This window comes from Carettochelys insculpta, chromosome 3 (genome assembly GCF_033958435.1).
Source record: "Carettochelys insculpta isolate YL-2023 chromosome 3, ASM3395843v1, whole genome shotgun sequence".
NCBI classification, from domain to species: domain Eukaryota; kingdom Metazoa; phylum Chordata; order Testudines; family Carettochelyidae; genus Carettochelys; species Carettochelys insculpta.
Window position 1 is genome coordinate 81686092 of NC_134139.1, and position 124692 is coordinate 81810783.

Genomic DNA, 124692 nt, shown 5'->3' on the forward strand with positions numbered 1-124692 from the left:
CCATGAAAGCTCATTACCTAATAAATGTGTTTGTCTTTAAGGTGCTACAGGACTGCTCGTTATTTGTGCAGCAGTTTACAAACAGGCCTGCCCCTGGATGGGGGCAGGTGAGGAGGGAAATCAGGGAGTTATCCACCAGGCTTGGTGAGTCAAAGGGGCCCAGGGTTCCCTACTGCTAGTACTAGCCCAGAGGGTCCAGCAAGTCTCTCCGTTTGCCTCTTTACAAGTGACAGCAAAGCTAGTGCATATATCACTGGAATTTTGCACAGGAATATTTGCACTTCATTTGAGGTCATTTCACATCCCTTCAAATTTTGCTTTGCCAGTTCAACAAAAGGGTTATTATCATATCCAAAACAGGGAAAAAACCCAAGAATGTATATTTGGATTTTTGACACGTGCTAAGATGTTCATTTTTGCTTGGAATCTTTTCCATTGTATGTCAGAAATAGCCCAGCTTTCGCTAAAAGGGACCCAAGTATATTACCATAGGAGGATTTTTTTTTTGAACAAAATGAATCAATTTCTTGTACAAGAAAAAAACGGAAATTAAAAAGTAGGTGGGGGCAAGCCAGAATGTAACCAGGTTAGCCTTTCATTGTGATAGGTGCTCGTAATCCTTTGCCTCAGGGAGCACGTCTACACTTAAAGCACTACAGCTCCAGGGCTAAGGCTATGTCCCTGTACCCCATCCGTGTAGATGCTACTTATGCCAAAGGAAGGTGTTTTCCCTTTGCTGTTCTTCACCACCTCCCCAAGAAATGGTGGCTACGGCAGTAGAAAAATTCTTCTATCAGCCAAGTGCTGTCTACACCACTGTTTAAGTCAGCATAGCTACATCTTTTAGGGGTGTGGAGTTTTCACAGCCCTGTCAGACATAGCTATCCTGACCTGTCCTCCAGAGTAGACCGCATTAGGTTGATGGGAGAATTCTTCCATTAATCTAGCTAGTCTTTCTGGGGGGAGGTTGATTTACTAGGGTTCAGGGAGACCCTTTCTCATAGCTCTTGTGAATGTCTGTGGGGTGTGCAGGGGAAGTACTGCCGTGGCACAGATAAAACCAAATAATTGCAGTGTTTTAAGTGTGGACATGCCCTTAGTCTCTGCGTGCTGAATATGATACATTAGCCCCACCAGCTATCCCTGCTGATTGCAAAAACACAGCCATCCTTACTTTAGTGAGTCATGTTTTCCCTTTCCATTGATTACCACCACTCCTCCCAAAATAAATGCCTTTAATTAACTTTCTCAGAGAGAATTCACATTGTGGGGAACGGCTTCTGACACGTTTTGACCTAAGGCCAGATGGATTTGATTAGAACACACACAATAAAGCAGCTTGCTTAACAAATGAAGCCGAATGGTCTGTAAACCTTGGGGGCTGCGCCCGTGTACAAAGCATAGCAGAGCCTATAGTGAGGCAGTGATCCATGAACAGCACATTGAGAAGGTTAAGGTTACTGCAAGTTAGATTAAGATGGAGGTGTTGCCAGCTTAAGGCCTCAGTGGCAGATGATGCGTGTCAGACACTGGACTTTGGTCACTCACTTAGAAAATAGTGCCAAGGCCAGCTCATGGCAGGAAGGGACAGGCAAATATTAAATTCAAACTTTTCCAGCATGGACATGAAAAACGCTTTTTTATGACTCAAATGCACGGTGAGATAAAGTGATAGTGAATCAGTGTGCCTATTAAGCTAGGTCTACACACCAAAATGATTTCAAAATAACAGCCCTTAAGTTGAAATAACTATGCTAGCGTCTACACAACGTAACTGCCTATTTCGAAATTTCAACAATGAATAGTGCCTATCTCAAATGAGTCATAGTGTGTTCAGTGGTTCTATTTTAAAATAGGCTGTATGTGTGTAGATGATGTATTTCAAAATAGTTAAGTGTGATTTCAAAATGGATTTTATGTGTAGCAGTGTTATTTCAAAATAAGCTGTTCCAGAATCTATCTTTTGGAATAGCTTATTTCAAAATAAGGCTGTTGTGTAGACATAACCTTACTTGCATAAATATTAGCTCCTGACAGGAATAATTTAGATAGACAAATATGGGGGGCATTTCTTGTTAATCCCATGTAATGTCCTGATGTTGATTTTGGTCAAAATCATCTCAATAAAACAAGGACAGCAAACACCTTTAAGTAATGCTCAAATGGTGTGCTGTAGTCAGTTATGGATATTGATAACCCAGGGACCTGGGGCAAGTTCAGAAAGGAGGACAATAAAAGGGCAAAGCACTGGAGATGGTTCACTGAAGCTCGACAAAAAATGATTTAAAAAGTTGAAGGAGATTTATGAAAAGAGATTACAGGAATTAAAGGTGTTTATCATGGCTAAACGACAGATAAAAGGGATATAAAACTGCAATTTTCAAAGTGTTAAGATGAGACTCTAGAGTAGTATAGCAAATCAAGTAGGGGTGAAGGGATGAAACTGTGGAAAGGGAAACAATCTATATGAGTTTTAAGAAATTCTCTAAATGGCAAACTCAGACTGTGGAATTTCTTCAGGAAAAATGGAATTTTCATGGCTGAGTTGTTTAAACTAGACCAGATAAAGCATCCAAAAACAGAGAGTGAGTGAGGTGTGACTTTGTGCTGGTAATGAAATGACTAGATAACCTAATGTCTTTTCTATCTCAAATGTCAGTAATTCTGCGTATCAAATTCAGTCTTGAACCACGTGAGCTGGCTGCATGAACTTCACCACACTATTTATGTATCGATTGCCTTGAGCAAAGATTGGTAGGTAAAGCTAAATAGTGAGGAGCTGGTGGGTTCATTGGGCACCACACAAGCAAAGGGCACTTGAGGACTAGCTTACTTTCATGAAAAAGTGTTCTGTTTTCTCTTACACTAAGGACATGTCTACAGTTGGCCAAAATTTCGAAAGGGCCATGCTAATGGCCAAATCTAATGAGGCACTGAAATGAATATTCAGCACCTCATTCACATGCTGCCGGCTGTAGCACGAAAGTGCCGTGTTTCCATCACGCACGGCTCATCTACATGGGCATTTTTTGAAAGGACCCCTCAAATGTCAAAATCCCCTTTTTCCTGTCAGCTGATGGAAATAAGGGGATTTTGATGTTTGTGGGGGGTCCTTTCAGAAAGAGCCCCATGTCGACGAGCTGCACGTGATCGAAACACAGCACTTTCGAAGTGCTATGGCCAGCAGCATGCTAATGAGGTGCTGAATATTCATTTCAGCACCTCATTAGTATTCTCAGATTTGGCCATTAGCATGGCCCTTTCGAAATTTTGGCCAAGTGTAGATATGGCCCAACTGTGCAGAACTGGAGAACGGAAAAAGAAAAAGCAGCATTTTTTTCATGCCTATCAAGAAACCTCCTGACTTTATGAGCTTCAATAGCTTTACTGAAAGAACTTTGGTTGCACCAACAATATGTTGATATACTGCATAAGTATATGGCTTCAATACAAATACTTATATTCTTCAATGAGGTCACTGGTTACTATAGGCCCTGATACAGCAAAACACATAAGCATGTGTTTAAGTCCCACCAAAGTAAATGGGATTTAAAACATGCTGACTTGCTTTGCTGAATTAGGGCCTAAATTCCCTCCATAGACACAAAGCCATCTGCCTGCTAGTACTTCTGGTAGGAGCGAGTTTTAGTTATTGTTGATATTTTTAACTATAAATGTACAGCTACTGAAAATATTGCAGTCGCTGGGTCTACCCAGATCCTATTGAAAATCAATGGCAAAATTCATAACAGGAATAGCAAATATAGGCTTAATGTGCAGATAGAACCTCTCTAGTCTAGCACCTTTGAGAGCTGAGTGGTGCTGAATGAGAGAATTTGCTGGACCACAGGAGGTCAATATTGTCTAGCACAGGCGTGTCCAACCCGCGGCCCACGGGCCGCATGCGGCCCTGGACAGCTAGTAATGCAGCCCCAAAAGATCGTAAACTTTTAACATTATTACGTGATTTATACACATTAATTATATTATATATTTTATATGCGGCCCAAGATAATTCCTCTTCACTCAATGCGGCCCAGGCAAGCCAAAAGGTTGGACACCCATGGTCTAGCACATTAGTAACACTTCCACTGCTTACTGGGCATTTAGAAGACATTTAGGGGTAAAGTACAGCTAAATAACAGCACAGAACACTGAGAGCCAGGACTGGTGGCTGGAAACAAACTTTATGGGCTCATGGGAAGCTTGGCCACACCCATGATAAATGGTCATCTGGCTAACTAAAATCATGCTGGATTACGGATGTTGTCAGATGAAAGAGTTCCAGATTAGAGCTGTTCAACCTGTATTAACTATCGTGCAAGACATTTTAGTGATGTATGTTACTAGTGAGCACTTGTTAAAATCATCAACCATTATTATTTTTTACAAGACATGAAATGACAGGCATTTTAGATAAAGACATAGTCTAGAATTTCTGAGCACCGTCTGTTCCTTAAAAAACAAATCTGGACATTTGTGAGCCCTTTTCCTCAACTGAATTTAGGGATCAGAGTTAAATCGTGAGTTATCATCTTCTCTATATCTCTGATGGTAAGTAAAGATGCGTAAGTTTGAAGTGGGCAAGTTATTGCTAGCATGGTATGCACACAGTATTTATGATTTTATCTTGGGATGACTGGAAAACAAATATTTAAGTCACATGTTAGAACTCTGAATGTATGTTACTGCTCTTTTGCACCTGAGGTCAAAAATGTCATGGAAAAATTAAACTCTACCTACTGGTATCATATTGTATGTAGTAGGAAAACTGTAATTCTACCTTTTCTAATTCCCTATGTCTTTAATCAATTATGAGGTCTCCAGGAGCCAATCCATGAAAAAACGGCTTTTGTTATTGGCTATATTATAAATACATCCAGTATTAATGTTAGAAGCCACCTTTCTGGCTTAGTTTAATTTTAAATGACTCAGTATGTCTTGGTGGTTATATCTTAGCCTACAATTTTTCTCCCACTCTGGTGCATACCTGCTTACAGGTACAAGTTTACCTTGTGTGCAAAAGCTATAAAGAATTTATCAAAACAAGGCTTCATGACTTTCTCCTCACCCACGATCACTTCTGATTTGGGGACCATTCAAGATTTTGGGGATGATTTCTACCAACATATTCTCACAGTATGCCAATTTTTTTATTTCTGACTTAGAATAATGTTTCTTCAGCTCACATCCCCAAGTGCCCCACCTCTACTTGCACTACATGGATGACATAGTCATCATTTGGACCCCTGGGAAGAAAGCTCTTAAAGAAACCCACTGGGATTTTAACAATTTCCACCATCAACCTCAGCCAGGACCAGTCCACACAATAGATCCACTTCCTGGACACTACAGTGCAAATAAGTGATGGCACTTACACACCGCCCTATCCTGGAAACCTGCTGACTTGTACGTACCTAGATGCCTCCAGCTTTCATCCAGAACACATCACACAATCCAATGTCTACATCCAAGCCCTAAGACACAATCCACATTCACACCAATACTTGAGACAGAGACAAAAACCTACCAGATGTCTATCAAGCATTCTTAAAACTATAGTACCCACCAGGGAATATGAGGAAACAAATTGACAGAGCCAGGTGGATACCCATAAATCACCTACTATAGGACAGAGCAAGAAAAGAAGGCAACAGAATTCCACCAGCCATTACCTAGGCACCCCCAGCTAAAACTTCTCTACTATGCCATCAAGAATCTACAATCTACCTTAGATGACAATCATTACTCTCACAGACCTCAGGAGGCAGGCAGGCCAGTCCTCACTTACAGACAGCCACCCGACCTGAGATAAATACTACCAACTGCACACCACACAACAGAAACACTAATCCAGGAACCAGTCACTGCAACAAACTCTGTCCACATATTTATCCTAGTAATACCATAATAGGACCTAACCCCATCAGCCATACCATCACTGGCTTATTCACGTGCACATTGACTACAGTGAGGTAGGCCATCACATGCCAGCCATGCCATGCTGCCATAGACATTGGACAAATCAGACTGTCTATATGCAAAAGAATAAATGGACGCAAATCAGATATCACGAACAATACCATCCAAAAGCCAGTAGGAGAGGGAAGTATAGCTCAGTGGTTAGACAATTGGCCTTGTAAACCCAGGGCTATGCATTCAGCCCTTGGAGGTGCCTTTCAAGGGTTTGGGTTCGGTTAGATTTACTCCGCCTCCAAAAAAAAAAAATGTTAGGGACGGTGATAGGTCCTGCTGTGAGGGCAGGGGACTGGACTCAATGACCTCTTGAGGTCCCTTCTGACACTACGAGATAGGAATATCTTGATTTTTTTTTTTAACGGGCATTTCAGCCTCCTTAGACTCTCAGTAACAGACATGAAAGTTGTCGTATTTGAGTGAAAACCTTCTAAACAGACCACACAAGAACGTGCAGAGCTAGAATTCATATGCAAATTTGACACTGTCAAAGTGGGTCGGAATAGAGACTGGAAGGGGCTAGCGTAGGTTTCCCTTTTTGGCTTTTTCACCTTTTTAATCAACCATTGAGAGTGGGCCTCATCTACCCTGACTGAACTGACCTTGTTAACATTGGTTCTCCACACAGTAATGTAACACACCCTCTCTGTATGCATGTGTGTGTGTGTGTGTGTGTGTGTGTATATATATATCTTTGTCAAACCTAAGTTCCCACTTCACAAATCTGATGAAGTGAGCCGCAGCTCACGGAAGCTGATGTGCATATAAAATGGTTAGTCTTTAAGGTGTCACAGCCCTCCTCATTGTTTTTTTCTGAAACAGACGAACAAAGCTACCCCCTCTGAAACTTATAATTCTGTAATTATCCGACGGGTGAATTCTCATTTCCTGTGACAGCCACCATCCTAAAATCAGGCCTTTTCCGTTCTGTGCACCCTAATTGCAAGGCAAACTTTCTTCCCTTACAGGGCCAAAGCACAGAATTAACCACCAGTGAAGTTCACAAGAAAAGCTCTAATCCTGTCTACAAAGCTGTTACAATAAGCACCAAAGCTGTGAACACAGAGCCTTGATTACTTGCTAGCAGAGGATTCTGCATTGCCCTGGCTGCCTTGTGTGACCAGCTGCGCATACATTGCAGTAAGCCCCTGAAAACAAACTTGCTCCATTAATGTGATTTCCACCCCCCTCCCCACCCCACTGTCAGGCTTTTAAATTATCTGTTTCCTTTCCATTTTGTTTTTGCACCTCATGGGCCGTATCACCTCACCAGTGCTCCTGGTAAGCTGAGCTCTTGGCCGGCCACCCTGGAGAGAGTCAAATGCCAGCCAACTGATTAACCAAGTACCCACAGCTAACAGTGTGTTTCTATGAATGATGCACACCTGCTCGTGCCTTGGTGCACATAACAAAATTTATTCTGCACATGGATGGAGAAAATAAGAGGGGGCATAGTGATGTCATCTATTTTGTCTCCCACTGTAGGAAGGAAGGTGAGGTCAAGAAGAACATATAGCATGCAAGAGATTCTGCTTCTGTTCTTCTTGTGTGCATATAGATCACTAATGCTAACCTGGTGCCTCCTTTAGGGGTGCCTGTGAACTTGGCAGATGATACCCAATAAATAGGGTTGGGATGGGGGCAAAATCTTTGGCTGGAAGACCTCCACAGGGTGTCATAGAGGCTATAGGTGTCACGCTTCCTGGAAAGAATGTCACAGCAAGGTGATGCGTAGGCTACCGTGCTACTGTGGAGGTTTGCTTTTAATAAAATTTCAACCTGTGCTCTATTAGGATCTCATGACTCCTGGTCAGAGACTGAGGGTATGTCTGTGCTACACAGAAGATCAACCCCGACCAGTTTGCCTGATGGAGATGCACGTAATCGAACTATCTGGGGTTAGCAGTTGACCCCTGTAGTCCTCAATAGCATAAGGAGTAAGGGAGTTTGACAGGAGAGTTTCTCCTGTCAGCCTCTCTCTGTGAGGACAGCCCGGTAAGTCAATTGCAGATAAGCCAATTCGAGCTATGAAATTGCTGTAGCCAGAACTGCGTATCTACAATTGACTTATCTGTCCAGTGTGGACCTGCCCTGAGGCTGAGACGATCCTGTCCCTGTTTTGGCCTCTTCATGCCCTGTGGCAGACAGCTGCAACGCTGCATCCTGAGGCTCTTGTCACAAGTTCTCACACAGGCGATGTGTCAGGGCAGGACTAGGGCCAGGAGGTGCATGACAAGGCAGAGCAGGGCAGAGGTACATAGCCAAAGTAGGCTGTGCTACTTTAATTAGGCTTTTGACACTAAATTATGTAGTCACCTTATCCAGCCCCTGCAGGATCTCAAGTTGTCAGGATCCGAAGGTGGGTTAAAGCTAACGTAACCACCTCCTCCCAGAATCTCAGCCTGGGTGTTCCTAGACCCAGGGTTCTGGCCAAATGCTAGCTGGTTAATGGCATTCCACCTACTTCGTCCCCATGTGGTTTCAATTAGACATGATATTCCTTCACATCCTGTGCTACACTATGGTGAAATGGTCGTGTACTGTATAGAACCTAGTTCTGTGTTTCATCCCATTTATGGGCAAAGTGATTCCTGTACAGTTTCTCAGCTTGCAAAACATTCTAGGTTCTTTCAGCATACAAAATGCTATCTAAACATTGGACCATGGCTGTCATCACTAGCACACATTCCCTGACTTCCACCACTACTCTGATGAAAATACCATGAGTTTTAATTTAGCGAATACTTTAGTAAATGGAGCACTCAAACAACTTTTATTTCCTGTGTGGTATTATCATCCAGACAATATTTCTGCTGTCTCTCTATAAACATCTTATATCATTCTGTGTCAGAGGACTTACTAAATCCAATAAATAACACTACCAACATTGCATTCCCCTTATCCACCTTGTTCGTACTGTGGATAAACAAGGTAGCATAATTGGTTTTACAAGTCTATGCTACAAGTTTTGACTTAGGGTATAGCTAAACAGCAACCTTATTTCTAAATAAGCTATTCCAGAAGAGGTAGATACTAGGATAGTTATTTTGAAATAATGGCTGTTATTTTGAAATAACTTCACTGTGTAGACCTACCCTCACAAATAGGAATCTACTTAAAATGCATTTGGCGGATACAAACTGAATTATGTAAGATCTGGATAAATCAATGATGAAATGTACAGATAAATTGAAATTATAAGATCATGCCCATGCCGTACTAAATATAAGCTTAAAGTAATAACCATATAATGTAATTAGAGGAGTTTTATAGTAATTTGAATTAATGCCTTTATTTACAAGCTACAGATTGAGTCTCAATCACACAACACACTCAACCTCCCTGTTTTGATTTTTCATACTTGCAATTTTGCAGTTTAATCAGTAATGCTTAGTTTTCATTGGTCAGATAAATCAAGTGGTTATTGCTTTTCTTCCTTAATTGGATGACCATGCATTTTTAACAAATAATTTTGTGTGCAAATACATCCCATGTGATGTGGGCACTTTGCTTCATTTGGGTTTTTCACTCTTGAGTGGCTTCTTTTAGCCATATATTCTAACACTCAAGTTTTACTGGCACAAAGGTTCACGGAACACAACGTTCACAGTATGTGCATAAGGAGAATTTTAAAATCTGCATCCATAACGTTTTCATGCTCATCCAGTAACAGAACAGAAATCATGTGACATAACAGGCTGGTCATAACTTCAGTACTGCCAACCGCTTCAAAAATCATGACTCAGACCAACCATCATCATGGTATTACATTTAATATAATAAGATTTTTTAAATAGTACATTTGGAGTTCTTTGTGTCTTCTTGTTTTAAATGCTTCAATGGTCATGTTTTCAAGCTTTGCTTCACAGTCATCAGGCCCAGAAATGTGGGGTTTTTTAAATGGAAGCTGAGAGTATAATTTAATTATCTGACTCCAGGAGCTGGAGTGTTAAGAAAAGCAGCAAGTATTGTGAGATTCTCCATAAAAGTGTGAGAGTTAGCTACATTGTCTTTTGAATTTTAAATATTTGTAATCAACCTATAAAAATGAACCAGGCTGAATAAGACCAATTATTGAATTTACTCAAGAATAACACACAACTGCTCCAAGATATTCTCTCACAAAAACAAGGCAAAATGTATCAAATAAATCCTTCACTACAAATTATTTATGTAATGCAAATAGTTACCTACCTCGTATCTCAGGATATGCCTAGACTAGAGAGTTTTTGTCAATAAAACGGCCGTTTTGTTGACAAAACCTGGGGAGCATCCAGATTCCCAAGCAAAGGGGAGAGGTTATGGTGGGAACAGGGTGGCCCATGGGAGGGTTAGTGGGAGCTGTGGAAGAAGCTCTCCCTCGGGACCTCACCAATCAGCACCCCATCTCTGATCAGAGCTGCACCCAGCTGCTCATACCTAAGGCCAGTATTCACCCTCCTATTCCAGGAAGAAGACCTCCACCTTCCCCTCCACTGTGTTGTGTAGGGCGCAACACACCACCACAACTTGGGGGATGTTGTGCTCCCCCACATCCAGACTAACGAGCAGGCACCTAAAGCATTCCTTGAGGTGGCCAAAAGCACACTCGGCCTACATCCTGGCCCAGTTGAGGTGGGCACTAAAGAGTTCCTGGATGGGGTCCAGCTAGCCGCCGTAAGGCTTCACAAGCTACAGCATGAGGGGGGTAGGCCATGTCCTCCATGATACATAGTGACACCTGAACATCCCCAACCTCCAGCTCATGTCAAGGGACAAATGTGCCTGCCTCCATCCTCTGGCAAAGTCCAGAGTTGTGGAACACATTGGCGTCACATGCCCAGCCCGACCACCTGAGATGAATGTTCATGAACTGGCCATGGTGGTCGACCAGTGCCTGCAGCACCATCGACAAGTATTCCTTGCAGCTGATATATTCAGCCCCGCTGTGCTCTGGAGTGTGGATCTGGATGTGGGTCCCATCAATAGCCCTGATGCAGTTCAGGAACCCCAGGATGGCAAATCCAGCCATGACTGCATCCACATCTCCCATACATATAACCTTCCACAGAAGGATGATGTTGATGGCTGTGATGACCTGCAGAGGGAGGGAACTGACCACATTGGAGTCCCTGGGCCCTGGAGGTGGGGAGGTGCCTGGCCCTCTCCTTCCCCCCGACAAAGCTCTCCAGGAGCCCGCCCTGAGAAGCAGATCCCCAGGCAGCAGGGCTGTGCAAGGGTGGGACACCGCAGTCCCCCAGGGACAGGGTCCTTCCACTCCCAATCCCACCCCTCATATCCCCGACCCTGCTTCCTAAGGGTTTCCCTTGGGCAGGACACCTCCTCCCTCCTATGCAGGCACTGCAGCCTGAGAGTGCCTTACCTCCATGAGGAGGGCACCAATGGGGACTTCCCCACACTGAACTGGTTGCCCACCAAGAGGTAGTTGTCGGGGGGTAGCAAGCTTTCAGAGGGTGACAGTGACCCGCTTCTTCATGGGGATGGCAGGCTGCAGCCAGGTGTCCAGTCTCCAGAGGCCGGGGTGAGCCAGGTGCAAAGGTCCAGGAAGATGTCCATCTGCATGCAGAAGTTATGGAGCCACTGCTGGTCGTCCCACTGCCCTGTGATCATCCAGTTCCATCAGTCAGAACTGGTGCAGTGCCTCCAGATCCTCTTGTGCACCCATCTGGCAGCAACAGCAAGGTTGCCAAAGGTGGTGTTAGGCTAGCCCTCTGTGAGGAAGTGGAGGACGGCCATCAGGATGTGCAGCAGGTGCTGAAACGCCACTCTGTGGGGCCAGTGCAAACCCAGGGGCTGCTCTGTCACCATGGCTGGCTAGAAAGAGCAATGTCTCCCAGAGAGAGTCAAAGCCCTGTCACTCATGGAAGCAGGCACACCTCAGCATGGTCAGAGAATGGGTGTCTTGGGGGTAACTTCAAGAGTGCATCTGGCCAGGGCTCCCAGAAGGAAATGTTGACCTGTAGCCCTGTCTGCTGTGGTTCCAGGTGGCTGTTTTGTCAAGAGAGTGGCTGGGCAGTCTGGCCGCTCTCTGTCGACCAAGTGGATCAAAAGAGCGATCTGTTCTGCTGTCTGGATGTAACCTGTCAGCAGCAGTTTTGTCGGAAGGTATCTTCCAACAAAAACTTCTGTCAACAAATCGCTCTATCCTAGACACAGCCTCAGTGTTTATAAAGAACTTTGAGATTTTTTGGATAAATAACACTACTGAGAAATGTATGTATCGCATTGAATTCATGCATCATACTGTAATAGTTTTCCTCCCCTAGACACTTCTGTGAGTTCTGCCCAATATCTCTAAGCCACTTCCCTTCAGCCCTTCTTCCATGGCCACGCCTTTGATGCTTTTTGAGCCCTTGTGTGCATTCTTCCAGCAGCTCTCCCATCCTGAGGCTATCTCTTTCATTCTCTCTAGCTAGGTCTCATGTGAGCTTCCACCCAATTGCTTATGTCACCCAGCTGTGTCTTTGTGACGTCTTCTATGGGTTCCCATGGGTTTCTCCTCTCCCTCCTTCCAGCTGCCTTTCATCTTGGCATCTTCTGTGACCTCTCTCAGTGTCTCTTACTACATTGTCTCCTGCTGTCCCCATAGTCTTATATTTAGTCCTCTTTTTTCTACTTTGAGTTCTTTCCCAGTGTTTCCTTCCACCCTCTCTTGCTTTCTCAGCTCTCTCTCCCCCTTTGCTGGCCAAAGCATGCACAATGTTGGCTGAAAAGAGGCGAAGACAAAGTATTGAAATGACTGGTAAATCATTTGACTGTCATTTCAGTTTGTGTCTCCAGCAATAAATTCAAACCCTTTGAAACCATAGACATTGTCAGCTACCATGCATTCTCAGGGCCCAGAGACTCCCTCCCTCAACCCAGTTGTGTACCAAGATAAAGATTTTTTTTCATTGGGTAATTAACCTTGCATCATACACAACAAATATTCCAGTCAACACTCCCCTCAGCCCAAGAATGCCTTAGGCATTTTCACATCACGCCTTCATGAACACCTACAGACACGCTCATGCATATGTGCCCCTCCCCACTACATCACCAAGGCAACTTTCATGTTTGGCCTTTTTGTGCTATCTTCTTAGGCAGCTGGCTGATTAGCAATGCATTGCTCAACCCCTGAGTGACGGTGTGGTGGGAGGAAGAGGTGAGAAAGTGCCATACATTGCTCCACAAGATGGCACCTCATTAAGGGGCACTGTTGACGTGTTCCAAATGAACTCCAGGCCTTTCATCTTTATTCAGCAGGTTGATTGGCTTTCACAATGGACTTTCTAATGGTGGGACAGATCCTTGGAAGCCACAACCTAAGAGTAGGGGAAAGGAAAGGGTCTCAAATTCCTTTTGCACTGAATTGCTCTCAGAGAGAATTTGTCGTTTTCAAGCATTTTCTAGGGTACCTAGGAGTTAGCACCCATTCTTCTTGGTGATTTGAATCCTCCAGTAATTTAATTCCATTCACCGAGTGATGGACTAAATCCTTTCAGCTGCCCAGGGTTGAGACTTCAAATATTGTTAAACCATCACCCCTACCACAAAGGGAGGGATTAGCATGGGAAGGGAATTCCAGACTACCTAAGATATACCAGGGCCGATTCTGAAAAACAGGCAACGTTTTAAGCATACCCCAGATAGGATCAAATAATGTTAATAAAGGTTGAGCCTCTCTAATCTGGTACTTTGGGGCCTCACCAGTGCCGGACAAGAGAATTTGCCAGACTACAGGAGGTCAGTATTGCCTAGCACATTACCAACACGTCCATTGCTTACTGAGCTCTTAGAAGACATTTAGGGGTAAATTAGAGCTAAATAACAGCACAGAACACTGTGAGCCAGGAACGGAGGCTGGAAACAAACTTTATGGAACCATGGGAAATTTGGCTATTCCCACGATGACTGGTCATCTGGCTAACTAAAACCATGCTGGCTTACAGATGTTGCCAGATAAACGACTTCCTGAATAGAGAAGTTTAACTTGTATTGCACTGTATCTAACTGACCAGAGAACCATACCACACTGAAACACGGCAAAAGTCAAAGAAAAGCAAAGAAACTATGAGAACTGTTTTCTGCGTTTTTGGCCACTAAACGTTTCCTTTCATATTCAGTTGCATCAGATCTTGCAGCCCCCAGCTCTCTTGGGTCAATAGCTAATTGCTCACACTCCTGTGGATCATGTCTGTTTCATGACCAGCTTTTACGCTAAACTCTATTGAAATAAGCTATTCAAGAACAGCTATTCCCAAATAGCTTATTTCAAAATAACAGTGCTACACACAAAAATGCATTTCAAAATAGTGCTTAGCTCTTTTGAAATATAGTGTGTACGCACACCGAGCCTGTTTCAAAATAGATCCATTGTAAATGCTATTCAGAATAGGCTCTATTCTCTGTCTTAACAGCCCCTCTTTCAACAGGTGCTGTTCCTCGTAGGATGAGGTTTACCCATTTCAAAATAAGCCAATCACCATTTCAAAATATTTTTTGACATAGCAGTTGCATTGTGCAGATGCTAGGATAGTTATTTTGAAATAACAGCTGTTATGTTGAACTAATTTGCCGTGTAGACCTACCCAAAATGTGCTTTCTGCAGACATTTATTTAAATAAAAAATGGGATTACTTCAAAGGTGAATTAGCCAATTGTCTCATTCGCATTTTTTGAAGTGCTGTGCTTGGACACAATATCTGAAGGGTAGCTTGGTAGGCTTCTTGTTTGAAGGATGAGCCAATGTTTTTATATTCTCTTGGTTAAGTATCCACTGCAAAAGTGAATATTGATACTTAAACCAATACCTATGTGCTGAATTCCCTGACTCTAACCAGTAAATATACACAGGACTTTATTTGTTTCCACCGATTTTGTTGGCTGGCTGAGTGAAGGCTTTGCATGGGTTTCTGACAGTGAATTATGATTTTGTACTAATCTTTCAGTTCAGCAGACAAGGTGCACTGTCCTGTAAAATGGACAGTTTAGATGGATTTAGTCACGGTCCGCTCCTGTTTTGTTGATATTTCTAGAAGACGAGAAAGAAGGAGGTTTTTTTCTCAAAATCTCAACACAGAAAAGCAGTAATATTTGAGGAACATGGAAATTCCAAGGAAGATTTTTAAGGGTACTTAAAATTAAGGTCCTAAATTTATATATAGGACCCTAAATAAGTGTCCTGGTTTTTATCAAATGTTCTGAGTACCGAACAGATTCTATTGAGGTCAATACTCTTATACAGCAGGTTGTTTTCTGTTGGGCCTCTAAACACAGTCAACATAATGTGAATGGCCCTAAGTGGATACAGAAAAAGTTGCACTGCAGTGTGGGCAGTGCAGATCTGTCCTGTAGGCAAGAATTTAATGGAAACTCCTGCTCCAGTTCAATGTTAAATATTGACATTCCAAAGAAGGGTAACCTGAAAAACTCAAGGAAATGGAACTATGCAAATACCTGAACACAAAGACCACTGGTAGTGTGTCTGTTAAATAGATAGGAAAAACTTGCTGGATCGCCACAAGAAGTGTATTATCTGGAGAAAAGTGCTGATTCACTGCATGTTAATGTTTTATTGCGCACTAGTGATTACACTTTCTTCTCTATAAAAAAAATGTGGCCATGGGGAAGTTGTGAATTCTCTTTTTTTTCTTTACCACGTAACGCTTTCACACGCCAAGACTGTTTCAACCTTCAAACTAACTAACAAACATTTATGATTTCAAAGATGACAGTGCAATAGTTTTACCCTCATCTCCTTACACTTCACAGCAGATGTGCTCTAAAATGTTAATAAGGAAGTAAATTAAAGCAGTTTCTTTTTAGCATACTCAACACATAATAACAAAAGATTCGCCATTGCTGGTCAGACCATTGTGCCACCAGCTCTGGTATCCTGTCCCCAGCGTTTATCCCCAGAATAAGGTTAAAAATCCTCTAGTGAACTTAATAAACATGAAGCTGAAGACAATTACTACCATATTGTATCAGATTAATGAGCCATTTAGGGGTCCCACTGGGCTGCTGACTGGGATCCCCGTCGGGTAAGCACCTCTTGGACAGGGCCTGCACCTTCAGCGATGACTGGTGACAGGCTTTCTGCGGGGGGGAGCACTAGCCACATGCCCCTCCCTGTGCATGTTTTGCTCAGGCCCTGCCCCCTCCCCTCCCCATGCTTCACCCATGTCCTGCCCATCCCCCACTTTCTCATCCGCCCTCTCTCCCTGCTCTGCCTCTTCCTCCAGAAGCCCTGTCCTGCTTTTGGTGAATGCAGGGGGTGGTGGCAATGCTGGGTGGTGCATGTGACCCTATATGAACCCCCGTGCATCAACCCTGTGCACTTAGCACCCTACTACCTCCTGCATCCTATCCCTTTGCCCCCCTCATGCACCTCTGCTCCAGGTCACAACCCTACCCCCACTGCACCCAAACCCTCTGCATTCTGTCCCAGGTTACATCTCCTTCCCATACCCAGCAGCTTCTCCTACACCTCCTCCCACATCAGAATCCTCTCCTGCATCCCTAGCCCCTTCTGAACTCTGCACTCTATCCTGCTCCCTGGTCCCCTTCCCCAAGGTCCCTTCCATACCCAACCGCCATCCCACAACAAGCACCCCTCCATCAACAAAGAAGAGAGAGGCTGTTCACCACTGACCAAATCTTGGATGCTTCCCCTCACCAAAAATTATTGCCCACCCCTGATTTAAGCCTAGAACTGCAAGATATTAGTCTCACAATCTGCAGCTGTCAGCGTCTTCGTGGCAAGGACGGACATATCTAACCAGATCTTTGTAAAGTGCCGTGTATGTTTACAGCAGTATATACATGGTTTGTATGAATACTAAAGTTTGCCTTTAGTGGAAGATCCCTAATTTATTAGCCCTGCAGAATAGGCAAGCCAACAACAAATTGATTCCAGGTCAGCTCATTTTTTGTTAGAAATGCTGAATGAAGTTCAAGATGCTCCATCCCCACCAGATCGCTGGTAATCCTTTCACCAGACCAAGAGGAAATCCATACTACGTGAGGTGGTTTCCATTTCTACCCCAATGAGCACAACATGTTTTGTGGAGCTACTGTCAAAGTAAGATGACAATCAGCATTCTGAACATGATTCCTTTTTGAATTAATTTCAGTGCTTGCGAAGGGTGTTGGTTTCCAGAACTCAGTCCAACGGGACTGGCACATTGTTGGCAGCAGCAGTGTAAGATTCTTTACTCAGGTTTTGCCAACGGTCCTCTCACTGGCTCTGATGAAGAACTTCTTAAGGAGCGAATAGTTCAGGCTCCACTGTAGGCGTCCGGTCAGAGACCATCAAAAAATGTACCGCGTGTGGAGCTTATGTGAGGTGGATTCCTCTTCCGTAACCACAGTGTTTTTTTAATGCATCATCATATTTTAAGGTTCTATTTTAGATGAAAAAAGACACATTTACAATACCCGTATAACATCCTCTGTTCACCCAAAATCTCTGCTGGTCAAGGTCTTTGTTTCAGGAAGTTAAAATGGTCTGGAAGTCACGTATCACCACCACTGTTTCCCTTTCCCCAGCCCCCCTATTATTTCTGATGGAGCTGCCAAAGTCTGTAACGCTTCATCATCCCAGCTCTCCTGCTGAAATTTATATTGGATAGAAACCTAAAAGAAAGAGGAGCAGCTCATGGGTAAGAGAGCTACACAGTAGCTTTAGCAAGTTGGCTGATTTTAAGACTGTTGCACGTTAATCCAGATAATTATCTAATTGGCTGGAGTACATGTTCAAACGGGGGGTGTTTTTCTCTGAGAAAGAACAAGAAAAGAACCAGACTTCCAAAGGAAAGTCTGTTATTACAAGTACACGTGGTTTTTCTCCTAGCTCTGGAGCTAAATTGTGTGGGACAGTTGAGTGGTACAAATTAAACATTCAGCAGAATTTGCGATGAGATCTGGAAGACCCCGCGTATTTGCCTCATTCTACACGATGAAAGTGCAGGACTAGAAGCCCGTGCTAGCTTGTTTGCTCAGCCAAGCCTCAGTTAATGTCATTAATTCAGAAGGGGGAATGCATTAGCACGCCCACCCTTAGAAGTTGGCTAACCGTTCTTCGGTACTTAAACTTCCTCACTGAGTTAATAAACAGACTGCCCTGTTTAACTGAAGCAAGCCCAGGGCACTAAGCAGTAGAAGGCTGAAGAAGCCATTCAAGTAGATATATTACTGCTCTGTGCTGGATGACCCAGAAAACATGAGATGCATTCCACTCACACCCAGCAGGGCTGACAGCCACTGCAGGCCCTGGGGCAAGGTGGGTGGGGGTCCTATCTCTGTGCCCCAGAAGGGGTGGAGCCAAGAACAGCTAGCCTTTAGCAACACTCACACTGTGGCACTGCCCCCCACCACAGCCGTGCAGAGCAGCATTACTGCAGCATTTCAAAGGTGCCCAGATCTCTAGCAGTCACCACTGCTGAAATAGCAGCGTTGGCAGCTGGAGCTCTGGGTCCCTTTGAAACACTGGGACCTGGTGCAACTGCCCTCTTTGTCCCCTCTGTTGGTGGGCCTGCTCATGCCCATAAGGATTAATGGCTCTGAACCTGTAGGCTACGACTACCCTGCATTTTCCTTTCGGGAGAATGAGGGAGATCAAAAATGCAAATTAAACACTGACTCAAAAATCTCGCGCTTCATTTGCATAGTATAGCACAATCGCATTTCCAGAAGAGGTTTTTCGAAAATAAAAACAGCTGTGTAGATGGGGGTTCCTCTGGGAAAAAAAAAACACACCTCTTTCAAAAGAACCTTTCTTCCTGTTTCGTTTCAGAAGGAAGGGTTCTTTCAAAAATGGAGGTTTTTCTCCAGAGGAACCCCATCTACACAGCTGGGTTTTTTGTTTTATTTGGGTTTTTTTTGTTTTTTGATAAAACACTTCCAGAAATGTGATGGAAAGGCGTTATGCAAATGAAGCATGGGATTTTTTAAATCAGCACTTCATTTGTATTTTTCATTTCCCTCATTTGTATTCTGCTTCCGAAAGGGGAACGAAGCAAAGATGCAGCTGTAAAGTGTAGACTATGTCTGTAAAGAAAGTCTTTGTGGCAGAAAAGTTCATTTATTTTTATTTGTAACCCAGAAAAAAAAGTGTGTCTGGAATAAGTGTTTAAAAGGAGTGGGGAGGCACAATTGCTGTTAAGTCTCTCACTTGAAATTCAATTTCAGGAATATAGTTCTACTGCATGTGTAAATTTGCTCAGGAGACAGGCAGGGCAAGGGATCCTGAGCTTACTTTCTGTGCCACAAGTTGTGTGTGTGCATATGTGTATCTACAACTATCGATACAGCTATACTCAAACATAATAGTTATGTCTACGCTAGAGAGTTTTGTCAATAAAACCCTGGTTTGGAGTGTCCACACTAAAAATGTGTTCAGTCGATAATCTGTCAAAAGAACTCGGCCCTTTTGTCAATAGTCTTCTGCCTCCCCCCATGAGGCAGAACGCATTTCTCAACAGCATCTGTTGACAAAAAAGCCAGGTGGATGCTCTGGGGGGACCTTCTGTGGACAGACGGGGCTTCAGGGTCACTGGGCAGCCCTGTCTGCTGTGCTTCTGGTTAGCCATTCTTCTGAGAGAGTGGCCAGGAGGTCCAGCAGCTCTCTGTTGACAAAGTGGATCGACAGAGCCATCCGTTTTCATGTGCAACTGCAATCTGTCGACAGAAGTTTTGTTGGAAGATATCTTCCAATAGTGACTTCTGCTGACATATTGCTGTAGTGTAGACCTAGGCAAGAAGTATAGAGATAGCTACAGATACACCCAGACACAACTACACACACACAGCTAGACCTACACACACGTAAACACACACCTAGACGACTACTGGCACAAAAAGTAAGCGCAGCATCTTTTGCACAGCCTGTCTCCTGAGCAAATTTGCACAGGAGAATGTGTGTGTGAGAATTGTAGCCATTGTATTTGGGAAAGGACTCTGTGTGTGAGTTTTCAGGTGAATTCATTCAGGTGCAGACGACCTAGAAAAGACTTGTGCGCTATTTAATCCCTCAGAATGGAGCTTGATTGGGACTTTAGTATTGTTTCTGCCTTTCTGGTAAATGGCTCTTTTGCTGACCCTGTGCACTGAAGCAAGTTTCATCTATTCTTACTTGGGCATAGGTGGGTTTTTAACACTCAGGTTCCATATTCACTTATTTTTCTGTCACTGTTGTTTAAGTTGTATCATTTCACTACAGGAAGCAATTGACTCAGAGGCGCTGTATTGATTTCCAGCACTGATATATATGCGGATGCCTGATTGCTAATTGAAGAAATGCAAATCCACAAGTGTGTGTAAGATTTGCAGTGCCAAGGGATAGCTCATTAAAGGAAAAATGTCTGTTTGATAAATAGCCTTCCTGTATATTTAAAGTTTCTTTCCCTTCCTTCCCCCTTTCCCTAACCAGTGATTAAGACAAACTCCTGTGTGTGACGCAGAGATAGACTCAAAGCAGGAAAAAGCAAACCTACCTGAAAACTGCCTTATTTGCAACATTCAGACAAATCATTTAAGCTATTCGTCTTAATTTGGGAACTCTAGTGCCGAGCACCCAAACATACGAAGCTCTGAATGAAGGCAGGAAAAGAAGGGAAGATCGACATGTGGTGTGGTTGGAATCCCTAAATATGTACATGTTAATTTTGAGTGAAACTGGAACCAGTAGCATTCTGATTTAGGGCTTGCACCCACTACCATTCCTGTCAGTACAATGTATGCCACTGAAGGGTGTGAATAAGCCACCCCTTTGAGCATAATAGGTTACACCAATGCAAGCACTGGTACACACAACGCTGTGTCGGGAGGGGAGATTCTGTTGTTGACCTAGCTACCACTGCTCACGGAGCTGGTTTTATTATACCAATGGGAGAGTTCACACCCATTGCCATAGACCTGCAGGGGTTCTCAAATCAGGGAGTCAGGACCCCACAGTGGGTCATGAGGTCACTACATGGGGGATCACAAGCAGTCAGCTTCTATCTCAAATCCTGCTTTGCCTCTGCCATTTATAATGGTGTTAAATATATAAAACATATTTCTCCTTTCTAAGGGGCTGTATACTCAGAGGCTTGAGAACCACTGGCACAGAGCATCTTCACTGCTGCAGCCCTTCTAATGTAGACGTTCCCTTTTTCTGTTATAAGCCATAAGCTAAATGCATGCCTAATACAACTCCACTGGAATGAATGATTGTACTCCAGAGATGAATTTCGGCCCCTGCTGTTATCATGATGGACAGGCTAAGCTGCTCATCTGCACAGCAAGGGAAGTGGTCAAGGCCAATGGTTTTTATATTTAAGATGAGGGGTGTGATGGGGCAAATCGCCCTGCATTGGTCTATAAGGCATTAAAACAGTGCTGGGTGAAGGCTGAGGCAAGGAACCCAATCAAAAGAGGTCTAGAGACAACCTGTCAGGGCCTGACAAGGCCCTATAAGAAAGACTCCTGGAGAAGAGTACACACAGACCCTTGCACCAGTGTGTTGTGTATTAAGCCATGTCGTGGTGCCATAATTTACAGCAGGTGAGGCATCAGAGCTAAGTTGTTTCAAAATATAATTAAACTGTCCAACTAGAAAACGATGAAACGTCATCCTGACAGGGAGTCAGGATTAGAAAGTCTCAGCAGCTAAAGTTGAACAGCAGTTTCCTTTTTGCAAACATAATCCTATCCCAGGGTCATTAAGTTAACCACATGTTTGGATAGCAGAGTTTCCAGTGGGTGCCTCTGGAGAATGGGCAATTTGTGGTCAAGATGAGGATAAAGTGTTCACTGTGAAATGAAAAGACGGTAATTGTGTTATAATGTGAGAAAAACGTGCAGCAAATGGAAACGTAGACAGCAATGCAACAGCCAAAAACGCACTGTTCTCTGGCATATAACAGCCTCCTAGTAGCCTGGATTTAAACAATTTTAATTCAGCTCAGCATAGATGGACAGATGTTTGTCAGGCTGTTTAAGCAAAGCTGACAGACATTAAGCGAAATCAGTGTACTGCAAAAAGCTCAATTATATAGCTCCACTGACTTGCAGGTATTATGTCTGGAATAAAGATGACCTATAAAATCTAGTGTGGAATTATAAGCAAATATAAGCAGGTATGATGGGATTGTGGGCTTGTTTTTACAGAGCCAGGAATGCTTTATGTTTGGATCTTGTTTTAGCTGCTCTAAAATTTACATTAAAAATGTATTTGTCCCATCCCAATAAGAGACACAAGGGCATAATTTTGGAGAGACTTTGGTTCTGCAAAATATCCTCAACCACATTTTGGATTTACAGAGGCAAAACCTGGTGATAATTCAGAGTCGGGTTCCCTTTTACTCAAGTCACTAAAGATCATGAGAAAGGGTCCAGATAAATGATTCCAATGGCCTGTCGTTTCATACAAAATAAGTCTAGTGGCAAAATATTATCCAGAGCCCTCGCTCAGCAATCACCTAACCAACTGCATCTGTCTTTTAATCCAGTAGTGGGCATGTTGTGGGGGGGAGTTTGTCTTGACTACATCCCTTGCTGCGCAGACAAGCAACTTAGCTTGTCCATCATCATAATAGAAGGGGCCAAAATTCATCCCTGGAGTAAAATCATTTGTTCCAATGAAATTACATTGGGCATGCATTTCGCTTATGCTTTATAAGAGAATAAGGGAGTTCCCACTCCCATGCATGTCTTTTTGTAAAAGCCCAGACAACAACATGGGCTCCAGCTTGGCCACCCTTCTCTCTCCTCCCCTCAGGGCGTTTTCCCACTCATCGGTGTTTTGGCAGGAAAGCGAGGTAGATGTTTGACCTAGGTTCTGCCCAGCAACAGCAGTTTATTTAAGGGTTGTCTCTGGAGTTCCAAGGGGCTGCCTATCTGAGCGGCAGAGTCTGGAGCTGCTTGGAGGACACGCCAGTGCCATGCTAATAGGTTTTGGTTGTAGAAGGATGAACTTCCCTGCACGCAAGGGGTGAGCTACCAGCTGCCCCTCCTCAAAAACAAGGACATGCACACAACGGTGCAGGGAGGGGAGAGGGCCGACCACTGCAGGCGCAAAACTGACAGCCTGATTGCTCTCACCTGGATCCGGAGCTGTCTCACCACCGTGAGGATCAGAAGGCGTAGGAAACGGTACTGGGTTTATAATCCTCAACGTCCTTATCTGGGTCCTGTCCTGGGGGAGGGAATTCACCTGAGTCTCAGTCACACACCACCTTTATGTCACTTACCTTGAGTTTTTCCTACTGATAATTATATCCCTTGCATTGTTTTGTTTGAACTGTCAAATCAATCGTGTTTATTAGCACCCACATTTTAGTTGGTTTATTCTTCCCACGGAGCTGGGACAAACCCTGATGACAGAAGTGGGTAGGGGGACGTTCCTTTAGGTTGGTTTCCTTTTCAGCCAGACATACCAGTCAACGGGCAAGTACCAACCCGTGGGTCAGATCCAGTTCCATAGGGTTAGCCCCCATGGGCTGCCACCATTGCTTGCACCTGTGCATATATGGGTGATCACAGTTCCTATTAGCCCTGGATCATTGTCCCCAGCTGTGGTAAGCAGTGCCCTGGTCCATGCATCTTCCTGCAGCGCCCCTTGGCTGGGAAGAGCAATCCACAGCCAACAGGCGCCTCAACCACCCGTATCTGCATAAGCGCAGTTAAATACAGTTGTTGGAGACCTGCCCATGGCTAACCCTGGGGAACTGCCACTGTTTTATTGCCTGCTCGTATTTTAATCATTTCCCCAGTGGGGGACTCATTTTGGCATCACTCATTTTACTTAAAAGCTAGATGTCAGTTACATTACAATTAACATTCTACACTGACAAGGATTTCATCCAATCATGCTCACCCTTGAAAGCTCAGTACCTTATAAATAAAATTGTTAGTCTTTAAGGTGCTACAGGACTTCTTGCTTTGTTTTGTGAAGATACAGAACAACAGAGCTACCCCTGTGAGACTAAACTTGATATAGTTTTACATACTAATCCTCCGAATTATAGGGCCAAATCCAGTGGTTTCTAACCTTTACTGCAGCCTTCACCCTTTGGTCCTCAAAATATGTTTTCACACTCCTTATCAAAAATCAAATATGTTCTCGTGCCCCTTATCAAAAATGGAGATGGGGGGGCCTATACACTTTGAAATGCATATTAAATAGCTGTGAAATAATTTTATATTATTACTCACCACAAATAATAGTACAGTAGGCATACAAAAACACACAAGCACTACCCAGAGTGTTGTGGAGTTTTCCTGTGGAAGTAAACTGTAACCAACAAGCTAAACTGTAACCGACAAGCGGCTAACTGAATTCAAACACAGCCGCTGTGCTGCCACTTCATCACCTGCGCGTGCCTCAAGAAATACCCTGCAACTTGGCAGTACGCTGTATTTTGTAGTGAGATAATTTCACTACAATTAGCTAAAAAGTTTGAAAATAATTTTTTGTTTACACATTACCGTAATCGTTAAGAAATGCATAATGTTAATAAGTGCATAGGGTTGATGAAACAAGGTAGTTGTACTTACCTGCCTGTGCTTAATTTGTGTTTTTGGTGATTTACCTTCTAAAAAACTCTGGCAAGTCTTGCACCCCCAGAAAGACATCACGCTCCACCAGGGGGTGTGTGCACCCCAGGTTAAGAACCACTGGCTAAATCTATCCCCAAAGTCACTAAAAATCCTCAGGATTAATTTATCCTAATATTTTAATATGGCTAACTTTACTGCATATTTTACAGTAGGAATTCCTAACTTCAGGCTTTTATCTCTATATTAGTGGTAAAGTTGAGTCTTTATATTGAGCAACACTTCTGGAACAAGTTTCCTTAAGCAATGATCTGTTGAGCACCATGAATGATAAGATTTAAACTAACTGCTAAAAGACTTTGTGGAAATAAATAGAATAGGAAATGTTGCTGTGTTGGGTCAGAGCCAACAACCCAAATGAGAGTCAAAAAGGATGAATGAGTTGCTTATCAGTGTTAACAGCAAGCAGGTGCTATATCAGGTGGGATCTCCAGATCTGTGTCTATACCAAAGTAAAGTCAATCTATAGGGTAATACAACATTTTGGATGAACAAAAGTTTTGCACAGTAGAATCACTCATAGAAATCATCTCATCTAGGTCTTTGCTTGCAGTTTTCTAATGGCTCTAAGAAATAGAGACCATGCTGGGTTTGTGTCCACAAGTAAAGCACCTGTGCTTGACAGCCTTAAATGTGGCTGTATACAAAATTAGTTTATTCTGCTAACTGGGACCCTCGCCACAGTGGGTAAGATTGATGTTTATTGATTTGCTACAGTCCCGATTCCTTGGTCTTTCTTGTACTGCCTTATGAATCTCTTGGTACTGACTGGTGAAGAAATAGCCTTCTCTTTTTTCTCCCCCTCATCTCTTTCCTACTCCCCTAAGAAACACTTATGAGTGGACAGGACTCTAGTAATGTTGGTGGGGTGGTTAATCAGCCAAATAACACCTTCCCTGTTCTTCATACCCTACTTTTTGTCTTCGTGCTCAGCTCTCCTTTATTCTGCCTCCCTCTTCCCTTCCTTCCTTTGCTTTACAGTCTGACATCATCATTCAGAGAAGAGTAAATATATTCCATCTTCCTGGCTGAAAGAGGACAACAATGGACAGGTTCAAAAGATACCATGATTCCTTTCAGCTAAACATCCCATACATGTCTGCTCTTGGTGAGCACTCCCAATTTGACTGCATTTCTCCATGTTCAAGGAATCTCTTGATTATTTTTATTGATTTATTATTTTGTACACTGACTAGCCTAAGTGGCCACATGATCCAACCACTATCACTCTGAGCTCTTGAGGCCATGCCCTCAAGGTCCTGCTGGCCATCCTCCAACTGGAGAGCAGATATAAAAGGCAGTAACCCAGACCAGTCATTGGAGAGAGCTGGAGAGGAAGGACCTGTGATGGAGGCTCCCACTGGGATCTTGGCTGGAAAGCCCAGCCTGCCCACGGAGCTCAAACAGGCTGAAACGGTCTGATTTGTGGAGGAACCCAGTAACCACCTCAGGACACAGAGTAGGAAGGGAGCAAGAGGTGGTAAGGGATTGATACCCCCCACCTAACTGGGTCAGCGTGTTGTGGTTGGATTCCTGGCTGATCCAGTGGTGGGCCACCCCTCAGTGGTGTACAAAGAGGGAAAAGGGAGCCACTGTGCTGGACTCTGGCCCCAACCATCGGGGCAATTCATACTGACTCTGACAGCCAGGGCAATTTGTATTAACTCTGGCTGCTAGGCCTTGCAGCTCTGAAGGCAAGGGACACTTTATCTGACTCTGGCCATTGGGTCACTGTGTCCCAGAGGTGACAATACCACCATGGGGCTCACCAGACTCATAAAAAGCAGCAAGTACTAGTGGAAACAGTGCTCTTCTGCTGAAGAAGCAAACCCCGCTCACAGGTGAGGGAAGTTTTTTATCAGTAAAATTGTTTACACTGCCTGACTTTAGCAACACGACTGTGTTGCTAAAAGCTGTGTCTGTAGACATGCCTTTAAATCACTCTTCTGGGCAAGCCAGGCTCTTACCATGTGTCTGCACTGCATCTAGCACAACAAGACCCTGATCCCACACTGGGACATGAAGGCACTAGTAGTGCTACTAAACAATTTAAAAAATAATTTGGAACAGAATTCAAACTCTGTTGTGTTTCAAGGAAGTTGGATGTGGCACTTTGGCTTGAGCCCAGAGTCCATAACTTAGTAAGTCCTGGGAAGGTGAAAACGCCTAGTATGTGCAGAGTCCTATTATTGATAGGTGGCGTGAGTCCTTACACTTAAGCTTTTCAAGTGACTCACAAAAATATTCCAGCATCACATTAGCTGGCAGTCTTTTCCGCTTTATAACCATTACATTTCAGACCCACGCAATTCTGTGTGATGGAGACATATGTTGCGGTTGTAAGGGAGTCTGTTTGGTCTTGTTCAATGCAAAAACATTGCTTGTGGAGTGATGGTATCTTTTTTATGTTGCCTCTAATTAAAGTTGTTTTATAACAATGCAACCCTCCCAGTTAGGGCAGAAGTGATATTTTCAGGCTAAGCCTCTTTCAAACAAATTTCCGCTTGAGTGCTTAGCCTGCCTCAAGCTACCAAAAGAAAATCTTCAGCTAGAAATAGGGAGGATAATTTGTAATTTGTTAAACAATCCCACTGGAAGGCTTGTGAGCTACTGTGCACTGCTTTCATTTTTATGGCTCAAGAGAGAACTGCCAGGCCGTGGCTACCCTAGCCCCCGTCTTTCTGAAGGGGCATTGTAATAAGCAAGTTGGGAAGATGCTAATGAGGCGCTGCCATCAATATGCAGCGCCTCATTAGCATAATGGCAGCCGCATGCATTTCAAAAGTGCCGCTTTCAAAATGCACGCTGTCCGTGTAGCCAGGGTCCTTTCGTAAGGACCCCACCCCGATTTCAAAAGCCCCTTCGTCCCAAAACCAAATGCTGCATATTCATGGCAGCACCTCATTAGCATCTGCTGAAGTGGCTCATTACCATGCCACTTCCAAAAGGTTGGGGCTAGTGTAGCCACAACCTCAGAGAAAAATATTTTCTTTGGCCAGGCTGCGAGGGGCAGGTTAGGGAACCTATTTAAAATGCTGGGGTTTCAAGGCACAAAATATTTCATAGGGTGGATCAGATTCTTGCACTGTGCCTCCAGGAGCACCAATGGAGCAGCACTGGAGAAGAATAGCCAAGGATGCTGAAAGGAAGGTGGAGTAAATTATAACAGTCCATCCCAGACTACCTGCGGGTTCAGAGCAGAAGCATTATGGACATGCCCCTGCCTGCCCTGGCTTCGGGTAGCCAGATGTCCCAATTGTATGGAATGGTCCCAATATTTGTGGTTTTGTGTCTTTGTGCATCTGTCTAAGGTTTGGAGCTATTCCTATGGCCTGATGGGGTTCCATGTCCTACAGTCTGTTTCCCTCTTTCATTGTAGCCAGTGTTCTCTGTCAGCTGATTGCTTTCACGGCCACGCTGGAGAGATTCAGCTGCTACCCAGATAACTACCAAAACACCCACAGCCACTCACAGTGGGAAGCATGTGTTTCTGTTAATGGTGCATCTCTCCACATGCTTTTTTCCACCTAACATTTATTTCACCCATGGTTGGAAAAAATTACAGGGCACGCTGAGGCTAAGTCTACGCTAGACTTTGAAGCCAACCGCCGATACGCAATTTTAGCTACACCAATTGTGTAGTTAAAATCGACAGCAGCAGTTGAATGCAACGTCTGCCTGTACGGAAGAAGGTTGACAGGAACATTTCTACTGTTGACTTTCCTTAATCCTCACCACTCGCAAGGAGTTCCGGGGTCAACTTTGACCCTGAGTGGGTCTCTTTTCCACGGTAGTATAGGCCTAGCCTGATTGTAATCTCACCAAAGCCTGCTGAAGACAATGGGATTCTTTCCACTGAGCTTCAGGTCAGGCCCTAGAAGAGAGAGAGAGACCTCTTCTTGATAGGACAGTGTAAGCGCTGCTCTGGGTAGGGAGTCACTAGGAAAATGGGAGGCCGTCAGAGTGTAATGTATTCATAAATGGTAGGAACTATCATGATAGTATTAGTGATCTCCTCTTACACGTAGGAGGGCTGGCTTTCAGACCAAATGTGTGCTTTACAGTTCATAAATGCAGGAGAACTTAGCCGAATGGTATAGGGATTCATGAGGATGATGATGGTTGATTTTATATATTTATGTTACCATAGTACCAAGAGTCCTGATCAAACACAGAACAAGATGGCCCCTGCTCCAAGGAGCTGCCAATGTAAGCATTAGACAAGAGACCACAGATGAGACAGACAGACAGAGAAGTAGAGAGAGACAACACAGCAATAACTGCCAGCAGGTTGGGCTGCGATCTCTACATGCCAACAGTTGAAGCGTTGTCAACTTTTTGATAGCGTTTCATTGATGCTTTGCTGCCTTGCAACTAACGTAAATGGTCTGAATGAGAAAGCTGATTGAAGTTTAGGGGGTAGGGACTCAGGCAGGAGAATAGCATCTTTTCACAAGAGAGCTAGGCTACAGCTACACTAGCAAGTTTTGCTAACAAAACCCTGGTTTTGTCAACAAAACTGGTGGAACAACCACACGCGTAACGCATTTGGTCAACACTCTGTCAACAAGAGTTGGCACCTCCACTGACAACCTTCTGCCTCTCCCAGAAGAGGAAAAACGCTTTTTGTTGACAGGTATTATAGACAAAAAAGCTGCGTGGACACTCAGGGGTCCTTCCCTGGACAGACAGGACATGCAGGACAACGAGCAGCCCTGTCTGCTGTGCTTCCGGGTGCCTGTTTTGTCGACGAGGTGGTCGGGCAGTGCAGCTGCTCTGTCAACATACTGGAGCACTCTTCTGATTGGTTTTTGTGTGGGGCCGCACTCTGTGAACAGAAGCTTTGCTGGGAAATCTTTTCTGACAGTGACTTATGTCGACAGATGGCTGCAGTGTAACTGTAGCTTCAGTGTTTTATGAACCTACGTGCAATAAATGATCACAAGAAGCTAAAAGTTTGTATAGTCACATTGACGTCCTGGCCTCTAAATATATATATGCATCTCATAGAGCTAGAAGGGACCTTGGGAGGTCATTGAGTCCAGTTCCCTGACCCCTTGGCAGGGCTAAGCACCATGCCAAACAGTTTTTTTGTTTTTAAATCTGTTTGCCCCAGACCCCTAAATGGCCACCTCAAGGACTGAGCTCACAACCCTGGCTTTAGCAGGCCAATGAGCTATCCCTCCCTCCTCTAGTACTAGAGACTTAAAAGCATTTAACCGAGGACGAAAAAAATCCACTGTGAAGAGCAGCACTGGCACATGTACTCGCAGAGAAATGGATGGATAAACTACTAGACCCCTATTACCTGATTTATGTGAGCTGTAGCATAAGCCACTGGCTATCCACAAACAAGTATTTCACAATAGACGGGGGCGTTCTTGAAATCATCATGTTTCATAATCTCCATATAGTTGATCTAATAGGAGCCTCCAGCAACATTTTTAATCCCCAGCGCAACGTATCCAGAATTTGCTTTATGGCCCCCAAATCAAGGATCTGCTGCGGTTAGAAAACTGTGCCTTGGAAAATCTCCAAGGTGCATTATTATGGTGTGGTTGTGCAATGTAACAAAATAGGAAACCTGTGAGGTGCCACTGGTAGTCTGAAATAGGTGAATCTTCCCAGTAGCCTGTCTCCTGTGTACCTCTGAATGGTGTAGATTCCCAGGGAAGTTTTCTGCTTTAAAAAAAACAAAAGGTCACAGTGCATTCAGGTACATGCTTTTCAAGATCATTTATAAAAATCCCTCTTATTCAAACCCCATTCCCAGTATCCAGTAATCATAACATAACCTATATCAGGGGTCTGCAACCCACAGCTCTGGAGCTGCATGTAGCTCTGTAAGCACTTGTTTGGGGCTCCCAATGCTGTAATTACAAAGTTGTTTTGGTTTTTTTAAAAAAAAAATCCTCCTGACTATTTTCGAGAAATGCTGAAAGTCTAAAAGCTCAAAAGTGAACAACTCATTATCTAAATAGCAAACAATGTGTGATCTCAAAACATTGGATAACCCCCCCCAAGGTTCCCCAGAGAGAGAGAAGGTTTAGGAGTGCAAGTCAGGAAGACAGTGGTACAAACGCATGTAAACTGTGAGAAAATAGAATATGTAAAACGTTTGTGAACATCCTGCAGTAAACATGTATCGCATTTACCAATCATTGTGTGTGATAGGAGTTACAAAAGGTGTGGCTTGACATTATTTACTAAGGACTGTCTTGTGTTCACATGCATTCAGGCTCTTGAATTACTGAGTTTTCTACCAGATTGGAAAAAATGGATCTTCTTGATATTTTGGTTGCCAACCCCTAACCTAGGTATACAAAGCACCCCAGTGCCTCAGTAACACTGTCTTTTAAATCACAGTGCAAGCACCTCGTCTCTCATTGTGCAACCAGTTCAAATTTCTCATACGGCACATTTCTGTGGGAGGGTGTCAGGTTGTCCTACTTAATCTGATAAACTTCTGCAGCCCCAAAATTACTTGTACATTTCTGGAGTTCTGTTTTTAGGGGAGTAATTCTGATTCTATAGAAGTACTTGTATTGCATCCATTGAATTTTCCTACATTAACCTTTTCATTACTAGATTTGCCTGTATTGTGTTTATTCCTTTTAATCATCATCATCATCATCATCATCTACAGTCCTAAAGCAACTCAGAAATCTCAGATGCAATTTCTTAATATTAATGAATTAAATCTCTCAGTACTCTGCAGGGTAAGGAAATATTGCTGCCATTTTGCATGTGAGAAAACTGAGGTATAAGGAATTGTGTTATTTCCCTGAGGTCACAGAAAGTCAGCAACAGAGCTGGTAAACCAAACGCAGGTTTTGGGAGATATAGTCTGGCGCATCTTTCCTCATTTATTTGAAGGATGCCTACTGACACACTCAGAACCGCGTGCAAACTCCCTGAGAGTTTTTCCATTGATTTCAATGGGCCTTGACCCTACAGAGGTGTTTTTCTGTAACAAATTTTGCATCTTTTTGGTGTTGCTGGACTTAAACAAAGAGACATTTGCAAGTATACATCTCATACACTATTCCTTGAACTAAAATCTTTACTCTGGATATTTTTGTTCACTGGACAAAGGTTGTATTTATCTTATTTATGGCATTCCTCCACTTCATCACTACTGTAAAATTTTCTTTCCTGTACCTGTAAATATTTTCAGGATTTTTTTCTTAAAATGATATGAACCAGAAATTACTAGGAATGAAAAGCCCCCTCCCAGGCCAAGGAGTACAGAAAGCTGTACAGCATCAGACAAATTCCATTAAAAAAAATCCTGTTAAAATGTAAGCAGATGAAAGCAAACAAGGCTGTCCAATACAGAAAAGGAGAGTGCTCGAGGGATATGATCAATGCATGGCTACCTGTGACCATTGTAGCAATTTTTAAAATGTCTCTTTGATCCAAGGCAGAGCCAAGCGCTGAACTTAATTAATCTCCCCATTTAGCCTCCTTGTTATAGCTGTTTGATGTATGCAGGATAGGCAGTTTTCTGTACATCCAGCCACCACTGGGCCCAAGGTATCTGCCAACCAGGTCTCAATAATAAATGTCAGACCCAGGTAACTCATCCCCCCAACCTTCGTAATATCATTGAAAAAGGGCCCTGCATTTGTAACATGAGACAAGCAAAAACGTATAATGGTGGAATCTCAGTGATCATTTCTCAAGGGAAGGCAGGGGGATTTGCTGAAGAAGCCTGAAATGAGGCACCTTTTCCCACCCTCGTATTGTGGCATCCTAACAGCTACTAGTACACTCCCTAGCTTCCTTCCTTTGCCACTTGTCTCTCCCTTCCAACAATCCTCTGTGTGGAGCTACCTTCCCCCAACACAAACACCCACCAAACCCACCATGCAAATGACAGAGCAGGAACTTGCATTCCCTTACCCTCAGATCAGGTAACTCATGTAGGTGGGAGAGACAACAGCTCATTCCCTCAACCCACACCCGGAACCATCTTCTCACAGATCTCCAGGACTTGGAGGTCAGCCTCAAACATAGTTGCCAATTTCTCATTTCGCTGAGGGTAAGGAGGAGGGGCTTGATCCCCCCCTCACCTCCACTCCAGGCCTTCCTGCCAATCTACTCTATCCCCCAAGCCTCTACCTTGCTCTGCCTGACTCTGCTCCAACCCTGCCCTACTTCCTCTTGCAAGCACATCCCATCCCTGCTACCTTTCCTCACTCCCAGAGCGTGAATGCTGTGAATCAGCTGTTCATAGCTCTCTGGAAGCACTGAAGTAGCGTGGAAGGACAGGGCAGATGGGGGGGTAGGGCTTGATGCCAATGGGTGCTCTGCACCCACTAATTTTTCTGCTCCAGCCCTGGAGCACTCATGGAATCAGCGCCTATGGTCTCAGTGCTCATTCTGTAGCCGTGCCACCCCCACACTCCCTCAGTGATCAACTGACGAGGAATTGCACAAGAGATTTCTTTCCCCTGAGCCATCTGTCCAAGGGGTTTTACTTCAGGAGGGGGTTATCTGGCCCCCTGAACATGCTAACTATGAATTGAATGGAATGTTTGGGGCTTAATTTCAAGTCACCAAAAGATGTTGTATCTGGAGATGGGTGTGTTCTGCTTCAAAACTGGTGCCACCTTATGACCTAATGTTGTTCTAAATTAGCAACTAGAGGCATAAAAGCATGACCTAACTTTTTGCTGATAATAATAAATCAGAGTGGAATTTCAAAGCACTAAGCAGTGCTCTCCAGCTGAAGTCCGTGGCAGAACACCCACTGATTTCAGCAGGAGCAGAGGCAGCCCGACACAAAGAACTTTTGAAAAGCCCACCCTGTTTAGGGAAACAAAAACTATTTGGCAAAATCAGAGTCAATTCCTTATGAACCACATCAGAGACTACTTCTGCCTGACTTGTCCTCCTTTTCTGTTTCTTGACAACTATGATGAAATAATGTATTAATTGGTTCTGCATGGATGAGACCACATTGAAGCAGATGTGTTGCAGCAATTTAATCTAATTAAAATAATTTTCAGTTTGGAGTGTGCATTTAAAAAAACTACTTATAATGGATGCCTGCTGTGAAAATGACTGAATAATGAGTAATTTTATTCTGAGTTCAGTTTTCAGCTCTTCCCCTTTTCCATCTGTGTGTCCTTTAAATCCAAATTATGTGTAATCAACTGTGTAGGTAACATGCTTCTTCTTGTAGTTGACAAATTCAGGAGCTCATCTTGCATAGCTTTACACTTGCTTCCTGCTGCAATGAGTCTTGCATCTGGTAATTGGAGCTCAGCTCAAGGTGCTTTTGAAACATGTACAGCATCTCTTTGAGTCTGTTAAGCTAATTTGAGCAGCCAGAGGGCAGCAAAGTATGTGGGGATCAGATGACCCTGACACAGAGGGTGATATAGGATTGGATGGAAGGCAACAGATATGTCATCATATTGGTTATCCTGCTAAATGCAGAATTAGGGATCTCCACCCTTTTTCACAGTAACCAAAAAGAGCTTTATGGGACCATGGGAAACTTGAGCACTTCCATGATAAACGAACAACTGTCTAACTAAAATCATGCTGGACAACCCTAGACCAGAGACTGCAGGACTAGAGTGGTTCAGCTGTAGCCAAATCTGTGTGTAGTTGCAGCTTGGCACAATGTACAAAACATCTACGTTTCCCAGATGAACTGTGTAGCAGGAGATACCACATGCGTCAAACTACAGAGCATATTACTACATTGAAAAGAAACATAATTCATATTTAGTGCACTTGCAACTAGAGCTCTCTTCAGATGAAACCTCTGCCATTTACCAACTTTGAAAGATAAAAGCAGGAGGGGTTATGAAAGTAGGTTTTCATTTTCTGATGTCAGCTTTTCCAGTTCCATCCTTTGCCCAGACTTGTTTCCACCATTTCTCCTGAAAGATTTTCCTGACGCTAAGCTTGTCTTGGTCTTCTGATTAAAACGTACATGACTGAAGGAGCTAACTTCTATTTAAATGCCTCTGTGGGGAGTTAGGAGCATCAATTTAGGCACCCTGGTTTGAAAAATGTTGGCCGAACAGCTAAAGCATTTGTGTGAGGGGGCTTTGTTGTCCTTTTTCAGAGGAAATCAGTGTGTCCCATGTGCTGTGGCAATCACTGCAGAAAACTTGTCTGATTGCCTTCTACAATCTAAACTAAAATTCCTCTGGTTGGGTAGGAAGAAGCAATGTGCTTCAAAGGCTTTTTTTGACCACTCCTCTCCCAGGAACTTTGATGCTGAATGTAATTCCTTTGCTAGGGATATTTTCCTATCTAAATAAGATTTAACACTAAATATTGATTAAATTCAATGCTGTGGCAGCATGCTCCACATACTCCTCAATAAATAGCCTCACCTGATATGACTCTCCTGCTTTTGCTTCTTATGCACATCTGTTTTCACATTCTGATAACAAAATATGCATTAAACTTGATCATGTAATATTCGTTTAACCTTTTGTTCGTAGACTTTTCATATGATCTCTTCCTCCCCTTCTGCCACACTTCAGATCTACCTGGACCTGCCATCTTGTGAGTCATTATCCATTATGACAGAGGTCAGCAACCTTTCTGAGGAGTGCTGAAATTTGACCTTTGGACCTCTATGTACAGTCCAAGTGCCGGTGATACTTTTTAAAGTCACTCATAGTCCTACTTACAACAGCTTCATTAATAAATAAATTAAGCTGCAGAGCTTTACTGTTTAGGTGGGGGTTGGTAGCATTATCTGGTCTTTTGTTAATCCACAGGCAGCAGGGCTGTGAGCAAGCTCCTGGCTGTGTGGGGAAGGAGCGGTGGGGCTGTGCTCCTACCTTATGTGCTGATGAAAACTAGTTTGTGTGCCTTTAAGACTATGCCGTCTACCAAAGCAAATTTCTGCTGTATGTCTATCAGACCATTAAGAACCCAGTCAAAATCCTCTGTAGAAGATTGGATCTGATGAACTGAGGAAAAAAATGGCCAAAATATTCACCACAAAAACTCATTGACAGTTACCTGTTCGCAGATGTGATGTTTGCCAGAAGTTAGGAATAGATGACAGTGGATGGATCATTCGACGATTTCATGTTCTTATGATTCACGCTGCGGCCAGTGTTGAAAGATAGTATATTGGGTTAGACAGACTCCTGGTCTGACCAAGTGTGGCCATTTTTATGTCCTTATGCTGATCCTCATGGTAATTGCAGGGAAACCTGTAGCCAGACAAAATCTCCACACTACAGACCAGCTTTTGCCTCCCCTCTAAGGTGCCTCAGAGCACACAGGGCACTGAACAGCAGTTAAACAGCACAGTCTTTGATGCCTTCCTAAAGGGGCCCAGATGTGCTGGTTCATCGTGACCTGGAGGAACTGAAAACACAGATAGAGGGCTAGCAGGCTAACTGTCAATAAGGGGGGCCTCAGGAAATTACCCCAGCTGGCATTGATGGATTTGATGTGCCCACACAGCCATCCCAGAAGAGAAATCTCCACCCTTGTAAAAGAATGTCCTGTACTCCCAAATTCTTTATCTCCTGTCTTACAAGTGCAAATTAAGTAAGAATTGCCCTTGTAAAAACTGGCATCACAAAAGACAGACCAGTACGATCTGGCACCACTGATAAGAAAGAGGATATGTGACCGAAGGGGTATAAAGATGGGCCCAGCAGCACTCTGACTCTGAGTGCATTTCCACCAACTACCTGCTGGTCGGGTCAGGTGATTGCCTCCTGAGGTCCGCAACTGGGGACGCCCAACCTCGTATTCATCTTTCCGTGGAATTGAGTGACCGATCCTGCTTGGCTACACTGGTATCGAGAGACGCAAGGAGGGTAAGATATACCCATATTAAGGAGGGTAAGATGAACCCATATTAAGGTCTCCTTTTGGTGTACACAGATAAAGAATTAGAGCTCTGTAACTAGATATTGTTGTATTAAGATATCATTGTGTTAGATGGTAACAGATATCTTTGTATTGGATTGTAATGTACCCTGTTAACACCTGTACTCTGCTAGCATATAAGAAGTAGACAATAGCCTTTTGTAACCGCACGCTTATAACTGTAGCCTAAATAAACTTGTCACTAGTTAAGATCTGAACCTGACTGCTGTTACTCTTTGTCAATGCAAAACAGCCGGCACAATAAAAGAACTTTAACCTTTTGGTTACCACAGCCTGGCCGTAGGTGAGAGTGCTAGGAGCTCCCTGCTCTAGCAGTAAAAAACTGGGTTGTTTAGGACACAGGGACATCCGTCAGCCTGGCCCAGGCTGCCCGCTGCACAGAGCTCCATGCTCTAGCAGTTAAAGACTCAGATGGTAACAAGGGCATAGTTGGTACCTCACCGCACATTACCCGGCCACTGGCTAACAAAACCGCATCTAATTTCCCCCTCTGCATCCACCATGGGCACCCACTTACATGCTTCTGGATTCCAGATACTGCCTGTCTTGGGCAGAAGCCCACATCTCATTCCTGGCTCACCGAGTTATTTCCATTTCTCTGCCTACACTGTGGTATCCCCAGCAAGACAGGCTGCCTAAAAGCCCACAATCAGCACAGAGAATTTTCTCCAGAGGCTATGACCAACGTATTGACAGCAGTCACAGACTACTGCATAGGTCTTTTTAAGCAAGTAAATTAATTCTGCAGGTGAAACCTTTACAAAGAATACAACTTTCAAAACAATAGAAGAACCCACACCAAACATCACCCACAAAGCCAACATTCAACACCCACCACTGGATCTTTCCTGCAATTCATAACTATCTCACATTCAGAACCAGAATATTGAGCTGTGTACTTCAATTAGCTCTGTCTATAGCTTGGACTTCTGATCTCCAGTTTCTGGGAACAGGTAATCAGCAGACAAAGACCCTCTTCTCAAGGTGTAGCTTGAGAAGGTGGAGACGTAGCATGACTGGAGTTAGGGAATTAGTATTAATCTCTCCCTCGAGATTCCCCATAAAATCCACTAACTGCATATTGTCCCAAAAGTCCATACTTGTTTGACATATTGTTAGTATAGCCCTTTGAATGACTAGGTCTCACATCTGTCACATTTTCCCCTCCCCTCCCAAGAGGTTATGTACAATCCCAACACACAATAATACATAAATATTCATTTGCTAAAATGGACCTCAAACATGTTTTAAATTTAATTCAGTAAGGTCGCTCAAGGATATGTAGGAAATTGTCATGTTTGTTAAAATCCTCATGATTTCCAGTCTTCATTATTGTTGTTTTTTGTACCTAGAAATTAGACTGTTATTTCTAACGCTGTTCCAGAACTCTGAACCCTATCTGCTTACCCACAGGGGCCACAAACTGAGGTTTGAAGGACTAATCCAAGCTGCCAATAGGGTCTCCTCACTGTGATCATGACCTCCTTCAGCAGCTGTGCTACAATGGAATCATGAGCTGTCAGCTTCAAGAAAGACACTCATGTACAGGAGACATTAGAAGAGAGAATAATCCATCCAGCAAAAAATACCTAAGAAGAAATCGGAGGACACAAGTACTTCCTCCCACACAAGACGATGACATAAGGTAGGGTAGCAGGGAACCGAAGGGGATTTTGAAGTCAGGAGGGGCCTTCCGAAAGGCCCCTGTCTACACGGGCAGCATGCTTTCTGAAAGCTGCACTTTCGAAATGCGCATGGCCACCATTAAGCTAATGAGGCACTGCATATTCATGGCAGCACCCCCGAAGTGGCTCATTACCATGCCCCTTCCAAAAGGCAGGGGCTAGTGTACCCATGGCCTATGAGGGAGAGTACTACATGCCCTGCGGGGTTCCTCCATAAATTCAGACAAACATCCAGGCTTTGAAAGCTTTGAAGTTACTTGCACCACTAAGTGTGTTTGTTGTGTATATGGCTGTGTCTAGTTTGTTGAGTACTGTCGGCAAAAGCTATGCAAATGCTGCAACACATTGGCATATCTTGTGCCATCATTTCTGTCAGGAGAGGCTTTTCTGACATTTGGACCCATTCACGTGGGTCCAAATGTTGGAAAAGCCCCTCTGCCAAGACATCCCTTCTTCCTCGTGAAATTAGAGCTGCAAGGGAGTCGGCAGAATGTTTGTGACTGGCAGATCTCTGGTAACAGATCTGCAATCTGGAGGCGTACTCTGTCAACAGAAGTTTTGTCGCCAGAAGTCTGCAGTCTATACATACCCTATATGTAGTGAGTCTTTTGTTTGTGACTGAGGTTCAACAGCGTTAATGCTGAGGTATCGCTCCCTTTGCAAGTTGATTAATGAGCAGACACTCACTTACTAGTGCTTTCAAAAGACATGTCATATCATGTGATGTTGGTTGTCCTCTTTATTTCCATGTTCCAACTTTAGTTTAAAAAAGCTCAAAATAGATTTAAGGTTTTTCTAATATTGCTTGTCTGTGGAAGACGTTGCTGTGTTTGTCACAGGAATGCTATATGTTCATCATTGGAAGGGAGGCATCATGATACAGAAGGTTATTTCTCTATGATAAAGCTTAAGTATCAATTCTTTCTTCAAAGGCTGACGACCACTATGTCTATGGCTCCCTGTTCTTTCTCTTAACGGAGTTCGCCAAAGATGGCTGTAAGAAATTTAAAATGGGTGAAATTGTGACAGCTAAAGCTATTCATGAGTATTTCAAATAGTTTTTACCTGCCCAAAAGAGAAAGAGAGAGCAAGAGTATATGCAACCACAAATCCATTCAATTTATCCCAGTAATAACCAGTTGAAACAATGCCAGATAATTCTCTAAAGGTAAAGTTCAAGCCTACAGACCACTTAAGTCTGATTTCAACCTTATTTTTTAGAACTTTGAAGTGATTTAAATGAAGATTAATCTTTATGCTGGCCCTTTGCATAAGAGTGAATATTCAAAGTTGAGGAATTATCTGGTATAATTAAAACTGTTCAGTTAGCTGAAACAGAAGAAACTGAAATGATTTGTTACACTACACGTGCGTGAAGACTTCAATGTGAGGATTCTAAGGAAAAGGTTTTCTGTGCATTTAATTTTGCACGTTGGCATCCTTTACTCACTATATCTACGTCTGCACTAGCGTGGTCTTTTGAAAGGAAAATCAAAAGCAGGGGGCATTCGAAGGAGCGCGCGGAGCATCTACACACAAAGCTTGTCCTTTCCAAAGGAAATCAAAAGAATTTGGCGCCCCTTCCAAAAGTGTTCCTCCAATCCCAGATCAAGAAGAGTGGCCCCTTTCAAAGAATCTGTCAAAAAACAAACGTGTATAGACAGGCCGCAGGCTGCTCTTTCAGAACAGGACAGCTCCCTACCACCCACCAACCCGGACACCTTGGTGGACGAGCCACACACTCGGGAGAAGCCGGAGCTGGGAGCCGATAACTGCCCCACATGCCCAAAGCCATCGTCAGAGCAGGCCACCAGTGAAGAGGGGGACCTCATTATAGACCTGTCATACCAGTCTTAGAGCCAGGCGAGGGGCGATGGACCAAGGCCTTGATGATGGCCAGCTTGCGGAGGAGGAGCTGCTGCTGCAGGCCCATCCTCTCAGTGCATGGGGTCTGCTGTGTCTCGGAGAAGCTCAGCACCCCTCAGTGTGCACAGGGCATGAGTGCTTGGGAGGGGCCCTTTAAGAGGGTGGCTGGCTGCGGGCCCCAGAAGAGCTTGTCAGCCATGCGACCCCACCCGCAGCATTTCCTGCTCGGCTCTTTCAAAAGAGCATTCCACTGGCTGTGTAGACACTCTCTTTTGAAACAGCAGATCGGAAGAGTTGTCCTTTGCTTGTGTGTGGATGCGATCTTTCAACAAAGCAGGTTGAAAGAGCAATCCACTCTTTTTGTGTGGATGTGCTGTTGGAAAGGGGCTCTTCTGAGGCTATCTTCCAGCTGATCCCCTTTGGAAAATGTGATGTAGCGTAGGCGTAGCTTAGGCTGACTTAGTCATGTTGGAGCCAAACTACCTCATTCTTTGGGTTTTATTGACCCATTTTGTGGCAATGAAACATATTATTTGGGTTGTGCCTTTGCAGTATACTTGCAGCAGTCTGTCCCTTGTTGTGTGATTGCCTACTTTCAATTATTATTTTCTTAATATTTTATATCCTTTTACTTTTTATTCCTAACAGTGATTATCTAAACCAGCTTTTTTAAAAAATACATATGTTTGAATATACAAGTAGATGTCAGCCTAAGCCACATTTTTCCTTCGTTAGCAATGTGTTAATTGCATTTGGGAGCTGGCAGTTACAACTTCAATGCGAAGCCAGCTGACATTCTCTGGAGTTATCCTTTTTAGTGTGTGTTCCTGCACCAACCTGCAATGTTGTGAAAAGAAACAAATTAAGTGGGGACAGCATCTGGCTTTTCAGCAAAATAGTTCATTATCATTAGAAAAAAATCCAAGCTGTGAGCAAGAGCCCCCCCACTGTTCTTGGCTTCTGCCATCTCCTAGTTGGGGTTAGCTCCCTTCATAAGTGAGCTTCATTTTAACAAGTTTGTTGTTCACTCCCATCCTGGACTAGATCCCTGCAGTTAAATTCAGAAATCCATAAATCTCTGTTACCCCAAGGTGCTCTTCACTCTGCTTTCATGTTGAGCTAGTTTACATGATATTCTTTAGTGCATAAATTCACTTTGCCAAGTAATAAATAATAATAAATGACAGTTATTTAATGTTACATCCCTGTTCTCCCATCTCGTCTCTAGTTCGTATAGACCACACTGCAAATTTTTAGGAAACTTGACAAAGCTTTTGAAAAGCAGCTAGTGATTTTGGAGACCTTAATTTTTGGGTGGTCGTCTTGAGATATCTTAAAGGGGCTTGATTTTCAGTGTGTGGCTTCTTAGCACTTTCTGAACATGCCTCTTCAACATATCTCTAGCTAAGGCACCCAAAGTCTAATACTAGTAAGTCACTTTTAAAAATCTTCACCTTTCCCTTTGGAAACAACCTTTGGAATATCGTGTGCACCTGTGGCATTGTTCCTTCCTCGAATTGGCAGTTCAGCTGATATACGTAAGAACTCCATCAACAAACAGTAATAGTAACATGCCCTGGGTTTCTGTAGTGTAGTGGTTATCATGTTTGCCTCCCCCGTGAAAAATCCCTGCTTTGAAGCAAGCTTTTCGGGACTGGATTCGATGACCTCCTGAGATTTTTTTCCAGCCCTGGGATTCTATAATTCTAGGATACTGCATCAAATAAATGCACAGTAATACCTTGTTCATCTGCACTGCCCTGAAAAGGACAGGGAAGATCCAGCACACATTGGTGAAGTTTAGGACATATGGGTGCCAAGGGTAGGGAAGTGTATGCTCAACATCGGAAAACGTTAAGTGACTTAGTCCTGTCTCAGGCTGTGTCTACACTACAAAAATAACTTTGAAGTTGCTTACTTCGAAGTACAACTTCAAAGTAACAGACTTAGAAGCTGAGCATTTACACACACCCTACTTCAAAGTTAAACTTGGAAGTAGGGCACTACTCCATTCCCGGGAATGGAGTAAGGACTTCGAAGTTGGACTCCCTTATTTTGAAGTTAATTTTGAAGTCAGGGAAAAAGTGTGTAGACTCTCTGCTGGCTACTTCGAAGTAGCACCTAACTTCAAAGTTAACTTCGAAGTTAGTTCCTAGTGTAGACTCAGAGTATTACTGGGGTAAAGATTGCCCAGTGAAATTTTGATCCCCAGCTGTCTGGTGTTGAGCATGATGTCAAACACATTAGCCTGCCCTGAAAACAGCAACAGAATCTATGCTTCAATGACCTGCAAACCCAACTGTTGATGCAGTTTACCTCAGTGGGAGTTAATGATGTCTGAACTGTATTTTAAAATAATAAACATTCCTGTATTTTAAAATAAAAAAATTCTAACCATCATAGTCCTCTCCTTATGGACTGAAAAGCCAATTCCGCTGAGGAAAAGGTAATGGCTTAGTTCTCATTTCTTAGTGGATCTCTATTTGTAGGCAGGCAGTAATGCAGGTTTAGCCAAGCTAGCCTACTAGAGAGTACCAGTAGTAACATGTTATCACTCTAGGTGAGAAGTAATCTCAACTATTAGCAGTGGTATAGTGGTACTAAGACAACTGATCCCTACCTCTTTGCTCCTAGTGAAGTAAGAAGGTTGATCTAGAGTGTCATATGGGCAAAGCATTTGAAACTTCACCACCACAAATCACCATCCATAAGGGCTTCAACTTGTTACCCCTTGTGGGCTGCAGTGAGGGCCAGATTCAAATATCCAGGAGTCCTTCTTAAAACTGACAAAAATCATTAGTTCAAATTCCCACCTCAAATTTTTGGTATCCCTAAATGCCCTCCCTAAGCATCGTAATTGGCACAACTTCCCAGCTATGCAAATGATCAATAGACTCATAGAATACTAGAACGGGAAGGGACCTCACGAGGTCCTCAAGTACAGTTTCCTGCCCTCAAGGCAGGACCTGGCACCCTCTATATCATCCCTGTTAGAAATTTATCCAAATTATTCTTAAATATCTCCCCTGATGGAGATTCCACAACCACCCTGGACTTAACTGCCCTGCCATTTTTAACCACACTGACATTTTGATCTCCAATCTAAACCTTTTTGGCTGCAATTTAAGCCCATTGCTTCATGTTCTATCATCAGAGGCCAAACAGAATAATCTTTCTCCCTCCTCCTTGTAACACCCTTTTAGGAACTTGGAAGCTGTTATCATGTCCCCTCTCAGCCTTCTCATTTCCAAACTAAACATGCCCAATTCTTTTCATCTTCTTTCACAGGTTATATTTTCTAGCCCTTTAATCATTTTAGTTGCTAATAAAACACTTCCAAAGGGTAACTTTGGCAGAAGTCTTGTAAATGTTCCTACCTGCTGGAGTGAACATCCAACAGGCATATGTCTCTTAAGCAGCTCGCTTCCCTCTGCCCCATCAGCTAAATCTCACCCATGGTTTGGAGTCAGTGGTTAAGGCAGGAATGTGTCCAGCCCCCAGTGGAAGTGCTGCCAGATCCTATCCGGAGTTTCCACCACCTAACCCAGCTATAGCAATTTCAGTGTTTTTAGTGACTGGTGTGGGGAAGGGAATGGGACACCTCACTGCAGTTCACTCAGCTGTCAGTTCGCTCAGCATCCCCAGCAAAGAGCTCTTTGTACTGCACACTTCCAAGGAGCCATTGCTCACTCGGTAAGTCCTCTCAGCAATGCAGGATCATCATCGGAAGGGAACCAGCAACAAATACAGCCCTTGAGGAAAGTCCCTAACATAAAAAAAGGACTCTTTTGTCACCTTCCCAGTAGTCTCAGTTTATTTCCACTAAACAACCAATTTTGAGTTTGTGTACAGTAATGGTGACTCCCAGGATGTCACTAGAGGAATTCTGGGTAGGAGGCTTATGCAAATGAAGCTTTCTCTATAGCCATACTTCTCAGTTTTCATTCATCAACAGAGGCGGAGAGCTCCGTTCAGTCTGGAGCTTCCATCTGTCTGGAGTTCTGGATAAATCACTTATGCAGAAGAATCAGCTCCGTGGCCATTCCTTCCCTATTCACTAACCGATGGGAGCAGAGAGCTCCTTACCCTTTAGAGCTTCAGGCCCCTGGGCTTACAGATTTGTATGGCTCTTCCTGTCCCAGCATGAGAATTTGTTTGCCATATACTAAAGATGGAGTTGATTAAAGCATGTCTGGTCCTGGTTGAATACGTCATTGCAACTGCTTGGAACTGGCAGCATTAGACAAAGCTCCACGCCCGTGCATCCTCTCACTGGCTTAATTATTAACTGTCTTGATAGACACTGCACTAACATGAATGGGTGTTAATGAAGGTGCACTGTATAATGTCATATGAATTCCATTGCAAGGCCCAGTTGCTCATTGTAGTATATGGAGGATTCTGGGCATACAACTCCTGCTTATTAGTAGGGACTTCACGGTGCCTAACAGTCCTTGTGCACCACAGGGAAATGCCATTCAGAAGCATCTCAGAGCCAATGATACCATTATTCCATGGATGAAAGCTGAAGAGAATCACAATCAGTGCATATTAATTTAGATAAGTGCCATTGTTTTTTCCATGGTAAGTATTTCCTGAAAGCTGCAGTTTTCCAAGGGTATGTCTTCACTTATCACAGCATCAACGCTGCAGAGACTGATCTTCCAGGGTTCAAGTTAGCATGTCTAGTAGGGAAGCATTATATTTACCGCTGATGGCATTCCTGCCAACTCCAGTACTCTTCACAGTCGTGAGGAGTAAGGGAAGCCAAGTGCCATTTCAAAAAGCATTTTTATGTGTAGCAGCTTTATTCCTGAATAGCACTTCCTGACTAGCTTATTTTGGAATAAGGCTGCTGTGTAGACAGACGCTCCCTTAATTTGTATAATGAAGCCCTCAGCATAGTCTGTTGGCTGTGAAGTTGAGCTAAAACATATTTAAGCCTGGTAGTATGGGCTTTTTGCACCATCGGTTCTTATGGATTGGTCCACACTTGAAAGTATTGAATCTCTAGTGATTTTCTTTTCACAGCATTGCTCCATAAAGCTTAGTTACTCACAGAAAGCCTCCAAAAATGGATTTTATTGAGTACAATTTGCCAATTGCTGTAAGTGACACTTCCCATAAAATCATGCTCTATTTAACCAACTTTTGTATCACCTCAACAACGAGAATCAGCAAAGCTCCTAAAGATAGACATCTGTGATGGATATATCTTCTATCAATCTGCTCCTACTAAGGAGTGGGTCTGAACCAAACCCCCTGTTCTGCAGTGTTTGGAAACTGATCCCTGGTACAGAAATGATTTTTGCAAATGATTCCTGACGTTGCCATTAAAATATCCTGATCCAATAGCTCCTGAAATCTAGATCAGGGTCCACATTTCATGATTTTTCTCCAAATTCTTCAATAGCTGTCTTAGTTTATGATGATTAACTTTTAACTTTCCCTGTTTTTTCCATATTTTTTTAAGTATGCTGACCAAAACTATACTTGGGATGCTTACTGTTAAATTAAAGGGCTGATATAACATTTTGTTGTCCTTTATGAAACCCCTCTGTGGTATATATATATCCCAGGAGTGAATTGGCCTTTTGCAGCAGAATGACTCTAAGAATTTATAGCCAGTTTGTTATTGATAATTATCCATATGTCTTTTTAGACGTGATTCTTTTCTAGGTGACATTCTCCCCATTTGTATTGCCTTATGCTTCTACACACATCTCATCTCTCATTAGTCCCGCAGTTTCTCCCAGTTGCCTAGTTAAATGTACATTTGTCTTTTGCACACACTTCTTTACCTGCAAGGTCTCCCAGCTTTATATCAGCAAACAGCATGGCATTTATACTAGGCCTCTAGTGAATATGTTATGAGAGTGAAGAGGATTTCACAATCCTGGATTTTTAAAAGCATATTTTTGTCCTGGACATTGCGCCACCAGTGGCTAGGTACTGTTTATCATGTTAGTTAACACATTCTATAACCTACGTTATTTTCCCAGTGTAGACATGACCATGATGTGTCATGTCAGGTCTGATCTTGCTTCTGTTGAAGTTGGTGGCAAAACTTTCATTGATTGCAGTGGAAGCAGAGCTGTGATTTTTCAGCCTTAAGGTAAACCTAGGAACACTGCTAGTCTCATAGACCCAGACTTTCCAATTCTTGCAATCTTCTCATCATATTGTGTAGAAAGCTCCACCTTTTGGAGTCCTGTGATGACCAGAAAATCTAAAGTATTAGCTTTTAAAAATAGTTCCAGCATAAAAACTCAGACTAGACACTTAGGAGCCAGAAGGAAAATCAAAAGAATGTTAATTTTATTATTTTTAAAATCTCTTGATTTTTAGGGGCCTCACTCCGGGTTGTTGAATGCTTGAGGTTGGCAATGCGGCAGATCACTGACAAAATGCTGTAGCAAGACACAGATCTCAGGGGCACTTTGACCCAGGTTTGGAATTTAGCAGCTGATATATAGACGTGAGGCATCTGGGCGAGATTTATTTGGATTGACCAGATAGTAGTAATCATAAACCACATTTAAAATTTTAAAAGTAACACTAAAAGTAGCCATCCTGCAACAAAAAACTTCAAAAACAGACTTGAAAGAAAAACTGCAGAACTACAATTCTTTTGCAAATTTGACATCATCAGTACAGGATTGAACAAAGACCGGGAATGGCTGGCCAACTACAAAGGGCTGTGTTTACAGTAGCTCCCTACTTCAAAGGGAGGATGGTAAGTAGGGTGTCGGGAGATTATTAATGAAGTGCTGTGCTGCATATGCAGCACTTCATTTAGCTAATTCTCTCCTGCAGTAACTTTCAAGTGTTAAACTTCGAAGTGCTGGCTTGCGTGCAGCTGCAGCTAACCCACCAGTACCTCAAAGTTTCTGGGCATGCGAAGTCCCTTTACTCCTCCAAACTTTGAGGGACACTGAAGTTACCCAGGCACTTCAAAGTACCCGTGGGTTTGCCGCGGCTACATGACAGCCGGCACTTTGAAGTTTAACAATTCGAAGTTGCCGCGGAGCAGAATTAGCTTAGTGAACTGCTGCATGTGCAGTGCAGCACTTCATTAATAATATCCCAGCACCCTGCTTACCATCCTCCCTTCGAAGTAGGGAGGTAGTGTAGACACAGCCAAGCAGTTTCTCCTCTCTTGGGCCGTTTCTACACGTGCCACTTTCTTTGAAAGTGGTATGCAAATAAATGGCCCGAAATATGCTAATGAGGTGCAGATGTAAATTCCCCGCACCTCATTAGCGTAAGATCACGTGATTTGGAGTCCGGAAGACGTTCTCCGGACTCCAAAACGCTGTTTAGAAGCGCGGTCCCCAGGGTGTCTTCTGGAAGGAAGTCCTTCTTCCGGAGTCTCCTTCTTCCCAAAAATTTTCAGGAAGAAGAGGCCTCCAGAAGAGAGAGACTTCCTTCTGGAAGACCCTCCAGGGGCTGCGCTTCTAAATGGCATTTTGGAGTCTGGAAGAACATCTTCTGGACTCCAAATCACGTGACCTAATGCTAATGAGGCACAGGGAATTTGCAGCAGCACCTCATTAGCATATTCGGACAATTTATTAGCATGCCACTTTCGAAGAAGTGGCATGTGTAAAAATGGCCTTGGTGTTCACACCTCCATGTTACCTGCTGGAAGTGGGCCACACCTTCCCTGACCGAATTGACGTCATCAACTCTGGCTTTCCTCTTGGTTGGGACTCCCTCTTTCATGAGCCAATATAATTAGACCTCTAGAATCTCCACTACATGCATCTAACAAAATGGGTCTTTGCCCTCGAAAGCTTATGCTCCAAAATATCTATTAGTTTATAAGGTGCCACAGGGCTTCTCGTTGTTTTTATTTAAAATATTAAGAGAAGATAAGCTTTTCTTTTTAGAAGTTTTTATTAAGCCCTGTTCTTATTTGTCCCGATTCTCATTTATATTAGCAACCTTCTATAGTCCTCTGGCAGCAGATATCCCACTTTAAAGACCCTTGGTGAAAATGGGCCTTTGTATACATGAGAACTGTATATATTGAATCCAAGTAGAACTATGGTTGAGTCACCTCTAGTATAAATCTCCCCATGCAGGAGCACAGTATAATAACTGCATGCACCCAGATATCCAACATTGAGTCATTTCTCTATTTGTTCCTTTTAATTAGCCCCATCAGTCTCCCTGGTGTACTCAGTTTATTACTTCAGTTGTAAAGAAAACCTTATTGAAGACTGTTTCAAGTTAATTAAGTTATAAATATTTAGTCTGGCTACTAAATGGCCATAAGTTACTACTTGTAACTATAGGACATTCAGTAAAAATAATAGAATGCAATTGTTTCTATAAATATAACTATTTTTTAACTCTCATTTATCTGATAAGTGGGCGCAGCACTTGTGAAGGTGCTTTCGATTTCCCTAGAGACATGCCAACATTTTAAATGCCCATTTAGTTAATCTCTCCCTCTCGTTCCTGGTCATCAACCCCCATTTTCTGCAATAACACTCTGGGTGAAAGTCTAAAAACAAAGGTACCTAAAGTGCCCCGTGAATACTGAAAATCACAGCCTTAGCTGTGTGCTAAACATCTGAATGAAAATCTATGGGCTCTGTAGTGGCTTAGCTGATCTGCAAACGAAACCACCTATTTAGGCAGCACGTATTTAGGTGTACACAACAATAGAAAAATGAGCTTCAAATAAAATACCACTCACTCTGACTGCATCTACACTACAGCAGCCTTTTGAAATAAGTTCTTCTAGAAGACATCTTCCGAAAAACCTTCTTTTGAAAAAGTGCATCCACACACAAAAATGTGGATCAAAACAGCAATCTGCTCTTTTGATAGAGTGTGTCCGCACGACCCCCACTCTTTCAAAAGAATGGGCCAGGGATCAAAAAAATCGGCGCCATGAGAGCTACTCTTGTAAAAAGAGGGCCCCTGGGACAGCTACACGATTTTTTCTGAAAGAATCTTTTTGGGAGTAACATTTTGGGAGTAAGGGAACTTCAACGTTGTGCAGATACTTTGTCGTGCTCACGGCTACACTGTTTGCCATTGCTCCAAAGTTAGCAACTTTGAAGTTCACACAGCAGGAATTATGCTAATGAGGTGCTACGACACCCCCAGTTTGCCAGAAGCCTCTTATGCCTTATTTTTTGCAGGCATAAGAGGCTGCAGGCAGAACCACATTTACATTGCTTTTTTCCTGCCAGCCGCAGCAGCCTCTGCCAGCAAGTGAATATGCAAATGAGTAGCCATTTGCATTTTCAAGACCCACCATTTGCACACTGCTGCTGGCAGTTCGGATAAGTGTAACCTTAGCCGAAAAAGCATTTTGAAATAGCACACAGCTATTTTGACATGGAGCATCTCCACACACTAGAGACTGTTTTGAAATAGAGCCATTGGATGCACGCTGACTTACTTCGAAATATGTGCTATTCCCTTTCTTAAGAGCACCCATTTTGAAACTGTTATTTTGAAATAAAAAAGCAGTCATGTAGCACGTTAAAAACTACCAAAATAACTTATTAAGTGATGAGCTTTTGTGGGACAGACCCACTTCTTCAGGTCTGGAACTTCTGATGCGAATCTGAAGAAGTGGGTCTGTCCCGCAAAAGCTCATCACCTAGTAAATTATTTTGTTAGTCTTTAAAGTGCTACAGGACTGCTGTTTTGTTTTGTGAAGATACAAACTAACACAGCTGCCTTTCTCTGACTCTCTTGAAATAGGTGCTATTCCTCATAGAATGAGATTTACCAATTTTGAAATAAACCGTTATTTCGAAATTATTTTGAAATGGTAGTTGCATTGTGTAGATGCTAGGGTACTTATTTTTAAATAACTTTGCTTTGTAGACCTACCCTAAATTCAGTCAGAACTGAAGTGGTAGGGACATAACCTCAATCATGTAAATCAGCTAAGTCTGTTTACACCATTTAAGGACCTGGCCCACAGTTCATTACACAGATAAACAATTTCACTTATTATTATTTTGTTAAATGGTGCTGAAAGTAGAATAGTTCACTGCTGATTAGACCCAGGGCACATTAAGCTGGAAACTGGATAGCTTTAAGAGCTGCGCAAATCCCCAGGCCCATAGGCACTTGTATTGGCACCCTAATCTGTCAAGTGACTTGTTGTATTAACAGCTAATTGCTTCAGAAGCCAGAGTAAAGCTTCTGTTTCTTATCTCACAACCATTTTGTTAGGGAAATGCAAATGAACATTAATCTGCTAATGTCATCAACTGAGTACTGGGCACTAGCAACTAGAAGAAACTCTGACGCTTTAAATCCCATAATCCTCAAGTAAGCAGCAGACCCACCACCTGCCTTCACTTCGAAAACTATTCATTTTAACTACTAGTGTAAATTAGATAGAGTATCACAGAGGTGGCCATGTTAGTCTGTAGCTTCGAGAGCAAGAAGTCTTGTGGCACCTTATAAACTAACAGATATTTTGGAGCATAATTCTTTGTGGGCAAAGACCCGCTTCATCAGATGCATGAGTTGAGTGGGGGGGTGGTTTCAGAGGGGTATTTAAAGAGTGGGGTCCCAGTAAGACGGAGGGCCAGACCTGACAAGGTCTATTCAGCAAGGTGGAAATGGCCCAGTATCAACAGCACTTATCAAAAGAGGAAAAAACAAGTCAGATCAGACAGGGGGTGGGGGTGAGCCTTTGTCAGAGTCTGATGAGGAGATATTAGCACCCAGAGCAGAGAAACTGCCTCTGTAAACTGTGAGCCACTCCCAGTCTCTGTTTAATCCATGGTTAACGGAGTCAATTTGCAAATAAATTGCAGCTCAGAGATTTCTCTCTCCATTTGATTTTTGAAATTTTTTTGTTTCAGAACTGTCACCCTTAAATCTGCCATTGTGTCCAGGGAGATTGAAGTGTTCCCCCACAGGCTTCTGTACATTAGCATTCCTGATGTCAGATTTATGTCCATTTATTCTTTTACAGAGAGACTGTCCAGTCTGGCCAATGTAGATTGCAGTGGGGCATTGCTGGCACATGGTGTTATATTAGTAGATGTGCAGGTAAAGGAGCCCCTGATGGCATAGTTGGTGTTAGGTCCTGTGATGATGTCACAGGTGTAGATATGTGAGGCGAGTTGGCAGCGAGGACTGTTGCAGGGGCTGGTTCCAGGCCTAGAGTCACTGGTGTGTGATTTGTAGTGGCTGGTGAGGATGTGTTTAAGGTTGGCAGGCTGTCTGTAGGCGAGGACAGGCCTGCCTCCCAAGGTCTGTGAGAGTGAAAGATCAGGATGAGTTGCAGATCACTGATGATGCGCTGGAGAGGCCTTAGGTGGGGACTGCATGTGATGGTCAGTGGTGTTCTCTTGTTTTCCTTGGGAGGCCTGTCTTGTAGCAGGTGGCTTCTGGGTAGCCGTCTGGCTCTATCAGTCTGTTTCCTCACTTCCTTAGGTGGGTATTGTAGTTTGAGGAAAGCTTGGTAAAGGTCTTGTGGATGTTTGTCTCTGTCTGATGGATCAGAGCAAATACGGTTGTACCTTAGTGCCTGGCTGTATACAATGGATTGTGTAGTACGCCCTGGATGGAAGCTGGAGGCGTGTAGATAAGCAAAGCGGTCCGTGGGTTTTTGGAATAGGGGGGTATTTCTGTGACCGTCGCTTATCTGCACAGTAGTGTCCAGGAAGTGAATTAGTTGTGTGGACTGGTCCAAGCTAAGGTTGATGGTGGGGTGGAAACTGTTGAAATCACGGTGGATTGAGTAGACAGTGTGCTGCTCTCTGCTACAGAACAGCACTCCCATGCATTTCTGTTTAGGTTTTCGTCAAGTATATCTGTCAGAGCAGAATGTGACCCATTGCCTGCAAATGAAACAACCTAGAAAGCAGATCGGAGGGGGATGCTGTCTGAGCAATATGTGTTTGTGGTCCTAGTCTGAGAGTGAACTAAATGCAATTTGGGCCCCAATCTTGCAATGAGCTCTATGGGTATAATTTGTTATTCATGTAAGGAAGGGGCTACCAATCCAGGTATTCATAGGGTCACTATGAGGCTGTGTCTACACATGCCCCTCACTTTTAGAAGGCTGGTGGCAGAACTACATTACACTGGTTTTTCCCAGCTGGCAGCGGGCTCTACTGACAAGTGAATATGCAAATGAACAGCCATTTGCATTTTTGAGACCTCCTCCATTTGTGCACTGCTGCTGGCAGTTCAGGTCAGTGCAACCTTAGCTGAAATGGCATTTCGAAACAGCACATAGCTATTTTGGCCTACAGCATCTATACACACTGCAGGCTATTTTGAAATAGAGCCATGTGGTGATATGTATATTCAGCACCTCATTCACACGTCAGAAGTGCTGCTTTCAAAATGCAGACTGGCTGTATCGATGCAGGAGCTTTGAAATAAACCCCACAATTCGACATTCCCTCACTCCCTAAAACCAACTGGGAATAAGGGAATTTTGAAGTGTGCAGTTCATTTCAAAGCGCCCACAGCTATACAGCCAGGATGCATTTTGAAAGCAGCACTTTCAAAACATTACTGGTCACCATTATGCCAATGAGGTGCTGAATATGCATGCCAGCGCCTCTTTAATCTGTTCCAAAGTGCCTAAGTAACATGCCCCTTCTCAAAGGGAGGGGCAGGTGTAAACACAGCCTTACTGTACTATCTGAACACCTCATCATTTGTAATGTTTGTATCCCCAGAACCCTGCCAGGACTTACAGTAATACCATTATCCCTATTGTACACAGGTGGCGCTGAGCCACAGAAAGAGTAAACGACTTGCCCAAAGTCCCCCAGAGCCAGTGCAGCAGCAGCAGCAGAGATCTGAGTCCTGGTTTCCTAAGCCTCAGGGCAGTGCCCTGCCCAGTGAATTTTCCATCCTCACCACGTAAGTTCAGTATGCGAGGAGCTCACCATAGGCACAGAGCTTCAGTTTTTCTATCACCAGGGCTTTTTTCCTGGTGGAATGCACTGGAGCCGAGTTCTGGCACCGTTTCTCCATTCGAACATCAGAAAAATTTTCACTGCCTGTTCTGCAGCAGCATGGGGACCAGGGCAGGAGCCTCACTGGTACCATAACAACATGGTGACCGGGGCAGGAGCCTCTGCCAGTTCTGCAAAAGCATGGGGACTGGGGAAGAAGCCCCTGCCACCCTGGGCAGGAGCCCCCACCACTCCCCAGCAGCACGGGACCAGATCGGTGCCCCCGCCATCCCGCAGCAGTGTGGGGACTGGGGCAGGAGGTCCCTCCGCCCAGAGCAGCTCAGGTGTTAAAATTGAACTCCCAAACCTCCTCTGAGGAATCATCAGACTTGAGTTCCAGAACCTTTTTCTAGGGCAAAAAAAAAAAAAAAAAAAAGCGCTAACTATCACATGAGTAACCAATCACCCTAAAAATAAATAAATAATGGCCAAGTTCTCCTGCAAAGGTCTAGTCACTAATGAAGTGGTGACACAGAGAAGGATGCAACAAAATGAAAAATAATGAGACATAGAAGCCATCTGTGTTGAGGCTGGGGGTTGGTTGGTTTGTTTGTGGTTTTTTTTTTTAAATCAAGCCAATTAGCATCTTGGCATTTTTCCAAAAACTTTCATGTGCAACTGGGAATGGTAAATCATTCACTTTAGTTGGTGGCAATCTTTACTGTAGCTGCTAGGAATCCAAGTCTGCAACCTCTCTTTAAAGATAGTCAAACCAAAGTCAGTCATAGATTTCGGGAGTCAGGCTCTCTGACTTGGGCACAGGCCTCCAGGTCAAGCCCTTGATTTGGAACGCTGACATGCCCCTCCCAATATAAGTAAATAAGTTGAAAGGCTTGCTCTAGTCTGAAGGGTGATGTCTTTTCATGCAACAGGAGCTGTTCTCTGTCCCTGTGTCTACAAAAGCCCCTTCCTTTCGAAAGGGGCACGTTAATGAGCGGATTCGAAAGATGTTAATGAGACACTGCAATGACTATGCAGCGCCTCATTAGCATAATGGCGGCCACGGTGATTTGAAAGTGCACCTTTTTTGAATCATGTGCCACCTCTGGAGACAGGACCTTCCAAAAGGACCCCCCCCGCCAGTTTTCAAAAGCCCTTCTTCCTATCGGGTGTTAGGAGGAAGGGCTTTTGAAAACAGGGTGGGGGCGTGTGGTGGGGTCCTTTTGGAAGGTCCCTGTCTCAACAGGCGGTGCGCAATTCAAAAAGCCATACTTTTGAATCGCTGCAGCTCCCATTATGCTAATGAGGCACCAAATATTCATTGCAGTGCCTCGTTAGAATCCATGCCTTAACAAGCCCCTTTTGAAAGGAAGGGAATCATGCACAGCCAGCCTCTGCGTATTCAGCGTCCTAGCTGTTGACTTTACTAACTAAGGTAAGGTTTACACAGCAAAGACATTTCAAAATAACAGCAGTTATTTTGAAATAACTATCCTAGGGTCTCCACAATGCACAACCCCAATGTCAAAATAATTTCAAGATAATAGCTGGTTTATTTTGAACATTTTTAAACCTCATTCCACAAGCAATAGCGCCTATTTTAAAATAGATATTTCAAAATAGCTGCTGGTTCGGTAGGCTGCATCTACACCAGCCGGCCCTTTCGGAAGGGGCATGTAAATACAGCATATCAAAAATGCTAATGAGGCACTGATACGAATAGTCAGCACCTCATTTGAATAATGGCAGCCACTCAAAACATTGACAGTGCTGTTTTCAAACTGCAAAATAGCTGCATAGCCAGGATTCCTTCAAAAGGAAGATCTGCTTTCGAAAGGACCTTTCTTACTAAGATTTTTTTCAGGAAGAAGAGTTCTTTCACAAACGGGGGTTCCTTTTCAAATCAACTCATCTACACTGCTTGGTTATTTTTTCCCCTGAAAACAGCACTTCTCGAAGAGTAAACATCTGCCATTATGCAGCTGGTGGGGTAAAAAATAGGTAAATCAGCACCTCATTTGCAGTTACAATCATCCGCATTTGCATTCCCCTTCCAAAAGGAAACTACAGCAAATTCTTTTGCAATATTCTTTTAAAGGGGGCGGGGGGGCTCTTTCAAACTAGCCCAAAAAATTACACACACAAAAGTAGTTTCTACACAGGCCACGTTCTCTGAAAGTGGCATGGTAATACATGGCCAAAAACATGCTATGAGGTGCGGCTCCCAATTCCACATGCCTCACTAGCATACAGTAATGTGAGTTGGAGTCCGGAAGACCGTGCTTCCGGAATTCAAAAAGCCATTCAGAAGTACGGCCCCCGGGAGGGGCGGGGGGGAGATTCTCAAAGGAACTCCTCGTTTCGCATTTACCTTTTTCCCCAGACCCTTTTTTTTGAAGGAGCAGCCTTCAAAGGGCCTGACTGTTCCGTAACTCTCTTATACTTTCAAAAGGACAGCAGCTATGTGGGCACTCAAATGCAGTTTGTAGTTCAGTGGTACAATTCTCACTCACCGTGCGGAAGGCCCATGCTTGATTCAAAGCCAATGCACGACCCCGCTTTTCTTCAGGCCTTTTCCCCTGCCTCGGCCCCTCTTTTGGTGCACTTGGCTCACGAGCATCTCCCTGCCCGGAGCCTCAGGGCTCCATGGTGCACTTGACCCGCTGGGCTTCTGGCAGGAGCCTCTCGGCAGGGTGCTGCTGCTGCTGCTGCTCTTTGCCCCTTTCTTCCTCACTTTCCTTCTTTCTGAGGAGCCCCAGCCTGGGGCCAAGGGCAGGCTCCCGAGAAGCGTGCTGCCTTGGCTGGATGTGACGTGCCTTTGCGCTCTTCGACGGAAATGGAGCACGGGCTAGGGAAAGGAGCACCACCAGCTCCCCGCCACGTCTGGCTCCGCAGCCCGCTTGGGCACGGGCCCGACAGGTCGCTCGTGAGGCCCAGGGCTGCGGTTCCCACGCCAGCTGGCTTGCTCGCTTGCTCCCCAGCTGAGCCGCAAGGGCCCCCTGCGAGCACCCGACTCGGCGCCGACCTCAGGACCCTGGGCGCCCGAAGGCAAGGCTGCCTGTCCTCCCGGCTTCAGCGTGCCCGCTGCCAGAAGCCTGCCGCCTTGCCGCCTGACCTCGTGGTGCAACGGCAGCGCGTCTGACTCCAGATCAGAAGGTTATGTGTTCAAATCACATCGGGGTCAAGCAGGCGACTCTGCTCCCGTGGGGTGTGGCAGGCCTGGCCCTTCTTTTTGCCCCAGGCCTTGCTTTTCTGCCCCAGCAGCAGCAGCAGCCCCGAAAAGAAGCACGCCCCTCCCCCAAGGGACCAAGGAAGGGCACCCACCGCAAGCCAGGCAGGAGTCGAACCTGCAATCTCCTGATCCGTAGTCAGGCGCGTTATCCGTTGTGCCACTGGCCCGGGGACCATGACCTTTCCCAGGTGTCACCATGCCTGCTTGCGGGAGGCAGCCCCCCCCCCGCCCAGCTGCGAGGAGAGGGGGATGAGGGCAGATGGGCTCTTTCCTTCTCCGGCCAGCTCCATCTCCCGGCCGCCTCGGAGGAACTGCAGGACAAAAAGGGCACGACGGGCAAACCGCAGCAGCGGCAAGGACGCCCCACCCCGCCCGCCCGCCCGCGGCGCAAAAGGCACCGCTGTTTCTGCCTGGTTTCGAACCAGGGACCTTTCGCGTGTGAGGCGAACGTGATAACCACTACACTACAGAAACCCAGAGGGCGCCCTCACTGTTGGCTGCTGCGCTGGCAGGAGCCCCCTTTGGCTGGCACAAGAGCTGCCTCAGGCCCTGACACGCAGCACAAAGCACCGGCTGGCCTCGGCCAACACCCACACCAGACTACACATGCTGTGCTCACGAGGCTCCTGGCCATGTGCATTGGTGGTTCAGTGGTAGAATTCTCGCCCGCCACGCGGGAGGCCCGTGTTCGATTCACGGCCAATGCAGGCCCCCTTTTCCCCTGCCTCGGCCCCTCTTTTGGTGCACTTGGCTCACGAGCATCTCCCTGCCCGGAGCCTCAGGGCTCCATGGTGCACTTGACCCGCTGGGCTTCTGGCAGGAGCCTCTCGGCAGGGTGCTGCTGCTGCTGCTGCTCTTTGCCCCTTTCTTCCTCACTTTCCTTCTTTCTGAGGAGCCCCAGCCTGGGGCCAAGGGCAGGCTCCCGAGAAGCGTGCTGCCTTGGCTGGATGTGACGTGCCTTTGCGCTCTTCGACGGAAATGGAGCACGGGCTAGGGAAAGGAGCACCACCAGCTCCCCGCCACGTCTGGCTCCGCAGCCCGCTTGGGCACGGGCCCGACAGGTCGCTCGTGAGGCCCAGGGCTGCGGTTCCCACGCCAGCTGGCTTGCTCGCTTGCTCCCCAGCTGAGCCGCAAGGGCCCCCTGCGAGCACCCGACTCGGCGCCGACCTCAGGACCCTGGGCGCCCGAAGGCAAGGCTGCCTGTCCTCCCGGCTTCAGCGTGCCCGCTGCCAGAAGCCTGCCGCCTTGCCGCCTGACCTCGTGGCGCAACGGCAGCGCGTCTGACTCCAGATCAGAAGGTTATGTGTTCAAATCACATCGGGGTCAAGCAGGTGACTCTGCTCCCGTGGGGTGTGGCAGGCCTGGCCCTTCTTTTTGCCCCAGGCCTTGCTTTTCTGCCCCAGCAGCAGCAGCAGCCCCGAAAAGAAGCACGCCCCTCCCCCAAGGGACCAAGGAAGGGCACCCACCGCAAGCCAGGCAGGAGTCGAACCTGCAATCTCCTGATCCGTAGTCAGGCGCGTTATCCGTTGCGCCACTGGCCCAGGGACCATGACCTTTCCCAGGTGTCACCATGCCTGCTTGCGGGAGGCAGCCCCCCCCCCGCCCAGCTGCGAGGAGAGGGGGATGAGGGCAGATGGGCTCTTTCCTTCTCCGGCCAGCTCCATCTCCCGGCCGCCTCGGAGGAACTGCAGGACAAAAAGGGCACGACGGGCAAACCGCAGCAGCGGCAAGGACGCCCCACCCCGCCCGCCCGCCCGCCCGCCCTTGGCGCAAAAGGCACCGCTGTTTCTGCCTGGTTTCGAACCAGGGACCTTTCGCGTGTGAGGCGAATGTGATAACCACTACACTACAGAAACCCAGAGGGCGCCCTCACTGCTGGCTGCTGCGCTGGCAGGAGCCCCCTTTGGCTGGCACAAGAGCTGCCTCAGGCCCTGACACGCAGCACAAAGCACCGGCTGGCCTCGGCCAACACCCACACCAGACTACACATGCTGTGCTCACGAGGCTCCTGGCCATGTGCATTGGTGGTTCAGTGGTAGAATTCTCGCCCGCCACGCGGGAGGCCCGTGTTCGATTCACGGCCAATGCAGGCCCCCTTTTCCCCTGCCTCGGCCCCTCTTTTGGTGCACTTGGCTCACGAGCATCTCCCTGCCCGGAGCCTCAGGGCTCCATGGTGCACTTGACCCGCTGGGCTTCTGGCAGGAGCCTCTCGGCAGGGTGCTGCTGCTGCTGCTGCTCTTTGCCCCTTTCTTCCTCACTTTCCTTCTTTCTGAGGAGCCCCAGCCTGGGGCCAAGGGCAGGCTCCCGAGAAGCGTGCTGCCTTGGCTGGATGTGACGTGCCTTTGCGCTCTTCGACGGAAATGGAGCACGGGCTAGGGAAAGGAGCACCACCAGCTCCCCGCCACGTCTGGCTCCGCAGCCCGCTTGGGCACGGGCCCGACAGGTCGCTCGTGAGGCCCAGGGCTGCGGTTCCCACGCCAGCTGGCTTGCTCGCTTGCTCCCCAGCTGAGCCGCAAGGGCCCCCTGCGAGCACCCGACTCGGCGCCGACCTCAGGACCCTGGGCACCCGAAGGCAAGGCTGCCTGTCCTCCCGGCTTCAGCGTGCCCGCTGCCAGAAGCCTGCCGCCTTGCCGCCTGACCTCGTGGCGCAACGGCAGCGCGTCTGACTCCAGATCAGAAGGTTATGTGTTCAAATCACATCGGGGTCAAGCAGGCGACTCTGCTCCCGTGGGGTGTGGCAGGCCTGGCCCTTCTTTTTGCCCCAGGCCTTGCTTTTCTGCCCCAGCAGCAGCAGCCCCGAAAAGAAGCACGCCCCTCCCCCAAGGGACCAAGGAAGGGCACCCACCGCAAGCCAGGCAGGAGTCGAACCTGCAATCTCCTGATCCGTAGTCAGGCGCGTTATCCGTTGCGCCACTGGCCCGGGGACCATGACCTTTCCCAGGTGTCACCATGCCTGCTTGCGGGAGGCAGCCCCCCCCCGCCCAGCTGCGAGGAGAGGGGGATGAGGGCAGATGGGCTCTTTCCTTCTCCGGCCGGCTCCATCTCCCGGCCGCCTCGGAGGAACTGCAGGACAAAAAGGGCACGACGGGCAAACCGCAGCAGCGGCAAGGACGCCCCACCCCGCCCGCCCGCCCGCCCGCCCGCGCCCTTGGCGCAAAAGGCACCGCTGTTTCTGCCTGGTTTCGAACCAGGGACCTTTCGCGTGTGAGGCGAATGTGATAACCACTACACTACAGAAACCCAGAGGGCGCCCTCACTGCTGGCTGCTGCGCTGGCAGGAGCCCCCTTTGGCTGGCACAAGAGCTGCCTCAGGCCCTGACACGCAGCACAAAGCACCGGCTGGCCTCGGCCAACACCCACACCAGACTACACATGCTGTGCTCACGAGGCTCCTGGCCATGTGCATTGGTGGTTCAGTGGTAGAATTCTCGCCCGCCACGCGGGAGGCCCGTGTTCGATTCACGGCCAATGCAGGCCCCCTTTTCCCCTGCCTCGGCCCCTCTTTTGGTGCACTTGGCTCACGAGCATCTCCCTGCCCGGAGCCTCAGGGCTCCATGGTGCACTTGACCCGCTGGGCTTCTGGCAGGAGCCTCTCGGCAGGGTGCTGCTGCTGCTGCTGCTCTTTGCCCCTTTCTTCCTCACTTTCCTTCTTTCTGAGGAGCCCCAGCCTGGGGCCAAGGGCAGGCTCCCGAGAAGCGTGCTGCCTTGGCTGGATGTGACGTGCCTTTGCGCTCTTCGACGGAAATGGAGCACGGGCTAGGGAAAGGAGCACCACCAGCTCCCCGCCACGTCTGGCTCCGCAGCCCGCTTGGGCACGGGCCCGACAGGTCGCTCGTGAGGCCCAGGGCTGCGGTTCCCACGCCAGCTGGCTTGCTCGCTTGCTCCCCAGCTGAGCCGCAAGGGCCCCCTGCGAGCACCCGACTCGGCGCCGACCTCAGGACCCTGGGCGCCCGAAGGCAAGGCTGCCTGTCCTCCTGGCTTCAGCGTGCCCGCTGCCAGAAGCCTGCCGCCTTGCCGCCTGACCTCGTGGCGCAACGGCAGCGCGTCTGACTCCAGATCAGAAGGTTATGTGTTCAAATCACATCGGGGTCAAGCAGGCGACTCTGCTCCCGTGGGGTGTGGCAGGCCTGGCCCTTCTTTTTGCCCCAGGCCTTGCTTTTCTGCCCCAGCAGCAGCAGCCCCGAAAAGAAGCACACCCCTCCCCCAAGGGACCAAGGAAGGGCACCCACCGCAAGCCAGGCAGGAGTCGAACCTGCAATCTCCTGATCCGTAGTCAGGCGCGTTATCCGTTGCGCCACTGGCCCGGGGACCATGACCTTTCCCAGGTGTCACCATGCCTGCTTGCGGGAGGCAGCCCCCCCGCCCAGCTGCGAGGAGAGGGGGATGAGGGCAGATGGGCTCTTTCCTTCTCCGGCCGGCTCCATCTCCCGGCCGCCTCGGAGGAACTGCAGGACAAAAAGGGCACGACGGGCAAACCGCAGCAGCGGCAAGGACGCCCCACCCCGCCCGCCCGCCCGCCTGCGCCCTTGGCGCAAAAGGCACCGCTGTTTCTGCCTGGTTTCAAACCAGGGACCTTTCGCGTGTGAGGCGAATGTGATAACCACTACACTACAGAAACCCAGAGGGCGCCCTCACTGCTGGCTGCTGCGCTGGCAGGAGCCCCCTTTGGCTGGCACAAGAGCTGCCTCAGGCCCTGACACGCAGCACAAAGCACCGGCTGGCCTCGGCCAACACCCACACCAGACTACACATGCTGTGCTCACGAGGCTCCTGGCCATGTGCATTGGTGGTTCAGTGGTAGAATTCTCGCCCGCCACGCGGGAGGCCCGTGTTCGATTCACGGCCAATGCAGGCCCCCTTTTCCCCTGCCTCGGCCCCTCTTTTGGTGCACTTGGCTCACGAGCATCTCCCTGCCCGGAGCCTCAGGGCTCCATGGTGCACTTGACCCGCTGGGCTTCTGGCAGGAGCCTCTCGGCAGGGTGCTGCTGCTGCTGCTGCTCTTTGCCCCTTTCTTCCTCACTTTCCTTCTTTCTGAGGAGCCCCAGCCTGGGGCCAAGGGCAGGCTCCCGAGAAGCGTGCTGCCTTGGCTGGATGTGACGTGCCTTTGCGCTCTTCGACGGAAATGGAGCACGGGCTAGGGAAAGGAGCACCACCAGCTCCCCGCCACGTCTGGCTCCGCAGCCCGCTTGGGCACGGGCCCGACAGGTCGCTCGTGAGGCCCAGGGCTGCGGTTCCCACGCCAGCTGGCTTGCTCGCTTGCTCCCCAGCTGAGCCGCAAGGGCCCCCTGCGAGCACCCGACTCGGCGCCGACCTCAGGACCCTGGGCGCCCGAAGGCAAGGCTGCCTGTCCTCCCGGCTTCAGCGTGCCCGCTGCCAGAAGCCTGCCGCCTTGCCGCCTGACCTCGTGGCGCAACGGCAGCGCGTCTGACTCCAGATCAGAAGGTTATGTGTTCAAATCACATCGGGGTCAAGCAGGCGACTCTGCTCCCGTGGGGTGTGGCAGGCCTGGCCCTTCTTTTTGCCCCAGGCCTTGCTTTTCTGCCCCAGCAGCAGCAGCCCCGAAAAGAAGCACGCCCCTCCCCCAAGGGACCAAGGAAGGGCACCCACCGCAAGGCAGGCAGGAGTCGAACCTGCAATCTCCTGATCCGTAGTCAGGCGCGTTATCCGTTGCACCACTGGCCCGGGGACCATGACCTTTCCCAGGTGTCACCATGCCTGCTTGCGGGAGGCAGCCCCCCCGCCCAGCTGCGAGGAGAGGGGGATGAGGGCAGATGGGCTCTTTCCTTCTCCGGCCGGCTCCATCTCCCGGCCGCCTCGGAGGAACTGCAGGACAAAAAGGGCACGACGGGCAAACCGCAGCAGCGGCAAGGACGCCCCACCCAGCCCGCCCGCCCGCCCGCCCGCGCCCTTGGCGCAAAAGGCACCGCTGTTTCTGCCTGGTTTCGAACCAGGGACCTTTCGCGTGTGAGGCGAATGTGATAACCACTACACTACAGAAACCCAGAGGGCGCCCTCACTGCTGGCTGCTGCGCTGGCAGGAGCCCCCTTTGGCTGGCACAAGAGCTGCCTCAGGCCCTGACACGCAGCACAAAGCACCGGCTGGCCTCGGCCAACACCCACACCAGACTACACATGCTGTGCTCACGAGGCTCCTGGCCATGTGCATTGGTGGTTCAGTGGTAGAATTCTCGCCCGCCACGCGGGAGGCCCGTGTTCGATTCACGGCCAATGCAGGCCCCCTTTTCCCCTGCCTCGGCCCCTCTTTTGGTGCACTTGGCTCACGAGCATCTCCCTGCCCGGAGCCTCAGGGCTCCATGGTGCACTTGACCCGCTGGGCTTCTGGCAGGAGCCTCTCGGCAGGGTGCTGCTGCTGCTGCTGCTCTTTGCCCCTTTCTTCCTCACTTTCCTTCTTTCTGAGGAGCCCCAGCCTGGGGCCAAGGGCAGGCTCCCGAGAAGCGTGCTGCCTTGGCTGGATGTGACGTGCCTTTGCGCTCTTCGACGGAAATGGAGCACGGGCTAGGGAAAGGAGCACCACCAGCTCCCCGCCACGTCTGGCTCCGCAGCCCGCTTGGGCACGGGCCCGACAGGTCGCTCGTGAGGCCCAGGGCTGCGGTTCCCACGCCAGCTGGCTTGCTCGCTTGCTCCCCAGCTGAGCCGCAAGGGCCCCCTGCGAGCACCCGACTCGGCGCCGACCTCAGGACCCTGGGCGCCCGAAGGCAAGGCTGCCTGTCCTCCTGGCTTCAGCGTGCCCGCTGCCAGAAGCCTGCCGCCTTGCCGCCTGACCTCGTGGCGCAACGGCAGCGCGTCTGACTCCAGATCAGAAGGTTATGTGTTCAAATCACATCGGGGTCAAGCAGGCGACTCTGCTCCCGTGGGGTGTGGCAGGCCTGGCCCTTCTTTTTGCCCCAGGCCTTGCTTTTCTGCCCCAGCAGCAGCAGCCCCGAAAAGAAGCACACCCCTCCCCCAAGGGACCAAGGAAGGGCACCCACCGCAAGCCAGGCAGGAGTCGAACCTGCAATCTCCTGATCCGTAGTCAGGCGCGTTATCCGTTGCGCCACTGGCCCGGGGACCATGACCTTTCCCAGGTGTCACCATGCCTGCTTGCGGGAGGCAGCCCCCCCGCCCAGCTGCGAGGAGAGGGGGATGAGGGCAGATGGGCTCTTTCCTTCTCCGGCCGGCTCCATCTCCCGGCCGCCTCGGAGGAACTGCAGGACAAAAAGGGCACGACGGGCAAACCGCAGCAGCGGCAAGGACGCCCCACCCCGCCCGCCCGCCCGCCTGCGCCCTTGGCGCAAAAGGCACCGCTGTTTCTGCCTGGTTTCAAACCAGGGACCTTTCGCGTGTGAGGCGAATGTGATAACCACTACACTACAGAAACCCAGAGGGCGCCGTCACTGCTGGCTGCTGCGCTGGCAGGAGCCCCCTTTGGCTGGCACAAGAGCTGCCTCAGGCCCTGACACGCAGCACAAAGCACCGGCTGGCCTCGGCCAACACCCACACCAGACTACACATGCTGTGCTCACGAGGCTCCTGGCCATGTGCATTGGTGGTTCAGTGGTAGAATTCTCGCCCGCCACGCGGGAGGCCCGTGTTCGATTCACGGCCAATGCAGGCCCCCTTTTCCCCTGCCTCGGCCCCTCTTTTGGTGCACTTGGCTCACGAGCATCTCCCTGCCCGGAGCCTCAGGGCTCCATGGTGCACTTGACCCGCTGGGCTTCTGGCAGGAGCCTCTCGGCAGGGTGCTGCTGCTGCTGCTCTTTGCCCCTTTCTTCCTCACTTTCCTTCTTTCTGAGGAGCCCCAGCCTGGGGCCAAGGGCAGGCTCCCGAGAAGCGTGCTGCCTTGGCTGGATGTGACGTGCCTTTGCGCTCTTCGACGGAAATGGAGCACGGGCTAGGGAAAGGAGCACCACCAGCTCCCCGCCACGTCTGGCTCCGCAGCCCGCTTGGGCACGGGCCCGACAGGTCGCTCGTGAGGCCCAGGGCTGCGGTTCCCACGCCAGCTGGCTTGCTCGCTTGCTCCCCAGCTGAGCCGCAAGGGCCCCCTGCGAGCACCCGACTCGGCGCCGACCTCAGGACCCTGGGCGCCCGAAGGCAAGGCTGCCTGTCCTCCCGGCTTCAGCGTGCCCGCTGCCAGAAGCCTGCCGCCTTGCCGCCTGACCTCGTGGCGCAACGGCAGCGCGTCTGACTCCAGATCAGAAGGTTATGTGTTCAAATCACATCGGGGTCAAGCAGGCGACTCTGCTCCCGTGGGGTGTGGCAGGCCTGGCCCTTCTTTTTGCCCCAGGCCTTGCTTTTCTGCCCCAGCAGCAGCAGCAGCAGCCCCGAAAAGAAGCACGCCCCTCCCCCAAGGGACCAAGGAAGGGCACCCACCGCAAGCCAGGCAGGAGTCGAACCTGCAATCTCCTGATCCGTAGTCAGGCGCGTTATCCGTTGCACCACTGGCCCGGGGACCATGACCTTTCCCAGGTGTCACCATGCCTGCTTGCGGGAGGCAGCCCCCCCGCCCAGCTGCGAGGAGAGGGGGATGAGGGCAGATGGGCTCTTTCCTTCTCCGGCCGGCTCCATCTCCCGGCCGCCTCGGAGGAACTGCAGGACAAAAAGGGCACGACGGGCAAACCGCAGCAGCGGCAAGGACGCCCCACCCAGCCCGCCCGCCCGCCCGCCCGCGCCCTTGGCGCAAAAGGCACCGCTGTTTCTGCCTGGTTTCGAACCAGGGACCTTTCGCGTGTGAGGCGAATGTGATAACCACTACACTACAGAAACCCAGAGGGCGCCCTCACTGCTGGCTGCTGCGCTGGCAGGAGCCCCCTTTGGCTGGCACAAGAGCTGCCTCAGGCCCTGACACGCAGCACAAAGCACCGGCTGGCCTCGGCCAACACCCACACCAGACTACACATGCTGTGCTCACGAGGCTCCTGGCCATGTGCATTGGTGGTTCAGTGGTAGAATTCTCGCCCGCCACGCGGGAGGCCCGTGTTCGATTCACGGCCAATGCAGGCCCCCTTTTCCCCTGCCTCGGCCCCTCTTTTGGTGCACTTGGCTCACGAGCATCTCCCTGCCCGGAGCCTCAGGGCTCCATGGTGCACTTGACCCGCTGGGCTTCTGGCAGGAGCCTCTCGGCAGGGTGCTGCTGCTGCTGCTCTTTGCCCCTTTCTTCCTCACTTTCCTTCTTTCTGAGGAGCCCCAGCCTGGGGCCAAGGGCAGGCTCCCGAGAAGCGTGCTGCCTTGGCTGGATGTGACGTGCCTTTGCGCTCTTCGACGGAAATGGAGCACGGGCTAGGGAAAGGAGCACCACCAGCTCCCCGCCACGTCTGGCTCCGCAGCCCGCTTGGGCACGGGCCCGACAGGTCGCTCGTGAGGCCCAGGGCTGCGGTTCCCACGCCAGCTGGCTTGCTCGCTTGCTCCCCAGCTGAGCCGCAAGGGCCCCCTGCGAGCACCCGACTCGGCGCCGACCTCAGGACCCTGGGCGCCCGAAGGCAAGGCTGCCTGTCCTCCCGGCTTCAGCGTGCCCGCTGCCAGAAGCCTGCCGCCTTGCCGCCTGACCTCGTGGCGCAACGGCAGCGCGTCTGACTCCAGATCAGAAGGTTATGTGTTCAAATCACATCGGGGTCAAGCAGGCGACTCTGCTCCCGTGGGGTGTGGCAGGCCTGGCCCTTCTTTTTGCCCCAGGCCTTGCTTTTCTGCCCCAGCAGCAGCAGCAGCCCCGAAAAGAAGCACGCCCCTCCCCCAAGGGACCAAGGAAGGGCACCCACCGCAAGCCAGGCAGGAGTCGAACCTGCAATCTCCTGATCCGTAGTCAGGCGCGTTATCCGTTGCGCCACTGGCCCGGGGACCATGACCTTTCCCAGGTGTCACCATGCCTGCTTGCGGGAGGCAGCCCCCCCGCCCAGCTGCGAGGAGAGGGGGATGAGGGCAGATGGGCTCTTTCCTTCTCCGGCCGGCTCCATCTCCCGGCCGCCTCGGAGGAACTGCAGGACAAAAAGGGCACGACGGGCAAACCGCAGCAGCGGCAAGGACGCCCCACCCCGCCCGCCCGCCCGCGCCCTTGGCGCAAAAGGCACCGCTGTTTCTGCCTGGTTTCGAACCAGGGACCTTTCGCGTGTGAGGCGAATGTGATAACCACTACACTACAGAAACCCAGAGGGCGCCCTCACTGCTGGCTGCTGCGCTGGCAGGAGCCCCCTTTGGCTGGCACAAGAGCTGCCTCAGGCCCTGACACGCAGCACAAAGCACCGGCTGGCCTCGGCCAACACCCACACCAGACTACACATGCTGTGCTCACGAGGCTCCTGGCCATGTGCATTGGTGGTTCAGTGGTAGAATTCTCGCCCGCCACGCGGGAGGCCCGTGTTCGATTCACGGCCAATGCAGGCCCCCTTTTCCCCTGCCTCGGCCCCTCTTTTGGTGCACTTGGCTCACGAGCATCTCCCTGCCCGGAGCCTCAGGGCTCCATGGTGCACTTGACCCGCTGGGCTTCTGGCAGGAGCCTCTCGGCAGGGTGCTGCTGCTGCTGCTCTTTGCCCCTTTCTTCCTCACTTTCCTTCTTTCTGAGGAGCCCCAGCCTGGGGCCAAGGGCAGGCTCCCGAGAAGCGTGCTGCCTTGGCTGGATGTGACGTGCCTTTGCGCTCTTCGACGGAAATGGAGCACGGGCTAGGGAAAGGAGCACCACCAGCTCCCCGCCACGTCTGGCTCCGCAGCCCGCTTGGGCACGGGCCCGACAGGTCGCTCGTGAGGCCCAGGGCTGCGGTTCCCACGCCAGCTGGCTTGCTCGCTTGCTCCCCAGCTGAGCCGCAAGGGCCCCCTGCGAGCACCCGACTCGGCGCCGACCTCAGGACCCTGGGCGCCCGAAGGCAAGGCTGCCTGTCCTCCCGGCTTCAGCGTGCCCGCTGCCAGAAGCCTGCCGCCTTGCCGCCTGACCTCGTGGCGCAACGGCAGCGCGTCTGACTCCAGATCAGAAGGTTATGTGTTCAAATCACATCGGGGTCAAGCAGGCGACTCTGCTCCCGTGGGGTGTGGCAGGCCTGGCCCTTCTTTTTGCCCCAGGCCTTGCTTTTCTGCCCCAGCAGCAGCAGCAGCAGCCCCGAAAAGAAGCACGCCCCTCCCCCAAGGGACCAAGGAAGGGCACCCACCGCAAGCCAGGCAGGAGTCGAACCTGCAATCTCCTGATCCGTAGTCAGGCGCGTTATCCGTTGCGCCACTGGCCCGGGGACCATGACCTTTCCCAGGTGTCACCATGCCTGCTTGCGGGAGGCAGCCCCCCCGCCCAGCTGCGAGGAGAGGGGGATGAGGGCAGATGGGCTCTTTCCTTCTCCGGCCGGCTCCATCTCCCGGCCGCCTCGGAGGAACTGCAGGACAAAAAGGGCACGACGGGCAAACCGCAGCAGCGGCAAGGACGCCCCACCCCGCCCGCCCGCCCGCCCGCGCCCTTGGCGCAAAAGGCACCGCTGTTTCTGCCTGGTTTCGAACCAGGGACCTTTCGCGTGTGAGGCGAATGTGATAACCACTACACTACAGAAACCCAGAGGGCGCCCTCACTGCTGGCTGCTGCGCTGGCAGGAGCCCCCTTTGGCTGGCACAAGAGCTGCCTCAGGCCCTGACACGCAGCACAAAGCACCGGCTGGCCTCGGCCAACACCCACACCAGACTACACATGCTGTGCTCACGAGGCTCCTGGCCATGTGCATTGGTGGTTCAGTGGTAGAATTCTCGCCCGCCACGCGGGAGGCCCGTGTTCGATTCACGGCCAATGCAGGCCCCCTTTTCCCCTGCCTCGGCCCCTCTTTTGGTGCACTTGGCTCACGAGCATCTCCCTGCCCGGAGCCTCAGGGCTCCATGGTGCACTTGACCCGCTGGGCTTCTGGCAGGAGCCTCTCGGCAGGGTGCTGCTGCTGCTGCTCTTTGCCCCTTTCTTCCTCACTTTCCTTCTTTCTGAGGAGCCCCAGCCTGGGGCCAAGGGCAGGCTCCCGAGAAGCGTGCTGCCTTGGCTGGATGTGACGTGCCTTTGCGCTCTTCGACGGAAATGGAGCACGGGCTAGGGAAAGGAGCACCACCAGCTCCCCGCCACGTCTGGCTCCGCAGCCCGCTTGGGCACGGGCCCGACAGGTCGCTCGTGAGGCCCAGGGCTGCGGTTCCCACGCCAGCTGGCTTGCTCGCTTGCTCCCCAGCTGAGCCGCAAGGGCCCCCTGCGAGCACCCGACTCGGCGCCGACCTCAGGACCCTGGGCGCCCGAAGGCAAGGCTGCCTGTCCTCCCGGCTTCAGCGTGCCCGCTGCCAGAAGCCTGCCGCCTTGCCGCCTGACCTCGTGGCGCAACGGCAGCGCGTCTGACTCCAGATCAGAAGGTTATGTGTTCAAATCACATCGGGGTCAAGCAGGCGACTCTGCTCCCGTGGGGTGTGGCAGGCCTGGCCCTTCTTTTTGCCCCAGGCCTTGCTTTTCTGCCCCAGCAGCAGCAGCAGCAGCCCCGAAAAGAAGCACGCCCCTCCCCCAAGGGACCAAGGAAGGGCACCCACCGCAAGCCAGGCAGGAGTCGAACCTGCAATCTCCTGATCCGTAGTCAGGCGCGTTATCCGTTGCGCCACTGGCCCGGGGACCATGACCTTTCCCAGGTGTCACCATGCCTGCTTGCGGGAGGCAGCCCCCCCGCCCAGCTGCGAGGAGAGGGGGATGAGGGCAGATGGGCTCTTTCCTTCTCCGGCCGGCTCCATCTCCCGGCCGCCTCGGAGGAACTGCAGGACAAAAAGGGCACGACGGGCAAACCGCAGCAGCGGCAAGGACGCCCCACCCCGCCCGCCCGCCCGCCCGCCCGCGCCCTTGGCGCAAAAGGCACCGCTGTTTCTGCCTGGTTTCGAACCAGGGACCTTTCGCGTGTGAGGCGAATGTGATAACCACTACACTACAGAAACCCAGAGGGCGCCCTCACTGCTGGCTGCTGCGCTGGCAGGAGCCCCCTTTGGCTGGCACAAGAGCTGCCTCAGGCCCTGACACGCCGCACAAAGCACCGGCTGGCCTCGGCCAACACCCACACCAGACTACACATGCTGTGCTCACGAGGCTCCTGGCCATGTGCATTGGTGGTTCAGTGGTAGAATTCTCGCCCGCCACGCGGGAGGCCCGTGTTCGATTCACGGCCAATGCAGGCCCCCTTTTCCCCTGCCTCGGCCCCTCTTTTGGTGCACTTGGCTCACGAGCATCTCCCTGCCCGGAGCCTCAGGGCTCCATGGTGCACTTGACCCGCTGGGCTTCTGGCAGGAGCCTCTCGGCAGGGTGCTGCTGCTGCTGCTCTTTGCCCCTTTCTTCCTCACTTTCCTTCTTTCTGAGGAGCCCCAGCCTGGGGCCAAGGGCAGGCTCCCGAGAAGCGTGCTGCCTTGGCTGGATGTGACGTGCCTTTGCGCTCTTCGACGGAAATGGAGCACGGGCTAGGGAAAGGAGCACCACCAGCTCCCCGCCACGTCTGGCTCCGCAGCCCGCTTGGGCACGGGCCCGACAGGTCGCTCGTGAGGCCCAGGGCTGCGGTTCCCACGCCAGCTGGCTTGCTCGCTTGCTCCCCAGCTGAGCCGCAAGGGCCCCCTGCGAGCACCCGACTCGGCGCCGACCTCAGGACCCTGGGCGCCCGAAGGCAAGGCTGCCTGTCCTCCCGGCTTCAGCGTGCCCGCTGCCAGAAGCCTGCCGCCTTGCCGCCTGACCTCGTGGCGCAACGGCAGCGCGTCTGACTCCAGATCAGAAGGTTATGTGTTCAAATCACATCGGGGTCAAGCAGGCGACTCTGCTCCCGTGGGGTGTGGCAGGCCTGGCCCTTCTTTTTGCCCCAGGCCTTGCTTTTCTGCCCCAGCAGCAGCAGCAGCCCCGAAAAGAAGCACGCCCCTCCCCCAAGGGACCAAGGAAGGGCACCCACCGCAAGCCAGGCAGGAGTCGAACCTGCAATCTCCTGATCCGTAGTCAGGCGCGTTATCCGTTGCGCCACTGGCCCGGGGACCATGACCTTTCCCAGGTGTCACCATGCCTGCTTGCGGGAGGCAGCCCCCCCGCCCAGCTGCGAGGAGAGGGGGATGAGGGCAGATGGGCTCTTTCCTTCTCCGGCCGGCTCCATCTCCCGGCCGCCTCGGAGGAACTGCAGGACAAAAAGGGCACGACGGGCAAACCGCAGCAGCGGCAAGGACGCCCCACCCCGCCCGCCCGCCCGCCCGCGCCCTTGGCGCAAAAGGCACCGCTGTTTCTGCCTGGTTTCGAACCAGGGACCTTTCGCGTGTGAGGCGAATGTGATAACCACTACACTACAGAAACCCAGAGGGCGCCCTCACTGCTGGCTGCTGCGCTGGCAGGAGCCCCCTTTGGCTGGCACAAGAGCTGCCTCAGGCCCTGACACGCAGCACAAAGCACCGGCTGGCCTCGGCCAACACCCACACCAGACTACACATGCTGTGCTCACGAGGCTCCTGGCCATGTGCATTGGTGGTTCAGTGGTAGAATTCTCGCCCGCCACGCGGGAGGCCCGTGTTCGATTCACGGCCAATGCAGGCCCCCTTTTCCCCTGCCTCGGCCCCTCTTTTGGTGCACTTGGCTCACGAGCATCTCCCTGCCCGGAGCCTCAGGGCTCCATGGTGCACTTGACCCGCTGGGCTTCTGGCAGGAGCCTCTCGGCAGGGTGCTGCTGCTGCTGCTCTTTGCCCCTTTCTTCCTCACTTTCCTTCTTTCTGAGGAGCCCCAGCCTGGGGCCAAGGGCAGGCTCCCGAGAAGCGTGCTGCCTTGGCTGGATGTGACGTGCCTTTGCGCTCTTCGACGGAAATGGAGCACGGGCTAGGGAAAGGAGCACCACCAGCTCCCCGCCACGTCTGGCTCCGCAGCCCGCTTGGGCACGGGCCCGACAGGTCGCTCGTGAGGCCCAGGGCTGCGGTTCCCACGCCAGCTGGCTTGCTCGCTTGCTCCCCAGCTGAGCCGCAAGGGCCCCCTGCGAGCACCCGACTCGGCGCCGACCTCAGGACCCTGGGCGCCCGAAGGCAAGGCTGCCTGTCCTCCCGGCTTCAGCGTGCCCGCTGCCAGAAGCCTGCCGCCTTGCCGCCTGACCTCGTGGCGCAACGGCAGCGCGTCTGACTCCAGATCAGAAGGTTATGTGTTCAAATCACATCGGGGTCAAGCAGGCGACTCTGCTCCCGTGGGGTGTGGCAGGCCTGGCCCTTCTTTTTGCCCCAGGCCTTGCTTTTCTGCCCCAGCAGCAGCAGCAGCCCCGAAAAGAAGCACGCCCCTCCCCCAAGGGACCAAGGAAGGGCACCCACCGCAAGCCAGGCAGGAGTCGAACCTGCAATCTCCTGATCCGTAGTCAGGCGCGTTATCCGTTGCGCCACTGGCCCGGGGACCATGACCTTTCCCAGGTGTCACCATGCCTGCTTGCGGGAGGCAGCCCCCCCGCCCAGCTGCGAGGAGAGGGGGATGAGGGCAGATGGGCTCTTTCCTTCTCCGGCCGGCTCCATCTCCCGGCCGCCTCGGAGGAACTGCAGGACAAAAAGGGCACGACGGGCAAACCGCAGCAGCGGCAAGGACGCCCCACCCCGCCCGCCCGCCCGCGCCCTTGGCGCAAAAGGCACCGCTGTTTCTGCCTGGTTTCGAACCAGGGACCTTTCGCGTGTGAGGCGAATGTGATAACCACTACACTACAGAAACCCAGAGGGCGCCCTCACTGCTGGCTGCTGCGCTGGCAGGAGCCCCCTTTGGCTGGCACAAGAGCTGCCTCAGGCCCTGACACGCAGCACAAAGCACCGGCTGGCCTCGGCCAACACCCACACCAGACTACACATGCTGTGCTCACGAGGCTCCTGGCCATGTGCATTGGTGGTTCAGTGGTAGAATTCTCGCCCGCCACGCGGGAGGCCCGTGTTCGATTCACGGCCAATGCAGGCCCCCTTTTCCCCTGCCTCGGCCCCTCTTTTGGTGCACTTGGCTCACGAGCATCTCCCTGCCCGGAGCCTCAGGGCTCCATGGTGCACTTGACCCGCTGGGCTTCTGGCAGGAGCCTCTCGGCAGGGTGCTGCTGCTGCTGCTCTTTGCCCCTTTCTTCCTCACTTTCCTTCTTTCTGAGGAGCCCCAGCCTGGGGCCAAGGGCAGGCTCCCGAGAAGCGTGCTGCCTTGGCTGGATGTGACGTGCCTTTGCGCTCTTCGACGGAAATGGAGCACGGGCTAGGGAAAGGAGCACCACCAGCTCCCCGCCACGTCTGGCTCCGCAGCCCGCTTGGGCACGGGCCCGACAGGTCGCTCGTGAGGCCCAGGGCTGCGGTTCCCACGCCAGCTGGCTTGCTCGCTTGCTCCCCAGCTGAGCCGCAAGGGCCCCCTGCGAGCACCCGACTCGGCGCCGACCTCAGGACCCTGGGCGCCCGAAGGCAAGGCTGCCTGTCCTCCCGGCTTCAGCGTGCCCGCTGCCAGAAGCCTGCCGCCTTGCCGCCTGACCTCGTGGCGCAACGGCAGCGCGTCTGACTCCAGATCAGAAGGTTATGTGTTCAAATCACATCGGGGTCAAGCAGGCGACTCTGCTCCCGTGGGGTGTGGCAGGCCTGGCCCTTCTTTTTGCCCCAGGCCTTGCTTTTCTGCCCCAGCAGCAGCAGCAGCCCCGAAAAGAAGCACGCCCCTCCCCCAAGGGACCAAGGAAGGGCACCCACCGCAAGCCAGGCAGGAGTCGAACCTGCAATCTCCTGATCCGTAGTCAGGCGCGTTATCCGTTGCGCCACTGGCCCGGGGACCATGACCTTTCCCAGGTGTCACCATGCCTGCTTGCGGGAGGCAGCCCCCCCGCCCAGCTGCGAGGAGAGGGGGATGAGGGCAGATGGGCTCTTTCCTTCTCCGGCCGGCTCCATCTCCCGGCCGCCTCGGAGGAACTGCAGGACAAAAAGGGCACGACGGGCAAACCGCAGCAGCGGCAAGGACGCCCCACCCCGCCCGCCCGCCCGCCCGCCCGCGCCCTTGGCGCAAAAGGCACCGCTGTTTCTGCCTGGTTTCGAACCAGGGACCTTTCGCGTGTGAGGCGAATGTGATAACCACTACACTACAGAAACCCAGAGGGCGCCCTCACTGCTGGCTGCTGCGCTGGCAGGAGCCCCCTTTGGCTGGCACAAGAGCTGCCTCAGGCCCTGACACGCAGCACAAAGCACCGGCTGGCCTCGGCCAACACCCACACCAGACTACACATGCTGTGCTCACGAGGCTCCTGGCCATGTGCATTGGTGGTTCAGTGGTAGAATTCTCGCCCGCCACGCGGGAGGCCCGTGTTCGATTCACGGCCAATGCAGGCCCCCTTTTCCCCTGCCTCGGCCCCTCTTTTGGTGCACTTGGCTCACGAGCATCTCCCTGCCCGGAGCCTCAGGGCTCCATGGTGCACTTGACCCGCTGGGCTTCTGGCAGGAGCCTCTCGGCAGGGTGCTGCTGCTGCTGCTCTTTGCCCCTTTCTTCCTCACTTTCCTTCTTTCTGAGGAGCCCCAGCCTGGGGCCAAGGGCAGGCTCCCGAGAAGCGTGCTGCCTTGGCTGGATGTGACGTGCCTTTGCGCTCTTCGACGGAAATGGAGCACGGGCTAGGGAAAGGAGCACCACCAGCTCCCCGCCACGTCTGGCTCCGCAGCCCGCTTGGGCACGGGCCCGACAGGTCGCTCGTGAGGCCCAGGGCTGCGGTTCCCACGCCAGCTGGCTTGCTCGCTTGCTCCCCAGCTGAGCCGCAAGGGCCCCCTGCGAGCACCCGACTCGGCGCCGACCTCAGGACCCTGGGCGCCCGAAGGCAAGGCTGCCTGTCCTCCCGGCTTCAGCGTGCCCGCTGCCAGAAGCCTGCCGCCTTGCCGCCTGACCTCGTGGCGCAACGGCAGCGCGTCTGACTCCAGATCAGAAGGTTATGTGTTCAAATCACATCGGGGTCAAGCAGGCGACTCTGCTCCCGTGGGGTGTGGCAGGCCTGGCCCTTCTTTTTGCCCCAGGCCTTGCTTTTCTGCCCCAGCAGCAGCAGCAGCCCTGAAAAGAAGCACGCCCCTCCCCCAAGGGACCAAGGAAGGGCACCCACCGCAAGCCAGGCAGGAGTCGAACCTGCAATCTCCTGATCCGTAGTCAGGCGCGTTATCCGTTGCGCCACTGGCCCGGGGACCATGACCTTTCCCAGGTGTCACCATGCCTGCTTGCGGGAGGCAGCCCCCCCGCCCAGCTGCGAGGAGAGGGGGATGAGGGCAGATGGGCTCTTTCCTTCTCCGGCCGGCTCCATCTCCCGGCCGCCTCGGAGGAACTGCAGGACAAAAAGGGCACGACGGGCAAACCGCAGCAGCGGCAAGGACGCCCCACCCCGCCCGCCCGCCCGCGCCCTTGGCGCAAAAGGCACCGCTGTTTCTGCCTGGTTTCGAACCAGGGACCTTTCGCGTGTGAGGCGAATGTGATAACCACTACACTACAGAAACCCAGAGGGCGCCCTCACTGCTGGCTGCTGCGCTGGCAGGAGCCCCCTTTGGCTGGCACAAGAGCTGCCTCAGGCCCTGACACGCAGCACAAAGCACCGGCTGGCCTCGGCCAACACCCACACCAGACTACACATGCTGTGCTCACGAGGCTCCTGGCCATGTGCATTGGTGGTTCAGTGGTAGAATTCTCGCCCGCCACGCGGGAGGCCCGTGTTCGATTCACGGCCAATGCAGGCCCCCTTTTCCCCTGCCTCGGCCCCTCTTTTGGTGCACTTGGCTCACGAGCATCTCCCTGCCCGGAGCCTCAGGGCTCCATGGTGCACTTGACCCGCTGGGCTTCTGGCAGGAGCCTCTCGGCAGGGTGCTGCTGCTGCTGCTCTTTGCCCCTTTCTTCCTCACTTTCCTTCTTTCTGAGGAGCCCCAGCCTGGGGCCAAGGGCAGGCTCCCGAGAAGCGTGCTGCCTTGGCTGGATGTGACGTGCCTTTGCGCTCTTCGACGGAAATGGAGCACGGGCTAGGGAAAGGAGCACCACCAGCTCCCCGCCACGTCTGGCTCCGCAGCCCGCTTGGGCACGGGCCCGACAGGTCGCTCGTGAGGCCCAGGGCTGCGGTTCCCACGCCAGCTGGCTTGCTCGCTTGCTCCCCAGCTGAGCCGCAAGGGCCCCCTGCGAGCACCCGACTCGGCGCCGACCTCAGGACCCTGGGCGCCCGAAGGCAAGGCTGCCTGTCCTCCCGGCTTCAGCGTGCCCGCTGCCAGAAGCCTGCCGCCTTGCCGCCTGACCTCGTGGCGCAACGGCAGCGCGTCTGACTCCAGATCAGAAGGTTATGTGTTCAAATCACATCGGGGTCAAGCAGGCGACTCTGCTCCCGTGGGGTGTGGCAGGCCTGGCCCTTCTTTTTGCCCCAGGCCTTGCTTTTCTGCCCCAGCAGCAGCAGCAGCCCCGAAAAGAAGCACGCCCCTCCCCCAAGGGACCAAGGAAGGGCACCCACCGCAAGCCAGGCAGGAGTCGAACCTGCAATCTCCTGATCCGTAGTCAGGCGCGTTATCCGTTGCGCCACTGGCCCGGGGACCATGACCTTTCCCAGGTGTCACCATGCCTGCTTGCGGGAGGCAGCCCCCCCGCCCAGCTGCGAGGAGAGGGGGATGAGGGCAGATGGGCTCTTTCCTTCTCCGGCCGGCTCCATCTCCCGGCCGCCTCGGAGGAACTGCAGGACAAAAAGGGCACGACGGGCAAACCGCAGCAGCGGCAAGGACGCCCCACCCCGCCCGCCCGCCCGCGCCCTTGGCGCAAAAGGCACCGCTGTTTCTGCCTGGTTTCGAACCAGGGACCTTTCACGTGTGAGGCGAATGTGATAACCACTACACTACAGAAACCCAGAGGGCGCCCTCACTGCTGGCTGCTGCGCTGGCAGGAGCCCCCTTTGGCTGGCACAAGAGCTGCCTCAGGCCCTGACACGCAGCACAAAGCACCGGCTGGCCTCGGCCAACACCCACACCAGACTACACATGCTGTGCTCACGAGGCTCCTGGCCATGTGCATTGGTGGTTCAGTGGTAGAATTCTCGCCCGCCACGCGGGAGGCCCGTGTTCGATTCACGGCCAATGCAGGCCCCCTTTTCCCCTGCCTCGGCCCCTCTTTTGGTGCACTTGGCTCACGAGCATCTCCCTGCCCGGAGCCTCAGGGCTCCATGGTGCACTTGACCCGCTGGGCTTCTGGCAGGAGCCTCTCGGCAGGGTGCTGCTGCTGCTGCTCTTTGCCCCTTTCTTCCTCACTTTCCTTCTTTCTGAGGAGCCCCAGCCTGGGGCCAAGGGCAGGCTCCCGAGAAGCGTGCTGCCTTGGCTGGATGTGACGTGCCTTTGCGCTCTTCGACGGAAATGGAGCACGGGCTAGGGAAAGGAGCACCACCAGCTCCCCGCCACGTCTGGCTCCGCAGCCCGCTTGGGCACGGGCCCGACAGGTCGCTCGTGAGGCCCAGGGCTGCGGTTCCCACGCCAGCTGGCTTGCTCGCTTGCTCCCCAGCTGAGCCGCAAGGGCCCCCTGCGAGCACCCGACTCGGCGCCGACCTCAGGACCCTGGGCGCCCGAAGGCAAGGCTGCCTGTCCTCCCGGCTTCAGCGTGCCCGCTGCCAGAAGCCTGCCGCCTTGCCGCCTGACCTCGTGGCGCAACGGCAGCGCGTCTGACTCCAGATCAGAAGGTTATGTGTTCAAATCACATCGGGGTCAAGCAGGCGACTCTGCTCCCGTGGGGTGTGGCAGGCCTGGCCCTTCTTTTTGCCCCAGGCCTTGCTTTTCTGCCCCAGCAGCAGCAGCAGCCCCGAAAAGAAGCACGCCCCTCCCCCAAGGGACCAAGGAAGGGCACCCACCGCAAGCCAGGCAGGAGTCGAACCTGCAATCTCCTGATCCGTAGTCAGGCGCGTTATCCGTTGCGCCACTGGCCCGGGGACCATGACCTTTCCCAGGTGTCACCATGCCTGCTTGCGGGAGGCAGCCCCCCCGCCCAGCTGCGAGGAGAGGGGGATGAGGGCAGATGGGCTCTTTCCTTCTCCGGCCGGCTCCATCTCCCGGCCGCCTCGGAGGAACTGCAGGACAAAAAGGGCACGACGGGCAAACCGCAGCAGCGGCAAGGACGCCCCACCCCGCCCGCCCGCCCGCGCCCTTGGCGCAAAAGGCACCGCTGTTTCTGCCTGGTTTCGAACCAGGGACCTTTCGCGTGTGAGGCGAATGTGATAACCACTACACTACAGAAACCCAGAGGGCGCCCTCACTGCTGGCTGCTGCGCTGGCAGGAGCCCCCTTTGGCTGGCACAAGAGCTGCCTCAGGCCCTGACACGCAGCACAAAGCACCGGCTGGCCTTGGCCAACACCCACACCAGACTACACATGCTGTGCTCACGAGGCTCCTGGCCATGTGCATTGGTGGTTCAGTGGTAGAATTCTCGCCCGCCACGCGGGAGGCCCGTGTTCGATTCACGGCCAATGCAGGCCCCCTTTTCCCCTGCCTCGGCCCCTCTTTTGGTGCACTTGGCTCACGAGCATCTCCCTGCCCGGAGCCTCAGGGCTCCATGGTGCACTTGACCCGCTGGGCTTCTGGCAGGAGCCTCTCGGCAGGGTGCTGCTGCTGCTGCTCTTTGCCCCTTTCTTCCTCACTTTCCTTCTTTCTGAGGAGCCCCAGCCTGGGGCCAAGGGCAGGCTCCCGAGAAGCGTGCTGCCTTGGCTGGATGTGACGTGCCTTTGCGCTCTTCGACGGAAATGGAGCACGGGCTAGGGAAAGGAGCACCACCAGCTCCCCGCCACGTCTGGCTCCGCAGCCCGCTTGGGCACGGGCCCGACAGGTCGCTCGTGAGGCCCAGGGCTGCGGTTCCCACGCCAGCTGGCTTGCTCGCTTGCTCCCCAGCTGAGCCGCAAGGGCCCCCTGCGAGCACCCGACTCGGCGCCGACCTCAGGACCCTGGGCGCCCGAAGGCAAGGCTGCCTGTCCTCCCGGCTTCAGCGTGCCCGCTGCCAGAAGCCTGCCGCCTTGCCGCCTGACCTCGTGGCGCAACGGCAGCGCGTCTGACTCCAGATCAGAAGGTTATGTGTTCAAATCACATCGGGGTCAAGCAGGCGACTCTGCTCCCGTGGGGTGTGGCAGGCCTGGCCCTTCTTTTTGCCCCAGGCCTTGCTTTTCTGCCCCAGCAGCAGCAGCAGCCCCGAAAAGAAGCACGCCCCTCCCCCAAGGGACCAAGGAAGGGCACCCACCGCAAGCCAGGCAGGAGTCGAACCTGCAATCTCCTGATCCGTAGTCAGGCGCGTTATCCGTTGCGCCACTGGCCCGGGGACCATGACCTTTCCCAGGTGTCACCATGCCTGCTTGCGGGAGGCAGCCCCCCCGCCCAGCTGCGAGGAGAGGGGGATGAGGGCAGATGGGCTCTTTCCTTCTCCGGCCGGCTCCATCTCCCGGCCGCCTCGGAGGAACTGCAGGACAAAAAGGGCACGACGGGCAAACCGCAGCAGCGGCAAGGACGCCCCACCCCGCCCGCCCGCCCGCCCGCCCGCCCGCGCCCTTGGCGCAAAAGGCACCGCTGTTTCTGCCTGGTTTCGAACCAGGGACCTTTCGCGTGTGAGGCGAATGTGATAACCACTACACTACAGAAACCCAGAGGGCGCCCTCACTGCTGGCTGCTGCGCTGGCAGGAGCCCCCTTTGGCTGGCACAAGAGCTGCCTCAGGCCCTGACACGCCGCACAAAGCACCGGCTGGCCTCGGCCAACACCCACACCAGACTACACATGCTGTGCTCACGAGGCTCCTGGCCATGTGCATTGGTGGTTCAGTGGTAGAATTCTCGCCCGCCACGCGGGAGGCCCGTGTTCGATTCACGGCCAATGCAGGCCCCCTTTTCCCCTGCCTCGGCCCCTCTTTTGGTGCACTTGGCTCACGAGCATCTCCCTGCCCGGAGCCTCAGGGCTCCATGGTGCACTTGACCCGCTGGGCTTCTGGCAGGAGCCTCTCGGCAGGGTGCTGCTGCTGCTGCTCTTTGCCCCTTTCTTCCTCACTTTCCTTCTTTCTGAGGAGCCCCAGCCTGGGGCCAAGGGCAGGCTCCCGAGAAGCGTGCTGCCTTGGCTGGATGTGACGTGCCTTTGCGCTCTTCGACGGAAATGGAGCACGGGCTAGGGAAAGGAGCACCACCAGCTCCCCGCCACGTCTGGCTCCGCAGCCCGCTTGGGCACGGGCCCGACAGGTCGCTCGTGAGGCCCAGGGCTGCGGTTCCCACGCCAGCTGGCTTGCTCGCTTGCTCCCCAGCTGAGCCGCAAGGGCCCCCTGCGAGCACCCGACTCGGCGCCGACCTCAGGACCCTGGGCGCCCGAAGGCAAGGCTGCCTGTCCTCCCGGCTTCAGCGTGCCCGCTGCCAGAAGCCTGCCGCCTTGCCGCCTGACCTCGTGGCGCAACGGCAGCGCGTCTGACTCCAGATCAGAAGGTTATGTGTTCAAATCACATCGGGGTCAAGCAGGCGACTCTGCTCCCGTGGGGTGTGGCAGGCCTGGCCCTTCTTTTTGCCCCAGGCCTTGCTTTTCTGCCCCAGCAGCAGCAGCAGCCCCGAAAAGAAGCACGCCCCTCCCCCAAGGGACCAAGGAAGGGCACCCACCGCAAGCCAGGCAGGAGTCGAACCTGCAATCTCCTGATCCGTAGTCAGGCGCGTTATCCGTTGCGCCACTGGCCCGGGGACCATGACCTTTCCCAGGTGTCACCATGCCTGCTTGCGGGAGGCAGCCCCCCCGCCCAGCTGCGAGGAGAGGGGGATGAGGGCAGATGGGCTCTTTCCTTCTCCGGCCGGCTCCATCTCCCGGCCGCCTCGGAGGAACTGCAGGACAAAAAGGGCACGACGGGCAAACCGCAGCAGCGGCAAGGACGCCCCACCCCGCCCCGCCCGCCCGCCCGCCCGCCCGCGCACTTGGCGCAAAAGGCACCGCTGTTTCTGCCTGGTTTCGAACCAGGGACCTTTCGCGTGTGAGGCGAATGTGATAACCACTACACTACAGAAACCCAGAGGGCGCCCTCACTGCTGGCTGCTGCGCTGGCAGGAGCCCCCTTTGGCTGGCACAAGAGCTGCCTCAGGCCCTGACACGCCGCACAAAGCACCGGCTGGCCTCGGCCAACACCCACACCAGACTACACATGCTGTGCTCACGAGGCTCCTGGCCATGTGCATTGGTGGTTCAGTGGTAGAATTCTCGCCCGCCACGCGGGAGGCCCGTGTTCGATTCACGGCCAATGCAGGCCCCCTTTTCCCCTGCCTCGGCCCCTCTTTTGGTGCACTTGGCTCACGAGCATCTCCCTGCCCGGAGCCTCAGGGCTCCATGGTGCACTTGACCCGCTGGGCTTCTGGCAGGAGCCTCTCGGCAGGGTGCTGCTGCTGCTGCTCTTTGCCCCTTTCTTCCTCACTTTCCTTCTTTCTGAGGAGCCCCAGCCTGGGGCCAAGGGCAGGCTCCCGAGAAGCGTGCTGCCTTGGCTGGATGTGACGTGCCTTTGCGCTCTTCGACGGAAATGGAGCACGGGCTAGGGAAAGGAGCACCACCAGCTCCCCGCCACGTCTGGCTCCGCAGCCCGCTTGGGCACGGGCCCGACAGGTCGCTCGTGAGGCCCAGGGCTGCGGTTCCCACGCCAGCTGGCTTGCTCGCTTGCTCCCCAGCTGAGCCGCAAGGGCCCCCTGCGAGCACCCGACTCGGCGCCGACCTCAGGACCCTGGGCGCCCGAAGGCAAGGCTGCCTGTCCTCCCGGCTTCAGCGTGCCCGCTGCCAGAAGCCTGCCGCCTTGCCGCCTGACCTCGTGGCGCAACGGCAGCGCGTCTGACTCCAGATCAGAAGGTTATGTGTTCAAATCACATCGGGGTCAAGCAGGCGACTCTGCTCCCGTGGGGTGTGGCAGGCCTGGCCCTTCTTTTTGCCCCAGGCCTTGCTTTTCTGCCCCAGCAGCAGCAGCAGCCCCGAAAAGAAGCACGCCCCTCCCCCAAGGGACCAAGGAAGGGCACCCACCGCAAGCCAGGCAGGAGTCGAACCTGCAATCTCCTGATCCGTAGTCAGGCGCGTTATCCGTTGCGCCACTGGCCCGGGGACCATGACCTTTCCCAGGTGTCACCATGCCTGCTTGCGGGAGGCAGCCCCCCCGCCCAGCTGCGAGGAGAGGGGAATGAGGGCAGATGGGCTCTTTCCTTCTCCGGCCGGCTCCATCTCCCGGCCGCCTCGGAGGAACTGCAGGACAAAAAGGGCACGACGGGCAAACCGCAGCAGCGGCAAGGACGCCCCACCCCGCCCGCCCGCCCGCGCCCTTGGCGCAAAAGGCACCGCTGTTTCTGCCTGGTTTCGAACCAGGGACCTTTCGCGTGTGAGGCGAATGTGATAACCACTACACTACAGAAACCCAGAGGGCGCCCTCACTGCTGGCTGCTGCGCTGGCAGGAGCCCCCTTTGGCTGGCACAAGAGCTGCCTCAGGCCCTGACACGCAGCACAAAGCACCGGCTGGCCTCGGCCAACACCCACACCAGACTACACATGCTGTGCTCACGAGGCTCCTGGCCATGTGCATTGGTGGTTCAGTGGTAGAATTCTCGCCCGCCACGCGGGAGGCCCGTGTTCGATTCACGGCCAATGCAGGCCCCCTTTTCCCCTGCCTCGGCCCCTCTTTTGGTGCACTTGGCTCACGAGCATCTCCCTGCCCGGAGCCTCAGGGCTCCATGGTGCACTTGACCCGCTGGGCTTCTGGCAGGAGCCTCTCGGCAGGGTGCTGCTGCTGCTGCTCTTTGCCCCTTTCTTCCTCACTTTCCTTCTTTCTGAGGAGCCCCAGCCTGGGGCCAAGGGCAGGCTCCCGAGAAGCGTGCTGCCTTGGCTGGATGTGACGTGCCTTTGCGCTCTTCGACGGAAATGGAGCACGGGCTAGGGAAAGGAGCACCACCAGCTCCCCGCCACGTCTGGCTCCGCAGCCCGCTTGGGCACGGGCCCGACAGGTCGCTCGTGAGGCCCAGGGCTGCGGTTCCCACGCCAGCTGGCTTGCTCGCTTGCTCCCCAGCTGAGCCGCAAGGGCCCCCTGCGAGCACCCGACTCGGCGCCGACCTCAGGACCCTGGGCGCCCGAAGGCAAGGCTGCCTGTCCTCCCGGCTTCAGCGTGCCCGCTGCCAGAAGCCTGCCGCCTTGCCGCCTGACCTCGTGGCGCAACGGCAGCGCGTCTGACTCCAGATCAGAAGGTTATGTGTTCAAATCACATCGGGGTCAAGCAGGCGACTCTGCTCCCGTGGGGTGTGGCAGGCCTGGCCCTTCTTTTTGCCCCAGGCCTTGCTTTTCTGCCCCAGCAGCAGCAGCAGCCCCGAAAAGAAGCACGCCCCTCCCCCAAGGGACCAAGGAAGGGCACCCACCGCAAGCCAGGCAGGAGTCGAACCTGCAATCTCCTGATCCGTAGTCAGGCGCGTTATCCGTTGCGCCACTGGCCCGGGGACCATGACCTTTCCCAGGTGTCACCATGCCTGCTTGCGGGAGGCAGCCCCCCCGCCCAGCTGCGAGGAGAGGGGGATGAGGGCAGATGGGCTCTTTCCTTCTCCGGCCGGCTCCATCTCCCGGCCGCCTCGGAGGAACTGCAGGACAAAAAGGGCACGACGGGCAAACCGCAGCAGCGGCAAGGACGCCCCACCCCGCCCGCCCGCCCGCCCGCGCCCTTGGCGCAAAAGGCACCGCTGTTTCTGCCTGGTTTCGAACCAGGGACCTTTCGCGTGTGAGGCGAATGTGATAACCACTACACTACAGAAACCCAGAGGGCGCCCTCACTGCTGGCTGCTGCGCTGGCAGGAGCCCCCTTTGGCTGGCACAAGAGCTGCCTCAGGCCCTGACACGCAGCACAAAGCACCGGCTGGCCTCGGCCAACACCCACACCAGACTACACATGCTGTGCTCACGAGGCTCCTGGCCATGTGCATTGGTGGTTCAGTGGTAGAATTCTCGCCCGCCACGCGGGAGGCCCGTGTTCGATTCACGGCCAATGCAGGCCCCCTTTTCCCCTGCCTCGGCCCCTCTTTTGGTGCACTTGGCTCACGAGCATCTCCCTGCCCGGAGCCTCAGGGCTCCATGGTGCACTTGACCCGCTGGGCTTCTGGCAGGAGCCTCTCGGCAGGGTGCTGCTGCTGCTGCTCTTTGCCCCTTTCTTCCTCACTTTCCTTCTTTCTGAGGAGCCCCAGCCTGGGGCCAAGGGCAGGCTCCCGAGAAGCGTGCTGCCTTGGCTGGATGTGACGTGCCTTTGCGCTCTTCGACGGAAATGGAGCACGGGCTAGGGAAAGGAGCACCACCAGCTCCCCGCCACGTCTGGCTCCGCAGCCCGCTTGGGCACGGGCCCGACAGGTCGCTCGTGAGGCCCAGGGCTGCGGTTCCCACGCCAGCTGGCTTGCTCGCTTGCTCCCCAGCTGAGCCGCAAGGGCCCCCTGCGAGCACCCGACTCGGCGCCGACCTCAGGACCCTGGGCGCCCGAAGGCAAGGCTGCCTGTCCTCCCGGCTTCAGCGTGCCCGCTGCCAGAAGCCTGCCGCCTTGCCGCCTGACCTCGTGGCGCAACGGCAGCGCGTCTGACTCCAGATCAGAAGGTTATGTGTTCAAATCACATCGGGGTCAAGCAGGCGACTCTGCTCCCGTGGGGTGTGGCAGGCCTGGCCCTTCTTTTTGCCCCAGGCCTTGCTTTTCTGCCCCAGCAGCAGCAGCAGCCCCGAAAAGAAGCACGCCCCTCCCCCAAGGGACCAAGGAAGGGCACCCACCGCAAGCCAGGCAGGAGTCGAACCTGCAATCTCCTGATCCGTAGTCAGGCGCGTTATCCGTTGCGCCACTGGCCCGGGGACCATGACCTTTCCCAGGTGTCACCATGCCTGCTTGCGGGAGGCAGCCCCCCCGCCCAGCTGCGAGGAGAGGGGGATGAGGGCAGATGGGCTCTTTCCTTCTCCGGCCGGCTCCATCTCCCGGCCGCCTCGGAGGAACTGCAGGACAAAAAGGGCACGACGGGCAAACCGCAGCAGCGGCAAGGACGCCCCACCCCGCCCGCCCGCCCGCCCGCGCCCTTGGCGCAAAAGGCACCGCTGTTTCTGCCTGGTTTCGAACCAGGGACCTTTCGCGTGTGAGGCGAATGTGATAACCACTACACTACAGAAACCCAGAGGGCGCCCTCACTGCTGGCTGCTGCGCTGGCAGGAGCCCCCTTTGGCTGGCACAAGAGCTGCCTCAGGCCCTGACACGCAGCACAAAGCACCGGCTGGCCTCGGCCAACACCCACACCAGACTACACATGCTGTGCTCACGAGGCTCCTGGCCATGTGCATTGGTGGTTCAGTGGTAGAATTCTCGCCCGCCACGCGGGAGGCCCGTGTTCGATTCACGGCCAATGCAGGCCCCCTTTTCCCCTGCCTCGGCCCCTCTTTTGGTGCACTTGGCTCACGAGCATCTCCCTGCCCGGAGCCTCAGGGCTCCATGGTGCACTTGACCCGCTGGGCTTCTGGCAGGAGCCTCTCGGCAGGGTGCTGCTGCTGCTGCTCTTTGCCCCTTTCTTCCTCACTTTCCTTCTTTCTGAGGAGCCCCAGCCTGGGGCCAAGGGCAGGCTCCCGAGAAGCGTGCTGCCTTGGCTGGATGTGACGTGCCTTTGCGCTCTTCGACGGAAATGGAGCACGGGCTAGGGAAAGGAGCACCACCAGCTCCCCGCCACGTCTGGCTCCGCAGCCCGCTTGGGCACGGGCCCGACAGGTCGCTCGTGAGGCCCAGGGCTGCGGTTCCCACGCCAGCTGGCTTGCTCGCTTGCTCCCCAGCTGAGCCGCAAGGGCCCCCTGCGAGCACCCGACTCGGCGCCGACCTCAGGACCCTGGGCGCCCGAAGGCAAGGCTGCCTGTCCTCCCGGCTTCAGCGTGCCCGCTGCCAGAAGCCTGCCGCCTTGCCGCCTGACCTCGTGGCGCAACGGCAGCGCGTCTGACTCCAGATCAGAAGGTTATGTGTTCAAATCACATCGGGGTCAAGCAGGCGACTCTGCTCCCGTGGGGTGTGGCAGGCCTGGCCCTTCTTTTTGCCCCAGGCCTTGCTTTTCTGCCCCAGCAGCAGCAGCAGCAGCCCCGAAAAGAAGCACGCCCCTCCCCCAAGGGACCAAGGAAGGGCACCCACCGCAAGCCAGGCAGGAGTCGAACCTGCAATCTCCTGATCCGTAGTCAGGCGCGTTATCCGTTGCGCCACTGGCCCGGGGACCATGACCTTTCCCAGGTGTCACCATGCCTGCTTGCGGGAGGCAGCCCCCCCGCCCAGCTGCGAGGAGAGGGGGATGAGGGCAGATGGGCTCTTTCCTTCTCCGGCCGGCTCCATCTCCCGGCCGCCTCGGAGGAACTGCAGGACAAAAAGGGCACGACGGGCAAACCGCAGCAGCGGCAAGGACGCCCCACCCCGCCCGCCCGCCCGCCCGCGCCCTTGGCGCAAAAGGCACCGCTGTTTCTGCCTGGTTTCGAACCAGGGACCTTTCGCGTGTGAGGCGAATGTGATAACCACTACACTACAGAAACCCAGAGGGCGCCCTCACTGCTGGCTGCTGCGCTGGCAGGAGCCCCCTTTGGCTGGCACAAGAGCTGCCTCAGGCCCTGACACGCAGCACAAAGCACCGGCTGGCCTCGGCCAACACCCACACCAGACTACACATGCTGTGCTCACGAGGCTCCTGGCCATGTGCATTGGTGGTTCAGTGGTAGAATTCTCGCCCGCCACGCGGGAGGCCCGTGTTCGATTCACGGCCAATGCAGGCCCCCTTTTCCCCTGCCTCGGCCCCTCTTTTGGTGCACTTGGCTCACGAGCATCTCCCTGCCCGGAGCCTCAGGGCTCCATGGTGCACTTGACCCGCTGGGCTTCTGGCAGGAGCCTCTCGGCAGGGTGCTGCTGCTGCTGCTCTTTGCCCCTTTCTTCCTCACTTTCCTTCTTTCTGAGGAGCCCCAGCCTGGGGCCAAGGGCAGGCTCCCGAGAAGCGTGCTGCCTTGGCTGGATGTGACGTGCCTTTGCGCTCTTCGACGGAAATGGAGCACGGGCTAGGGAAAGGAGCACCACCAGCTCCCCGCCACGTCTGGCTCCGCAGCCCGCTTGGGCACGGGCCCGACAGGTCGCTCGTGAGGCCCAGGGCTGCGGTTCCCACGCCAGCTGGCTTGCTCGCTTGCTCCCCAGCTGAGCCGCAAGGGCCCCCTGCGAGCACCCGACTCGGCGCCGACCTCAGGACCCTGGGCGCCCGAAGGCAAGGCTGCCTGTCCTCCCGGCTTCAGCGTGCCCGCTGCCAGAAGCCTGCCGCCTTGCCGCCTGACCTCGTGGCGCAACGGCAGCGCGTCTGACTCCAGATCAGAAGGTTATGTGTTCAAATCACATCGGGGTCAAGCAGGCGACTCTGCTCCCGTGGGGTGTGGCAGGCCTGGCCCTTCTTTTTGCCCCAGGCCTTGCTTTTCTGCCCCAGCAGCAGCAGCAGCCCCGAAAAGAAGCACGCCCCTCCCCCAAGGGACCAAGGAAGGGCACCCACCGCAAGCCAGGCAGGAGTCGAACCTGCAATCTCCTGATCCGTAGTCAGGCGCGTTATCCGTTGCGCCACTGGCCCGGGGACCATGACCTTTCCCAGGTGTCACCATGCCTGCTTGCGGGAGGCAGCCCCCCCGCCCAGCTGCGAGGAGAGGGGGATGAGGGCAGATGGGCTCTTTCCTTCTCCGGCCGGCTCCATCTCCCGGCCGCCTCGGAGGAACTGCAGGACAAAAAGGGCACGACGGGCAAACCGCAGCAGCGGCAAGGACGCCCCACCCCGCCCGCCCGCCCGCCCGCGCCCTTGGCGCAAAAGGCACCGCTGTTTCTGCCTGGTTTCGAACCAGGGACCTTTCGCGTGTGAGGCGAATGTGATAACCACTACACTACAGAAACCCAGAGGGCGCCCTCACTGCTGGCTGCTGCGCTGGCAGGAGCCCCCTTTGGCTGGCACAAGAGCTGCCTCAGGCCCTGACACGCAGCACAAAGCACCGGCTGGCCTCGGCCAACACCCACACCAGACTACACATGCTGTGCTCACGAGGCTCCTGGCCATGTGCATTGGTGGTTCAGTGGTAGAATTCTCGCCCGCCACGCGGGAGGCCCGTGTTCGATTCACGGCCAATGCAGGCCCCCTTTTCCCCTGCCTCGGCCCCTCTTTTGGTGCACTTGGCTCACGAGCATCTCCCTGCCCGGAGCCTCAGGGCTCCATGGTGCACTTGACCCGCTGGGCTTCTGGCAGGAGCCTCTCGGCAGGGTGCTGCTGCTGCTGCTCTTTGCCCCTTTCTTCCTCACTTTCCTTCTTTCTGAGGAGCCCCAGCCTGGGGCCAAGGGCAGGCTCCCGAGAAGCGTGCTGCCTTGGCTGGATGTGACGTGCCTTTGCGCTCTTCGACGGAAATGGAGCACGGGCTAGGGAAAGGAGCACCACCAGCTCCCCGCCACGTCTGGCTCCGCAGCCCGCTTGGGCACGGGCCCGACAGGTCGCTCGTGAGGCCCAGGGCTGCGGTTCCCACGCCAGCTGGCTTGCTCGCTTGCTCCCCAGCTGAGCCGCAAGGGCCCCCTGCGAGCACCCGACTCGGCGCCGACCTCAGGACCCTGGGCGCCCGAAGGCAAGGCTGCCTGTCCTCCCGGCTTCAGCGTGCCCGCTGCCAGAAGCCTGCCGCCTTGCCGCCTGACCTCGTGGCGCAACGGCAGCGCGTCTGACTCCAGATCAGAAGGTTATGTGTTCAAATCACATCGGGGTCAAGCAGGCGACTCTGCTCCCGTGGGGTGTGGCAGGCCTGGCCCTTCTTTTTGCCCCAGGCCTTGCTTTTCTGCCCCAGCAGCAGCAGCAGCCCCGAAAAGAAGCACGCCCCTCCCCCAAGGGACCAAGGAAGGGCACCCACCGCAAGCCAGGCAGGAGTCGAACCTGCAATCTCCTGATCCGTAGTCAGGCGCGTTATCCGTTGCGCCACTGGCCCGGGGACCATGACCTTTCCCAGGTGTCACCATGCCTGCTTGCGGGAGGCAGCCCCCCCGCCCAGCTGCGAGGAGAGGGGGATGAGGGCAGATGGGCTCTTTCCTTCTCCGGCCGGCTCCATCTCCCGGCCGCCTCGGAGGAACTGCAGGACAAAAAGGGCACGACGGGCAAACCGCAGCAGCGGCAAGGACGCCCCACCCCGCCCGCCCGCCCGCCCGCGCCCTTGGCGCAAAAGGCACCGCTGTTTCTGCCTGGTTTCGAACCAGGGACCTTTCGCGTGTGAGGCGAATGTGATAACCACTACACTACAGAAACCCAGAGGGCGCCCTCACTGCTGGCTGCTGCGCTGGCAGGAGCCCCCTTTGGCTGGCACAAGAGCTGCCTCAGGCCCTGACACGCAGCACAAAGCACCGGCTGGCCTCGGCCAACACCCACACCAGACTACACATGCTGTGCTCACGAGGCTCCTGGCCATGTGCATTGGTGGTTCAGTGGTAGAATTCTCGCCCGCCACGCGGGAGGCCCGTGTTCGATTCACGGCCAATGCAGGCCCCCTTTTCCCCTGCCTCGGCCCCTCTTTTGGTGCACTTGGCTCACGAGCATCTCCCTGCCCGGAGCCTCAGGGCTCCATGGTGCACTTGACCCGCTGGGCTTCTGGCAGGAGCCTCTCGGCAGGGTGCTGCTGCTGCTGCTCTTTGCCCCTTTCTTCCTCACTTTCCTTCTTTCTGAGGAGCCCCAGCCTGGGGCCAAGGGCAGGCTCCCGAGAAGCGTGCTGCCTTGGCTGGATGTGACGTGCCTTTGCGCTCTTCGACGGAAATGGAGCACGGGCTAGGGAAAGGAGCACCACCAGCTCCCCGCCACGTCTGGCTCCGCAGCCCGCTTGGGCACGGGCCCGACAGGTCGCTCGTGAGGCCCAGGGCTGCGGTTCCCACGCCAGCTGGCTTGCTCGCTTGCTCCCCAGCTGAGCCGCAAGGGCCCCCTGCGAGCACCCGACTCGGCGCCGACCTCAGGACCCTGGGCGCCCGAAGGCAAGGCTGCCTGTCCTCCCGGCTTCAGCGTGCCCGCTGCCAGAAGCCTGCCGCCTTGCCGCCTGACCTCGTGGCGCAACGGCAGCGCGTCTGACTCCAGATCAGAAGGTTATGTGTTCAAATCACATCGGGGTCAAGCAGGCGACTCTGCTCCCGTGGGGTGTGGCAGGCCTGGCCCTTCTTTTTGCCCCAGGCCTTGCTTTTCTGCCCCAGCAGCAGCAGCAGCCCCGAAAAGAAGCACGCCCCTCCCCCAAGGGACCAAGGAAGGGCACCCACCGCAAGCCAGGCAGGAGTCGAACCTGCAATCTCCTGATCCGTAGTCAGGCGCGTTATCCGTTGCGCCACTGGCCCGGGGACCATGACCTTTCCCAGGTGTCACCATGCCTGCTTGCGGGAGGCAGCCCCCCCGCCCAGCTGCGAGGAGAGGGGGATGAGGGCAGATGGGCTCTTTCCTTCTCCGGCCGGCTCCATCTCCCGGCCGCCTCGGAGGAACTGCAGGACAAAAAGGGCACGACGGGCAAACCGCAGCAGCGGCAAGGACGCCCCACCCCGCCCGCCCGCCCGCCCGCCCGCCCGCGCCCTTGGCGCAAAAGGCACCGCTGTTTCTGCCTGGTTTCGAACCAGGGACCTTTCGCGTGTGAGGCGAATGTGATAACCACTACACTACAGAAACCCAGAGGGCGCCCTCACTGCTGGCTGCTGCGCTGGCAGGAGCCCCCTTTGGCTGGCACAAGAGCTGCCTCAGGCCCTGACACGCCGCACAAAGCACCGGCTGGCCTCGGCCAACACCCACACCAGACTACACATGCTGTGCTCACGAGGCTCCTGGCCATGTGCATTGGTGGTTCAGTGGTAGAATTCTCGCCCGCCACGCGGGAGGCCCGTGTTCGATTCACGGCCAATGCAGGCCCCCTTTTCCCCTGCCTCGGCCCCTCTTTTGGTGCACTTGGCTCACGAGCATCTCCCTGCCCGGAGCCTCAGGGCTCCATGGTGCACTTGACCCGCTGGGCTTCTGGCAGGAGCCTCTCGGCAGGGTGCTGCTGCTGCTGCTCTTTGCCCCTTTCTTCCTCACTTTCCTTCTTTCTGAGGAGCCCCAGCCTGGGGCCAAGGGCAGGCTCCCGAGAAGCGTGCTGCCTTGGCTGGATGTGACGTGCCTTTGCGCTCTTCGACGGAAATGGAGCACGGGCTAGGGAAAGGAGCACCACCAGCTCCCCGCCACGTCTGGCTCCGCAGCCCGCTTGGGCACGGGCCCGACAGGTCGCTCGTGAGGCCCAGGGCTGCGGTTCCCACGCCAGCTGGCTTGCTCGCTTGCTCCCCAGCTGAGCCGCAAGGGCCCCCTGCGAGCACCCGACTCGGCGCCGACCTCAGGACCCTGGGCGCCCGAAGGCAAGGCTGCCTGTCCTCCCGGCTTCAGCGTGCCCGCTGCCAGAAGCCTGCCGCCTTGCCGCCTGACCTCGTGGCGCAACGGCAGCGCGTCTGACTCCAGATCAGAAGGTTATGTGTTCAAATCACATCGGGGTCAAGCAGGCGACTCTGCTCCCGTGGGGTGTGGCAGGCCTGGCCCTTCTTTTTGCCCCAGGCCTTGCTTTTCTGCCCCAGCAGCAGCAGCAGCCCCGAAAAGAAGCACGCCCCTCCCCCAAGGGACCAAGGAAGGGCACCCACCGCAAGCCAGGCAGGAGTCGAACCTGCAATCTCCTGATCCGTAGTCAGGCGCGTTATCCGTTGCGCCACTGGCCCGGGGACCATGACCTTTCCCAGGTGTCACCATGCCTGCTTGCGGGAGGCAGCCCCCCCGCCCAGCTGCGAGGAGAGGGGGATGAGGGCAGATGGGCTCTTTCCTTCTCCGGCCGGCTCCATCTCCCGGCCGCCTCGGAGGAACTGCAGGACAAAAAGGGCACGACGGGCAAACCGCAGCAGCGGCAAGGACGCCCCACCCCGCCCGCCCGCCCGCGCCCTTGGCGCAAAAGGCACCGCTGTTTCTGCCTGGTTTCGAACCAGGGACCTTTCGCGTGTGAGGCGAATGTGATAACCACTACACTACAGAAACCCAGAGGGCGCCCTCACTGCTGGCTGCTGCGCTGGCAGGAGCCCCCTTTGGCTGGCACAAGAGCTGCCTCAGGCCCTGACACGCCGCACAAAGCACCGGCTGGCCTCGGCCAACACCCACACCAGACTACACATGCTGTGCTCACGAGGCTCCTGGCCATGTGCATTGGTGGTTCAGTGGTAGAATTCTCGCCCGCCACGCGGGAGGCCCGTGTTCGATTCACGGCCAATGCAGGCCCCCTTTTCCCCTGCCTCGGCCCCTCTTTTGGTGCACTTGGCTCACGAGCATCTCCCTGCCCGGAGCCTCAGGGCTCCATGGTGCACTTGACCCGCTGGGCTTCTGGCAGGAGCCTCTCGGCAGGGTGCTGCTGCTGCTGCTCTTTGCCCCTTTCTTCCTCACTTTCCTTCTTTCTGAGGAGCCCCAGCCTGGGGCCAAGGGCAGGCTCCCGAGAAGCGTGCTGCCTTGGCTGGATGTGACGTGCCTTTGCGCTCTTCGACGGAAATGGAGCACGGGCTAGGGAAAGGAGCACCACCAGCTCCCCGCCACGTCTGGCTCCGCAGCCCGCTTGGGCACGGGCCCGACAGGTCGCTCGTGAGGCCCAGGGCTGCGGTTCCCACGCCAGCTGGCTTGCTCGCTTGCTCCCCAGCTGAGCCGCAAGGGCCCCCTGCGAGCACCCGACTCGGCGCCGACCTCAGGACCCTGGGCGCCCGAAGGCAAGGCTGCCTGTCCTCCCGGCTTCAGCGTGCCCGCTGCCAGAAGCCTGCCGCCTTGCCGCCTGACCTCGTGGCGCAACGGCAGCGCGTCTGACTCCAGATCAGAAGGTTATGTGTTCAAATCACATCGGGGTCAAGCAGGCGACTCTGCTCCCGTGGGGTGTGGCAGGCCTGGCCCTTCTTTTTGCCCCAGGCCTTGCTTTTCTGCCCCAGCAGCAGCAGCAGCCCCGAAAAGAAGCACGCCCCTCCCCCAAGGGACCAAGGAAGGGCACCCACCGCAAGCCAGGCAGGAGTCGAACCTGCAATCTCCTGATCCGTAGTCAGGCGCGTTATCCGTTGCGCCACTGGCCCGGGGACCATGACCTTTCCCAGGTGTCACCATGCCTGCTTGCGGGAGGCAGCCCCCCCGCCCAGCTGCGAGGAGAGGGGGATGAGGGCAGATGGGCTCTTTCCTTCTCCGGCCGGCTCCATCTCCCGGCCGCCTCGGAGGAACTGCAGGACAAAAAGGGCACGACGGGCAAACCGCAGCAGCGGCAAGGACGCCCCACCCCGCCCGCCCGCCCGCCCGCGCCCTTGGCGCAAAAGGCACCGCTGTTTCTGCCTGGTTTCGAACCAGGGACCTTTCGCGTGTGAGGCGAATGTGATAACCACTACACTACAGAAACCCAGAGGGCGCCCTCACTGCTGGCTGCTGCGCTGGCAGGAGCCCCCTTTGGCTGGCACAAGAGCTGCCTCAGGCCCTGACACGCAGCACAAAGCACCGGCTGGCCTCGGCCAACACCCACACCAGACTACACATGCTGTGCTCACGAGGCTCCTGGCCATGTGCATTGGTGGTTCAGTGGTAGAATTCTCGCCCGCCACGCGGGAGGCCCGTGTTCGATTCACGGCCAATGCAGGCCCCCTTTTCCCCTGCCTCGGCCCCTCTTTTGGTGCACTTGGCTCACGAGCATCTCCCTGCCCGGAGCCTCAGGGCTCCATGGTGCACTTGACCCGCTGGGCTTCTGGCAGGAGCCTCTCGGCAGGGTGCTGCTGCTGCTGCTCTTTGCCCCTTTCTTCCTCACTTTCCTTCTTTCTGAGGAGCCCCAGCCTGGGGCCAAGGGCAGGCTCCCGAGAAGCGTGCTGCCTTGGCTGGATGTGACGTGCCTTTGCGCTCTTCGACGGAAATGGAGCACGGGCTAGGGAAAGGAGCACCACCAGCTCCCCGCCACGTCTGGCTCCGCAGCCCGCTTGGGCACGGGCCCGACAGGTCGCTCGTGAGGCCCAGGGCTGCGGTTCCCACGCCAGCTGGCTTGCTCGCTTGCTCCCCAGCTGAGCCGCAAGGGCCCCCTGCGAGCACCCGACTCGGCGCCGACCTCAGGACCCTGGGCGCCCGAAGGCAAGGCTGCCTGTCCTCCCGGCTTCAGCGTGCCCGCTGCCAGAAGCCTGCCGCCTTGCCGCCTGACCTCGTGGCGCAACGGCAGCGCGTCTGACTCCAGATCAGAAGGTTATGTGTTCAAATCACATCGGGGTCAAGCAGGCGACTCTGCTCCCGTGGGGTGTGGCAGGCCTGGCCCTTCTTTTTGCCCCAGGCCTTGCTTTTCTGCCCCAGCAGCAGCAGCAGCCCCGAAAAGAAGCACGCCCCTCCCCCAAGGGACCAAGGAAGGGCACCCACCGCAAGCCAGGCAGGAGTCGAACCTGCAATCTCCTGATCCGTAGTCAGGCGCGTTATCCGTTGCGCCACTGGCCCGGGGACCATGACCTTTCCCAGGTGTCACCATGCCTGCTTGCGGGAGGCAGCCCCCCCGCCCAGCTGCGAGGAGAGGGGGATGAGGGCAGATGGGCTCTTTCCTTCTCCGGCCGGCTCCATCTCCCGGCCGCCTCGGAGGAACTGCAGGACAAAAAGGGCACGACGGGCAAACCGCAGCAGCGGCAAGGACGCCCCACCCCGCCCGCCCGCCCGCCCGCGCCCTTGGCGCAAAAGGCACCGCTGTTTCTGCCTGGTTTCGAACCAGGGACCTTTCGCGTGTGAGGCGAATGTGATAACCACTACACTACAGAAACCCAGAGGGCGCCCTCACTGCTGGCTGCTGCGCTGGCAGGAGCCCCCTTTGGCTGGCACAAGAGCTGCCTCAGGCCCTGACACGCAGCACAAAGCACCGGCTGGCCTCGGCCAACACCCACACCAGACTACACATGCTGTGCTCACGAGGCTCCTGGCCATGTGCATTGGTGGTTCAGTGGTAGAATTCTCGCCCGCCACGCGGGAGGCCCGTGTTCGATTCACGGCCAATGCAGGCCCCCTTTTCCCCTGCCTCGGCCCCTCTTTTGGTGCACTTGGCTCACGAGCATCTCCCTGCCCGGAGCCTCAGGGCTCCATGGTGCACTTGACCCGCTGGGCTTCTGGCAGGAGCCTCTCGGCAGGGTGCTGCTGCTGCTGCTCTTTGCCCCTTTCTTCCTCACTTTCCTTCTTTCTGAGGAGCCCCAGCCTGGGGCCAAGGGCAGGCTCCCGAGAAGCGTGCTGCCTTGGCTGGATGTGACGTGCCTTTGCGCTCTTCGACGGAAATGGAGCACGGGCTAGGGAAAGGAGCACCACCAGCTCCCCGCCACGTCTGGCTCCGCAGCCCGCTTGGGCACGGGCCCGACAGGTCGCTCGTGAGGCCCAGGGCTGCGGTTCCCACGCCAGCTGGCTTGCTCGCTTGCTCCCCAGCTGAGCCGCAAGGGCCCCCTGCGAGCACCCGACTCGGCGCCGACCTCAGGACCCTGGGCGCCCGAAGGCAAGGCTGCCTGTCCTCCCGGCTTCAGCGTGCCCGCTGCCAGAAGCCTGCCGCCTTGCCGCCTGACCTCGTGGCGCAACGGCAGCGCGTCTGACTCCAGATCAGAAGGTTATGTGTTCAAATCACATCGGGGTCAAGCAGGCGACTCTGCTCCCGTGGGGTGTGGCAGGCCTGGCCCTTCTTTTTGCCCCAGGCCTTGCTTTTCTGCCCCAGCAGCAGCAGCAGCCCCGAAAAGAAGCACGCCCCTCCCCCAAGGGACCAAGGAAGGGCACCCACCGCAAGCCAGGCAGGAGTCGAACCTGCAATCTCCTGATCCGTAGTCAGGCGCGTTATCCGTTGCGCCACTGGCCCGGGGACCATGACCTTTCCCAGGTGTCACCATGCCTGCTTGCGGGAGGCAGCCCCCCCGCCCAGCTGCGAGGAGAGGGGGATGAGGGCAGATGGGCTCTTTCCTTCTCCGGCCGGCTCCATCTCCCGGCCGCCTCGGAGGAACTGCAGGACAAAAAGGGCACGACGGGCAAACCGCAGCAGCGGCAAGGACGCCCCACCCCGCCCGCCCGCCCGCCCGCGCCCTTGGCGCAAAAGGCACCGCTGTTTCTGCCTGGTTTCGAACCAGGGACCTTTCGCGTGTGAGGCGAATGTGATAACCACTACACTACAGAAACCCAGAGGGCGCCCTCACTGCTGGCTGCTGCGCTGGCAGGAGCCCCCTTTGGCTGGCACAAGAGCTGCCTCAGGCCCTGACACGCAGCACAAAGCACCGGCTGGCCTCGGCCAACACCCACACCAGACTACACATGCTGTGCTCACGAGGCTCCTGGCCATGTGCATTGGTGGTTCAGTGGTAGAATTCTCGCCCGCCACGCGGGAGGCCCGTGTTCGATTCACGGCCAATGCAGGCCCCCTTTTCCCCTGCCTCGGCCCCTCTTTTGGTGCACTTGGCTCACGAGCATCTCCCTGCCCGGAGCCTCAGGGCTCCATGGTGCACTTGACCCGCTGGGCTTCTGGCAGGAGCCTCTCGGCAGGGTGCTGCTGCTGCTGCTCTTTGCCCCTTTCTTCCTCACTTTCCTTCTTTCTGAGGAGCCCCAGCCTGGGGCCAAGGGCAGGCTCCCGAGAAGCGTGCTGCCTTGGCTGGATGTGACGTGCCTTTGCGCTCTTCGACGGAAATGGAGCACGGGCTAGGGAAAGGAGCACCACCAGCTCCCCGCCACGTCTGGCTCCGCAGCCCGCTTGGGCACGGGCCCGACAGGTCGCTCGTGAGGCCCAGGGCTGCGGTTCCCACGCCAGCTGGCTTGCTCGCTTGCTCCCCAGCTGAGCCGCAAGGGCCCCCTGCGAGCACCCGACTCGGCGCCGACCTCAGGACCCTGGGCGCCCGAAGGCAAGGCTGCCTGTCCTCCCGGCTTCAGCGTGCCCGCTGCCAGAAGCCTGCCGCCTTGCCGCCTGACCTCGTGGCGCAACGGCAGCGCGTCTGACTCCAGATCAGAAGGTTATGTGTTCAAATCACATCGGGGTCAAGCAGGCGACTCTGCTCCCGTGGGGTGTGGCAGGCCTGGCCCTTCTTTTTGCCCCAGGCCTTGCTTTTCTGCCCCAGCAGCAGCAGCAGCCCCGAAAAGAAGCACGCCCCTCCCCCAAGGGACCAAGGAAGGGCACCCACCGCAAGCCAGGCAGGAGTCGAACCTGCAATCTCCTGATCCGTAGTCAGGCGCGTTATCCGTTGCGCCACTGGCCCGGGGACCATGACCTTTCCCAGGTGTCACCATGCCTGCTTGCGGGAGGCAGCCCCCCCGCCCAGCTGCGAGGAGAGGGGGATGAGGGCAGATGGGCTCTTTCCTTCTCCGGCCGGCTCCATCTCCCGGCCGCCTCGGAGGAACTGCAGGACAAAAAGGGCACGACGGGCAAACCGCAGCAGCGGCAAGGACGCCCCACCCCGCCCGCCCGCCCGCGCCCTTGGCGCAAAAGGCACCGCTGTTTCTGCCTGGTTTCGAACCAGGGACCTTTCGCGTGTGAGGCGAATGTGATAACCACTACACTACAGAAACCCAGAGGGCGCCCTCACTGCTGGCTGCTGCGCTGGCAGGAGCCCCCTTTGGCTGGCACAAGAGCTGCCTCAGGCCCTGACACGCAGCACAAAGCACCGGCTGGCCTCGGCCAACACCCACACCAGACTACACATGCTGTGCTCACGAGGCTCCTGGCCATGTGCATTGGTGGTTCAGTGGTAGAATTCTCGCCCGCCACGCGGGAGGCCCGTGTTCGATTCACGGCCAATGCAGGCCCCCTTTTCCCCTGCCTCGGCCCCTCTTTTGGTGCACTTGGCTCACGAGCATCTCCCTGCCCGGAGCCTCAGGGCTCCATGGTGCACTTGACCCGCTGGGCTTCTGGCAGGAGCCTCTCGGCAGGGTGCTGCTGCTGCTGCTCTTTGCCCCTTTCTTCCTCACTTTCCTTCTTTCTGAGGAGCCCCAGCCTGGGGCCAAGGGCAGGCTCCCGAGAAGCGTGCTGCCTTGGCTGGATGTGACGTGCCTTTGCGCTCTTCGACGGAAATGGAGCACGGGCTAGGGAAAGGAGCACCACCAGCTCCCCGCCACGTCTGGCTCCGCAGCCCGCTTGGGCACGGGCCCGACAGGTCGCTCGTGAGGCCCAGGGCTGCGGTTCCCACGCCAGCTGGCTTGCTCGCTTGCTCCCCAGCTGAGCCGCAAGGGCCCCCTGCGAGCACCCGACTCGGCGCCGACCTCAGGACCCTGGGCGCCCGAAGGCAAGGCTGCCTGTCCTCCCGGCTTCAGCGTGCCCGCTGCCAGAAGCCTGCCGCCTTGCCGCCTGACCTCGTGGCGCAACGGCAGCGCGTCTGACTCCAGATCAGAAGGTTATGTGTTCAAATCACATCGGGGTCAAGCAGGCGACTCTGCTCCCGTGGGGTGTGGCAGGCCTGGCCCTTCTTTTTGCCCCAGGCCTTGCTTTTCTGCCCCAGCAGCAGCAGCAGCCCCGAAAAGAAGCACGCCCCTCCCCCAAGGGACCAAGGAAGGGCACCCACCGCAAGCCAGGCAGGAGTCGAACCTGCAATCTCCTGATCCGTAGTCAGGCGCGTTATCCGTTGCGCCACTGGCCCGGGGACCATGACCTTTCCCAGGTGTCACCATGCCTGCTTGCGGGAGGCAGCCCCCCCGCCCAGCTGCGAGGAGAGGGGGATGAGGGCAGATGGGCTCTTTCCTTCTCCGGCCGGCTCCATCTCCCGGCCGCCTCGGAGGAACTGCAGGACAAAAAGGGCACGACGGGCAAACCGCAGCAGCGGCAAGGACGCCCCACCCCGCCCGCCCGCCCGCCCGCCCGCGCCCTTGGCGCAAAAGGCACCGCTGTTTCTGCCTGGTTTCGAACCAGGGACCTTTCGCGTGTGAGGCGAATGTGATAACCACTACACTACAGAAACCCAGAGGGCGCCCTCACTGCTGGCTGCTGCGCTGGCAGGAGCCCCCTTTGGCTGGCACAAGAGCTGCCTCAGGCCCTGACACGCAGCACAAAGCACCGGCTGGCCTCGGCCAACACCCACACCAGACTACACATGCTGTGCTCACGAGGCTCCTGGCCATGTGCATTGGTGGTTCAGTGGTAGAATTCTCGCCCGCCACGCGGGAGGCCCGTGTTCGATTCACGGCCAATGCAGGCCCCCTTTTCCCCTGCCTCGGCCCCTCTTTTGGTGCACTTGGCTCACGAGCATCTCCCTGCCCGGAGCCTCAGGGCTCCATGGTGCACTTGACCCGCTGGGCTTCTGGCAGGAGCCTCTCGGCAGGGTGCTGCTGCTGCTGCTCTTTGCCCCTTTCTTCCTCACTTTCCTTCTTTCTGAGGAGCCCCAGCCTGGGGCCAAGGGCAGGCTCCCGAGAAGCGTGCTGCCTTGGCTGGATGTGACGTGCCTTTGCGCTCTTCGACGGAAATGGAGCACGGGCTAGGGAAAGGAGCACCACCAGCTCCCCGCCACGTCTGGCTCCGCAGCCCGCTTGGGCACGGGCCCGACAGGTCGCTCGTGAGGCCCAGGGCTGCGGTTCCCACGCCAGCTGGCTTGCTCGCTTGCTCCCCAGCTGAGCCGCAAGGGCCCCCTGCGAGCACCCGACTCGGCGCCGACCTCAGGACCCTGGGCGCCCGAAGGCAAGGCTGCCTGTCCTCCCGGCTTCAGCGTGCCCGCTGCCAGAAGCCTGCCGCCTTGCCGCCTGACCTCGTGGCGCAACGGCAGCGCGTCTGACTCCAGATCAGAAGGTTATGTGTTCAAATCACATCGGGGTCAAGCAGGCGACTCTGCTCCCGTGGGGTGTGGCAGGCCTGGCCCTTCTTTTTGCCCCAGGCCTTGCTTTTCTGCCCCAGCAGCAGCAGCAGCCCCGAAAAGAAGCACGCCCCTCCCCCAAGGGACCAAGGAAGGGCACCCACCGCAAGCCAGGCAGGAGTCGAACCTGCAATCTCCTGATCCGTAGTCAGGCGCGTTATCCGTTGCGCCACTGGCCCGGGGACCATGACCTTTCCCAGGTGTCACCATGCCTGCTTGCGGGAGGCAGCCCCCCCGCCCAGCTGCGAGGAGAGGGGGATGAGGGCAGATGGGCTCTTTCCTTCTCCGGCCGGCTCCATCTCCCGGCCGCCTCGGAGGAACTGCAGGACAAAAAGGGCACGACGGGCAAACCGCAGCAGCGGCAAGGACGCCCCACCCCGCCCGCCCGCCCGCCCGCGCCCTTGGCGCAAAAGGCACCGCTGTTTCTGCCTGGTTTCGAACCAGGGACCTTTCGCGTGTGAGGCGAATGTGATAACCACTACACTACAGAAACCCAGAGGGCGCCCTCACTGCTGGCTGCTGCGCTGGCAGGAGCCCCCTTTGGCTGGCACAAGAGCTGCCTCAGGCCCTGACACGCAGCACAAAGCACCGGCTGGCCTCGGCCAACACCCACACCAGACTACACATGCTGTGCTCACGAGGCTCCTGGCCATGTGCATTGGTGGTTCAGTGGTAGAATTCTCGCCCGCCACGCGGGAGGCCCGTGTTCGATTCACGGCCAATGCAGGCCCCCTTTTCCCCTGCCTCGGCCCCTCTTTTGGTGCACTTGGCTCACGAGCATCTCCCTGCCCGGAGCCTCAGGGCTCCATGGTGCACTTGACCCGCTGGGCTTCTGGCAGGAGCCTCTCGGCAGGGTGCTGCTGCTGCTGCTCTTTGCCCCTTTCTTCCTCACTTTCCTTCTTTCTGAGGAGCCCCAGCCTGGGGCCAAGGGCAGGCTCCCGAGAAGCGTGCTGCCTTGGCTGGATGTGACGTGCCTTTGCGCTCTTCGACGGAAATGGAGCACGGGCTAGGGAAAGGAGCACCACCAGCTCCCCGCCACGTCTGGCTCCGCAGCCCGCTTGGGCACGGGCCCGACAGGTCGCTCGTGAGGCCCAGGGCTGCGGTTCCCACGCCAGCTGGCTTGCTCGCTTGCTCCCCAGCTGAGCCGCAAGGGCCCCCTGCGAGCACCCGACTCGGCGCCGACCTCAGGACCCTGGGCGCCCGAAGGCAAGGCTGCCTGTCCTCCCGGCTTCAGCGTGCCCGCTGCCAGAAGCCTGCCGCCTTGCCGCCTGACCTCGTGGCGCAACGGCAGCGCGTCTGACTCCAGATCAGAAGGTTATGTGTTCAAATCACATCGGGGTCAAGCAGGCGACTCTGCTCCCGTGGGGTGTGGCAGGCCTGGCCCTTCTTTTTGCCCCAGGCCTTGCTTTTCTGCCCCAGCAGCAGCAGCAGCCCCGAAAAGAAGCACGCCCCTCCCCCAAGGGACCAAGGAAGGGCACCCACCGCAAGCCAGGCAGGAGTCGAACCTGCAATCTCCTGATCCGTAGTCAGGCGCGTTATCCGTTGCGCCACTGGCCCGGGGACCATGACCTTTCCCAGGTGTCACCATGCCTGCTTGCGGGAGGCAGCCCCCCCGCCCAGCTGCGAGGAGAGGGGGATGAGGGCAGATGGGCTCTTTCCTTCTCCGGCCGGCTCCATCTCCCGGCCGCCTCGGAGGAACTGCAGGACAAAAAGGGCACGACGGGCAAACCGCAGCAGCGGCAAGGACGCCCCACCCCGCCCGCCCGCCCGCCCGCGCCCTTGGCGCAAAAGGCACCGCTGTTTCTGCCTGGTTTCGAACCAGGGACCTTTCGCGTGTGAGGCGAATGTGATAACCACTACACTACAGAAACCCAGAGGGCGCCCTCACTGCTGGCTGCTGCGCTGGCAGGAGCCCCCTTTGGCTGGCACAAGAGCTGCCTCAGGCCCTGACACGCAGCACAAAGCACCGGCTGGCCTCGGCCAACACCCACACCAGACTACACATGCTGTGCTCACGAGGCTCCTGGCCATGTGCATTGGTGGTTCAGTGGTAGAATTCTCGCCCGCCACGCGGGAGGCCCGTGTTCGATTCACGGCCAATGCAGGCCCCCTTTTCCCCTGCCTCGGCCCCTCTTTTGGTGCACTTGGCTCACGAGCATCTCCCTGCCCGGAGCCTCAGGGCTCCATGGTGCACTTGACCCGCTGGGCTTCTGGCAGGAGCCTCTCGGCAGGGTGCTGCTGCTGCTGCTCTTTGCCCCTTTCTTCCTCACTTTCCTTCTTTCTGAGGAGCCCCAGCCTGGGGCCAAGGGCAGGCTCCCGAGAAGCGTGCTGCCTTGGCTGGATGTGACGTGCCTTTGCGCTCTTCGACGGAAATGGAGCACGGGCTAGGGAAAGGAGCACCACCAGCTCCCCGCCACGTCTGGCTCCGCAGCCCGCTTGGGCACGGGCCCGACAGGTCGCTCGTGAGGCCCAGGGCTGCGGTTCCCACGCCAGCTGGCTTGCTCGCTTGCTCCCCAGCTGAGCCGCAAGGGCCCCCTGCGAGCACCCGACTCGGCGCCGACCTCAGGACCCTGGGCGCCCGAAGGCAAGGCTGCCTGTCCTCCCGGCTTCAGCGTGCCCGCTGCCAGAAGCCTGCCGCCTTGCCGCCTGACCTCGTGGCGCAACGGCAGCGCGTCTGACTCCAGATCAGAAGGTTATGTGTTCAAATCACATCGGGGTCAAGCAGGCGACTCTGCTCCCGTGGGGTGTGGCAGGCCTGGCCCTTCTTTTTGCCCCAGGCCTTGCTTTTCTGCCCCAGCAGCAGCAGCAGCCCCGAAAAGAAGCACGCCCCTCCCCCAAGGGACCAAGGAAGGGCACCCACCGCAAGCCAGGCAGGAGTCGAACCTGCAATCTCCTGATCCGTAGTCAGGCGCGTTATCCGTTGCGCCACTGGCCCGGGGACCATGACCTTTCCCAGGTGTCACCATGCCTGCTTGCGGGAGGCAGCCCCCCCGCCCAGCTGCGAGGAGAGGGGGATGAGGGCAGATGGGCTCTTTCCTTCTCCGGCCGGCTCCATCTCCCGGCCGCCTCGGAGGAACTGCAGGACAAAAAGGGCACGACGGGCAAACCGCAGCAGCGGCAAGGACGCCCCACCCCGCCCGCCCGCCCGCCCGCCCGCGCCCTTGGCGCAAAAGGCACCGCTGTTTCTGCCTGGTTTCGAACCAGGGACCTTTCGCGTGTGAGGCGAATGTGATAACCACTACACTACAGAAACCCAGAGGGCGCCCTCACTGCTGGCTGCTGCGCTGGCAGGAGCCCCCTTTGGCTGGCACAAGAGCTGCCTCAGGCCCTGACACGCAGCACAAAGCACCGGCTGGCCTCGGCCAACACCCACACCAGACTACACATGCTGTGCTCACGAGGCTCCTGGCCATGTGCATTGGTGGTTCAGTGGTAGAATTCTCGCCCGCCACGCGGGAGGCCCGTGTTCGATTCACGGCCAATGCAGGCCCCCTTTTCCCCTGCCTCGGCCCCTCTTTTGGTGCACTTGGCTCACGAGCATCTCCCTGCCCGGAGCCTCAGGGCTCCATGGTGCACTTGACCCGCTGGGCTTCTGGCAGGAGCCTCTCGGCAGGGTGCTGCTGCTGCTGCTCTTTGCCCCTTTCTTCCTCACTTTCCTTCTTTCTGAGGAGCCCCAGCCTGGGGCCAAGGGCAGGCTCCCGAGAAGCGTGCTGCCTTGGCTGGATGTGACGTGCCTTTGCGCTCTTCGACGGAAATGGAGCACGGGCTAGGGAAAGGAGCACCACCAGCTCCCCGCCACGTCTGGCTCCGCAGCCCGCTTGGGCACGGGCCCGACAGGTCGCTCGTGAGGCCCAGGGCTGCGGTTCCCACGCCAGCTGGCTTGCTCGCTTGCTCCCCAGCTGAGCCGCAAGGGCCCCCTGCGAGCACCCGACTCGGCGCCGACCTCAGGACCCTGGGCGCCCGAAGGCAAGGCTGCCTGTCCTCCCGGCTTCAGCGTGCCCGCTGCCAGAAGCCTGCCGCCTTGCCGCCTGACCTCGTGGCGCAACGGCAGCGCGTCTGACTCCAGATCAGAAGGTTATGTGTTCAAATCACATCGGGGTCAAGCAGGCGACTCTGCTCCCGTGGGGTGTGGCAGGCCTGGCCCTTCTTTTTGCCCCAGGCCTTGCTTTTCTGCCCCAGCAGCAGCAGCAGCCCCGAAAAGAAGCACGCCCCTCCCCCAAGGGACCAAGGAAGGGCACCCACCGCAAGCCAGGCAGGAGTCGAACCTGCAATCTCCTGATCCGTAGTCAGGCGCGTTATCCGTTGCGCCACTGGCCCGGGGACCATGACCTTTCCCAGGTGTCACCATGCCTGCTTGCGGGAGGCAGCCCCCCCGCCCAGCTGCGAGGAGAGGGGGATGAGGGCAGATGGGCTCTTTCCTTCTCCGGCCGGCTCCATCTCCCGGCCGCCTCGGAGGAACTGCAGGACAAAAAGGGCACGACGGGCAAACCGCAGCAGCGGCAAGGACGCCCCACCCCGCCCGCCCGCCCGCCCGCGCCCTTGGCGCAAAAGGCACCGCTGTTTCTGCCTGGTTTCGAACCAGGGACCGTTTACATGCCAAAAACTCAGAGTTCTCCTTTCTTTTCTGGTCAGCTTCTTGCAGGAGTCTTTCAGGTCTTTGCCTAGCCTTTGGTACATCTCCATCACACAGTGAAAGGCATTTTAAACTGCACCCAAGGCAGCACGCCTCTGCCTGTATTAGAAGAGTGTTTTTTTGTGGAAGCCCCATTTATACCTGACTGCACTTTTCTTCGCTGCTTTCTGCTGTCAGAATTTGAATAGTTCTTTCTTTGTTTTGTTTTCTTTTTTGTTTTTAGTGCTTTGTCGATTTTTCTTGATTTTCATTTGTTTCGTTTGTGAAAGTGTCGATGTCCCTGAAGGTTAGTGTTGGTCTTTTTGGCCACTTTCTGTTTCTGTTCAAGGTGCTGGTTTGCCACATGACGTCGCTTGAGAAGTTGATTTGTTCCCAAATGATGGGTCTTTCCTCCTTGGGGTCCTCTAAATGTTTCTGGTGTTGTGCCAGCGGCACGGATGCAGCGGCACAGGAGGCAGGGAACAGGGCGGTAAACAGGGGAGTTTGAGTGGGAGTTTGCATGGGGAGGCGCAGGCAGCGGCTCGAGGCTCCCAAAGTGGTGCCCCAGTGGCAAACCGTGCCGTGATGACAAGTCAAGCATGAAGGCCAGGAGAGGCGGTCGCGTAACTCCAGCAGGTACCCAAGCTGCATTACAGACAGCTGTGTGGACCAGATGTGGAAGTTGCAAAAGAGACGTGCCCAGAGCAGATAGATGAGCAGAAGTTCCTGTGTGTGCTCCTCCGTGCCATAGATGATAGGACCGTTGTCCTGAATGGGTTTTGTTTCCAAGGGTGTTTCTGCAAACAACCCAACAAAGACAAGAGGAGGCTGCCCATTAAAGTGAAGACTGGAGGATGCAAGCTGACCTGCGGTGGACCTTTGCCCACATAGGAATATGCTCGGTGTAAGCAGGTTCCAACAAAAAGCACCTGAGGTACAGACAGCTATGTGTAAGTGTCTCCCAAGAAGGAGCTTATCACATGAGCAAGTCACCTGTCCATGTGACTCGTTTCTTGATCGGACAGCACTGTAGCTGCCACGCTAGGGTGACTGTATTTCTCTCTGATGAATACAGAATGCTGGGTAAAATTACTCATCTTCCAGCGAGTTCGATGGCAATCGATCAGAATTATGCCGTACGAACATTCAGATTAACCTCGAGCTGACTGAACCCCCGTTAAAAAGAAATATGGTGTAGGTGGAGTCTTATTTAGCTGCTTATCTTTAAGGTTTGAATGGGGAGGGGACACACATGCACTCCCGTACACCTCTCTCTGGTAACCGATAGGCCTCACCCGCTTACATGTCTATTTAGATATCTATTTTCTCACATAAATGTTTGGTTTAATTGCTTGTTTTGTTAGAGTAGTTTGCTATTCAAGTAATTTGGCTGTCATGCAAGGGACCTACAGGCCAGATCCTGTATGTTGAGCTCAGGCATAGTTCATATTTTTGTCTGCGAACTTTCACGCAGGTGACAAAAACAAGTTGCGTGTACTTGGGAACTTTCACCCAACATATGGTGATAAAACAAAAGCGACTTTTAATGGCATAAGGGGCTCCAAGAATATCCTGAAACTTAACAAGGACACCACAAAAAGAACAGAAATAATAAAGATGAAAGTAATCCAATATCATTAATATGTATGTACATGTCATCAATATGTACAAACACGATATCTGGACGCAGCCTGTGCTGGAAGTGTACCCTAATAGTCTGTGGGTGAGGAAGTTAAATTTGGGCATAGAAGGAGGGTCCACATGCCTGCACATATCAAAGGGGATGCTGTGAACTTGTTAGTTAGGGAAAAGGAGGAAGAAGGACTTTGGAGATAAGTTAGCCTTGAAACTTTGTCTTTAAACTTTGTCTTTGTAATATCCTTTAGTTTAGCCCAAGTTCAAGTCAGCTCAGTAAACTAAATTAAGTTGCACAACATGCAGCTTTAGCCAGTTGGAGGGCTAGCCTGGTGATTTGAGTGTTGGCCTGTGGTTTAAACCCAGGGTTGTGAGCTCAACTCTTGAGGGGAACCTTTAGAAACCTGGGGCAGATAGACCTTACTTAAAAAAAGGGGATGATGCTTGGTCCTGCCAGAAGGGCAAGGGACTGGACTTGATGACCTCCTGAGGTCCTTTAAGGTGTCTACCTTCTGCACCTCCCAATGGAGAAAGCTGAACCATCTTGGCATACTGGCCGCAAGGCTGGTCCTTTGTCTCTTATCACCGGATTATCGAGAAAGGGTGTAAGTATATTAACCATGTCTTTATAGAAATAATACCATATGTGTTTTAGACTAATAATACTGCACTTGAACGCCAAACTTATTTCACTATTTCAATTGCTATTCGATTCTTATTCCATATATTTTAATAAGGTTTTTAACTATTTTGCCTCTGAGTGAACATCCCACCAGAGCCCTTTGGATATTCTGTGCAGCCTGACCCTGGAACAAGGACCACATTATCTTCTACAACCCAGGCCATTCAAATTGATAACTTTAACCTTCCTAAATCAGGCAATACTCATGCAGGGACGGGGACAACTGACTGACCAGACCCAATACTCCCTATCGAGTGCTCTCCGCCCTCCCTACCTGGCTGGGTCACTGGGATGGACTGGGTGGACTGCCTCTCCAGGTACCTGTGCCACATGTTCTCCAGGCAATATGCAGAGGAAGTGCAGTGCTACATTCCCCTCGCCCCAGACTTCTGTCACGGTTCACACCACCATGGAGCTGCTTCCGGCCAAAGAGGAGTGGAGGTAGAGATGACCTGACCCATGTTTTTCCAGAGATCACCTCTTCCCTCCTGCCCTCCTGCTCCACTCCCCTGTGACTGAAGCAGCTCATCCCTTCCCGCTCACACTGTCGATAGACAGTGAACGCCGCCAAGCTGCTGCTGGCCACTAACGTAACCCAGTCACCTCCGGTCTCCTAGCTACAGTGCAAGCAGGAAGGGGTTAAGCTCTAAGGATGAACGGAGCCCCAAGACCCAGCCAACCTGGCCAGAGCCTGAGTGCCTAAGGGACCAAATGCTCCCTGGAGGCAGGACTTGGGGCAGGAAAAGCATGTGAAGAGGATGCTCAGCACCCCTGCCCGGGGGCCTGCAAGGTTGGGTGCAAACAGGCTGGAAATAGCTTCTTCCCTGCCACTTGAGAGCTTAGCTCAGGGGCGGAGAAGCTTCCCCTTGCTAGCACCGTGCAGGGCTTTGGCACGTGCATGGCTTGGCTCCTCTTGGCCAGGACAGAGGGTCTTGAGCGTTCCCTGAGTGCCAGCCCAGCCAGAGGCGATCAGGGGGAGGAAAGAGCCTGCCAGCCAGGGTCCTGGTGAGCAGAATGATCTGACCAGAAGCTAGTTCTCTGCAGAGCCCTGGAGGTCGGATGTACCGTGCCGTGGAGATGTGCAGCAGTAGAGGAAGGAGGGGAGGGGGGCACAGCTGAAGAGGCCCAGCAGGGAGAGGACAGTGAGGGGTGAGTACATACAGTGCTCATGGGCCAGCAGCAGAGGTGACATGTAACCAGCCACCGCCTGCTCGCACTCACCAGCCATGGCAGCAAGCAGTCAGTGCTGGCTGGAAATGGGGCAAGAGGGAGATCCTGTTACAGCTTGGCCCGATCACCGGCCTTGCACGCACATCTGCACTGTCAGACACGGGATCATCCCGCTCACTGCTGGGGACGGGAGACTGGCGAACCAGAATCCAGCCAGCAGTAGGACCCGCTTGTAGTGATGGGAGGGAAGAGACATACTATAGGACAATTTGCCCATTTAAAAAAAATAGGGAGACCTGCAGGAGGGCTTAAATACAGGACTATCTCTTTAAAAACTGGACATCCGGTCACCCTGTCCCATGCTAGCCTGAACATTCACAAAAAAGCTCATCAAATGTAGATTGTCACTTCCCAAGGCCCGTTGTCAGTCAATTACTTATTCATCAGACTTGTAAGCCCTTTCAGAATGGGCTGACCAAGCCTCCTGTTGGTGTTTTCCGGAACCAAATATTTGAAGTACAGCTAATACGCACAACTTTAACTCCAAACGTGAAACTTGCGTACAAATGGCATAAATGGAACTGGCAAATTGTACAATTTTTCCAAATGCCTCACTTGACACTCTTTCTACCAAATGTGTTGCAAACATACCTCGGTGGTTGTAACAAAGATGCGAGGACCTTCGATAACAAAATGAAGGAACTCCAACGACCGGCGCAGGAAACGAAACCAGACATTATACGGATAACAGGAATGTGGTAAAAGAGTAATCGTGACTGGAATACAGGCACTGAAAGGTATGTGCTGCTCATGAAAGTTAGAAATAAAGGCATGGATGGTGAAGTAGCATTGTATGTTAATGGCTGCAAACATACAATGGATAAGATGGAGCCTGTTGGGGCCCAAATAACTTCAGGCAAGAAAGCTACTGGTGGTTCCCCTGGGATACTGCTTGAGGTGTGCTACAGGCCACTGGGATCTGATTTGGATAGGGAAAAAGACCACTTTAATGTTTTCACTAAAATAACTACTACAGAGTGTTGTGTGATCATGGAGGCCTTTAATTTCCCAGACATAAATTGGAAGACAAGCACGACCGCTAACAGTAGGGACCTAGCTTTCCTGGATTGGAGAGCTGACTGATTTCTTCACCAAACAGTTGCTGAACCAACAAGAGGTGATGTCACTTGAGAACGGGTACCAGTGAGTGGTGAGGACCTCACAAAAGAACTGGTTGTAGAGGACAAACTTGGTTTAAGTGATCGTGAGCTAATTCTCTTTAAATTAAATGGAAAGATAAACAAAAATAGATCTGCAACTAAGGGTCCTTGATTTCAGAAAAGTTCATTTTTAAAAAATAAGGGAATACATTAGGGACGTTGACTGGGCAGAAGAACTCCAGAGTGTGAATGTGGAGGGGTCCTGCAATGACTTGTAAGTCAAAGCTGCAGAAGTTATCTGGAACTTGCATTCCAAACAAGGGGAAAACTTCATAGGGAAGAGTTGCAAACCAACCTGGATGAACTAGCTTATTTGTTAAATGGGTAACAAAGAGAAAGCAGAAAGCCTACAAGGAATGGAGGATGGAATGGATCAGTAAGGAAAACTACCTCCTGGAGGTCAGAAAGTGTTGGAATAAAGGGAGAACTGCCAAAAGCCAAATAGAGTTGGATATTGCAAAAGGAATTACAGTCAGTGGTAAGAGGTGCTATAACCCAATAAACTAGGAGAAATGGAAAGAAGAAGTGGGAATGCTACACGCTGGGGGCAGGGTGGAGATTAAAGATTGTCTAGGCATAACCCAACACCAAAGCAAATACTATGTCCTGTTTTTAATGAGGCTAATGAAAGAGCTCGGGGTACTAGCAGGATGGCTTATTGCAGTGAGGATATGAAGGTGGCAATGATCACATCCACAGTGGACATCAGACTCAAACATCTTATGGGATTATGCTGCGGGCCCAGAAAATCTCCAGCAAAGAATATGAAAAGAACTGGCATGTGAAACTGGAAATCCATTAGCAGGAATTTTTAATGAATCTGTAAACTCAAGGATCAGACCTAGGACCAGAGAGTTTATATATACTTCCCATTTTTAGGAAGAGGGGTTGATCCAGGCAGATACATGCCCGATAGCATGACTTTAATGGGAGGCAAGGTCTTGAAACAAATGTCAAAAGAAAAAGAAATTAAGGACGTACTGTTAATGGCAACTGGGATAAAATACAACATGGTTTTTAGAAAAGGTGGAGGTTACCATTAGAGTTCCTCAGGGATTGGTCATGGGACTAACCTTATTTAACATTTTCATATCACAAGCTGTGTCTACACTACAGAGTTCTGTCAACAGAAGTCACTGTTGACAGTTGTTTCCTGACAGACTGTCTACAGCACACATCCACACCTAATAGGGCTCCCCCTGTCGATGCCCTCTGTCGACAGAACAGCCAGTCGGAAACTCTACAAACAGGGCTGCCTGGTGAACCGAAAGCCCTCTCTGCTGTCAGATGCCGTCCACCCCAGGCATTTACACAATTCTGTGCGCAGAATCTGTCTACAGAGGCGCTATGCCTCAAACTTTCAAGACATAAAAAGCCAGGGAAAAAGTTGCATTCCTTCAACAGATTCTAGACAGAACATGTTTGTAGTGTGCATGTTCCCTAGTTTTGTCCACAGAAGGCCTCTTCTGCTGCGAAAGCTTTTTAATGTAGACACAGCTTCAGCGGTTTGAGCACGGACCTTGTAAACTGAGGGTTGTGAGCTCAATCCTTGAGCAGGTGGTTTAGGGGATGGTGCTTGGCCCTGCTGAGGGGGGCAAGGGAGTAAGATTTGATGAAATCTCAAGCTCCCTTCCAGCTCCGTGAGATGTGTATTACTCATCTTGGCACAAAAAGTGTGTGCTAATAAAATTGGCAGAAGATGACACAAGGTTGGGAGGTATAGTCAAGTACAAAGGAGAACCAGAATGTCCTACAAAAAGATCTGGATGATCTTGTAAACTGGAGTAATAGAAACAAGCAGGAATTTAATAGCTCAAAGTTGAAGCTCATGTCTGTAGAGACAAACAAGAAGAATTTCTGCTGTGAATTGGAGACAGGCAGGGGCAGAGGAGGAAGAAGGCCTGGATGTACTGGTTGATCACAAGCTGACTATGAGCTGTTAATGTGACAGACCTATGAAAAGCATTAATGCAGTAATAGGATGCGTCAGAAAAGGTATTTCTAGCAGAGCCAAGGAAGTGTTTGTACCTTTATACCAGGCACACGCAAGGCCTCGTCTGGAATGCTGCATCCAGTTCTGGCCTCGGTGCTCATGAAAGATCACTTCAAACTAGAATGGGGCAGAGAAGGACTTCTCAGATGGTCAAAGAAACAGAAAATCTACCTTCTGAGAAGAGACTCAAAGAGCTGAGCTTGTTTACCTTTACCCAAAAGAAGGCTATGGGGAGATACGATTGTTATCTATAAATACCAGGCAGACCCCACAGGCCAGGTGGAACCTATGGCTTGCCCTGATCTGGCCTACTCGGCACAGGGCTCCCTCTCCCTGCAGCAGAGAGCTGGCCCAAGTGCTCCAGCCTTGCGGTGGGTGCCAAGGCTCAGAAACTCACCATGCGGCTGGATCGCCAGTGCCAGCTCGCCCGGGTCAGGATGGGGAGAGTCCCAGGCCATGTGGGCTGGATCAAGGCAAGCCGTGGATTGTAGGTTTCCCATACCCAGAGGAGATGATCACCCTCCTGAGATTAAAGCGTATGAGTCTGGTCACTTACTTAAGAAACACACAGTTGATTTAAACTGAGTCAGCCACCAGATGTTACACTGGTAACAGATTTTTCTAATAAAAGTAACCATAACCTCGAATGGGTGAGTTGTCTAATAATGTGCTCTCGGTGCTAAGAATAATAATTATTCCTGCTAAAACCCAGGAAAACTTTGGGATTCATAATCATTTTCACAACTATTCAGCACGTGTCTGAATACCAAAAAAACAACTAACTTGATTATTAGAAGCATAATGAATGTAACGCCGTGCTTTTATTTCCAAGAGTATTTGAACCTTTTGTTTTTTAATGTGACCACAGGCCCACCGACCAGAGAGCGCAAAGGGGGCAATTGCCTTGATGTCCAGCAATTCAAAATGGGCAAGGGCTCCCAGCCAATGCTGTGGCCTACTGAGGCAGGGATGGTGGCCGGAGCCCCCAGCTTTTCTTTCTGAATCACATCTGGAGCGCTGCGCAGGGTGCTCTGTGTGGTTCTGAGGGCTGGGGTGGAGGAGTATGCCACAGTCTGGGCGGTACTGAGGGCTGGCTGCCACTAAACCAACCCCTTCTGTCCCAAATCCTACACCTTCCGGCGTGCAGAGCTTGCACAACCACCACTCCATATCTTACCCGGGGGTCCTCGGTGGCTGTCAGATCCCCTGTCTGACCAAGACTAGTCCTCAGAACTTACAACTTAGTCTCCAGAAGAGAAGGTGGTCATTGACACCAAAGCTGCCCATGTATCAGTTTCTAAATAACTTTCACTTGGACAGTTTTTCATGTGTACAAGGAAATTTTTGGTCAAACCCACAAAGTAAGAGACAATACCCACCTGTGCCTTAACCACTGGGCCATTCTGCAGAGGGGGCAGGCCACCCAGTGTTGAGTTTTTGTGAAAAACTGCGAAAGGTCTTGGTTTTAGCCAGGTGTGAAACAATAAAAATAAGCCTATATTTTTCCAGCATGGGCAAAGAGTTTCCCACATGGCTCTATCGATGAGAATTCTATTTTTGCCATCCTAAGTCTTCAACTCCTCAATAAATAATTGCTCGTGCTTGAGGTAATAAACCCTCCCTCCTACCTCACTCTCAACCTCCAAAAAATGTGCATTGAGGACCCTGGTATATAAACCAGACTGGTCTTTGTGTACAGAAGAAGTTCTATAGGCTAGGTTGACTTCTTAAAATCAACAAGCAACAAAAGGCTCCAGCTCCCAAAGCTGCAAAGAGTGAATTTTCCAGCTTTATGACACTAGTGGTGAAGAGAGTGGCCGAAGCGTGATGAATTAGTCACGCACCCACCCCTTTCAGTCTCAGCAGAACTAATTGGGCCTGAACAAGCAGCTGATGCTACCTACTTTCAGACAAAAGGGTTAGCACAGTACAGAACAACAAAATTAAATGTGTAACATCAAGCGCCGACAGAGCCCTAGGTATCAGTTAGGGATGAGAAGTACCTTTCAGGATATCAAATGCGATATTTAGTTTAAAGTTTCGCATTCCTTTGTTTCGTTTTTTATTATACATTTAATACACTCCTTCATCTGCAGAAATTATCTTGCCGACAATGGCTTTGAGCGTTTATCGCAGTGTTCCCAGTTACCACCAGTTAACCGATCTGAATATTCTCCCAGAATAGCAAGAAGTTTCAAAATGAAAATTGTAAAATATATGAACAGTTGTTCTAATGTAGAATAAAAAAGTAATTAAACCACTGCATAATGCAAAGTAAAACTGATCTTGATAATGCTGTAATTGACACACGATCGTAAAATAGGGCAGCCCTAATTCAGGAAAGCACTTTATTCTTATTGACGTCAAAGGAATTTCAGCATATGCTTCATTTCAAGCATGTGTGGGATGTTCTAAAGCATACAGGTGATTTAGGATATGTGTTCCTAAATCACTTAGATGCTGTTGATAATCTCGTGCTTATGCTTAAGTGCTTTCACACATGGGGGTATTTTTCCGAATAGAAGCTGATATAGTAGTGAGGAACAATGATTCTTTGATTAAAATATTCAAGCAATTGCTAAAGTTGACCTGATCATCATCCTCGGTCAACCAAAACTCCTACAATGGGCAGTGGGAGTTTCGGGAGGGGTGCGGCGTGGTATGATCAAAGACTGCAAGCAGAGCCGTTCCCTCCCTAGAAGGAGGTGAGGCGGCTGCCCCAGGCCCTGTGCTTTCTCTGTGTCTGCAAACAGGAATGAAAAAGCAGCTTGTGAAGTAGGAGAACCTCTGCAACGGCAACAGTAAATGGGCGTATAACATTCTTTCACAGCTGCTAAGCTTGTCTTTTATACCCAACAGAAGGGCACATACTTTGAGAGCACTAAGTGGCCTGGAAAAGTTACATAGCAGCAGCTCTGAAATGGGAGTAAAAGGCAGGTCTCAGTTCAAAGCATTTGCAGCAATAACCAATCGAAGGCCTAGGAAAACACTTATCACATGGACATGCCTTATGGTTTCAGCTAAAATTATCTCACAATGTCTTGAGGTCAGTAAGAGGATAGTTGTTTATTTCTATATATCATGTTCACATCCAACCATAAATCACCTAATCTGACATTGTTTGATAGCCTGTGTGAAATCGGATGATTTCACTGGAAACTGAACTACAAGGCACAGGTGTACACGCTGCAAGAATTGCCCTCACAAATGGAGCTAGCTCAACTGCTTGTCACGGTGTCAAGAGTGATCATCTATAAAGGAGAATCAACAAGCCTGTTTGAGGAAAAGCCAAACACCTGTGGGTAAATTTTGGAAGGGTTCTAAAACCTTCTGCTCCAGGACTTAAAGCAATCTCTGTCCATTAGGAATTAGGAAGAGACCTCATCCCACATCTGCCAACTGTAGGGTTTCTTGGTGTGAGTTTTTGTGTTTGCCAGATGACAACTTTGGTTAATAAAAGTAAGAAAGTTGATGTCATACGCTGAGACGTCTGTAAGGTGTTTGACCTGGTACCACACAACAACACTAGAACAGCATAAAAATAACCTGGCATGCATTGAATGGATTAAAAGATGACTAAGTAACTGACAGGTCTCAAAATAAAAAGCAAAAAAGCAGTCCTGTAAGCACTTTAAAGAACACACTTTACACAGACCCACCTCTTCTGATCTGGACAATCCTGATAAATGATAACTGAGATGAAGACAAAGATGGAAAAAAAAAAGAAATAAAAACGGAGCCCCTCCTTCTGTCTTATCTAGCTGATTCATCAGCCTTTATTTCATTTTTTTCTACCTTTCTGTTAATTTTGCTTTGTCTCAGTTATCATTTATTAGGATTTTCCAGATCTCAGGAAGTGGGTCTGTCCCACAAAAGCTCATCACCTCCTAAATTGTACTGTTAGTCGTTAAAGTGCAACAGGACTGCTTTTTTACTGTTTTGTTTTGTGAAGGTACAGACTAACACAGCTACCTCTCTGAGGTCTCAAAATATAATTAAAATGGGGACTTATGACTGGGCATTTTTGTTTCTAGTGAATAGGGGAGTCCATCATAGGAAGCAGTGACTCTGAAAAAGATTTGGGAGCCGTGGTCAATAACCGGCTGAATATAAGCTCCCTGCATGCCACTGGCTAAAAGACTAATGAGAGCCTTGGATTCATAAGTAGGGAGCTCTAGGGTAGATGTATAGAGACTATTTTGTTGGCATTGGTGTGACCACTGCTGGAATACTGTGTTCAGTTCTGTGGTCAATAATTCAAGAGAAATGATACTATATTGGCTTGATTAGAGCCTTAAGTGCCGATGGGGCGGACAACTATTTGATAGTGAGCTCTTACCTGGCAGAGAAAAGTACAGCGAGAGCCAATGCCTGGCAGTCAAAGCTAGACAAATTCAGAGCGGAAATAAGCATGAATGACTATTGGAACACGTTACCTAAGGTCATAATGTCACAGACAATTTTTAAAACAAGATTGCAAGTGTTTCTTACATATGTGCTCTAGAAATTATTTGGGAGATGTTCTATGGCCTGTGTTATGCAGGAAGTCAGACTAGTTTGCCATAATGGTCCTTGCTAACCTTAGAATCTATGAAAATCTTCCTCAAATACGCCTAGTACCGGTCAGTGTTAGAGACAGGCTTCCGGGTGGCTGGACCCTGGGTCTGGCAATTGCTATGTTCTTATATTACAGCCCAGCACTTTTTACAAGCCAAAGACTTGTTTTAAGAAATGCTGTATTCATGGACTGAGACCATTAGGATGACTATAATCTCTCCTTTAAGGTCTTCCTGGCTTGTATCTGAAAGAGGCACAAAGAAAGGTTACTCACCGTAGTAACGGTGGTTCTTCGAGATGTGTCCCCGTGGGTGCTCCACATTAGGTGTCGGGCTCGCCCGGCGCCGCAGATCGGATCTTCCAAGCAGTTTCTGCCGGACCGCGCATGCGCCGGTGCGCGCCGCTCCCCCGCGCGCTCCCGGCCATGTGCGCGATCCGGTCCCCGCCAGTTCCTTGACCAACCGCCTCGGATGCTCCTGCAAAACACTAAACAGAGATCCGGAGCGGGGAGGATGGGCGGGTAGTGGAGCACCCACGGGGACACATCTCGAAGAACCACCGTTACTACGGTGAGTAACCTTTCTTTCTTCTTCGAGTGTCCCCGTGGGTGCTCCACATTAGGTGACTACCCAGCAGTAACCCAAGATAGGAGGTGGGTAATCGGATTATGTGCAGCTTGTCCCCGAGAGGACCGCTGCCAAGAGACGGGTATCCTCTTGGAATACCCTGTGAAGGGCGTAATGTTTGGCGAAGGTGTCACAGGATGACCAGGTCGCCACTCTGCAAATGTCTTTTAGCGCAACGCCCTTGAAAAAAGGCTGTTGATGCTGCCACCGCCCTAGTGGAATGAGCCCTGGGCGTGGCCAGTAAAGGAGTCTTTTTGAGTTTGTAGCACATTTTTATGCAAGATACGATGTGCTTAGAGATTCTCTGCGAAGAGAGACATTCTCCTTTTGATTTGGGAGCGACAGAGACTAGGAGCCTATCCGTTCTCCGGAAGGACTTGGTCCTGTCCATATAGAAAGCTAGCGCCTGCTCACGTCCAGGAGGTGTAGGCGCACCTCTTTGTTAGAGTTATGAGGCTTTGGATAAACAAGGGTAAACAATAGGTTCGTTAGTATGAAACTCAGAAAGAAACTTTAGGAACAAAGGCTGGATGCAGCCGTATGGTTACCGCCTCCTTGGAAAAACAGCGCAGGGCGGCGTTGCCATAACTGCCTCAAGCTCGCTCACCCTGCGAGCTGACGTGATTGTGAGAAGAAAGGTCGTCTTCATCATAAGGAGGCGGAGGGAAACCGTGGCCAAAGGCTCAAACGGTGGTCCCCTTTTCGCATTAAGCACCAGGTCCGAGTTCCACAGAGGTGGAAGCGGTTTCTGAGGGGGGTATAGGCTTACCAGCCCTTTGAAGAACCTGGTAACCATGGGATGGGCGAACACCGTGTGCCCTTCCTCTTCGTGTCTGAACACCAAAATGGCGGCCAGGTGGACCTGAAACGAGGATAGCGAGAGTCCTCCTCTCTTGAGGTCCAGTAAATACTCTAATATCACAGCCATAGGCACCGAAAGGGGGCTAGCTGTTTGGTAGAACACCATGCCGTAAAGCGAGTCCATTTCTGCTTGAAGGTCTTCCTGGTGGAAGTCCTCCTGCTACTTTCTAGGACTTGCTGCACTTCCTCCGTACATGTGCTCTCTAGGGAGCTGAGCCATGGATTAACCACGTTTGTAGTCGCAGGCTTTGGGGGTGCGGATGCACTATGGACCCCTGGGCTTGCGTGAGCAGATCCCGCGCCACCGGAGGGGACATCGGTGGCCGGTCCGACATGCGCAGGAATAGGGGGAACCATTGCTGTCGATCCCACGTTGGGACTATCGGGATCATTCAGGTTCCTTCCCTCCTGGCTTTCTGCAACACTTTGTGGATGAGCACTGTGGGAGGGAAAGCGTAAAGCAGGGGGCCCCTCCATGAGATCGCGAAGGCATCCCTCAGGGACCCCCGTCCCAGTCCTGCCCTGGAGCAGAATCGTGGGCACTTCTTGTTGTGCTGAGTAGCAAACAGGGTCTATCTGGGGAAAAACCCCATGCGTGGAAAAATCGGTTGCAGCAGATCGGGATGGATCTGCCACTCGTGCGTGAGTGCGAAACGCCTGCTCAGCTGGTCTGCCTTCACATTGCGAGCGCCTGGTAAGTACGAGGCTTTCAAGGTTACATTGTTGGCGATGCAGCAGTTCCACAACCGGACTGCTTCTACACATAAGGCACGGGACCGAGCTCCTCCTTGCCGATTTATATAAAACATGGTGGAGGTATCGTCTGTACTGATCCCGACTACCTTGCCTTTCAGTTGGTCTCGAAAGTGTCTGCAGGCGTTGAACACTGCTTTGAGCTCCAGTATATTTGTGTGCAGTGACTGCTCCATAGAGGACCACAGCCCTTGCGTCACCTCTTCGCCCATGTGTGCTCCCCACCCTATGAGGGGGGCATCTGTAGTAAGAAAAACCAATACGTGTGGTTGGTGGAAGGGTACCCTTGTTAGCAGGTTCTCGGGGTTTACCCACCATTGCAGGGATTTGCGCACCTCCGTTGTGGGCGACGCCATCCTGTGAACAGTGTGTGCTGCCGGTTTGTATACGCTCGCCAGCCAATGCTGCATGCTGCGCATGTGTAACCTGGCGTTCTGTTCTACGAAACGTTGCTGCTGCCATGTGGCCCAGCGGCTGTAAGCACGTCAGAACCGGCACCATAGGGCTGAAGGTGAAGCCTTGCGCGAGGGAGCCGATGGCCCGAAAGCGAGTCTCTGGTAGATACGCCCTCGCTGTAATAGAATTTATGCGTGCCCCTACGAACTCTATGTCCTGTGTGGGGTCTGTCTTTGATTTTGTCAGATTGATAAGCAGGCCGAGCGAAGAGAACGTGCCTGCTGTGACACATATTATGCGTAGTACCTCCTCCTTTGAGGCCCCTTTGAGTAGGCAGTCATTCAGATACTGGAATATAAATACCCCCTGTCTGTGCAGGTAGGCTGACACCACTGCCAAGGTCTTGGTGAAGACTCTGGGGGCTGAGGAGAGCCCAAACGGTAGGACCTTGTAAGTCGAGGGCTGCGAACCAATCTCCATCGTCTAGTGCCGTAAGGATGGAGGCGTTTGTCATCATCCGAAAACGTTGCTTGCGCAGGTACCGGTGAGGCCTCGAAAATCTAAGATGGACCTCCCCGTGAGGAAGTACCTCGAGTAGAACCCTCTCCCTTGCAGTTGCTCCGGCACTCTTTCCACTGCCCCTATGAGCATGAGATGGTCTACCTCCTGCTTGAGCCTCGCTACATGGGAGGTCTCCCGGAGGTGGGGCCCCGGGTGGAGGTCATGGCGGTGGGAGCAACTGGGAGGGGATGGCGTACCCCGTGGCTATGATCTCCAGCACCCATGTGTCTGTGGTGATCCTTTGCCACTGGTTATAAAATGGTCGGATGATGGCCTTGAGCACTGGTTTCGTGCCCTCTGGAAGCGAGTCCATGAGGGAGGTCAACCTAATGTGGTTGTTGAAATTATGGTTCGCTAGATGCGCTGCGTAATTTGCCATTGGCAACAGTAGCGTGGAGGAGGAGTAGACCTTTCTGCCCAACAGCTCTAGCTTTTTGGCATGTTTGTTTATTCCCCCACGTTGCGACGACTCCGCCACCAAAGAATTTGGTTGTGGGTGGCTGAACAGGAACTCCATGCCCTTCGTGGGCACGAAGTATTTTTTTTTTTATTTTTTTTTTTCCCGCTCTTTTGTGGACAGGCGGAATAGTCGCAGGAGTCTGCCATATCATAGTGGCAGGCTCCAAGATTGCGTCATCAGCGGTATTGCTATTTTGGAGGAGGCCGGAGGTCTCAGATTTTTGAGGAGCTTATGGTGTTGCTCTTGCACCTTTGCTGTCTGGAAGCCTTGCGTGAAGGCCACCCTCGTAAAACAGCTCTTGGAACTGTTTGAGATCGTCCGGAGGATGGACGCCCCCCCGGGGCCGTAGCCTCATCCGGGGAGGAAAGCGAGGAACCGCTGGGGTACGTCTTTCTGGACCCTTCCAGTTCCTGCTGATGATGGTACACCCTCTCACTAGAGGTGTGCGAGGAAAAATCTCGGGGTTCCATAACCAGTCCCCCCTGAGATGCTTAAGTCTCTGTCCCCGGTCACAATTGCCCTCGGGGGTACGAGATCGTTCGTAGGGATCTTTCCCTAGTAGATTGCCGATGGTGTCTATGCCCTGCGTGGTAGGGGCGACCACGGCAGTATAAGCACTGGTCTTGGGAAGGTGACCTAGACCACTCCCTTGGTGCATACCCTTTGCGTCTGGGGGAGGGAGACCGTCGAGACCCTGGAGAGAGCGACTTTGCCTAATAGTCCAGCGGTTCAAATCCCAGGAAAGGTGGAGGTGGTCCCAGCCAGGGTGAGGCTGGTTGCAGAAATGGAGAAGGGGGCTCCGGGTAGGCCAAGGGGGGGGGGACCCCTGCCTTCTAGTTGGAGTCTGCAACATAGCGGAGGGCTGTGAGAAAGCAACTACACAGCCCTGTGCGGAGAGGGGCTGCAATGCCTCCTCTTGTGTGCAGTCTTCCCCCTCCCTTGAGGAGGTAACTCCGCCCCTGACATACAGGGGATCCCGGCCCCGTCCGCACCGAGCTCGGCACACTCGAAGTCGGTGCCGCATGTGCGGTGTCCTTCAGTGCTGGCAGGCTGCGTGCCTGCGCGCTCTGCACCGCCGGTTTTCCGGGGGTCGGTGGTACCGGCGCTTGTTTAGCCGCCGCCCTGCCTGCTGTGCGGGGCGGCTGGCTGATTATCGAAGGGTGAGCCGCTTGCACGTGGCTCTCCGTGCCGCCGCCGATCAGCTGTTGCTGCGGCTGGGGGCTGCTCGCTCCTCCCGTCCCGCTCGTTGTTGCTGCCGGCAGGGATCGGGCTGGGGGGCATACAGGGCATTCCGGCATCCGCACCGAGCTCGGCACGCTCAAGGGCGGTGCCGCACGTGCGGTGTCCTCCAGTGCCGGCAGGCTACGTGCCTGCGCGCTCTGCATCGCCGGTTCCCCAGGGGTCGGTGCCGCTGCCCGCGGTGCCGCTGGTACCAGCGCTTGTTTAGCCGCCGCCCTGCCTGCGTTGCGGGGCGGCTGGCTGATTATCGGAGGCTGAGCTGCTTCCACGTGGCTCTCCGTGCCGCTGCCGATCAGCTGTTGCTGCGGCTGGGGGCTGCTCGCTCCTCCCATCCCGCTCGCTGTTGCTGCCGGCAGGGATCGGGCTGGGGAGCATACAGGGGATTCCGGCCCCGTCCGCACCGAGCTCGGCACGCTCGAGGGCGATGCCGCATGTGCGGTGTCCTCCGGTGCCGGCAGGCTGCGTGCCTGCGCGCTCTGCACCGCCGGTTCCCCGGGGGTCGGTGCCGCTGCCTGCGGTGCCGCCAGTACCGGCGTTTGCTTAGCCGCCGCCCTGCCTGCGGTGCGGGGCGGCTGGCTGAGTATTGGAGGCTGAGCCGCTTCCACGTGGCTCTCCGTGCCGCCGCCGATCAGCTGTTGCTGCGGCTGGGGGCTGCTTGCTCCTCCCGTCCCGCTCGCTGTTGCTGCCGGCAGGGATCGGGCTGGAGATACTTTCCTCCGTTTCTGCGCTGATGGGTTGAGGGAGGCAGCTTTCCTTTTAAGGGCCCCGGAGGGTCCCTCCTGCTGCGGCCGCTCCGGCGCTTCTGGCTGGAGGGCCTTGTCGAAAAGCAGCATTTTTTTTTTTTTTTTTTTTAAAGCCTGAAGAGGACATTGTTGGTGAGTCTTTGTGTTTTTAAGTGGGTACTTAGCACCTTCTTTGTGCCGTTTTCCCCGTCCGATGGCCTGCCTTAGCAGGAGGGCTGATGGCCCTAGCTCCTGGCCTCCGGCGCTTGTTACTGGGACTGGCTGAGCTGTCCCTCTCCTAGCTTGTTCGTTGTTGCTTTTTTGTTTTTTTTTTTTTACAAAATAACAACCGGCTAGCTTATAGTAGCCTAAGTGCCTGAAAAAACTTTAAGAAAAAACAGATAAAGCCGTTGAATACACTACTTGGCCTTAGCCTAGTTGGATTCCGTCTGCAGCCGACGGCGGTTAAGAGGAACTGGCGGGGACCGGATCGCGCACATGGCCGGGAGCGCGCGGGGGAGCGGCGCGCACCGGCGCATGCGCGGTCCGGCAGAAACTGCTTGGAAGATCCGATCTGCGGCGCCGGGCGAGCCCGACACCTAATGTGGAGCACCCACGGGGACACTCGAAGAAGAATGAGAGAGATTTTATCAGTGATCTCTTCAATATTCCATTGCATGGTTCCTCCTTATTAACTGAAAGCAGCGGGAATCAAAAACAGCTTTTCATTAAGATTTGGTAGCTTTTATCGTAACAATGTAACAGCAATATATTGTTAAATGCAAGAAGGAATTTGTGGTCTGCTTCTTACATTTTAAAACATGCTATACAACCTCCTGGCAGGGGAGGGGAGCCAGTAACCACTCGGGCTGGTCAGTTTCCTGGCTCCCAGAGTGGCAGGAGCTGGGAACTGGGGGCAGGCTGGTTCCAGTCTCCCCATGGCTTGCGGGACTAGGAAACTGATCAGCTCATGGCTGGTCAGTTTTACGTTCCCGCCAGCGCAGGCGAGGGAACCAGGCTAAGAGCCTTCTCCCTCTCTTCCCCCAGCCACCGGGCTGTCAGACAGCTGCATGTCTGAGGGAAGGGAGGGAGAAGGCTGCAGCCACAGGGCCTCCAGCCAGGGACCCCGCAGCTGGCTCTGCTCCAGACACAGGGCTGCAGGTCTCCCCGCCCCCTGGCCAGGGACCCTGCAGCTGGCTCGTATTAGCAGGAGAAGTTCATTCATCTAGTGAACATAGTAGGTATATGTGTCCCTCATTTTAGCGAATACTCATAAGTAAAGTACTTGCTAAACGAGGGATGAGTGTACTTTATTTACCAACAACTGTAGTATCTACACTTTAAACTTACACTGTATTTCCTATATTTATTTGTATTTACTTTCACTATACTGTACTTGTGGAAACATAGCTAAAATTTACGTATGGTTAAAATATTCGAGAGCTCTAGATGACAGAATGTCAGATATGAAAGAGTTTACTGCAGGTCAATTGAATATCACACTAGATCCATGTCATATAAAAATCAAGAGACAGAGTCCCGCAGGACTGAGACGAGTCACTATTGTGTGATGACAAGACAAAGGTACTAACAGCAATCATTGAGAAATCCAGAGCAGATCCAGGTTCCAACTCCCAGAGGAATGAGACAGCAGACACCAAAGCATCTGAGGTCAAGCTTGTGAAAGGAGCTGAGGTCAGAGTTGCAGTCACTGAGGAACTAAAGATACCATCTGGAAGACAGCCAGGTTTCAGAAACTGTCAATATTCTTCTAGTAAAATGAATTCAGATAAAGATATCTGATTGGATTAAAATAGGAATTGCATCTTTTAACTCCCCAAATCAAAGAGCTCTAAGCATTCGTAGACTTTCACATGCAAAACCTTTTACAGAGCCAACCTCACGAAATCAGCGACATGAATACTTAACAAATCTCACACTGTCCACGTCATAAATAACACATTCTCACCTATGTCATTCCTATGTCATCAAAACACAATGACCTGAACTCTGACCCACAAATTGTCTCCTTTTATTAATGCATTTTTTTCTTCTTGGGTGAATGTTGTATCCAAGTATTTAAAGGGGTGAGGTTAAATAGAAAATATTGTAAGTTAATATTAATAAATGAACAATACATTTTTTGGTAGATAGCTCAATTGATCTTTTTAGAAAAGAGATGGAGTTCAACAGACATGACACAGAATATCATTACTTACCAGTAAACGTATTTATGTATGTGAATTAACATATAAGTCTGGGGAATGCATTATTAATAGGTAAACACAAGGAACCCAGTTCTTTGTTGTTGTGTGCCTTTGGTAGCTATTACTGTCAGGCACATCAGTGAGGAAATGCTACTAAATCAGAATGGTAGAATTTTACCCATACCATGCACTCATGTTGCACAGGCACAGGTGAACATACAAGGATCAGGACATGGAACAACCAGGTCTTGATTTTTCTTTTTCACCCAAAGAGGATTTTTTTGGTGGATATATATTGAGATTACTGATGAAGGAATAGTAGTATTTGGGGTCAATTTTAAGCGTGTGATATTCAAACAATATTTGTTTTTAAGAATGATATGTTTGTTACATGGGCACAAGAAAATTTCTTGCTTTTAAGTATTCGGACCACGCAGTGAGGCTGCATCTACACAGCCCCCTCCCTTCTGGAAGGGGCATGGTAAAGAGCAAAGGTGAATATTTAAATGAGGTGGGAATGTAAATATCTCACACCTTATTTGCATAGTCCCGCCAGATTTCACTTTTGGAAGAGCCCCTTCTGGAAGCGACAGAGCTGTGTAGACAGGGCCTTTCCAGAAGGAGCTGCTGCTCCTGAAAACCCCCTTATTCCTGAAATGTTTGAGGAATAAGGGAGCTTTCGGAAGGGCCCTTTCTACACGGCTCTATGGCTTCTGGAAGCAGCTCTTGAAGAAGCCAAATCTTGCAGATTATGCATATGAGGTGCGAGATATTTAAATCTGCACCTCATTTGAATATTCCCCATTGCTCATTACCATGTCCCTTCCAGAAGGCAGAGGGCTGTGTAGACGTGGCCTAAGGGTATGTGTACACTGCAGCCTTTTTCAAAAATAGGCTATTCCAGAAGAGCTATTCCAAAATCGTTTATTTCAAAATAACGCTGCTACACACAAAATATGTAACAAAATAGCCGTCATCCCTTTGGAAATAGAGTGTCTGCACACAACCGAGCCTATTTCAAAATAGAACCATTGGACCCACGATGGCTTACTTTGAAATGTCTACAAACCTGTTTACAAACCCCCTATTTTGAAATAGGTCAAGATAGGCACTATTGCTCATGGAATGAGGTTTGTCTATTTTGAAATAAGCCAACCACCATCTAAAAAATATTTCAAAATAGCAATTGAGTTGTGTAGATACTAGCAAAGTTATTTTGAAGCAATGGCTGTTATTTCAAAATAAATCTTCTGTGTAGACATTCCACAAGACAGTGTTAATACAGGAGTTCATCATCACCGTTATCATCAGCCATGGGCTCAGTAACCATTGGTGTCCAATGCCTCCCTCGCTATTTCCTTCTGTCTTTCCCCGTCCAGTGCGGAGTGGCTTATTTTCTCTGTGGGGTCTGCGTCTCCTATTCGAACCATCCACCATGCCGAATACCAAGGTCTTGATTTTGACTATGTCGTTCATTCTGCAGCTATGCCCACATAGCTGTTACGTCCATTCTATAACCTTCTGCAGTAGGTTCTCTTTCAGCTGCATCTTCCTATATAATTCCTCGCTGGTGACCTTCTGCATCCATCCCATTCTCAGGATCTTTCTATAACTCCTCTCAAATGCCAACATCCTTCTCCTCTTCAAATCTTTCATTATCACCCATATCTCACCTCCGTACAACATGCTGCTGAATACACATGCTTTCAAGACACTCAGCTTTGTTCCTTAGCTAATCACTTTGTTTTTCCGGATCTTATCTATCGCCTTCAAACTTGCTCTTGCTTTTGCTTCTCTAGTCACTATTTCCTTCTTACAGTCTTGATCATTCTTCATGTTGGTTCCCAGATATGTGAACTTCTCTGTATTCTCTAGTTCAATCCCACCTACGCTTATTTTCCTTCCTATTTTCTTATGTCCAAATACTATTGTTTTTGTTCTATCGATGTTCATAATCAGTCTGTACCGCTTCCCTTCCCCATTTAGCACCTGCACCGTTCTTGCTAGCTTCTCTTCATCTTCTTTAACGACAACTATATCACCCACAAACCTCAAGTTGTTGATTCTCATCCCATGCACAGATATCCCTTCCATCTCTTCCTTGATCTTGTCCATTGCTCTCTTTA

At 52.9% G+C, this 124692-nt stretch overlaps 137 non-coding genes across 137 annotated transcripts; 69 read left to right on the plus strand and 68 right to left on the minus strand.

The window, feature by feature from the left end:
* The first annotated feature begins 56018 nt into the window (after positions 1 to 56018).
* TRNAW-CCA (transfer RNA tryptophan (anticodon CCA)) lies at positions 56019 to 56090 on the plus strand. Its single transcript has one exon. It is a non-coding gene; the product is annotated as a tRNA-Trp (tRNA).
* A 142-nt stretch (positions 56091 to 56232) lies between these two features.
* Positions 56233 to 56305, minus strand: TRNAR-ACG (transfer RNA arginine (anticodon ACG)). The gene has a single exon. It is a non-coding gene; the product is annotated as a tRNA-Arg (tRNA).
* Positions 56306 to 56539: 234 nt separating this feature from the next.
* Positions 56540 to 56612, minus strand: TRNAV-CAC (transfer RNA valine (anticodon CAC)). The gene has a single exon. It is a non-coding gene; the product is annotated as a tRNA-Val (tRNA).
* A 162-nt stretch (positions 56613 to 56774) lies between these two features.
* On the plus strand, positions 56775 to 56845 carry TRNAG-GCC (transfer RNA glycine (anticodon GCC)). The gene has a single exon. It is a non-coding gene; the product is annotated as a tRNA-Gly (tRNA).
* A 547-nt stretch (positions 56846 to 57392) lies between these two features.
* TRNAW-CCA (transfer RNA tryptophan (anticodon CCA)) lies at positions 57393 to 57464 on the plus strand. Its single transcript has one exon. It is a non-coding gene; the product is annotated as a tRNA-Trp (tRNA).
* A 142-nt stretch (positions 57465 to 57606) lies between these two features.
* Positions 57607 to 57679, minus strand: TRNAR-ACG (transfer RNA arginine (anticodon ACG)). Its single transcript has one exon. It is a non-coding gene; the product is annotated as a tRNA-Arg (tRNA).
* A 242-nt stretch (positions 57680 to 57921) lies between these two features.
* On the minus strand, positions 57922 to 57994 carry TRNAV-CAC (transfer RNA valine (anticodon CAC)). Its single transcript has one exon. It is a non-coding gene; the product is annotated as a tRNA-Val (tRNA).
* Positions 57995 to 58156: 162 nt separating this feature from the next.
* On the plus strand, positions 58157 to 58227 carry TRNAG-GCC (transfer RNA glycine (anticodon GCC)). The gene has a single exon. It is a non-coding gene; the product is annotated as a tRNA-Gly (tRNA).
* A 547-nt stretch (positions 58228 to 58774) lies between these two features.
* TRNAW-CCA (transfer RNA tryptophan (anticodon CCA)) lies at positions 58775 to 58846 on the plus strand. The gene has a single exon. It is a non-coding gene; the product is annotated as a tRNA-Trp (tRNA).
* A 139-nt stretch (positions 58847 to 58985) lies between these two features.
* On the minus strand, positions 58986 to 59058 carry TRNAR-ACG (transfer RNA arginine (anticodon ACG)). Its single transcript has one exon. It is a non-coding gene; the product is annotated as a tRNA-Arg (tRNA).
* A 247-nt stretch (positions 59059 to 59305) lies between these two features.
* On the minus strand, positions 59306 to 59378 carry TRNAV-CAC (transfer RNA valine (anticodon CAC)). Its single transcript has one exon. It is a non-coding gene; the product is annotated as a tRNA-Val (tRNA).
* Positions 59379 to 59540: 162 nt separating this feature from the next.
* TRNAG-GCC (transfer RNA glycine (anticodon GCC)) lies at positions 59541 to 59611 on the plus strand. Its single transcript has one exon. It is a non-coding gene; the product is annotated as a tRNA-Gly (tRNA).
* A 547-nt stretch (positions 59612 to 60158) lies between these two features.
* Positions 60159 to 60230, plus strand: TRNAW-CCA (transfer RNA tryptophan (anticodon CCA)). Its single transcript has one exon. It is a non-coding gene; the product is annotated as a tRNA-Trp (tRNA).
* A 139-nt stretch (positions 60231 to 60369) lies between these two features.
* On the minus strand, positions 60370 to 60442 carry TRNAR-ACG (transfer RNA arginine (anticodon ACG)). The gene has a single exon. It is a non-coding gene; the product is annotated as a tRNA-Arg (tRNA).
* A 241-nt stretch (positions 60443 to 60683) lies between these two features.
* TRNAV-CAC (transfer RNA valine (anticodon CAC)) lies at positions 60684 to 60756 on the minus strand. The gene has a single exon. It is a non-coding gene; the product is annotated as a tRNA-Val (tRNA).
* A 162-nt stretch (positions 60757 to 60918) lies between these two features.
* Positions 60919 to 60989, plus strand: TRNAG-GCC (transfer RNA glycine (anticodon GCC)). The gene has a single exon. It is a non-coding gene; the product is annotated as a tRNA-Gly (tRNA).
* A 547-nt stretch (positions 60990 to 61536) lies between these two features.
* TRNAW-CCA (transfer RNA tryptophan (anticodon CCA)) lies at positions 61537 to 61608 on the plus strand. The gene has a single exon. It is a non-coding gene; the product is annotated as a tRNA-Trp (tRNA).
* Positions 61609 to 62065: 457 nt separating this feature from the next.
* Positions 62066 to 62138, minus strand: TRNAV-CAC (transfer RNA valine (anticodon CAC)). The gene has a single exon. It is a non-coding gene; the product is annotated as a tRNA-Val (tRNA).
* A 162-nt stretch (positions 62139 to 62300) lies between these two features.
* TRNAG-GCC (transfer RNA glycine (anticodon GCC)) lies at positions 62301 to 62371 on the plus strand. Its single transcript has one exon. It is a non-coding gene; the product is annotated as a tRNA-Gly (tRNA).
* Positions 62372 to 62918: 547 nt separating this feature from the next.
* On the plus strand, positions 62919 to 62990 carry TRNAW-CCA (transfer RNA tryptophan (anticodon CCA)). Its single transcript has one exon. It is a non-coding gene; the product is annotated as a tRNA-Trp (tRNA).
* Positions 62991 to 63129: 139 nt separating this feature from the next.
* TRNAR-ACG (transfer RNA arginine (anticodon ACG)) lies at positions 63130 to 63202 on the minus strand. The gene has a single exon. It is a non-coding gene; the product is annotated as a tRNA-Arg (tRNA).
* Positions 63203 to 63443: 241 nt separating this feature from the next.
* TRNAV-CAC (transfer RNA valine (anticodon CAC)) lies at positions 63444 to 63516 on the minus strand. The gene has a single exon. It is a non-coding gene; the product is annotated as a tRNA-Val (tRNA).
* A 162-nt stretch (positions 63517 to 63678) lies between these two features.
* Positions 63679 to 63749, plus strand: TRNAG-GCC (transfer RNA glycine (anticodon GCC)). Its single transcript has one exon. It is a non-coding gene; the product is annotated as a tRNA-Gly (tRNA).
* Positions 63750 to 64293: 544 nt separating this feature from the next.
* On the plus strand, positions 64294 to 64365 carry TRNAW-CCA (transfer RNA tryptophan (anticodon CCA)). The gene has a single exon. It is a non-coding gene; the product is annotated as a tRNA-Trp (tRNA).
* Positions 64366 to 64510: 145 nt separating this feature from the next.
* On the minus strand, positions 64511 to 64583 carry TRNAR-ACG (transfer RNA arginine (anticodon ACG)). The gene has a single exon. It is a non-coding gene; the product is annotated as a tRNA-Arg (tRNA).
* Positions 64584 to 64828: 245 nt separating this feature from the next.
* Positions 64829 to 64901, minus strand: TRNAV-CAC (transfer RNA valine (anticodon CAC)). Its single transcript has one exon. It is a non-coding gene; the product is annotated as a tRNA-Val (tRNA).
* A 162-nt stretch (positions 64902 to 65063) lies between these two features.
* Positions 65064 to 65134, plus strand: TRNAG-GCC (transfer RNA glycine (anticodon GCC)). Its single transcript has one exon. It is a non-coding gene; the product is annotated as a tRNA-Gly (tRNA).
* A 544-nt stretch (positions 65135 to 65678) lies between these two features.
* TRNAW-CCA (transfer RNA tryptophan (anticodon CCA)) lies at positions 65679 to 65750 on the plus strand. The gene has a single exon. It is a non-coding gene; the product is annotated as a tRNA-Trp (tRNA).
* A 142-nt stretch (positions 65751 to 65892) lies between these two features.
* TRNAR-ACG (transfer RNA arginine (anticodon ACG)) lies at positions 65893 to 65965 on the minus strand. The gene has a single exon. It is a non-coding gene; the product is annotated as a tRNA-Arg (tRNA).
* Positions 65966 to 66202: 237 nt separating this feature from the next.
* TRNAV-CAC (transfer RNA valine (anticodon CAC)) lies at positions 66203 to 66275 on the minus strand. The gene has a single exon. It is a non-coding gene; the product is annotated as a tRNA-Val (tRNA).
* Positions 66276 to 66437: 162 nt separating this feature from the next.
* On the plus strand, positions 66438 to 66508 carry TRNAG-GCC (transfer RNA glycine (anticodon GCC)). The gene has a single exon. It is a non-coding gene; the product is annotated as a tRNA-Gly (tRNA).
* Positions 66509 to 67052: 544 nt separating this feature from the next.
* Positions 67053 to 67124, plus strand: TRNAW-CCA (transfer RNA tryptophan (anticodon CCA)). Its single transcript has one exon. It is a non-coding gene; the product is annotated as a tRNA-Trp (tRNA).
* A 145-nt stretch (positions 67125 to 67269) lies between these two features.
* On the minus strand, positions 67270 to 67342 carry TRNAR-ACG (transfer RNA arginine (anticodon ACG)). Its single transcript has one exon. It is a non-coding gene; the product is annotated as a tRNA-Arg (tRNA).
* Positions 67343 to 67583: 241 nt separating this feature from the next.
* Positions 67584 to 67656, minus strand: TRNAV-CAC (transfer RNA valine (anticodon CAC)). Its single transcript has one exon. It is a non-coding gene; the product is annotated as a tRNA-Val (tRNA).
* A 162-nt stretch (positions 67657 to 67818) lies between these two features.
* Positions 67819 to 67889, plus strand: TRNAG-GCC (transfer RNA glycine (anticodon GCC)). The gene has a single exon. It is a non-coding gene; the product is annotated as a tRNA-Gly (tRNA).
* Positions 67890 to 68433: 544 nt separating this feature from the next.
* Positions 68434 to 68505, plus strand: TRNAW-CCA (transfer RNA tryptophan (anticodon CCA)). The gene has a single exon. It is a non-coding gene; the product is annotated as a tRNA-Trp (tRNA).
* A 145-nt stretch (positions 68506 to 68650) lies between these two features.
* TRNAR-ACG (transfer RNA arginine (anticodon ACG)) lies at positions 68651 to 68723 on the minus strand. Its single transcript has one exon. It is a non-coding gene; the product is annotated as a tRNA-Arg (tRNA).
* A 245-nt stretch (positions 68724 to 68968) lies between these two features.
* On the minus strand, positions 68969 to 69041 carry TRNAV-CAC (transfer RNA valine (anticodon CAC)). The gene has a single exon. It is a non-coding gene; the product is annotated as a tRNA-Val (tRNA).
* A 162-nt stretch (positions 69042 to 69203) lies between these two features.
* Positions 69204 to 69274, plus strand: TRNAG-GCC (transfer RNA glycine (anticodon GCC)). Its single transcript has one exon. It is a non-coding gene; the product is annotated as a tRNA-Gly (tRNA).
* A 544-nt stretch (positions 69275 to 69818) lies between these two features.
* On the plus strand, positions 69819 to 69890 carry TRNAW-CCA (transfer RNA tryptophan (anticodon CCA)). Its single transcript has one exon. It is a non-coding gene; the product is annotated as a tRNA-Trp (tRNA).
* Positions 69891 to 70032: 142 nt separating this feature from the next.
* On the minus strand, positions 70033 to 70105 carry TRNAR-ACG (transfer RNA arginine (anticodon ACG)). The gene has a single exon. It is a non-coding gene; the product is annotated as a tRNA-Arg (tRNA).
* A 241-nt stretch (positions 70106 to 70346) lies between these two features.
* On the minus strand, positions 70347 to 70419 carry TRNAV-CAC (transfer RNA valine (anticodon CAC)). The gene has a single exon. It is a non-coding gene; the product is annotated as a tRNA-Val (tRNA).
* Positions 70420 to 70581: 162 nt separating this feature from the next.
* On the plus strand, positions 70582 to 70652 carry TRNAG-GCC (transfer RNA glycine (anticodon GCC)). The gene has a single exon. It is a non-coding gene; the product is annotated as a tRNA-Gly (tRNA).
* Positions 70653 to 71196: 544 nt separating this feature from the next.
* On the plus strand, positions 71197 to 71268 carry TRNAW-CCA (transfer RNA tryptophan (anticodon CCA)). The gene has a single exon. It is a non-coding gene; the product is annotated as a tRNA-Trp (tRNA).
* Positions 71269 to 71410: 142 nt separating this feature from the next.
* Positions 71411 to 71483, minus strand: TRNAR-ACG (transfer RNA arginine (anticodon ACG)). Its single transcript has one exon. It is a non-coding gene; the product is annotated as a tRNA-Arg (tRNA).
* A 237-nt stretch (positions 71484 to 71720) lies between these two features.
* Positions 71721 to 71793, minus strand: TRNAV-CAC (transfer RNA valine (anticodon CAC)). The gene has a single exon. It is a non-coding gene; the product is annotated as a tRNA-Val (tRNA).
* Positions 71794 to 71955: 162 nt separating this feature from the next.
* On the plus strand, positions 71956 to 72026 carry TRNAG-GCC (transfer RNA glycine (anticodon GCC)). The gene has a single exon. It is a non-coding gene; the product is annotated as a tRNA-Gly (tRNA).
* A 544-nt stretch (positions 72027 to 72570) lies between these two features.
* Positions 72571 to 72642, plus strand: TRNAW-CCA (transfer RNA tryptophan (anticodon CCA)). Its single transcript has one exon. It is a non-coding gene; the product is annotated as a tRNA-Trp (tRNA).
* Positions 72643 to 72784: 142 nt separating this feature from the next.
* On the minus strand, positions 72785 to 72857 carry TRNAR-ACG (transfer RNA arginine (anticodon ACG)). The gene has a single exon. It is a non-coding gene; the product is annotated as a tRNA-Arg (tRNA).
* Positions 72858 to 73102: 245 nt separating this feature from the next.
* TRNAV-CAC (transfer RNA valine (anticodon CAC)) lies at positions 73103 to 73175 on the minus strand. Its single transcript has one exon. It is a non-coding gene; the product is annotated as a tRNA-Val (tRNA).
* Positions 73176 to 73337: 162 nt separating this feature from the next.
* Positions 73338 to 73408, plus strand: TRNAG-GCC (transfer RNA glycine (anticodon GCC)). The gene has a single exon. It is a non-coding gene; the product is annotated as a tRNA-Gly (tRNA).
* Positions 73409 to 73952: 544 nt separating this feature from the next.
* Positions 73953 to 74024, plus strand: TRNAW-CCA (transfer RNA tryptophan (anticodon CCA)). Its single transcript has one exon. It is a non-coding gene; the product is annotated as a tRNA-Trp (tRNA).
* Positions 74025 to 74166: 142 nt separating this feature from the next.
* TRNAR-ACG (transfer RNA arginine (anticodon ACG)) lies at positions 74167 to 74239 on the minus strand. The gene has a single exon. It is a non-coding gene; the product is annotated as a tRNA-Arg (tRNA).
* Positions 74240 to 74476: 237 nt separating this feature from the next.
* On the minus strand, positions 74477 to 74549 carry TRNAV-CAC (transfer RNA valine (anticodon CAC)). The gene has a single exon. It is a non-coding gene; the product is annotated as a tRNA-Val (tRNA).
* A 162-nt stretch (positions 74550 to 74711) lies between these two features.
* Positions 74712 to 74782, plus strand: TRNAG-GCC (transfer RNA glycine (anticodon GCC)). Its single transcript has one exon. It is a non-coding gene; the product is annotated as a tRNA-Gly (tRNA).
* A 544-nt stretch (positions 74783 to 75326) lies between these two features.
* Positions 75327 to 75398, plus strand: TRNAW-CCA (transfer RNA tryptophan (anticodon CCA)). The gene has a single exon. It is a non-coding gene; the product is annotated as a tRNA-Trp (tRNA).
* Positions 75399 to 75540: 142 nt separating this feature from the next.
* Positions 75541 to 75613, minus strand: TRNAR-ACG (transfer RNA arginine (anticodon ACG)). The gene has a single exon. It is a non-coding gene; the product is annotated as a tRNA-Arg (tRNA).
* A 237-nt stretch (positions 75614 to 75850) lies between these two features.
* Positions 75851 to 75923, minus strand: TRNAV-CAC (transfer RNA valine (anticodon CAC)). Its single transcript has one exon. It is a non-coding gene; the product is annotated as a tRNA-Val (tRNA).
* A 162-nt stretch (positions 75924 to 76085) lies between these two features.
* On the plus strand, positions 76086 to 76156 carry TRNAG-GCC (transfer RNA glycine (anticodon GCC)). The gene has a single exon. It is a non-coding gene; the product is annotated as a tRNA-Gly (tRNA).
* A 544-nt stretch (positions 76157 to 76700) lies between these two features.
* TRNAW-CCA (transfer RNA tryptophan (anticodon CCA)) lies at positions 76701 to 76772 on the plus strand. The gene has a single exon. It is a non-coding gene; the product is annotated as a tRNA-Trp (tRNA).
* Positions 76773 to 76914: 142 nt separating this feature from the next.
* Positions 76915 to 76987, minus strand: TRNAR-ACG (transfer RNA arginine (anticodon ACG)). Its single transcript has one exon. It is a non-coding gene; the product is annotated as a tRNA-Arg (tRNA).
* A 237-nt stretch (positions 76988 to 77224) lies between these two features.
* On the minus strand, positions 77225 to 77297 carry TRNAV-CAC (transfer RNA valine (anticodon CAC)). The gene has a single exon. It is a non-coding gene; the product is annotated as a tRNA-Val (tRNA).
* Positions 77298 to 77459: 162 nt separating this feature from the next.
* TRNAG-GCC (transfer RNA glycine (anticodon GCC)) lies at positions 77460 to 77530 on the plus strand. The gene has a single exon. It is a non-coding gene; the product is annotated as a tRNA-Gly (tRNA).
* A 544-nt stretch (positions 77531 to 78074) lies between these two features.
* On the plus strand, positions 78075 to 78146 carry TRNAW-CCA (transfer RNA tryptophan (anticodon CCA)). The gene has a single exon. It is a non-coding gene; the product is annotated as a tRNA-Trp (tRNA).
* A 142-nt stretch (positions 78147 to 78288) lies between these two features.
* Positions 78289 to 78361, minus strand: TRNAR-ACG (transfer RNA arginine (anticodon ACG)). Its single transcript has one exon. It is a non-coding gene; the product is annotated as a tRNA-Arg (tRNA).
* A 249-nt stretch (positions 78362 to 78610) lies between these two features.
* On the minus strand, positions 78611 to 78683 carry TRNAV-CAC (transfer RNA valine (anticodon CAC)). The gene has a single exon. It is a non-coding gene; the product is annotated as a tRNA-Val (tRNA).
* Positions 78684 to 78845: 162 nt separating this feature from the next.
* Positions 78846 to 78916, plus strand: TRNAG-GCC (transfer RNA glycine (anticodon GCC)). The gene has a single exon. It is a non-coding gene; the product is annotated as a tRNA-Gly (tRNA).
* A 544-nt stretch (positions 78917 to 79460) lies between these two features.
* Positions 79461 to 79532, plus strand: TRNAW-CCA (transfer RNA tryptophan (anticodon CCA)). Its single transcript has one exon. It is a non-coding gene; the product is annotated as a tRNA-Trp (tRNA).
* Positions 79533 to 79674: 142 nt separating this feature from the next.
* TRNAR-ACG (transfer RNA arginine (anticodon ACG)) lies at positions 79675 to 79747 on the minus strand. Its single transcript has one exon. It is a non-coding gene; the product is annotated as a tRNA-Arg (tRNA).
* Positions 79748 to 79997: 250 nt separating this feature from the next.
* TRNAV-CAC (transfer RNA valine (anticodon CAC)) lies at positions 79998 to 80070 on the minus strand. Its single transcript has one exon. It is a non-coding gene; the product is annotated as a tRNA-Val (tRNA).
* Positions 80071 to 80232: 162 nt separating this feature from the next.
* On the plus strand, positions 80233 to 80303 carry TRNAG-GCC (transfer RNA glycine (anticodon GCC)). The gene has a single exon. It is a non-coding gene; the product is annotated as a tRNA-Gly (tRNA).
* Positions 80304 to 80847: 544 nt separating this feature from the next.
* TRNAW-CCA (transfer RNA tryptophan (anticodon CCA)) lies at positions 80848 to 80919 on the plus strand. The gene has a single exon. It is a non-coding gene; the product is annotated as a tRNA-Trp (tRNA).
* A 142-nt stretch (positions 80920 to 81061) lies between these two features.
* On the minus strand, positions 81062 to 81134 carry TRNAR-ACG (transfer RNA arginine (anticodon ACG)). The gene has a single exon. It is a non-coding gene; the product is annotated as a tRNA-Arg (tRNA).
* Positions 81135 to 81371: 237 nt separating this feature from the next.
* Positions 81372 to 81444, minus strand: TRNAV-CAC (transfer RNA valine (anticodon CAC)). The gene has a single exon. It is a non-coding gene; the product is annotated as a tRNA-Val (tRNA).
* Positions 81445 to 81606: 162 nt separating this feature from the next.
* TRNAG-GCC (transfer RNA glycine (anticodon GCC)) lies at positions 81607 to 81677 on the plus strand. The gene has a single exon. It is a non-coding gene; the product is annotated as a tRNA-Gly (tRNA).
* Positions 81678 to 82221: 544 nt separating this feature from the next.
* On the plus strand, positions 82222 to 82293 carry TRNAW-CCA (transfer RNA tryptophan (anticodon CCA)). Its single transcript has one exon. It is a non-coding gene; the product is annotated as a tRNA-Trp (tRNA).
* A 142-nt stretch (positions 82294 to 82435) lies between these two features.
* Positions 82436 to 82508, minus strand: TRNAR-ACG (transfer RNA arginine (anticodon ACG)). The gene has a single exon. It is a non-coding gene; the product is annotated as a tRNA-Arg (tRNA).
* Positions 82509 to 82749: 241 nt separating this feature from the next.
* On the minus strand, positions 82750 to 82822 carry TRNAV-CAC (transfer RNA valine (anticodon CAC)). The gene has a single exon. It is a non-coding gene; the product is annotated as a tRNA-Val (tRNA).
* A 162-nt stretch (positions 82823 to 82984) lies between these two features.
* Positions 82985 to 83055, plus strand: TRNAG-GCC (transfer RNA glycine (anticodon GCC)). Its single transcript has one exon. It is a non-coding gene; the product is annotated as a tRNA-Gly (tRNA).
* Positions 83056 to 83599: 544 nt separating this feature from the next.
* TRNAW-CCA (transfer RNA tryptophan (anticodon CCA)) lies at positions 83600 to 83671 on the plus strand. The gene has a single exon. It is a non-coding gene; the product is annotated as a tRNA-Trp (tRNA).
* Positions 83672 to 83813: 142 nt separating this feature from the next.
* Positions 83814 to 83886, minus strand: TRNAR-ACG (transfer RNA arginine (anticodon ACG)). The gene has a single exon. It is a non-coding gene; the product is annotated as a tRNA-Arg (tRNA).
* Positions 83887 to 84127: 241 nt separating this feature from the next.
* TRNAV-CAC (transfer RNA valine (anticodon CAC)) lies at positions 84128 to 84200 on the minus strand. The gene has a single exon. It is a non-coding gene; the product is annotated as a tRNA-Val (tRNA).
* Positions 84201 to 84362: 162 nt separating this feature from the next.
* TRNAG-GCC (transfer RNA glycine (anticodon GCC)) lies at positions 84363 to 84433 on the plus strand. The gene has a single exon. It is a non-coding gene; the product is annotated as a tRNA-Gly (tRNA).
* A 544-nt stretch (positions 84434 to 84977) lies between these two features.
* TRNAW-CCA (transfer RNA tryptophan (anticodon CCA)) lies at positions 84978 to 85049 on the plus strand. The gene has a single exon. It is a non-coding gene; the product is annotated as a tRNA-Trp (tRNA).
* A 145-nt stretch (positions 85050 to 85194) lies between these two features.
* TRNAR-ACG (transfer RNA arginine (anticodon ACG)) lies at positions 85195 to 85267 on the minus strand. The gene has a single exon. It is a non-coding gene; the product is annotated as a tRNA-Arg (tRNA).
* Positions 85268 to 85508: 241 nt separating this feature from the next.
* On the minus strand, positions 85509 to 85581 carry TRNAV-CAC (transfer RNA valine (anticodon CAC)). The gene has a single exon. It is a non-coding gene; the product is annotated as a tRNA-Val (tRNA).
* A 162-nt stretch (positions 85582 to 85743) lies between these two features.
* Positions 85744 to 85814, plus strand: TRNAG-GCC (transfer RNA glycine (anticodon GCC)). The gene has a single exon. It is a non-coding gene; the product is annotated as a tRNA-Gly (tRNA).
* Positions 85815 to 86358: 544 nt separating this feature from the next.
* TRNAW-CCA (transfer RNA tryptophan (anticodon CCA)) lies at positions 86359 to 86430 on the plus strand. The gene has a single exon. It is a non-coding gene; the product is annotated as a tRNA-Trp (tRNA).
* A 142-nt stretch (positions 86431 to 86572) lies between these two features.
* TRNAR-ACG (transfer RNA arginine (anticodon ACG)) lies at positions 86573 to 86645 on the minus strand. The gene has a single exon. It is a non-coding gene; the product is annotated as a tRNA-Arg (tRNA).
* A 241-nt stretch (positions 86646 to 86886) lies between these two features.
* On the minus strand, positions 86887 to 86959 carry TRNAV-CAC (transfer RNA valine (anticodon CAC)). Its single transcript has one exon. It is a non-coding gene; the product is annotated as a tRNA-Val (tRNA).
* Positions 86960 to 87121: 162 nt separating this feature from the next.
* Positions 87122 to 87192, plus strand: TRNAG-GCC (transfer RNA glycine (anticodon GCC)). The gene has a single exon. It is a non-coding gene; the product is annotated as a tRNA-Gly (tRNA).
* Positions 87193 to 87736: 544 nt separating this feature from the next.
* On the plus strand, positions 87737 to 87808 carry TRNAW-CCA (transfer RNA tryptophan (anticodon CCA)). The gene has a single exon. It is a non-coding gene; the product is annotated as a tRNA-Trp (tRNA).
* A 142-nt stretch (positions 87809 to 87950) lies between these two features.
* Positions 87951 to 88023, minus strand: TRNAR-ACG (transfer RNA arginine (anticodon ACG)). The gene has a single exon. It is a non-coding gene; the product is annotated as a tRNA-Arg (tRNA).
* A 241-nt stretch (positions 88024 to 88264) lies between these two features.
* On the minus strand, positions 88265 to 88337 carry TRNAV-CAC (transfer RNA valine (anticodon CAC)). Its single transcript has one exon. It is a non-coding gene; the product is annotated as a tRNA-Val (tRNA).
* Positions 88338 to 88499: 162 nt separating this feature from the next.
* TRNAG-GCC (transfer RNA glycine (anticodon GCC)) lies at positions 88500 to 88570 on the plus strand. Its single transcript has one exon. It is a non-coding gene; the product is annotated as a tRNA-Gly (tRNA).
* Positions 88571 to 89114: 544 nt separating this feature from the next.
* Positions 89115 to 89186, plus strand: TRNAW-CCA (transfer RNA tryptophan (anticodon CCA)). The gene has a single exon. It is a non-coding gene; the product is annotated as a tRNA-Trp (tRNA).
* Positions 89187 to 89328: 142 nt separating this feature from the next.
* TRNAR-ACG (transfer RNA arginine (anticodon ACG)) lies at positions 89329 to 89401 on the minus strand. Its single transcript has one exon. It is a non-coding gene; the product is annotated as a tRNA-Arg (tRNA).
* Positions 89402 to 89650: 249 nt separating this feature from the next.
* On the minus strand, positions 89651 to 89723 carry TRNAV-CAC (transfer RNA valine (anticodon CAC)). Its single transcript has one exon. It is a non-coding gene; the product is annotated as a tRNA-Val (tRNA).
* A 162-nt stretch (positions 89724 to 89885) lies between these two features.
* On the plus strand, positions 89886 to 89956 carry TRNAG-GCC (transfer RNA glycine (anticodon GCC)). Its single transcript has one exon. It is a non-coding gene; the product is annotated as a tRNA-Gly (tRNA).
* A 544-nt stretch (positions 89957 to 90500) lies between these two features.
* On the plus strand, positions 90501 to 90572 carry TRNAW-CCA (transfer RNA tryptophan (anticodon CCA)). The gene has a single exon. It is a non-coding gene; the product is annotated as a tRNA-Trp (tRNA).
* A 142-nt stretch (positions 90573 to 90714) lies between these two features.
* TRNAR-ACG (transfer RNA arginine (anticodon ACG)) lies at positions 90715 to 90787 on the minus strand. Its single transcript has one exon. It is a non-coding gene; the product is annotated as a tRNA-Arg (tRNA).
* A 237-nt stretch (positions 90788 to 91024) lies between these two features.
* On the minus strand, positions 91025 to 91097 carry TRNAV-CAC (transfer RNA valine (anticodon CAC)). The gene has a single exon. It is a non-coding gene; the product is annotated as a tRNA-Val (tRNA).
* Positions 91098 to 91259: 162 nt separating this feature from the next.
* Positions 91260 to 91330, plus strand: TRNAG-GCC (transfer RNA glycine (anticodon GCC)). Its single transcript has one exon. It is a non-coding gene; the product is annotated as a tRNA-Gly (tRNA).
* Positions 91331 to 91874: 544 nt separating this feature from the next.
* On the plus strand, positions 91875 to 91946 carry TRNAW-CCA (transfer RNA tryptophan (anticodon CCA)). The gene has a single exon. It is a non-coding gene; the product is annotated as a tRNA-Trp (tRNA).
* A 142-nt stretch (positions 91947 to 92088) lies between these two features.
* On the minus strand, positions 92089 to 92161 carry TRNAR-ACG (transfer RNA arginine (anticodon ACG)). The gene has a single exon. It is a non-coding gene; the product is annotated as a tRNA-Arg (tRNA).
* A 241-nt stretch (positions 92162 to 92402) lies between these two features.
* On the minus strand, positions 92403 to 92475 carry TRNAV-CAC (transfer RNA valine (anticodon CAC)). The gene has a single exon. It is a non-coding gene; the product is annotated as a tRNA-Val (tRNA).
* A 162-nt stretch (positions 92476 to 92637) lies between these two features.
* On the plus strand, positions 92638 to 92708 carry TRNAG-GCC (transfer RNA glycine (anticodon GCC)). Its single transcript has one exon. It is a non-coding gene; the product is annotated as a tRNA-Gly (tRNA).
* Positions 92709 to 93252: 544 nt separating this feature from the next.
* Positions 93253 to 93324, plus strand: TRNAW-CCA (transfer RNA tryptophan (anticodon CCA)). Its single transcript has one exon. It is a non-coding gene; the product is annotated as a tRNA-Trp (tRNA).
* Positions 93325 to 93466: 142 nt separating this feature from the next.
* TRNAR-ACG (transfer RNA arginine (anticodon ACG)) lies at positions 93467 to 93539 on the minus strand. The gene has a single exon. It is a non-coding gene; the product is annotated as a tRNA-Arg (tRNA).
* Positions 93540 to 93780: 241 nt separating this feature from the next.
* Positions 93781 to 93853, minus strand: TRNAV-CAC (transfer RNA valine (anticodon CAC)). The gene has a single exon. It is a non-coding gene; the product is annotated as a tRNA-Val (tRNA).
* A 162-nt stretch (positions 93854 to 94015) lies between these two features.
* Positions 94016 to 94086, plus strand: TRNAG-GCC (transfer RNA glycine (anticodon GCC)). Its single transcript has one exon. It is a non-coding gene; the product is annotated as a tRNA-Gly (tRNA).
* Positions 94087 to 94630: 544 nt separating this feature from the next.
* On the plus strand, positions 94631 to 94702 carry TRNAW-CCA (transfer RNA tryptophan (anticodon CCA)). Its single transcript has one exon. It is a non-coding gene; the product is annotated as a tRNA-Trp (tRNA).
* Positions 94703 to 94844: 142 nt separating this feature from the next.
* TRNAR-ACG (transfer RNA arginine (anticodon ACG)) lies at positions 94845 to 94917 on the minus strand. The gene has a single exon. It is a non-coding gene; the product is annotated as a tRNA-Arg (tRNA).
* A 241-nt stretch (positions 94918 to 95158) lies between these two features.
* Positions 95159 to 95231, minus strand: TRNAV-CAC (transfer RNA valine (anticodon CAC)). The gene has a single exon. It is a non-coding gene; the product is annotated as a tRNA-Val (tRNA).
* Positions 95232 to 95393: 162 nt separating this feature from the next.
* On the plus strand, positions 95394 to 95464 carry TRNAG-GCC (transfer RNA glycine (anticodon GCC)). The gene has a single exon. It is a non-coding gene; the product is annotated as a tRNA-Gly (tRNA).
* A 544-nt stretch (positions 95465 to 96008) lies between these two features.
* Positions 96009 to 96080, plus strand: TRNAW-CCA (transfer RNA tryptophan (anticodon CCA)). The gene has a single exon. It is a non-coding gene; the product is annotated as a tRNA-Trp (tRNA).
* Positions 96081 to 96222: 142 nt separating this feature from the next.
* Positions 96223 to 96295, minus strand: TRNAR-ACG (transfer RNA arginine (anticodon ACG)). Its single transcript has one exon. It is a non-coding gene; the product is annotated as a tRNA-Arg (tRNA).
* Positions 96296 to 96532: 237 nt separating this feature from the next.
* On the minus strand, positions 96533 to 96605 carry TRNAV-CAC (transfer RNA valine (anticodon CAC)). The gene has a single exon. It is a non-coding gene; the product is annotated as a tRNA-Val (tRNA).
* A 162-nt stretch (positions 96606 to 96767) lies between these two features.
* Positions 96768 to 96838, plus strand: TRNAG-GCC (transfer RNA glycine (anticodon GCC)). Its single transcript has one exon. It is a non-coding gene; the product is annotated as a tRNA-Gly (tRNA).
* Positions 96839 to 97382: 544 nt separating this feature from the next.
* Positions 97383 to 97454, plus strand: TRNAW-CCA (transfer RNA tryptophan (anticodon CCA)). Its single transcript has one exon. It is a non-coding gene; the product is annotated as a tRNA-Trp (tRNA).
* A 142-nt stretch (positions 97455 to 97596) lies between these two features.
* Positions 97597 to 97669, minus strand: TRNAR-ACG (transfer RNA arginine (anticodon ACG)). Its single transcript has one exon. It is a non-coding gene; the product is annotated as a tRNA-Arg (tRNA).
* Positions 97670 to 97914: 245 nt separating this feature from the next.
* TRNAV-CAC (transfer RNA valine (anticodon CAC)) lies at positions 97915 to 97987 on the minus strand. Its single transcript has one exon. It is a non-coding gene; the product is annotated as a tRNA-Val (tRNA).
* A 162-nt stretch (positions 97988 to 98149) lies between these two features.
* On the plus strand, positions 98150 to 98220 carry TRNAG-GCC (transfer RNA glycine (anticodon GCC)). The gene has a single exon. It is a non-coding gene; the product is annotated as a tRNA-Gly (tRNA).
* Positions 98221 to 98764: 544 nt separating this feature from the next.
* On the plus strand, positions 98765 to 98836 carry TRNAW-CCA (transfer RNA tryptophan (anticodon CCA)). The gene has a single exon. It is a non-coding gene; the product is annotated as a tRNA-Trp (tRNA).
* Positions 98837 to 98978: 142 nt separating this feature from the next.
* Positions 98979 to 99051, minus strand: TRNAR-ACG (transfer RNA arginine (anticodon ACG)). Its single transcript has one exon. It is a non-coding gene; the product is annotated as a tRNA-Arg (tRNA).
* A 241-nt stretch (positions 99052 to 99292) lies between these two features.
* TRNAV-CAC (transfer RNA valine (anticodon CAC)) lies at positions 99293 to 99365 on the minus strand. Its single transcript has one exon. It is a non-coding gene; the product is annotated as a tRNA-Val (tRNA).
* Positions 99366 to 99527: 162 nt separating this feature from the next.
* Positions 99528 to 99598, plus strand: TRNAG-GCC (transfer RNA glycine (anticodon GCC)). Its single transcript has one exon. It is a non-coding gene; the product is annotated as a tRNA-Gly (tRNA).
* Positions 99599 to 100142: 544 nt separating this feature from the next.
* On the plus strand, positions 100143 to 100214 carry TRNAW-CCA (transfer RNA tryptophan (anticodon CCA)). The gene has a single exon. It is a non-coding gene; the product is annotated as a tRNA-Trp (tRNA).
* Positions 100215 to 100356: 142 nt separating this feature from the next.
* Positions 100357 to 100429, minus strand: TRNAR-ACG (transfer RNA arginine (anticodon ACG)). The gene has a single exon. It is a non-coding gene; the product is annotated as a tRNA-Arg (tRNA).
* Positions 100430 to 100670: 241 nt separating this feature from the next.
* Positions 100671 to 100743, minus strand: TRNAV-CAC (transfer RNA valine (anticodon CAC)). Its single transcript has one exon. It is a non-coding gene; the product is annotated as a tRNA-Val (tRNA).
* Positions 100744 to 100905: 162 nt separating this feature from the next.
* On the plus strand, positions 100906 to 100976 carry TRNAG-GCC (transfer RNA glycine (anticodon GCC)). Its single transcript has one exon. It is a non-coding gene; the product is annotated as a tRNA-Gly (tRNA).
* A 544-nt stretch (positions 100977 to 101520) lies between these two features.
* TRNAW-CCA (transfer RNA tryptophan (anticodon CCA)) lies at positions 101521 to 101592 on the plus strand. The gene has a single exon. It is a non-coding gene; the product is annotated as a tRNA-Trp (tRNA).
* Positions 101593 to 101734: 142 nt separating this feature from the next.
* TRNAR-ACG (transfer RNA arginine (anticodon ACG)) lies at positions 101735 to 101807 on the minus strand. Its single transcript has one exon. It is a non-coding gene; the product is annotated as a tRNA-Arg (tRNA).
* A 245-nt stretch (positions 101808 to 102052) lies between these two features.
* Positions 102053 to 102125, minus strand: TRNAV-CAC (transfer RNA valine (anticodon CAC)). Its single transcript has one exon. It is a non-coding gene; the product is annotated as a tRNA-Val (tRNA).
* A 162-nt stretch (positions 102126 to 102287) lies between these two features.
* On the plus strand, positions 102288 to 102358 carry TRNAG-GCC (transfer RNA glycine (anticodon GCC)). Its single transcript has one exon. It is a non-coding gene; the product is annotated as a tRNA-Gly (tRNA).
* Positions 102359 to 102902: 544 nt separating this feature from the next.
* Positions 102903 to 102974, plus strand: TRNAW-CCA (transfer RNA tryptophan (anticodon CCA)). Its single transcript has one exon. It is a non-coding gene; the product is annotated as a tRNA-Trp (tRNA).
* A 142-nt stretch (positions 102975 to 103116) lies between these two features.
* Positions 103117 to 103189, minus strand: TRNAR-ACG (transfer RNA arginine (anticodon ACG)). The gene has a single exon. It is a non-coding gene; the product is annotated as a tRNA-Arg (tRNA).
* Between the last annotated feature and the right edge of the window lie 21503 nt (positions 103190 to 124692).